At 44.3% G+C, this 112,500-nt stretch overlaps 2 protein-coding genes across 5 annotated transcripts; one reads left to right on the top strand and one right to left on the bottom strand.

Annotated features, from left to right (window-relative positions):
• Positions 1 to 8,893: 8,893 nt before the first annotated feature.
• On the bottom strand, positions 8,894 to 93,731 carry ap2s1 (adaptor related protein complex 2 subunit sigma 1). Of its 2 annotated transcripts, XR_013791186.1 has the most exons (6): positions 93,553 to 93,731; positions 92,730 to 92,879; positions 88,095 to 88,208; positions 84,814 to 84,873; positions 79,877 to 82,054; positions 8,894 to 8,964 (listed from the first exon to the last, which is right to left on the bottom strand). XR_013791186.1 is itself a non-coding variant. In XM_079515065.1 (5 exons), the coding sequence occupies exons 1-5, from the start codon at positions 93,553 to 93,555 to the stop codon at positions 81,953 to 81,955; spliced, it is 429 nt and encodes a 142-aa protein (XP_079371191.1). In that variant the 5' UTR covers positions 93,556 to 93,731; the 3' UTR covers positions 79,304 to 81,952. The 2 variants fall into 2 exon arrangements, 1 of the variants encoding a protein (XP_079371191.1); XM_079515065.1 differs by lacking the exon at positions 8,894 to 8,964 and having other exon boundaries at positions 79,304 to 82,054.
• Positions 31,570 to 72,539, top strand: rab4b (RAB4B, member RAS oncogene family). Of its 3 annotated transcripts, none has more exons than XM_079515061.1 (8): positions 31,570 to 31,779; positions 46,019 to 46,099; positions 51,632 to 51,746; positions 55,735 to 55,797; positions 61,830 to 61,984; positions 65,382 to 65,477; positions 66,622 to 66,807; positions 71,718 to 72,539. In XM_079515061.1, the coding sequence occupies exons 1-7, from the start codon at positions 31,764 to 31,766 to the stop codon at positions 66,735 to 66,737; spliced, it is 642 nt and encodes a 213-aa protein (XP_079371187.1). In that variant the 5' UTR covers positions 31,570 to 31,763; the 3' UTR covers positions 66,738 to 66,807; positions 71,718 to 72,539. The 3 variants fall into 3 exon arrangements, with proteins under 3 accessions (XP_079371187.1, XP_079371186.1, XP_079371188.1); XM_079515060.1 differs by having other exon boundaries at positions 71,712 to 72,539; XM_079515062.1 differs by having other exon boundaries at positions 66,622 to 66,811.
• Positions 93,732 to 112,500: the final 18,769 nt, after the last annotated feature.

Genomic DNA, 112,500 nt, shown 5'->3' with positions numbered 1-112,500 from the left:
CATGGCAAACAACGCTTGGCTTTTGAATTTAATCAAGACCACATTTATATACCGAGAAACATAGAGGGGGACTTGCATTTAGGGGCGGCGGTGGCTCAGGGGTAGAGTGGCTGGATGGAAACCGCAAGGTTGCCAGTTCGAACCCTGTGGGCTCCCCCATGAGTGAGTGTCGAAGTGTCCTTGAGCAAGACTCTGAACCCCTAATTGATCCTGATGTGCTGGTTGGTGCCTTGCATGGTTTCCACCCCCATCGGTGTATGAATGTGTGTGTGAATGGGTGAATGTAATGCACAATCTATGCAAAGCGCCTTGGATAAAGGCGCTATATAAATGCACCATTTACAAACATTGAAGCTTGATAATCAGTGAAACGACACTATTATAGGTATGTATTATGTATTTGGCCGCGGACCCCCTCTGAAAATATTCAGTAGGCCTACCACTATAGGGAACCCCGGAAGAGAAGAAGTTGTGTTCAAATTATTCAAAATCTTTCAATGTTTTCAACATTCAAAAAGAAAATGTGTTGATCTACAAGTTCACCGTGTGAAATATCAAATGGGGGATAACGTGGTTAAACAGATAGTGATAGTTATATATTAGCACATATTTTCAGTACTCTATATACATCTATTCTAGGGAGTCTGTCACCCGCCTCGGGGGTCTGCTATTGTCTCCCGTATGATGGGCAGATTAAATTTAAATCAGGTGTGTGAAACCAGCCGAGCTGAGTATGAGAAAAACGACAGAGTGGGATTAAATGGTTTATGGTCTCATTCATGTTTCTGCTTGTGTGTGTGTGTGTGTGTGTGTGTGTGTGTGTGTGTGTGTGTGTGTGTGTGTGTGTGTGTGTGTGTGTGTGTGTGTGTGTGTGTGTGTGTGTGTGTGTGTGTGTGTGTGTGCGTGCGTGCGTGCGTGCGTGCGAGTGCGTGCGAGTGCGTGCATGCACATGCGTGCGTGTGTCTGTGTGTATGTAACCGTTGCCACAGTAACTGGACATAGAAGCAGCTAATTTGCTTTGCTTTGTTTACAAAAGGACCCTTAATTCTCCAAACCTTGTCACTTCCACAATGGCTATAATGTTCCACTGTGTCACCTATAGTACCCACAGAGCGCTGCGGTGGCCATGCAGCTAATCTAAAGCTTCTAAAGGTCTCCTTCTGTCCTCCAGGCTTTGTTTACTCTATTGACGTTTGAAGTCAGAATGTCAGTCGACAACACGACCCCTCCCTCACCTTAAAACAAAAACAAAAACTACTGGACCTGATCTAAATTGGTTGAGAATCACTACTAGAGCTGTACAAATCTTCTCTTATGGGGGGTCCCTGGCATATCTTTACAAATGGGGGTCCGTGGGGCTAATTAGTGTCAATTTGGGAGTCCTTGACATGGAAAAGCCAGACAGGCAGACAGGCAGGCAGGCAGGCAGGCGGGCGGGCGGGCGGGCGGGCGGGCAGGCAGGCAGGCAGGCAGGCAGGCAGGCAGGCAGGCAGGCAGGCAGGCAGGCAGGCAGGCAGACAGACAGACAGACAGACAGACAGACAGACAGACAGACGTACTCCCAGAGATAAAGACATGCACAACTTCTGGGTTTGATGATGATGTCACGCGCATACCCTCTATTGGGAGAACTGCATCTGTCATTGAATAAGAGGATATAAGCACTGCAGCTTGACCAAAACTCTCCGTATTCCCTCCCAGACAACGACCTTCGTCTTACATCTGAGTGCATGTTTGGTGTGTACGTGTGCGTGCGCGTGTACTACGTGAGTGCATGCGCGCGTCTGTGCGCGCGAGTGCCTATGTACAAGGAAGGCTGACAATGTGCGTACCTGCGTATAGTAGTGTGTGTGCAGTTGTGCACATGTGCAGCACAAGGGAGCGTATAACAGGTTTGTGCGTATAGTCACCGTTCAACCGCTAACACTCTGTCTCGCAACAGCGTACAGCGTATACACAACACACGCACACTTACACATTCTGTATACATACGCACAAACACGTACGTACGCACTAACGCTGGCGGTGGGGGAACAGCCAATCACATGCAGGTATAGCCTATACTCGTGCATCTGCGTGAGAAGAAAGAATGGATTAAGGAATGGATAAAGGCATCGTCCGGGAGGTGGGTGTTTCTCTGTGTATACAAAGCCTTTCGGAAGGGGATGTATGTAGGGATAGATACACAAGGGGAGGGGGGGTTTGGGGGCTTTCCTCACCTGGCCCGGCGGGCGGGCGGACCAAAGGCACAGGTGTGGCACACACACACCTGGACCTTTGAACGCTGACATTAGCCCGGGACTGACCTGCCTTCGCCGAGGTCAACGACCTTCCTTCCTCCAGTTACTAATGGAGACTATAGGGGGGGTTTGTTAAGTGGCATTAGGCACACATCATGAGGCCATATACGAGTTGGAACGCTTTTACAATCGCTGGGTGGGCCTTTATGGACACTGCTTGAATGTTACTGTGTCGCTTTTGGACATTACACTGAGAAAGAAAGGGTTCATCGATGAACTCTGCATTTGCAGGGCTTCGTTATTAATATAAGGATTGTCATTGTACCGTGTAGGCCTACCTTTTAATGTATACTATTCATGTTGGAAGTTACACTGTAAAAATAAAATACAACGTGTAAACGTTTACCACATACGCACTCACACGAAAAACACACAAAATAAAATAAAATAAAATAAATAAAAATAATAATAATAACATAATAATTATTATATACTTACATGGACACTCTCACTCATACACTCATACACATTCATTGTTGTGTTTAATGTTCAACTAAGGGACTGCAATTGAAATAAGCTGTTGGCTTTCTTGCATTTATATCCTTTTGATAGTGATGTATTAACTATGTGCATTTTTCTGTACATGTAAACATTGTCAATAAACATATCAATCAATCAATACCCATGTTTGCTGTATGTGGGCTTCATCATTTCTATTTTTATTACATTTAAAAAAAGATGTATATATTCAACTTTTATTTTGACAGGTATAATCTCGTTGAGACCTGCATGGCGACTCATTCTCAAGAGAGAACCGGGCAGACGTCAGCATTAAAGGACCACTTCACCACTTTTCAACTTCTCTTCCTATAATTGGTCCTAACTAATGTTCATGATAAAATACCACCATTTTTTCCTACTCAGTCTGTGTCTCATAGGAAGGCTGTGGGCAGTTCAGAAACCCGTCCACCAGTGACATCATCGATGGTGAATCCAAGCTAATAGAAACGGCAGGCTTTCTTTTCCTGAAAAGTTGCAATGCAAAAGTTGAAGCCATCGTTCTCACGATAATAAAAATCTAAATATATTTTAAAACAAATCTTGTTATAAAAAAAAATCTGCCTAATGATGATGTCACTGGTGGACGGGTGTCCGAACTGCCCAAAGCCCTCCTATGAGACACAGACTGAGTAGGAAAAAATGGTGGTGTTTTATCATGAACATTAGTGAGGACCAATTATATGAAGAGATGTTGAAAAGTGGTGAAGTGGTCACACAAATCCACAGACAGACAGAGCAGGACATCCAGTACACAGACCAGATCAAAACAGATAACAGATAAAGTGCTGACAAGATTAGAACCACTAAATTGCTATTAATGTCATCTTTCTTTTCTAGAAATAAAGCTTATAGAGCGTCGCAGTCCCGCCCCCTTTCATGACGACGCCAGGCCCAGGAAATAATTCCCAATGCATTTTTCCCATAGACATTTCAAAACGTATTTATTTAAAGACCTTATAAGCGTCGTACAAAGCCAACTCGAGTCGTGACAAATCATGACAACTTTTCTTCTTCGTTTGGCCCAAAACATTGTGTTTATTGTCATGATTTGTCACGACAAGAGTTGGCTTTGTCCGCGGCGTAAACGTCTTTAAATAAATACTTTCTGAAAGGTCTATGAGGAAAATGAACGGGGAATCATTTCCTGGGCCCTGGTAGGGGGCGGGACTGCGACGCTCTATAGGTGGTGTAGTTTGGCCTCCGTAAAAAGGTCTGAGTCCTGTCCCCGCCCCACCCACCCCCTTTTCCCCTCACTGTGTATATTTTTCTTTTCCCTTTTACCTCCTTTTATGACGATGTCCTGTTATTTTGTGTATATTTGTACGTCTCTAAATGTTCCAATGAATTGAAAATGGTGGACCCTATATGTAAACAAGTGTATAATGCTTTATGGTGTCGTCCACAGTTGACAGTTTTTGTATTGAGTTGTGCTTGAAATGTATACCTATTCTGCATATACTGTTAATAGTAATACATATACTTCAATCAATCAATCAATCAATCAATGCTATTATAGTGGGGGGGGGGGGGTGATTCACGATGCATGTGGCTGTCATGTGGAGATCGATCTCTAAGCCGAGTATAATTCCAACGAGCCGGAGTCAGAGTCAGGAGGACAGCGCAGTCCAGACACGAAGTGGAGTGTGCACAGATGTCTGACCTGACCTGCATGTGGAGGACAGTCATAAGGGGTGGTCATCATCAGTGATGTCATCCACCCCCCCCCCCCCCCCCCGGCCTTCAGGGGGGCTGCTGTTTTCTATCATTACAATACACACACACCAACCAGCGCTGCATGTGACTTTGCTCTCTGGAACATGCACAAGCATGCAGGATATATCACCACACGCACGCACACACGCACGCACAGCATGCACACATTAAAGGACCACTTCACCACTTTTCAACTTCTCTTCCTATATTGGCCCTCACTAATGTTCATGATAAAATACCACCATCTTTTCCTACTCAGTCTGTGTCTCATAGGAAGGCTGTGGGCAGTTCAGAAACCCGTCCACCAGTGACATCATCGATGGTGAATCCAAGCTAATAGAAACGGCAGGCTTTCTTTTCCTGAAAAGTTGCAATGCAAAAGTTGAAGCCATCGTTCTCACGATAATACAAATCTAAATATATTTTAAAACAAATCTTGTTTAAAAAAAAATCTGCCTAATGATGATGTCACTGGTGGACGGGTGTCCGAAGTTCCGAACTGCCCAAAGCCCTCCTATGAGACACAGACTGAGTAGGAAAAAATGGTGGTGTTTTATCATGAACATTAGTGAGGACCAATTATATGAAGAGATGTTAAAAAGTGGTGAAGTGGTCCTTTAACACACTGACATACACAAATTAATGTGGGAGTTATTGTAACCCAGTTCCAGTGACCTACATTATGTCTGCTGTCCTGCGTTTCATTACGTTTGTATCCAATTACAATCATAAGTTGAACGGGTGACTTTTCATTGATTTAACTCAGATGAATTAATCTTTGCGGAATTCTTTGCAGATAATTGTCCCCAGAGGCAGGGTTTCTTTGTCTGAAACATGTCACATATTCTCTTAATGCATCCAGACATTATTCCAGATGAAGGTAACCAAGGTAAAACGTTATGTGTGTGGAACAGGTTTCTATGGAAGTTGGTTTACATAACACTGTGATTATAATCTAATAATTATACGGGATCATATCTGTAGGGGATTAATTAATCACCAGGCTTGTGACAGGTGTGAGAAGAAGGAGACAGATAGAGGCATAGAGGAAGAGAGAGGGGTTAGGTTTATATTTGTGCCCTAAGGGGGGGTATATGAGACTGCTGCATCTGTGTGTGCGTGCGTGCGTGCGTGCGTGCGTGCGTGCGTGCGTGCGTGCGTGCGTGCGTGCGTGCGTGCGTGCGTGCATGCGTGCGTTGCGTGCGTGCGTGCGTGCGTGTGCGCTTGTAGAAAATGAGAGAGAGAGAAATGAACAAATCAAAGGCAGATCGGATGACTATAATAATTACACTGAAATGTTCACCAGGTTTGTTTTGCACTGTACTCTATTCTCTGCAGTGGTTCTCGACCTTTTCTGGACCACCAGGGTCCACTTGAAAAGGGTCCGCGGCCCACCCAACTGATCACATGAGTGGGCGGCCTGCATTCTGTGGCCTCATACACACATATCAAACAAACATTCTGTGTTCCGTCTGTGTTTCATGGCCGCCTCAATGCTTTTCCAATGGACGTCACGTGGTTTGAACAAACACTTGTGTTTGATTGCCCCCCCCTCCCCACATCAAACACGTCAAGTGTTTGGTCAAACCACGTGACATTGAGGCGGCGATGAAACACAGACGGAACACAGAATGGCCGTTTTATATTTGTGTATGAGCCCCCCCCCCCATCTCTCTCCCCGTTTCCTGTCAAACTATACTGTAGTGTAAATCTATCAATAAAAGGCAAAAAGACCCCCCAAAAATTGTAAAAAAAATAAAAAATAAAAATATATAAAACATTGTCACAGCCCACTAGTGGTCCCCAGGCCCACAGGTTGAGAATTGCTGTTGTATGGTGAGAGAAGAGAAGGAGGTCAAAACACCTCTTATCTGTGCATGCAGGGTTTAAAGGTTTTTCACTCACAATGAAAAGAGAAAAGAGGCATTTTTTTTGACAAAAGGAGCCCTGACCCTTTGTGTACGTGCACTGTGGCATGTTTCTGAAAGGCTTGGGACGCTTCCTTTGGCGGGGAGAGGGGAGGGGGGGGGGGGGGGAGGAGGGGGCTTCTACGTTTAAGTGTGTGTTGAAAGACGACCTGACAATCGTGTTTGCAAAATAGCCTCAAATGAAGAAATATGACTTTCTTGCATATTTTCTTCTGCCGTGGTCTCAAACCTGCTGGTTGTCTGGACACGAATCAGACAGGAGAACAACCGAAGAGTCATTTATAGTTCATCATAATATACATTCATACATCATCATACATCGATCACATTCCAGCCCATAACTTTTCGTGTCCACTTTTTACGCCCCTCAGTCAATCAAATCATCGTTATATGGGGTACACAGTGTACACGCACACACAAAGCTTGGCATAGGAGGGTCTAGCGCCCCTCAAAAAAAGATTTATAAGCACACATGACCTTGTAGATCTGCTATTTTCAGCGTGCGACACCGGCATATACTGTACAATTACAATGTAGGCATTTAGCAGACGCTCCTAATCCAGAGCGACTTACATTAAGCAAGAACAAAAAAGCATGGGAATACATCACATATATAAAATGCATTTATCAAGAAACATGCGTAAGCTAAGAACGTAACTAGAACTATAGAACGTAACTAGAACATATCTATATATATATACTGTGGAGCATAAATTGGATAACAGACACGTATATGGAACATGCCAGGGAGGGAGTTCTATATATCTTTCAACTGTCTGCCTGCCCTCAGGGACTGTGGGGAGGGAGACGATCCTCACAGCAACACCAACACCAACGCTCACCATGAATTCCACACATTGTGAATGACATCATGCATAGATTCCCCGACGTGTTCCATCCAGCATGCATGCATTCATGACATGCAAAAGGATGAGGAGACCATTCCATACCGTCAATATGTCTCTGCAACGATGGATGATGGATGGCTTTAAACCATTTAGGCCTGACGTCGAAATAAAAAAATATATATTTTTTTAAAATGTATTTTCTTTCCCGGAAAAACCTCATGTTTCCATATCAGTGGTTCTCAAAAATGATATGTAATTGGCCGCCGACCCCCATCTGAAAATATGTAGTTCCAGGGACCTCCCCTAGAAGCAAGGATTTGAGTTAAAAACTGAAACTCTGAAAGAATAATTCAAAGATTTAGGCACATTTTCACGATTTTTCAAAAATAGCAGATCTACAAGCTCGTAGCGCGCCACTCGGTGGCGCGCTATGAGCTTGCAGATCTGCTATTTTTCAATAGCTAAAGCATAACATAATGCCAAAAGGGGTTCCCGCCCAAAATGGGTTAATAGACTATAGTGCCTTGAACAAATCAATGATTGGATGCGATTAAAAGTGAAGTAATTGTTTTCGGAGCCAAGGAACGATTAGGATCCTTTGGATACGGCCTTCAATCGTGCGATGTTGTAAACCACCACGTCCCAAGCCAGAAATCTTGGTGCAAGTTTAATGGACTCATGCAGGCTTGAACTACGACAGCCAACATTTTACACAATTTCAAAGTCAGCCTGCAGTACTGTCTATCACCTTAAGAATGTATCGAGGATTAAAGGATTATAAGGTTCTCGCCCGGGATTTGAAAAAACTTGCCCTGTGCGTTTATCTTCTCCAGTAGGCATGAGGACTACTTTAACTCTCCTTAATAAATCCATCAGGTAGCTGCATGCGGTTCAGAAGTCCTTAAAACCCATTTGACCTGACGTCGAAATTTATAAAATGTCTTCTAAATCCTGACAGTTTTCTGTCAGGATTTGCGCCACATTTTCACGATTTTTCAAAAATAGCAGATCTACAAGCTCGTAGCGCGCCACCGAGTGGCGCGCTATGAGCTTGTAGATCTGCTATTTTTTTTTTAGCTAAATTATAACATAATGTTTAAAACACCAAAAGGGGTTCCCGCCCAAAAATGGGTTACTCCACTCCTCAGCAGTGGTGGGAAAAGTACTCAAATTCTTTACTTAAGTAAAAGTATGAATACTGCAATATAGAAATACTCTGATACAAGTAAAAGGCAGAAATCCAAAATGCACTTGAGTAAAAGTACAAACAAATTGGCATCATAAAGTACCAAAAGTACTCATTATGCAGAATCTGTCCCATTTCATCTTTTGAAAAATCAGGTATTGTGAAATGTATATGGGGTAGATTAGAATGTCCTATACGTTATAAACCATCCAGACTTCTCAGGTCATTTGTGACAGGACTGCTTTTTCTGCAGCACATTATCTGGATCAAAGTCCTCAGCTCTGCCACATGCATGCATGCACCTCTCAGGGACGCGTTATTATGTATCCCACCGCAGTTCTAAGAAAGCCCTGCTGTGATTGGCCAGTAGTTGTTGTGATTGACAGTTCTCGTTTTTGCGACCAGTCATTAGTCCTATACAACTACAACCTATCTCAAACCCTCACCCTAAACCTAACCTCCCACGGGGCAGCACACCTAAACCTAACCTTAACCCATGTCTAACCAATGACTAGTCTAAACTAAGTATGCACCCCCCCTAAACCTAACCCGAAGTTATTTTCAAAGATGAAAGCTTTTGTATTTGCTGCCGCCTTTTTCGGAGGTTTTTGATTCATTTCCTGTGCTGCACTGTAACCTTATCATAGTATATTTCTCGTATTTCAGTTTATTCTTATTTTATATAGTCGCTTAACATTTTAGGATTGCTTGTTGAAATGCACTAAAATCCTGCCTTTCCTTTCCTTTCCTTTCCTTTCCTTTCCTTTCCTTTCCTTTCCTTTCCTTTCCTTTCCTTTCCTTTCCTTTCCTTTCCTTTCCCTTTCCTTTCCTTTCCTTGCCTTTCCTTGCCTTGCCTAGACATGTTCATTAAAATATCAGATCTCTTCTGTGATCAACTTTGGCTTGTGATGCTATAATAAATACAATTTGCCGACTGTTCTAGGCTATACGCCAGGTGGAACATATATATGGATTGACATGTGCCAAGCTCGAATATTAATCTTGGGCGTTGCTTTGACTTTGAGGGAACAGATAATTATCTTTTGATCTAGCCAATTGTAGCATTGCCAGTATCATCATTATATCTTTTCCCTAACACTCCCCTTTTACCTGATAGTTGCTTGATGACAGCGTTTCCTTTTGTCTGATCACGTCTGTTTACACAACAGAAGTGCATGTTTCTCACAACAGCAGGGACACCTTCCTGAAACAACATGAGTGGGGGGGTCTTAGGGGTCTTCAGTCTGCATTGTCCTTTCTCAGGATGGATGCTGTCATCACTTTTTCTTATAGTCCCCTTATAGCTCCCTTTCCTGCCCCCCCCCCCCCCCCCCCCCCCTCATTACCTAAAAGTCTTCACAAGTGTGGCTTTTGAAATTACGTTTGTTTAGACTCTAAACAAACGTAATTTCAAAAGCCACACGTTAGTCATTGTCATGATTAGTGCTCTAAACTTTAGAGCACTAATCATGACAATGACTAACAATTAGTTAGTTCAAAGACCAGCTGAAATGGAAAAACATGCATTGTCTTTCACACTTTTAGAAACTGGCCCCCGGAAAATGTGAAATTCAAAACAAACTCAGTGGAACATCATCATCAAGTGTTCCAAAACACTTCTCCTTTCCTGTGTCACTGTGCTCAAAAAGCTCTCAGGCCTGACTCACACCTTCGCATCTAGCATACAACATTGTTGGATGCTAGATGCATGAGACTTGTTTACTGATGCAAGCTCGCAATGCATTTCCAATGGAAGTCACATGGTTTGACACAACATTTGTGTTGTACGGCTTTCGGCTGTGTTTCGACTGCCCCCCACCCCCTGTCATCACTGGATGCTGTCATCACTTTTTCTTATAGTCAGTCCCCTTATACCCCCCCATTATCTAAAAGTCTTCAAAAGTGTGCTAGCCCCTTCAACGTCTGGCTTTTGAAATTACGTTTGTTTAAAGCACTAATCATGACAATGACTAACAATTAGTTAGTTCAAAGACCAGCTGAAATGAAAAACATGCATTGTCTTTCACACTTTTAGAAACTGGCCCCCGGAAAATGTGAATCCCCCTCCCCCACCCCCTTTTCCCCTCACCATATATGGTTTCCCTCTTTTTACCTCCTCTTATGATGATTTCCTGTTTTTGGCTATATAGAAGTGTATATTTGTGCGTCTCTAAATGTTCTGACGAATTGAAAAAATGGTGGACCCTGTTGTAAACAAGTGTATAATGCTTTATGGTGCCGTCCACACACAGTTAACAGTTTTTGTATGCAGTTGTGCTTGAAATGTACTGTAATTCTGCAAACTGTTATTACATACTTCAATCAATCAATCATTTAGACTAGAGCATATTATCCGTGGTCATAATAGGGACACAGTTAACAACAGATGCCAGAGAAAGGGAGCGAGAGAAAGGCAGAGGGAGAGGGGGAGAGAGAGAGAGAGAGAGAGAGAGAGAGAGAGAGAGAGAGATAGAGAGATAGAGATAGAGGAGATTCAAATTCAAAACAAACTCAGTGGAACATCATCATCAAGTGTTCCAAAACACACTCCTTTCCTGTGTCACTGTGCTCACAACCTCTCAGGGTGAAACTAGGGTGACCAGATGTCCCTCTTTGTGGGACCCTGTCCCAGGGTCTCAATTTGTGGGACGCCTGAAAAGTCTTGGAAATGTGGGACAGTCCCTCATTTCCAAGACTTTTCAGGCGTCCCACAAATTGAGACCCTGTCCCACATTGTGACTGGCAGGCAATTGCATCAGTGTTCAAATGCCCTAATAGTTATAGGGCTGATTCATACTCCTATTTTAGAGCCGAATAAAAGTCGGTTCGGCTCTGTAGAGCCTACAATGTGACGTAATTTGAGGTTCGGGGGCGGCGGGTACCATCCTAAAGTCGGCTCTTCGGTGCTACTGAAAATTTCTGACGAGCCGAAATAATTTCGGCACTACAGCGCCGAAACAGCGGTAAAATAGGAGTATGAATCGGCCCTAAGTCCCCTAATACTTCTGTTGTAAAGCTCTCTCATTGTCTCTTCCTGCAAGATGTGTTTTTAAGCCTGTTAAAATAGCATAGAAATAATAAAGCATGATTTTAAAACAAAATCTGAGACACCAGAGGAGTTTATAAATGATAGCCAATATAGGCCTATGGTCGAATATGACATCAAGGCATTTAATAGCAACTCAAGTAGTAAGTTGCTAACCCGGTACTCCAGTATCGCTTGTGTGGGACAAGTGGGATGGGGGGACCCCGTCCCCCCATCCCACTTGTCCCACACAAGAGATACTTCTGTCCCTCAAATGAACAGTTTGGATCTGGTCACCCTAGGTGAAACAGTGTGAGAAAGAGATGTGTGGAGGGGGCGGGCGGTGAAGAAGAAGAATGCGTCTGCAGAGCCGCTATAACTCATTCACATAGGATGCTGCTGGGGGGGGGGGGTCAGATAGAGACGTCTGCCACCGCAGAGGTGAGGTCACAGAGATTCTTTCCGCTAACACAGCCTGGCCCCTGGCCCCGGCGTCCATGCACACTCTTGACCTTTCACCCCTCCCTCCTCGTCTTCACCGCAACACAACACAACGCAACCCTGCATGCACCCTCCTCACCTTTACGTGCACTGTTGTTGTAACCTGTGCTGCTGACCGTATTCTCACACACACACAGAACAGCAGCCATTCTGCTCTAGTTGCAGGATACTCAACGTGAGAATGGAGTGCTGGCAGGGCCAGGGACAGCATCATTACCTTGTTACCTCCACTATGGGTTCCCTATCAGGGCCAGGGACAGCATCATTACCTTGTTACCTCCACTATGGGTTCCCTCTGCAGATATCAAATAGCCTGATTATCAGACTGTAGCGAGACGCAGTCCACTCAGACACAGTGGGCGGGGTCTTTGGGCTGGATCCAGACTAGATATCAAATGGATTATGCCCCTGGGTTTCAGATAAATTACCCAAATAAGCTCTGTAGCAAACAAAGGCTTCTGATATTAACCACTTAAAAGCCCTATATATATTACGGTACGTTGCTGTATGCCGAAAAGAAAAAAGAAAAAAACAAGTTCACAATGTGTTGATGTTTAGCCATGCATCATTAACTCCTACAGTTGGAGGCCATCGATATTGTCCTTTTCTTTTTGCTGAGCTTTGCGTGATCTGCGCAAAAGGACAGTTAACCCATTTTGGGCGGGAACCCCTTTTGGTGTTTTAAACATTATGTTATAATTTAGCTATTGAAAAATAGCAGATCTACAAGCTCATAGCGCGCCACCGAGTGGCGCGCTACGAGCTTGTAGGTCTGCTATTTTTGAAAAATCGTGAAAATATTTATTTCAGAAAACTGGAGGATTTAGAAGGATTTTTTAAAATTTTGAGGTCAGGCCTAAATGGGTCAAATAATAAGGGACAATATCGGTGGCACCCAACTGTACATTCAGGTAAATCTAAAAAATAAAGCCATTAACAGGAAAATTCTATCTTAGAGCCTCTCCTGGCCCGATCAACAAGAGATTAGGACCCTCATGGGGGACCCCGGGCAAAGAAAAGACTACTGTGGGGGCCCGGACCGGTTTGTGGTCCGCGGGCACTTATAGGCTGCAAAATGCAACTCCCGATCCCGACGACCTTTTGCTGCATGTCACTCCCCGTTTCTCTCTCCCCATTTCCTGTCTACATACTGTATACTACCAAAGGCGGAAAAAGCAACCCCCCCCCCCCCCACCCCCCCCCTCCAAAAAATAAATATATATAAATATAAGCCTACAGTATAGGTCAGTCCTGAGGCCCTGGACTGACTCTTGCTCACACCCATAACTCTTTCGCATTCCTGGGCTAATTGGGTATTAGACTTTATGCTGTACATATACAGTATATTCATTTATACTGCATTTTACTGTATACAATCCAAGTGCAGAGGGACAGGTCTTTTTTTCTGTAGTATATATATTATGTTGTATTTTTGTATCTTTTATCATTATTAGTAGTATTTTCGCTACCGGTAACTGTATCTCCTTCATCCCTATCGGTTCTGTGTTTCTTTTCTGCTGTATACTGCATGCCATTGACAACTGAATCCCCACGCAGGATCAATAAGAGTCTGTCTGTCTGTCTGTCTGTCTGTCTGTCTGTCTGTCTGTCTGTCTGTCTGTCTGTCTGTCTGTCTAAATTAAATATATAATGAATTGCATTTTTATAGCGCTTTTCCAAGTGCTCAAAGCGCTTTACAATGGTTCATTCATTATACTTCATACATTGGGAGGTGAAGCGGCGAACAGTCGACGCCAGCGTCCTCACACATAGTTCATAGTTCTTAGTGGGGAAGGGACTTATTGACCTTCATCAGTTAGTTAATGCACTTATACCTGTGATACTATAAACTGTGAATAGTCTAGTACTTTATATTTATATACCTCCTCTGATTGCAATTTTGCACTGATCTTGTGATACTCTTGTGATACTGTACTTGTACATTGCTGCTATTGTGTATTGTCTATTGTGTATTGTCTGTCTGTTTTAAAAAGCGTTATGTACTACTGCACTTTTGCCCAAGACAAATCTCCCCTCGTGGGACAATAAAGTATATCTCATCTCATCATCTCACTTCCCACATTCACACAGCAAAGGTGGCGAGCTCACACCGACCGACTCACTGGAGGCAATGTAGGGTTCAGTGTCTTGCCCAAGGACACTTCGGCATGTGGACAGGAGGAGGAGCCGGGATTCAAACCAGCGACCCCAGGGATCATTGGACGACCTGCTCTACCTCCTGAGCCACACGAGCCGCCCTATAGGGTTTAAGTGGTTAAATATAGTCTATGAGAAGGAGAATACCAGCACTCACGGAGTCCTTTAAGGCACGTTATTGTTTCATCTTAAGGGAAAGGTAAGCTGCAAGCAGCAACACAACGAACGTGTTTCGGCCAAGGGCCTTCGTCAGCGTTGAAAATGTTGTAAACAAGGCAAAGTGTCACATTTATACTGTCCGACAGTGCGACATCCTCCCCTGTCCGGGTTGATGCAAACAACAACCAGCTAATCCATTAAATAGAAAAAGTATGCTGCAAGCAGCACCCTTAAAGGACTCCGTGAGTGCTGGTATTCTCCTTCTTATAAAGTGTTACCTGACCGTGCACCCGGTAAAATGTTCCAAGAGATTGAGACAGTGGAGTTGTGCGTGCTTCCCTCTTTTATAAGTATAGTCTATGAAATTCCTTTTTTCGTTTTCTTTTTCTTTCTTTTTTTTTAAACTACAGACATGTATAATGTAGTGACAAAGCACATAAAGAAACAAAGAGGACCACTTTTGGCTGCTGAAGACAAAACAAACATGGCTTTTTCCTGCCAGGTGTGTGAATGGGTTGTGGTTGTGGAATGCCGTCTGAACAACAGCCTGCATATTATCTGTGGTGCCTATAGCTCCTCTTTATGTGCAGGATCTCGTTTGGAACGTCAACTTCCCTTCAAAATGACGTATCGTGATGAGGGACGAGGTCAGAACTGTATAATACAATGATGATCTTTCCCACCATTTACCCTCAATTGCACCTTCTAAATTGTGTGGAACATAACCTACTGTGAAGTAGTTCACATAAAGTTTACCTAACTTTGCTACAGGGACATATACATATATTTATGTTACTATTATTTTTGAGTGGTGCAACCACTCCCTTACGGAGGTACTGTGTGTGTGTGGGTGGCTGGGTGGCTGGGTGGGTGGGTGCGTCTGAGCACGAAAACAGCATGGTTGTTTTTCACCACCTAACCTAACACACACAAACACACACATATTAACTGTATATACCGTATGGTGATTTTTGGTGTGCCAGTACAGTACAGTAGAGGGACCCCCACACGGTAAATCTGTCATTTCTCAACCGTTTCGGACGCGGGGCGGCTCGCCGGAATCGGGCCGGCACCCTGGGTGCGTACTCCAGACCCACTGGAACCCACTGGAACTCCAGACCCACACACACACACACACACACACACACACACACACACACACACACACACACACACACACACACACACACACACACACACACACACACACACACACACACACACACACAGAGTTGCACCACTCACTTCACACGGGTGTGATTTTTACACTTTGATTGCTCTTTCTTGCACTCTTTATTCTTGTTTGCTGTGGTTGCTGTGGTTTTGTTGTTTTGAATGTTATATGCTATCCATGCTGCTGCATATATTGTCTGTAAGGAAGCCAAAACAAAAATAGGTTTTACTCTTGTGTTAAGTTGTGTACCTGTACACAAGATGTAACAATAAAGTACAACCTTGAACATGAAAATACACTTTCAACCAAAAGAAGGGCAACAGATTTTTTTGTGTGCAAATTGAACATGTTGGCATTTGTCACTCACACTCACTGTACATTTGTACGCACGTGAAATTCATCCTCTACCCATCCTAACTATTAGGAGCAGTGGGTGCTAGAATAATACTATAGCCATCTGTTTCATGCTGTCACTCCTCATGAATAAATAATGACACAGTAGTATGGATGCTGTCTCTATGCTGAGGAGGTGCAGTGGGTTGGACTGCATATGGATGCTGTCTCCATGCTGAGGAGGTGCAGTGGGTTGGACTGCATATGGATGCTGTCTCCATGCTGAGGAGGTGCAGTGGGTTGGACTACATATGGATGCTGTCTCCATGCTGAGGAGGTGCAGTGGGTTGGACTGCATATGGATGCTGTCTCCATTCTGAGGAGGTGCAGTGGGTTGGACGGCATATGGATACTGTCTCCATGCTGAGGAGGTGCAGTGGGTTGGACTGCATATGGATGCTGTCTCCATGCTGAGGAGGTGCAGTGGGTTGGACTACATATGGATGCTGTCTCCATGCTGAGGAGGTGCAGTGGGTTGGACTGCATATGGATGCTGTCTCCATGCTGAGGAGGTGCAGTGGGTTGGACTGCATATGGATGCTGTCTCCATGCTGAGGAGGTGCAGTGGGTTGGACTGCATATGGATGCTGTCTCCATGCTGAGGAGGTGCAGTGGGTTGGACTACATATGGATGCTGTCTCCATGCTGAGGAGGTGCAGTGGGTTGGACTACATATGGATGCTGTCTCCATGCTGAGGAGGTGCAGTGGGTTGGACTGCATATGGATGCTGTCTCCATGCTGAGGAGGTGCAGTGGGTTGGACTGCATATGGATGCTGTCTCCATGCTGAGGAGGTGCAGTGGGTTGGACTGCATATGGATGCTGTCTCCATGCTGAGGAGGTGCAGTGGGTTGGACTGCATATGGATGCTGTCTCCATGCTGAGGAGGTGCAGTGGGTTGGACTGCACATATGGATGCTGTCTCCATGCTGAGGAGGTGCAGTGGGTTGGACTGCACATATGGATGCTGTCTCCATGCTGAGGAGGTGCAGTGGGTTGGACTGCATATGGATGCTGTCTCCATGCTGAGGAGGTGCAGTGGGTTGGACTACATATGGATGCTGTCTCCATGCTGAGGAGGTGCAGTGGGTTGGACTACATATGGATGCTGTCTCCATGCTGAGGAGGTGCAGTGGGTTGGACTGCATATGGATGCTGTCTCCATGCTGAGGAGGTGCAGTGGGTTGGACTACATATGGATGCTGTCTCCATGCTGAGGAGGTGCAGTGGGTTGGACTACATATGGATGCTGTCTCCATGCTGAGGAGGTGCAGTGGGTTGGACTGCATATGGATGCTGTCTCCATGCTGAGGAGGTGCAGTGGGTTGGACTGCATATGGATGCTGTCTCCATGCTGAGGAGGTGCAGTGGGTTGGACTACATATGGATGCTGTCTCCATGCTGAGGAGGTGCAGTGGGTTGGACTGCATATGGATGCTGTCTCCATGCTGAGGAGGTGCAGTGGGTTGGACTACATATGGATGCTGTCTCCATGCTGAGGAGGTGCAGTGGGTTGGACTACATATGGATGCTGTCTCCATGCTGAGGAGGTGCAGTGGGTTGGACTGCATATGGATGCTGTCTCCATGCTGAGGAGGTGCAGTGGGTTGGACTGCATATGGATGCTGTCTCCATGCTGAGGAGGTGCAGTGGGTTGGACTGCATCTATATCCAACTGTACGAGAGCCACATGGGAGGAACTATGCATATAGATGAATTAATGCATCTGTATATCTGTATGTGCAGTTTGTGCACTATATGTGTGTGAGCACGGTAATTGCATTTGGTTGGTTGTCACTGTTGTGCAGCCTAACACACACACACATACATATTAACTGTATGATTTCAGGTGTATCAGTACAGTACAGTACAGTACAGTACAGTACAGTACAGTACAGTACAGTACAGTACAGTACAGTACAGTACAGTACAGTACAGTACAGTGACCCCCTGGGAACCGCGTTCCTGCGGGTCTGGAAGTTCCGGGGAACCCCCGGGGACCCCCACACGGAGTTGCACCACTTACTTCACACAGGTGTGATTTTCCATTTTGAAGCAAGCCATCTTGGTTTGTTTGTGTGTATATTCCTCCTCCTAGATCAGCTATTTGAAAATAGCTGATCTAGGAGGAGGAATATACACACAAACAAACCAAGATGGCTTGCTTCAAAATGTATAAGTGATCTGAAATGATAAAGCGCTTAAACTGATGCTATACGAACACATTTTTGCTGGGGACCCCCTGGAACCCCCCCAAGGACCCCTGGAACCCCCTCAAGGACCCCCTGGAACCCCCTCAAGGACCCCCTGGAACCCCCTCAAGGACCCCCTGGAACCCCCTCAAGGACACCCTGGAACCCCCCCAAGGACCCTTGGAACCCCCTCAAGGACCCCCTGGAACCCCCTCAAGGACCCCTGGAACCCCCTCAAGGACACCCTGGAACCCCCTCAAGGACCCCTGGAACCCCCTCAAGGACCCCCTGGAACCCCCTCAAGGACCCCTGGAACCCCCTCAAGGACCCCCTGGAACCCCCTCAAGGACCCCTGGAACCCCCTCAAGGACCCCCTGGAACCCCCTCAAGGACCCCCTGGAACCCCCTCAAGGACCCCCTGGAACCCCCTCAAGGACCCCTGGAACCCCCTCAAGGACCCCCTGGAACCCCCTCAAGGACCCCCTGGAACCCCCTCAAGGACCCCTGGAACCCCCTCAAGGACCCCCTGGAACCCCCTCAAGGACCCCTGGAACCCCCTCAAGGACCCCCTGGAACCCCCTCAAGGACCCCCTGGAACCCCCTCAAGGACCCCCTGGAACCCCCTCAAGGACCCCCTGGAACCCCCTCAAGGACCCCCTGGAACCCCCTCAAGGACCCCTGGAACCCCCTCAAGGACCCCTGGAACCCCCTCAAGGACCCCCTAGAAACCCCAATTTGAAAAACACAAGTGGAACTTTTACACAAACTGCTAACAGTGATTTGGGGCAGAAACCTCTTATCTATACTCTACAAGTGACGCACAAAAATGGTGAAAATAGCAGATCTACAAACTCACGAGGCACGACATGTCATGATGTGAGCTTGTAGAGCGGCTATGTACACTATTATAAAATGTTTGTTTTTTTAAGTACCACTCAAAAAGGAACAGTTTTGGTCATACAAGGATTCCACCCGGCAGTTGCTTGAACAAAATACGCCCCCTCAGTACGAATCAGAGAGTGTCTCTGTTCTGTTTTACATGCACTCCCACTCACAGCACTGCCGCGTGCTTGTCGCGTTCCCTCTTGTCTTTGCTCTTTTTGAGCGGTGCCTCCGCTCCATTACGGAGCTGTGTCCGTCCGTCCGTCTGTATGTCCGTATATCCGTATGTCTTTCTCTGTCTCTGTGTGTCCGAGCACGGAAAGCTGCAACACCTAAAGTGGCCGGCAGTACAGTATACAGCTACTACAGCACAGAGTATAACTACAGCATGAGCCCCTGGGGCTCTGGATGTTCCGGAGACCCCTGGGGACCCCCACACGGACCCCCCCGGGGACCCCCACATGGTAACTCTGTCATTTCTCGACCATTTCGGACGTGCGGCAGCTCCCACCCCCCCCCCCCCCTGCGTTCTTGGTGGTCTGGATGTACCGGGGACCCCCGCACAGTACACTATACAATACATTACAGAGCACAGTAGAGTAACTATAACAATAAATGTATAGTTGCAACGCTCAGTTCGCACAGGTGTGATCTGGAAAAAGTCATCAAAGTTCCTATGTGTGTGTATGCATTAAACACATGCATTATGCATGCATTAAACACATATAAACACATGTGTTTGTTATAGGTGAACATTGGGGCCAAAATAGGCTAACATTGGGCCAACTATATTGGCTCTAGTTCGGTTGTGAGCTTGTAGATCGCTAATTTGGATGCACAGGTTTTAAGGGGTTAAATGCAGTGGTGCTGTGGCTGCGTATACGTTTCCATCCAGTCAGTGTCGTTGGCAGGAGAACCACCTCCGAGGAACAGCTTTCAACAGTTTTCTCCCGAGATTTCTTTTCAAATTCATTAGTGCAACTGCAACCCTTTGATAACATTTGCTGCACTCTCATATTGGACAGGAGTGCTTGGCCTGTGCATACACAACATATATATATGTATATAAAACAGCGGGGAGGCACTCAGGAATCCCTTTGTTTGGCGGTCCAGTGACTCATGATGAAATGCACACCTCCATGTTTATGGTATAGTGTCTGCCAAAACACAGAGATCACCTGCGCTGAATGATGATGATTCACCCTATAATTGGTCCCTGGAAAATGACTCATTGTTTGTTATAATATAAACAGCCACGGACACTGTGATTGTCGAGGGGGTGCTGACGGGGGGTCTTTCCCACCTGTGTGTTCATACATGAATAAGGTGGTTAAAAGACTGTCTGGTGTGGCACATGAAAGAGGCTGATATCTGTGTCTAACTATGCGAGCAACCACCGAGTCACCGACCCCCCCCCCTGCCCCAGCAGTGGTTCTCAAACATTTTCATGTTACGGTTACAGCCCCCCCCCTGGGCGGTGGTGGCTCAGGGGTAGAGTGGCCGGATGTTTTTTAACCCTGTGGGCTCCCCCAGAGTTAGAGTCGAAGTGTCCTTGCGCAAGACTCTGAACCCCTACTTGCTCCTGATGTGCTGGTGCCTTGCAGGGTTTCCGCCGCCATTGGTGTGTGAATGTAATGCACATCTATGTAAAGTGCCTTGGATAAAGGTGCTATATAAATGCACCATTAACATTGACCCCTAAATTATTTGGCCGTTTGAAAGGCTTTTGTACCGCAGAGACAATTGATTTGACATCTTAGCAGTCTACATCTGCATCGTGAGCTCATGCGTTGTTCAAAAGCCTGAAGCATAAAATAGGGTCAAAGTGGTCAAACTGTTCCTCATTTTGCTGCATGGGGACCCTCTGGAAGGCCCCTCTTGGACCCCTGGGGACCCTCTGGAAGGCCCCTCTTGGACCCCTGGGGACCCTCTGGAAGGCCCCTCTAGGACCCCTGGGGACCCTCTGGAAGGCCCCTCTAGGACCCCTGGGGACCCTCTGGAAGGCCCCTCTTGGACCCCTGGGGGTCCTCGGACTCCACTTTGAGATCCATTTCCCTAAAGTACACGTGAGTCCAAAAGAACACAGGGCCCTTATTTTGAACCGGTTTGTGTTTGACAAGCTATAGGAGTCCAAGGTTAAAATCGCCAACCCCCTTAAACACACACACGCACGCACGCACGCACGCACGCACGCACGCACGCACGCACGCCAGCATGAAAGAGTGAAACATAAAACACATGTGGACTAAAACACAAACGTATTTAGTTGGTAAAACCTAAATAAACATGGAGTTTCCTGTCAGGTATATGGTTGCGGTGTGTCTGCATTCTTCTATCCTTAAAGGACAACTTTAGTTTTTTTCAACCAAGGTTCATGTTTTAGGATGTTATTAGAGAAAGCAGCAAATGAAAAAAAAAAACCACTCTAATAACATCCTAAAACATGAACCTTGGTTGAAAAAAACTAAAGTTGTCCTTTAACATGTGCTGCTACAGTCCAAACACAAAAACCTGCTCTGATGACGACAACTATACAATGGATGGATGGGACCAGACAGCATCGAGGCAGGATCGAGTGCAACAAAACGCCCTGCACCGCCCAACAAAAGGTAAAACGGAAACCGTGAGCCAGGAAGAAAAAAAACCACACACACACACACCCTTTTTGTGAGGCACCTTTCATTTCAGACGAGCCTTTCTTGTAGCCCACCTTAAGAAAACATCCGTGTGTGTGGTGTGTGTGTGCCCCCCACGCAGCCGGCGATGAGCCCATGCGATTCCTTCTGTCTTTAATCTCAGTGAAAAGAGCTTTTTTAACCAGGCTGAGGAGGATGAAGGGATCTGCCATGTAGGAGCAGAACAAAGGTTGGGAGGAACTGGGTGAGATAGTAGCAGAGTAGGAAAGGCTCTGTAATTTATCACCTGTTTGCCCTTGGGGGGGCGCACACTCCTCCACACCGGGGGCTTTCTTTGTGTGTGTGTGTGTGTGTGTGTGTGTGCGTGCGTGCGTGCGTGCGTGCGTGCGTGCGTGCGTGCGTGCGTGCGTGCGTGCGTGCGTGCGTGCGTGTGTACTTGTTGAGGGCCAAATGTCCCCACAACACAAGATATATTATATAGACATTATGAAGACAATTTTCCTTGTCCTCGGTTGATTGGTTGGTTGAGGTGAGGTATTGTTAAAAAAGATAGATAGTTAGAAAAGAAAAGATTGCGGTTGGGATTAGGATTTGGATTAAAAGCTTTAGGGGTTAGCGTTGGAGTCATGTCTATACTGTAGGCTACTTATTGTTGCAACTGTAAAATAGCAGATCTACATTCTACAACACTATCTGTAACACTATCCAACGCCATCATATGATCAAGAAACTGAGTACATTTTGAGTAATAGACCACAAACAGTTAAAGTAGGTATACATCATTCTCATCAACTGTTATCACCAACACAGGAGCCCCTCAAGGTTGTGTCCTCAGTCCTTTCCTCTACACACTATACACAAATGACTGTATTAGCCCTTCACCCACTAACATCCATCCATCCATGCATCTTCAACCGCTTATCCGTAGACGGGTCGCGGGGGCAACAGCTCCACCAGAGAGCTCCAGACTTCCCTCTCCAGAGCAACATTAGTGACTTCCTCCTGGGGTGCATCCCGAGACGTTCCAAGGCCAGTGAGTCGATGTAATCCCTCCATCTGCGCCTTGGTCTGCCCCGGGGTCTCCTCCCAGTGGGACGTGCATCGAGGACCTCCCTAGGGAGACGCCACTAACATCACATACTTTAAATACTCTGATGACACTGCCATTCTCGGACTGCTCCATGACTATAACTCTATTACGGTCTATCAGAACACCATTTATCATTTTACACAGTGGTGCACTGACAACTATCTAGAGTTGAATGTGGACAAAACAAAAGAACTGGTCATTGAAACAACCCACACTGGACTTAACCCACTCCTCATTAATGGTAAAACAGTTGAACAGGTTGACAGTTTCACATATCTTGGACAATAAACAGTTATAAACTTAGGTTTGATCAACACATTACATCTATCCAGTCACGTTTTCAGCAAAGATTCCTTGTAATTCGTAAGTTAAGATCATTATCTGTTGCTCCTCATCTTCTGTTATTACTGTACAAAAGCATTATCCAACCTGTTCTGTTGTACTGTTCCGCATGTTTCTACACCATACTGTCCATGCCTAACAGAAACAAACAGAAAAAACATTACCCGTATTGCTTCCAAGATCATCAGACTCCCTACACCCACACTTTCTGATATGAACAATGAGGCCATTACACGGTTAGCACTTTCAATATCAAATGACACTGATCATCCTCTGTATATACTGTGTGTGTGTGTGTGCGTGCATGCGTGCGTGCGTGCGTGCGTGCGTGCGTGCGTGCGTGCGTGCGTGCGTGCGTTGAGCGCGCGTGCCTCTACACGATTGCATGAGTGTAGAGGTGATGAATGATTCATCAAGGAGACATACATTACCTCACCCAAACCTCAAAACACACAGTTATGTGCAATTCCTTAAAAAATAAAATTGCATACATCCCCTTGTGGTTCTTTCCTAATATCCCTTTTCTATTCTCTGGGTATTTGGCAAGTAACCTGACTCATATAATTGGATTTAAGATTATTTTAGGCGTAGTTCTAGACAGCAGAATAAACTATGGGGCAACAAATAAAGGGCATAGAAGATAAAGAGTAACAAGTCAAGTTCATGTTTTGAAGTAAGGGAAGGTCCCTGAAGTTTAGTATGGTAGAAACTAGAAAGAGTAGGATTTGCTTTATCAGTGCCTGCCATCTTGTGGCTAACTGTTGCAACTACGTTTTTTTTTCTCGCTTGACATTTCTTGCCAATATTAATAGTAAAATAGGCTAGTTTGAGTGATTGATTGATTGAATTCTTTATTAGTCAGTAATTTAAACCGCACGTACAGTCACTCAGACATAAAGGCTAAAGCCTATAAAAGGATAACACAAAAACGTCCTGGGGACTTGTTTGTGTTAAAAGCACCCACAATGTACACAAATCAAAAAGGTAACAAGACAACTCACCCTTTGTCCACCTCCGACGAAAAAGTGCGGACATATCACCCCGAAGGTTCGGACAACTCACCTCTGGTGAGATGAAAAAACACTACTATATATTATGTCCTTATATTATTTTCTCTCTCTCTCTCTCGCTCTCTCTCTCTTGCCCTCCACTTTAGTCTCTACCTCGACAAAATTGATTACTTGACAGTACTCTTGATTATGTTATGTATACATTGTATTTGTATGACATTTACTTTTGTTTAATATTTTGGTGTCAGCGTGTTGGCACAGGAAATATATTGTACTGTGAATTGTGTCTGAATAATCCCGTAAGGGATGGGCTGCAAAGGCAGTCGGACACGTAAATAATTAAAATCATTAATTAATTAATTCATACAAATGTGGCAGTGAAATTCCTTTCGATGGGAATTTACATTGTGGTCCCCCAATGTTATTTTCAGGCCAATTTTGAAAGACACCAGTGTAACATCTTTAGTTTAATGGATGGTGTCAGCTGTCAGGGCATTCCACATTTCGGTGGCAGACAACAGCAGGACAACATTTAGCTGAAATGCAATATTGTATCCTCATGCAACCTCTTTTGGTCAGTGCCACCGTTTCCAAGCCGTAGGTAAGGCCTACAGCATGGCCGGTCTTATAGCCTACCTACATCTTCCCTCTCACTCTTGCTGGTACGCTTTTGTCACAAAGCATTGACTTCTAGCTCTCTTCCACTCCCATTACATTATATTGTAATGTAAATTCCCACACACAGTCACACACACACACTTTTTCAAGAGAATACTTTTTACAAAGCTCTATTTGTTGTTGCATGCATATATCTATCTAATAATTTAGCTCGCCCGCTGTCTATTTTTCTCGGTCGCTGACTGTCCGTCCTCTTCCAGGTCACCATCTATTTTGCTCGGTCGCTGTCTGTCCGTCCACTTCCGGGTCACCAGTGAAATGCATGTTGGGACGGACACAGATTAATACTGGGACACACTTTTCCGCGTAACAGACCCACACGGACAGCGACCGAGCAAAATAGACGGGCGAGCGATCGCTAAATTATTAGATAGATTACCCACACTGAACATCATTTGCTGTTCATATATTCAGAACGGGTAAGGACTAGTATATATATAAAGGCTAGATGGCTCAAGGCGGAGTCTCTGATGTAGTTCACCCGGCGGCCATCTTGCTTCGGGGCTACAGTAGGGGAGACGGGGGTAATGTGAGACACTTTTTACATTTGCTCCCCTGTAGGCGAGCTAAAATGATATATCAGTCAAATTTACACATTTCCCATTCATTTGGGATGTTTCCTAACAATGGAAACTATCAGAATGAATTCAAGACAAAGGGCAGTGACAATATGGTTGTTTTAAAACAAGTGGTCAGGTGTCTCACTTTACCCCAGGGCAGGGGTAAACTGAGACAGACCAGAAAAATCAATGGGGTAAAGTGAACCAGGCAGGGGTAAACTGATCCACTTACCTTTTTCACTTTAAAACTACCATAAAAACACATGTTGTAACAGTTAGAATACCGACAGCTAGCTTGACAACCACACATTCCAGAACTAATGTCAGACTAGTAACAGAATCATGGGAATTGGTCATTAAGCACATTTTTTCTAAACACTTGAAAGTAACTCTGAACAAGACAACATTCTGTAATTCAAAATATTTTAATTAACATTCAAACGATTAGAAAACTACACACACGCTCACACCTCACGTCTCTACAAAAAGCAACACTTGCAAAAAGAGATAAACGTCTCTCTCGGTCGAAGTTCCCCCCTCATTTAACCCATTAAGACCGGGAACGTATCTGTGTCACTTTAGCATAGTAGACAGCAATTGGGTTCGGAAAACACATGACCCTTAGAGCCAGCTAGTAGGGGCTCAGAACACAGCACCATCAGAACCAGCTAGAACAGCTATAGCTACAACTAGGCCTACTAAAAACTTTTTCGAGTTTTTATCATCTTTTTAACCTAAATTTAACAAAATCAATGACCAATGGAGGGCCCCAGGAGCCCTTTTCAAGGCGTCAACCATAGTACCTCACGGTCCAATTTCCCCGAAGGAAGGAATGGCTAATTTGTCCCTGGTGGGGTAATGTGAGACAGTGTCTCGCTTTACCCCGAAGCATTTGTCTCACTTTACCCCACACCCACATTTTGGTAAACAGGACCTCTTTTAGCAATTCAGGCTAATCTTCAGATAGCAGCAATCTCATGGATGTTATGTTGGTAGTTCATCAACGTGTATGATTTAAGTTTTTCTACCTGAATTAATTTGCTTTGACACAACAGCTGATTATGTTGACGACAAGAACATTTACTTTTACAAGCAAAAAACATTTTTTTGTGAAAAAACATGCTTACCACAGCACAATAAGGTCCTCTCCTCCATGGCAGGTAGGAAATGGGAGGGGCTTCAACATATAATGGTCACATGGCACAAATGTGTTGTGGTCATGTGATACAGGGGGTGTCTCAGTTTACCCAGTGTCTCACATTACCCCCGTCTCCCCTACAGTATGTTCTATGGCAGCTCAAACAAAAACAGTCATAACTCGCTCAAATCTTGACGGATTTACAAACAGGTTGTTTTATTACAAACGTTGTCAACATGGCTATGATTCAGGATGCTTATCTGCTTAATTTAGTTTTTTATATGAACGTCGTATAAAAGCATATAAGTATGCGGACGTTTAAACAACCGCTAATCAACATTCCCATTAGGCAGAGGAAGAAATGCCACTTAAACATTTTCAAATTAGCCTCATGGTGGCACTGTAACAGGCTAATTCCTGTTTTTACCTATAACTGCACCGATCTGTGTACAACTTTGTAGGTGCACTCCCTTGAGGACAAGGAAAAACCTTTGACCTACATTTTTCGCATCTGGCTGTTATGGCAGCGGTGGCCGAACGGATTGCAGGGCCTGGCTGGAAACAAGTTCTTGAGCTTAGCCCAGATACCCTGGGTAAATATAGTAATCATTTCATTTCATTTCATAGCGCCACCATCAGGACGATTTTTACAAAACACATTTCTTTATATTACTCACTAGGCATGTCGCGGTTTACCGAATTTCGGTAATACCGCGACAGTAACGGTGGGCGGCGCATGCTGCTCATATGCAGTGCAACTCCACTTGCAGACTAGGCCCTTTCTGAAACCAGTCCCTTGACTTGAAGTGCTCTCGGGAGGTTCCCTCGTCAGAAAGTGCCCCTCCAGCTGAAACAAGTTCCCTTGATTAGGGTGCTGGGCATAAAAAACTGTTTGGAAATACACTCGCCCTCCTTGTGCAGAAACAGGAAACAGACACCATTCGTTGCCATGGTTACCATCACGCAATTGTGTTACCTGTTATTTTGTTTGTACAGTTATATTGCATTGCATCGTGTATGTTTGTGACATGTGGATTTCATTAATATGGAAAAAGGAAATACAGCGTGACTGTCAAAAATGACATGTCATATACATCCATGGTGTTTATAAATCATTGTGTTAAAAGTTGTTGTGTGGTTTCATAACTTTCATTTATAGTTTTTTTCACGGTGGGGTAAATAAAGAGCCCTTGTGAACATCAGTTGGAGCATTGTCTATTCTGCATCAGATGACGATTGTTTAGGAGGAGTTTATTTATCATTTATTTGTGGTGGTTCTTACATTTGTAGGTCGCGGTTTCCATGCGGACACAGAGCAGGGCTGCACAAGGCAATCGAGTCTAGATCGGCACAGACCATAGAGTATATAAAAGGATAGAGACTGAACTGGCGCGAAGCTCCGCCCCCCCAGCTATTCATGTCAGTGGAAGTTGCTCAGTGGCGTTTTGAAGAACCCGGAAGACTGCCAGAAGTCCCTCCTCCGGACCTCAACTTTGAGGTCCGGGGTGACGTATGCAACCGAGCGCTCAATGTTAAAGCCCAGCTGCACGGGGTTTCCCGGTCATGAATCCACGGGTCCGCCTGTAGTCCCTCCTCCTACCACTAGGACCCAGACCTTCAACGTTGAATAGCCTCACTGGCCCCTTGGCACAGACTCGCTCTTGAGGGCTTTATAAGCCACTTCCACTCAAGGCTGCTTGGTTTCGGACGACACTTAATATGGCGCAGCCTCGCGTGAACGCGCATATCGAGGGCAAGTGTGTAGAGCGAGTAGCGAGGAGCTGGTTTCAGAAAGGGGGCTAGGGCTCCACCGGGCGCGTCACTCCACCGGGCGCGTCAGCGTCGCGTCTCTGTCACCGTCAGGGAATGTTCCCTTTTTACGGCCAAGCTACACCAGGCTTTTCTTTTTACCCTAAACGCGCGGCCCGTGCATGCGTTTTTTAAAATAGGACTGGACCTAAATTAAACGCACACGCGGGGGTAAACGTGCGCGTTTTGTGCGCGAAAAGCCTGGTGTAGCGTGGCCGTTAATCAATGAAGGGTGGCTCCACTGCCCGCGTTGCGTTGCGTTGACGGAGACGCGACGCGTGCATTAAAATTGAACCGGTGCGTTTTTTGACGCTCCGTGGAGCCCTGGCGTAAGGCAAAACATTTATTTTCACCACACAGCTACAGTAGATTGAAAAGTTGCGTCCTACCTTTGAGTTAGTGTTGCTGAAAGACACCCAGATCCAATTGTATATTCCATATTTCCATATGTAGGCCTACTAAGTGTGAACTGTCAACACGGCACACAGAGTTGTGAGCATGCGCAGTTTACGCACTAGCTCTGCTACAGCGTGCAGGGTACACATACCATAAACGGCCATTAGGGGGAGCCATAGTACAGTGTAATACAGTGGGGAATAGCTATTGATTCATTGATTGAATACTTTATTGGCAGAAATCATGTAATCAGTACAGGGTACAGTCAAACACATGTCCAAAGGGATCACTGAAAACAGTCCTTGCAGTCTTGTTTCCATTCAGGTCCTGGGTAATCAATTCATAATCATGACATGACAAATAACAACAAAATTCAAATTATCACAAAAGGTCAAAATAAAAAACAAGATATGTAGGCCTGCAGGTTGGGGGCCAAAGAGGTGGGGGTAGTCAGTCACTAGACATAGGTGTGGGGGAGGGGGGGGATTTTTTTTATTTGTTTTAATATAAATACCATGGAATACCGAGGTATAGGTTATCAATAACGGCACTGTACCGTACTGTAAATTCTCATACCGTGGCATGCCTATTACTCACACAGATTTTATCACACAAATCGGTATACTCTATCTCTATAGAGCGTCGCAGTCCCGCCCCCTACCATGGCCCAGAAAATGAATCCCAATGCATTTTTCCCATAGACATTTCAAAAAGTATTTATTTAAAGACGGTTGCACCGCGGACAAAGCCAACTCGAGTCGTGACAACTCATGACAACACAAACAATATTTTGGACCAAACAAATAATTACAAAGAAGAAAAACAACAAAACAAATGCCGTTTTCTTATTCTTTCTAATTATTTGTTCGGCCCAAAAAGTTTCCTGGGCCATGGTAGGGGGCGGGACTGCGACGCTCTATAGACACGTGTTCAACACAGATCTGTTAGATTTTTCATATATCAGTCCAAACACCACAAATGCTGTTATCCAGAGGGGCACTTGTTCTAGTTATTATTATTATTATTATTATTATTATATAAATGTACCACATCGTTTAAACAACTACTAATACATTTTAAACAACTTTTAATACAGTGTTGGTAAATAATGTTCTGTGCATGATCTGCGCCATCTAGTAGCTGAAATGTCCTGGCTTTTCATTGGTCCATTAGTTTGCGCCTGTACACGCATTTACGTCTGTAGACGGATTTACGTCTGTAGGCGCTTTTACGTCTGTAGACGGATTTACGTCTGTAGACGCATTTACGTCTGTATACGGATTTACGTCTGTAGACGCATTTACGTCTGTAGACGCATTTACGTCTGTACACGCATTTACGCCTGTAGATGGATTTACGTCTGTACACGCATTTACGTCTGTAGACGGATTTACGTCTGTACACACATTTACGTCTGTACACGCATTTACGTCTGTACACACATTTACGTCTGTACACACATTTACGTCTGTACACACATTTACGTCTGTACACGCATTTACGTCTGTTGACGGATTTACGTCTGTACACACATTTATGTCTGTAGACGCTTTTACGTCTGTATACGCATTTATGTCTGTAGACGCTTTTACGTCTGTACACACATTTATGTCTGTAGACACTTTTACGTCTGTACACGTTACGCCTACAGACGTTTTTGTATAAACGGTGAGAAATCAACTCACAACGCGTCTTTGCATCGTTTCATCTGCCCGTGTGAACACACCAATAGGTTCACAGTTTACTTCACACCATGAATACAACGGTCACCAGAGATTTCGACCCAGGACTATTCGACCAACCGCAAATTCGAGTCCGTTCGACCCGTTTTTACCGGGTCGAATTATCTTTACTTTACTTTACTTTATTTGTTTATTTAGACAGGACAGAGCATATTAATGAACGTCACATGAACGTAAATACACCGGGATTAGCAAAGATGCTAATTTTCATCCGCAGTCCTCACACAAAACATAAAAACAGAAAACAGACAAACGGTGTAACCCCTCATATATGATGCCTAATTCTCCATATTCAGGATTTAAGATGGGGAACATATACAGTTGGAGGGGGGTACAGCATTGTGTAAACAGAGCTATGTTACATTGTGTCGTTCTATATGGGAGAATAAAATGAGTGCAAGAATAATTGTCAGACAACACAGAGCTGCTGCTAATGTGTAGACTGAACGTCACTTTATGACTGAATGACAAAATATAGTGTATTCAAATCACAGCATACAATCAATAAAGGCATTACCATTATAGCTATAACTTTTCTTATATATCATACTTTTATACTTCATGTGATTATTCACAAAACCCCACTAGCAAAAAACGTCATACTCTGCTATGGGGATGAGGATGGTGGCTGCTAGCCTTAGGAATGTGATCGTTGATGGCCTGTGTCTCTGTGTCTCTGTGGGTGGCTCCCTTTAGCCTCCATTAGCCTCCATTAGCTTTGTAATTGTTTGGTAAATAAAAACACCAACACAATAATTGTTTGGTAAATCAATGTACATATTATTATTATTATGTCTCTGTCTCTCTCTCTCTCTCTCTATGTCTCTCTCTGTCTCTCTCTCTCGCGGTCCGGGTCGAAAAGTCAGGTCCAAGCGGGTCGAGAGCGGGTCGAATGGTCCGGGTCGAATAGTCCTGGGTCGAAATCTCTGGTGACCCCAATATGGCTAAACTCACCAAACTGGTGTGTAACATGTTCTAAAATATGATAAATATGGTCAAATAAACATGGTGGCGAGATATCCACACTTCTGGGCGAGTTATCCACGGCTTTGGGGCGAGTTGTCTTCACTTTCTGAAATTCCGGGGCGACCGTTCTTCACTTTTCGCGGGGGCGAGTCTGGAAAAGGGGCGACCGTACCTGTTTGACCCCACACGATCATCCATCCATTACGTGTTTGACGTCACATCGTGGTGACGTCATGGTTTGCACAGAGAGCAGAGAGGAGGAAACCAGCAGTCAGACAGACAGAGTGCGGAGGGAGGCAACACACATCCATCTGTCTGTCTAGAATAAAAACAACATCAACTGTTATCAAGGGAAATATTACAGTAACAACAACAACAACAAAGCCTGTGGTGTCGGGTCGAGTGAGTCCTCCTTCAATACCTCGAGACGAGCCGACATGTCTGAGACATACGGTATGTATAGTCTGTCTGTCAACATTCATATTTATATATATTTATACGCTCCAGCATCGCTCGAGGCGGGTGTCGCTTGGCCATAAAAAAACCCCAAAACGCACAGATCTACAAGCTGACAGCTGGTGGCGACGCGACACATTGTTAGCTTGTAGATCTGTGCTCTTTGGTTTGGCAACCGACACACAGGCTGTCTCTTTAGCAGTTACTGCTAACTAGCTCTCTCTCTCCCCAGCTAGCTGTGTGTGGTGTTTGTTGCTAATGTTAGCTTCAACTTGCTAAATGACGTTGTAACGTTTAGCGGCAATGGACCTTAGTTCTCCATCTGCCACATTATTACAGTGTCGTGTTTCCCCACTATAGTGTGTGGTATAAACGTGATACCTTCATGCTTATCTTCTATCAATAACAGGGGCTGCCGCTGTAATATAACAGATGGTGGTGATGTTTGTTGTCGCCAACTAAAAAGTTAGATCGACTGTTTTACATCAGATATCGCGTTATTATTACCCTATATAGTTTGCTGCTTTATCATAATTAAATCATGTCATGTCTGGGTTTTTTTTTTTATATAGAAGTGTATATTTGTTCGTCTCTAAATGTTCTGATGAATTGAAAAAGGTGGACCCTGTTGTAAACAAGTGTAGTGCTTTATCAGTGTGTCGTCCATATTGAGCTGTGCTTTCATGTGAAATGTACCCATTCTGCAAACTGTTAATAAATACATCAATCAATCAATCAATCAATCAATCAGGGAGGTAGAAGTAGCTAGCTACTGCAGATTATGGTGTCTTGAAATGGTGTAAATTGAATCCGACACTCCTGTCATCAATGCATGCGTGGCGTGTGTGTACACTGCATACATATACATGCACCATGATGCTTTTCAGTGAAAACATTTTGGGTTTCTTTTACAAATTATACCCTTTTCGTTTCGTAGATAATTAACGTGACCTGTTTTGGGTCTGTATGAGGAAAGTCACTCACTGGTTCTACTGGGAGGGAGCAGCACCTGCTGCCAGCCAGTATTGAGTTTCTCATTAACTTCTCAGCGGAGGTCACTCAGCAGTGCATTGCATCCACTGTTGCCAGTGATTGTACCAATAGCCATTCATAGGGATATAATATGCATGCACTAGCTTCTTACATTATACAATTTACTGGTGGTATGACTTATGCATGATAACTCGGTCTCTGTCAGACATTGCAGAGAGACCGACAGCTATGGTCAGACCCGAGTGGAATAGTAAGAGAGTGGCGGCGACACGCTTTGATCTCGCCTGCAAAGCGGGTGCCTATATGGGCTATAGTTCCAAACATTGGAACTATCTCATTGAGGTAGAATGAGCACTTCCCCATTCCATTGTTACAATGGGAGTCAACGCTAGTGTCGCCACTCTCTTACTATATTTGTTCCATGATGGAACTGAACAATAGTGCTCAGTGGCCTTGTGGTTAGAGTGTCCACCCTGAGACTGGGAGGTCGGGGTTCGATCCCCGGCCGGGTCATACCAAAGACTCTAAAAATGGGACCCAGTGCCTCCCTGCTTGACACTCAGCATCAAGGGTTAGATTGGGGGTAAGTCCCTGCGACATACTAGCGTCATGTCCAGGGGGTGTACTTGTACATCAAGCTGCCTCACGCTACAGAAACAGGAGATAGGCTCCTGCACTATTGGCCTCATGGCTCGGCAAGGCTACTACTTATTTCTTAAGTTGGCACCTATTTTTATATGAAGCCATTGCTGGGATGCTCCCTGACTATATTTGTTCCATGATGGAACTGAACAATAGCACCTATCAGACCCGCTCTAGTGATTTCTTAAGGCTCAAGGTTCCTCTGGCCCAGACAGAGTTGGCCAAGACAGCTTTTTCTGTCAATGGCCCAACTTCATGGAATGAACTCGAAAACTCCTTAAAACTGAGCTCCCTGCCATCCTTCGGTCAGTTCAAATGAATGCTCCAGAACATTTTTCACCGTGATTGCTCCTGCTTCAATTGATCTATTTTACTGATGGTTGTTCTGTATAAAGTTCCTTTTGTAATTTACCCTGATTTATAATGTTGTTTGATGTATTGTTTTGTGACTGTATTTTATGTATTGTAACCTTGGCTACGTTGAAAATGAGGGCTTGCCCTCAACTGTATTCCAAGTATAAATAAAGGTGAGAAAGAAAGTTGTATCCCAACATTGGTATAATCAGTGATAGGTTTCCACTGTAATGGGCACGGGGGTGGTCTTTTAGATGGACCGTCCCATGGACATTTTATGAGTCCCGCTTCAACGACGTTAGGAGGAGATATTTTGTCATTTTTTACAAATTGCAGCATTTAACTCCCATTTCATCTTATATGGTTAATAATATGGTTATATTCATGTAGAAAATGTATCTGAAAGAAATAAACACAATTTGCAAAGAGTTATACAAAAAACAACAAAGTATATGCAAACATAAACTAAGTAAATTGAATAGCACCAAAGTTACAGTACAGTGCTGCCGAGTACAGTAGTGTGTCCATGGGACCCCCAGAAAGGTCCACGGATGGGTCCATTATCAACAATCGTTGCGTTTTGGGATGCAAAATGCACCCTGATGCTCATAGCATCACTGCGAGTATACATATTGGGGCTAGGTCGGAGTAATCAATCATACTACCCCTCTACCTGTACACTGTACCTATCCCCTGTGTTTGGGTTTACTGCTGCTACGACACCTGAATGTCCCCACATGGTTAACATGTTTTTTTTTTTTTTTGTTTTTTGCAACTAAATGGCTGGAAATGGAAATGAAGAGTTTACATAGTACACATAGTACATGCATACACCTTCCCTAATGATTATACCTGGTTTCAGTATTGTATTGTCTCTATTATTAAGGTTATTGTAGCAGTCAATTATATTGGGGGTCGGGAGGGGGCGGGGCGGGGGTCCCGATACATTGCCAAAGCATTTCCGGGGGTCCCCGGCCAAAAACGTTGAGAACCCCTGCTTTAGAGGATAACTCCTTGAGATGTATCATCTCGTTTTAGAGGGGGTCCTCGGGCACAACACAATTAATACAGTACATAGACAAAACAATACATTGAACATGTCGACACACAACAATACACTTACAACATCAACACAACATAGATGCTCTCCAAACCACTCAAACACTACATCAAGACCAGAAGCAACTGCACTGAAACACCTAACAAAATACTAAAATAGTGATACTACTAATGAAAATAATAAAAATAAAAATAATACAAAAATAATAAAAATAAAGTACAAATGGGCTACAGGTCTACAAGCAAAGAGGCCTTGAACATGTTAAATGATGTAATTGATCTCAAAGAAACAGACAAGTTGTTCCAATCGGATGAAGCTTTAAACTGAAAAGCTCGTCTCCCAATTTCATTAGATGTTGTGGGTATCGTACACTGTCAGACTTGCATCGTACACTGTCAGACTTGATGGAAACAACAAAACAAGCTGCAGCCTGCAAGTGTGTGTGGTGTCGACTTGTCACTATATATGTCTATATGTGTAAGCCGCTGGGCTATTAGGATCAAATGGTTGTTTAACTACATAATATGTTCATACGTCTTCACCCTCGTCTGCAATGATATCAGTGAACGACGTAGGACAATGGAACGGATATTCAAAACCCTGCTGTTTTGAAATGTCACACCTTCACCCTCTTTTCATTGCTCTCTCTCTCTCTCTCTCTCTCTCTCATATATACAGTACACACACTATTCATGTCCTCCATCCTGGCTGAAACCCTAGGAGACATTTACGCTAGCGTGCCGGATTTATCGTTGAGTGCCGCGGCACTAATGCTACTGTGATATCCCCTATTGATTTGTACTCTGTTCTCTCTTCAGAGGGCCACAACAGGAGTAAGATTATGAGGAAGCACGAGGGTAGTTTAACTTGTTCTAACAGAACAGCCGGTCTTTCATTCATTTTCGGTACAGTGTTTTTTAGTATAGTCATAGTGAAACCATTTCCGTGTACTGCATACGCAGTACTACGCACACAATCTATTATAAACCCATTTTGGGGCGGGAACCCCTTTTGGTGTTGGCATTATGTTATGCTTTAGCTATTGAAAAATAGCAGATCTACAAGCTCATAGCGCGCCACCGAGTGGCGCGCTACGAGCTTCTAGGTCTGCTATTTTTGAAAAATCGAAGAACGACTGACATAGAAACATAGCTTTTTCAGAAAACTGTCAGGATGTAGAAGACATTTTTAGAATCTGATCTCAGGTCAAAATGGGCTAGTGGGTAATTGATGGTGACACAGGCACTTGTTTATGTTTAGACTAAATGGAGTCTGACTGGAATAAAAATTGATGTTGAGTGACTCATGTTTGGATTAGGGCTGCCTGTCACGATCACGACATTTTACTTGACGGTTAAATGCCTATGCAAATAATTGAGATTAACGATTTAATTTTAGTTTTTGGCGTGGAAGAACATTGCCATTGTCTTCCAGGGAATCTAGAAGCTCACAACGTGATGCACTGAGAGCTCGTGGATCTGCTATATCCACTATTTTATTAAAAATGTATGGACACGTCTCGACATTATGCAACGATTATAGCCATTATGCAAAATGATTGCGATTATTTTCTCAAATAATTGCGATTATATAATAGATGTGACAGACAGGTCTAGTTTGTTTTTAGGTTACAACGTTTAGGACTACCGGTAAACTACTAAACTAAAACTATACTTAACCCATTTTGGGCGGGAACCCCTTTTGGTGTTAGCATTATGTTATGGTTTAGCTATTGCAAAATAGCAGATCTACAAGCTCATAGCGCGCCACCGAGTGGCGCGCTACGAGCTTGTAGGTCTGCTATTTTTGAAAAATTGAAGAACGACTGACAGAAACATAGCTTTTTCAGAAAACTGTCAGGATGTAGAAGACATTTTTAGAATCTGATCTCAGGTCAAAATGGGTTAAAAGAAGAACAGCGTAGACCAGACCAGCTTTAGCCTTGAGTGACTGTCTGGACGCAAATGATTATTTATACGGTCGTATAACCTGTTTTTCTTCATCATGTCATGGTTGACATCATTCTGTGTGTCACAAGGCTGAAGGCTGACGGATTCAAAGCACGTCACGTGACACATTTTACTGCATGTGTAGTTTGCTATAATAGTAGTCCTAGGGAAATTAGGCAATATCTCCTCTCTCTCTCACACACACACACACACACACACACACACACACACACACACACACACACTATTCTCAACTGTGAGCTCACACCGCTTTGTATAATTATGTGAATATCTGACCCCAGACTTAGAATCTGAAAGACAGGCAAGGCAACCCAGTAGAATTTTAAGGTTACCTGCATTGAAAGGGAGAACAAAGGACTTTAGACTAGAGACTGGATAATATGTTTCTTTCAATGTTTTCTATTTGATACATTTATGCTTGTAACTGTGCATAATATTAATAGAGTGCAAAAGAGCACGTTTCAGTCCATGTCGAAGGACTTTCCTCAGTGCAAAAGTATGGCATTATATTTCAATACCAGGGAAATTATGTCCTATCATGTCACAACTCTTTTATCTGTGTTATCTATTCAATCTCTGGCGGCAGTATATTGGGTGCATCGCCGATCTGAATGACGGGCAACCCCAGTAGGAAAGGAAATGAGTTTGAGCTCTTGTTGATTGTGTTAGTTAGCCTCCCATGCTATCACTGGCGTCTCCATGGGGACTGCACTGTCTGTGACTGTGTATTTTCCCATGCGTACCAACCAAGAGGTCACTGTGTTCTGGAACAGTAGCGATGTGTTTGTAGTAAAAGCTCAGGTGGTATTTTGAGATTTATTTTTTGCTCAGGTCTCATCATCACAGAGACCTGAGCAGCACAGAAAGTTCAAGAAGAAGGTTGTCGACGGCATTGTTGTGGTGTAAGTCAGAGATTAAAACAGGGTGCATTTTGCATCCCAAAACGCAGTTTATAGTTAAGGGACGCAATAAAACAACGACCTCTGCATCCATGGGATCCACTACTGTACTGTTTTTTTATTCTAGTTTAGTTATAATATTTTCTTCTGTTTTCTACATGAATATAACCACATTATATAACATAAAATGTCCCTGGGACTCCTCTAAAAGACCATCCCTGCATCCTATTTACATCACTGGTAAGTGTGTACTTGTGTGGCAGGCAGCGACTAATCCCTTACATATAATTGGTCCTCACTATGATGATAATAACGGTACCATTTCTTTTTTTTTGTAATTTAATTTTTTGTGATTTCTTTACATTTTGACAGCATACAGTACGTTGTGCATGAATCAAGTGTCTTCTGTCCCAACATAATGGTATACCATTTCCATCTACTTGGTTTGTGTCTCAGAGGAGGGCTGTGGACAGTTCAGAAACCTGCCTACCACTGCTACCAGTGACATCATCCATTGGGAATCCCAAGTTTATAGAAACTGCAGCAGCCTTTCTATTCCTGGAGAATTAGCATGCTATAATGGAGGCCATTGTTCCTGCGTTAATACGAAAATAAACCCAAATTTGTCCGGTACTATATAGACCTGTACGTGCCCATCGGCCACCGGCCTACTTGAGAACGATGCAACTTGCAGGGAACCTAATAATACCCGTTGTCAACTTGTCATAGCACCTTTTTTAACTATCTGTCTGTGTCCCTTTTGTGCCTATACTGTATATGGAGATCTCTGTATCTGTGTCTGAAAAGTGCAAACTGACTGTGAAAGGTGGACTGGTTAGGTAATCAATTGTCAGGTGCGGGGTTGCCTTGGCAATCAATTGGCTGAGGCAGAGGCTGGAAATTGCACAGGTGATTGGACTTTGGCTCATTAGCTCCTCTGGCAGAGCCCGACCAGAGACCTTTGTGGTCTTCCTGGACAACGGTGTGTCCCACAGACTCGAGGCCGGGCACTTAGTGCACTCCCTGTGGTGGTTAGGAACGTGTGTGTCAAACGGTTCTTGAGTTACGCGCATTACAACCGCACACACACACACACACACACACACACACACAGTACACACACACACAGGCAGAGATGTGCCGCATTTATAGTAGGATAAACACAGTCTGAGATTCAAAAGGTGAAAAAACAACAATACCAGCCCACACTGTCTGCCGAGGCTGGTAACACTTAACGTTAGTCTAAACAGGCTGGCACGGCATGGCGGATGGCAGCGCTGCTTTCCTGTCTCCTCCACTGTCTTCATACCTTGACACCAGGCAGCGTAGTTAACCCATTCAGGCCTGACGTCGAAATTTAAAAAAAATGTTTTCTAAATCATGACAATTTTCTGAAAGATTTGAGGCACATTTTAACGATTTTTCAAAAATAGCAGACCTACAAGTTCGCGCTATGAGCTTGTAGATCTGCTTTTTTCAATAGCTAAATTATAACATAATGTTTAAAACACCAAAAGGGGTTCCCCGCCCAAAATGGATTAACTTGTTTTTGGGTGATGTGATGTCTGGGAACTGGGATTATTCTCAACTGAACTGAGGCAAACTTTGTAAACGGTGTGTTAGTTGTGTTGCTGTCACACTCTGTTGAAAGCCAGTGTGACACACTGTACTTGTACTACAAAAGCACTTCCTTGTGCTTATTGTGGCAGTTCTCTCGGAGTATGAATTTGATCTCAAGGTTATGTTACTTGAGAAAACAGCCATGTTTACACACTCACGCAGGCACGCACGCACACAATTTGTTTGCGTCAAGGAAGGGAATGTGGCTCAAGAGCACCTCCTGCATAATGTGTTTAAATGTCACAGAGGAACAAAAGATCAATGTTCATCCCCTGTCCTGTCCTCTGGGGACTCTGTGACTCTCGGTGCTGTGTTGACCTTGTGTGAAGCTGAATATTCATGGCCATAGTAGGGCGTTTACCTGGCTTGTAATCTTACCAGATTAATCCTGGTATAATCATTTACCAGGCGGGCAGTTCTGGATATATTACTACCAGTGCTTAAAGGAGCATTCAGTGATTTGGGTGAATTGGAAAACCCCCCGGTCCGCCCGGTAACAAGATGTGCACATGCACGCACTACAGTGGGGGGGACGCGCGACATACCAACTGCACACACACACACACCAAGGCCCGCCCCCGCTCGATCATGATTGGCGGAAGGCCCCTCTCTATCCTGATTGGATGAAGGCTGGGCCACCTAGCCAAAAATGAAACCTATGTTTTTTTGACCACCAGGGGTTAACTGGGGACGGGGCGGAACTCCTTTTATGGTCAGCACACTATCGTAGGGAGGATTATTACAACAAAACAAAAAAATAAGTGATATTTGAATTAAGTGAAATCACTGAATATACCTTTTAACCACTTAAACCGTGGCATCCCTATTTTGGGCATGTCATTATAGCTGAAGCATAGTCAAAGTAGGGCTGAATTAGGGTAGCCTGGCTAATAAGCCAGACTCAAATCACACTGTTGTGTGGTATTTGAGTCTGGAGATGCTGTGTATGGATCTTGTTTCCCGGGGGGCGGGTTCAAACATTTTCTCTTTGACGCAATTGGTTAGAGCTACTGTCAGTCAAAGGTCTCAAGCATTGAACGTCACTGTACCAAAGCCCGCCCATATTGCATACCGTGTCCCGATTGGCCACACCAGTTCTCTGCTGTAGGAAATGGGCGTACAATTGAGCCTCTCCAGACCGTAATCCGCCGGCAGGCAATTTTTTTTTGCCAACGGCTGATTCGGTCTGGCTTATTAGCCAGGCTAGAATTAGGGATCCCGCTAGAGTCTTGAGAGCAGTTCTGTTAACAAACAAGGACATTCTGCACAGAAATCTTGTTCTTTGGTTTACTTCTTTGATTACCCTTGTTGCCAATTGCCATGCTTTCACCTGTCAGTTTGTTGTCAAGAATACAGCCAAGATATGTAATCTCTTAGTGCTGGAGATTACTATGTCGTCAACTCTGACCTTGAAATAATTTCCATTTACTTTACTGAGAGCATGTTTGGACCCAAAAAAGAATGGATTCTGTTTTTCCGGGATGTAGTGAGAGTTTGTTATCGGTAAGCCAAGTTTGTATTTTGGTGATTTCCGAACTGAGAGCCTCCTCAACCTGCATTTTGTCCTCCCCCGAGATCAGGAGTGCTGAGTCGTCAGCAAACGGGAACAATTCGCTTCCCAAAGGGAGGGGAGAGGACATGGTTCCTTTGATGTCAACCAATCGTTCTCTTCCCTCCAGGTAGGATTTCATCCAGTTTAATGATCAATTCCTGTTCTGTCTATAGAAGTGTCTATTTGTACGTCTCTAAATGTTTTGATGATTTGAACATGGTGGACCCTATTGGAAACAAGTGTAATGCTTAATTGGGTCGTCCACTCACAGTTAACAGCCTTTGTATTGAGTTTGTGCTTGAAATGTACTGTAATTCTGCAAACTGTTAATACATTCTTCAATCAATCAATCAATCAAACCGATCGCCTTCAGGTTGTCCAGGAGAATTGAGTGATTTACAGTGTCGGAACACCTTTCGGAGGTCCAGCATGACCATGCCACAGTATTTGCCCGAGTCTACCTCACGTTTAATCATGTAGTCGTTCAAATACAGTAGGCATGTGTCAGTGGAGTGGGATGTTCTGAAGCATGTGTCAGTGGAGTGGGATGTTCTGAAGCATGTGTCAGTGGAGTGGGATGTTCTGAAGCATGTGTCAGTGGAGTGGGATGTTCTGAAGCATGTGTCAGTGGAGTGGGATGTTCTGAAGCATGTGTCAGTGGAGTGGGATGTTCTGAAGCATGTGTCAGTGGAGTGGGATGTTCTGAAGCATGTGTCAGTGGAGTGGGATGTTCTGAAGCATGTGTCAGTGGAGTGGGATGTTCTGAAGCATGTGTCAGTGGAGTGGGATGTTCTGAAGCCAGATTGGAATTCAAACAGCAGTTTACGCTCGTCTAGGTACATACCCAGGGGGCAAACCACCCTTTTTTTAGGAAACCTGCATTTGTCACAACATACAAAGTTGTCCACCAGAAATAATATCTATGACCCCATAGGATCACAACCTATATGGACAACTCGGTCAATTTTGTTGCGAAAGTCCAATATGGCCGCCCCCAATATTAGCCCCTATTAGTTATAATGGGGGGTGAATAGGGCAAAAATTGAGAGATATTTCCACGAAACTTCTCAGGTTGATCAATGATATGAATACGAACATTTTTTGTATTGCAAGTTTCCATGAAATCCAATATGGCCACCACAATATGGCCGCCACATTATTAGCACTAAAAAAATAGGTTTTGGCTCTAACTTCTGAACCAGATAAGCTAGAAATGCAAACTTGGTGTCTATTTCATGGTTTCTGACCATGAGAGACTCAATGGAATACCTATTTTCATTATTGGGTGTGTCTGGACCCTTATTGTGCATATTTACAAGATGGTGGCTACCCGAAATAGTGCTTTACCATGATTTCTACCATGATTGTTGACTGTTTTGGCAAACACAAGCAATATTAATCCATTGGCTAAGATTCATGGCACAGAAGGAACATATTTTCTTGAGCTTGCATATTGTCAAAATGGCTGCAAACATGAAAAGGAAAAGACATTACATTTCCTGTCAGATCCTATTACCCAGGGGGGCAAACCACTCCTTTTTTGAATACCTGCATTTGCCATAACATCAAAGGTTGTCCACCAGAAATATCTATGACCCAATAGAATCACAACCTATGTGGGTGGACACACCGGTCAATTTCTTTGCTGGAAATCCAATATGGCCACCACAATACTAGCACCCAGAAAATAGGGTTGGCTCTAAATTCTGAACCAGATGAGCTAGAAATACAAACTCATGGTTTCTAACCACGAAAGATATTATTGTTCTGGGTTGTTTCTTTGCAGAAAGACATCCCTCTGGCTGTATTTTGGTTTTGTTCTACTGTTTGTTGGCATCTCCTCTGTTTATGTTGACAATCATTCCTGGCAGGGACGTGCATCGCCAAGCCGGACATCCCTTCCTTCACTGAGTCTGGATGGTCTCTCAGTGACGGGAATGCAGTCCCCTGTCCATCTACAGAGCCAGCCTGGCCTATGTCAATGAACAAGACAATATCATGTAGCTGTATCAAAGGCTGCCAGAAAATCTGTTCATGTGCCAGGGACTGGAGACAAGATGCAGCAGGAGCTTCACTCCATTCCTGACTGGTAATGTCTCAGGTGCATGCATCATTATGTGTGCTCTTTATGGGCCCAAAACCACTGGCTCAACTCCAGTCCGCTCCTCTCACAAGTGTCCTGCTCACTGACAAGAGTGACATCCTAGCACACTTAAACAGAGAGTCCTCAATTTCCGAAGAGGATATTGCCACGATACCCCAGCTGCCAATCAAAGCTGATCTGGCTGACCCCCCCCACCAGTGCAGAGACAGTAAATGGTAAATGGTGCATTTATATAGTGCCTTTATCCAAGGCGCTTTACATAGATTGTGCATTACATTCACCCATTCATACACCGATTGCGGCGGATGCCATGCAAGGTACCAACCAGCACATCGGGAGCAATTTGGGGTTCAGTGTCTTGCCCAAGGACACTTCGACATGTAGACAGGAGGAGCCGGGATTCGAACCGCCGACCCATGGATCATTGGACGACCAGCTCTACCTCCTGCTCTACCTCCTGAGCCACAGTCGCCCCAGTGAAAGCACTGTGAAAGCACTCCAACAAACCACTTCTGGAAAGGCACCAGGAGGTGATGGGTTGCCCGCAGACATCTACAAGAATGGAGGCTTGGCACCTGTACCAGGTCATCTGGAAGAGGGGGAAGTCCCTCAAGACTTCAAGGATGCATCCATAGTGCATGTTTACAAGAGAAAAGGGGACGGGGCATACTGTGATAACCATCATGGTATAGCCCTCCTGAGTCCTGAACATCACAGGAAAGATCTTAGCAAGAATCATCCTCAACCGGCTAATCAGCCATGCTGAGAATGTTCTCCCTGGATCCCAATGTGGTTTCCACGGAGGCAGAGGTACCTGTAACATGATCTTTTCCATTTGCCAGCTGCAAGAAAAGTGCAGAGAGCAGAAGGGTCTCTATATGGTGTTTGTCGACCTCACCAAGGCCTTTCACACAGTCAATTGTGAGTGCCTGTGGCAGATCCCTGGCAAGTTTGGCTGTCCAGGGACATTGATCTCTCTCATCGCGTCCTTTCATGAAGGGATGCCAGCCAGAGTCCAAGGTAAGGTTGATGCACCCCCAGTCCGGAATGGAGTGAAGCTCCTGCTGCATCTTGTCTCCAGTCCCTGGCACATGAACAGATTTGCTGGCATAGGCCAGGCTGGCTCTAGATGGACAGGGGACCATCACTGAGAGACCATCCATACTCAGTGAAGCGATGTCCGGCTTGGCGATGCACGTCCCTGCCAGGGATGATTGTCAACATAAACAGAGGAAATGCCAACAGAAACAGTAGAACAAAACCAAAATACAGCCAGAGGGATGTCTTTCTGCAAAGAAACACCCCAGAACAATAATACTTAATAGAGGGAAATTATGGCTAAAATATTTATATATCTCTCGTGGTTAGAAACCATGAGTTTGTATTTATAGCTCATCTGGATCAGAATTTAGAGCCAAACCTATTTTCTGGGTGCTAGTATTGTGGTGGCCATATTGGATATCATGGAAACTTCCAATACAAACCATTATGGTATTCATATCATTGATCAACCTGTGAAGTTTCGTGGAAATATCCCTCAGTTAAAAATGTTGCCCTATTCACCCGCATTATAGGCTAATGGGGGCTAATATTGTGGTGGCCATATTGGATTTCCAGCAAAGAAATTGACCGGTGTGTCCATATAGGTTGTGATTCTATTGGGTCATAGATATTTCTGGTGGACAACTTTGTATGTTATGACAAATGCAGGTCAACCCCCTTTGCCCCCTGGGTAACAGTATAGCTGCTGATTTGTTCTTGAATTACCGTAATTTCCGGACTAAAGCCGCTACTTTTTTCCCATGCTTTGAACCCTGAGGCCCTATAGAACGGTTCGGCTAATCTATGGATTTTTACAGCTATAACGGCCACTAGGGGACCTTCTATGGCCGGCTATGGCCTCTATGCGGCTTATAGTACAGTGCGGCTTGTATACAATATGTACACATTAGTTCTTTTCCCTAAATTTAGCTGGTGCGGCTTATATTCAGGTGCACTTTAGAGTCCGTTGAGGTGGAACAAAGGATGGAAACGGGGCGGTAGTTACCAGCTTCTTGTTTGTTTCCTTAAGAGGGATTACTCGCGCCTCAGGCTCTGTTTTCTATTGACCTCTAGGTTTAAATCCTAAGCACTAGTCTGTCTGTTATTGTTTTTCACTCACTTACCCCCCCCCCCCCCCCCCCCCCCACACACACACACACACACACACACACACGCAGTACACACACACACACACTACCGTACTTCTCAGTCCTCAATCCCCATATTGTCTATTTGTTTATTATCATACAGTATATCTCATGGATCTACAGTATGGCCCTGCCTACGCTATGCAGCTGTCCCTTGTCCTCTCTCGTCACTGCACACAAAGCCAGCCTTTGGACTGAACCGTAGTCGAGAGGACTCGTGTCTTTTTGACCTCGGGGGGTCGTGTGGGTTGTGTGTGGGTTGTATAATTCTCCTAAAGACTCAAAGAAGAAGCCACTCTCTTCTCTTCACACGCAATGTCTGTAGAAGCAGCTGAAGAATTCCTGTGAGTTCCCAAGATAGCAACGATGTACATGACACTCCGCTGAAAGCTGCAGTAATGGAGTCATTCTGACCCTCTTCCTTTCCTCTGTTCCCGGTCTCTCCCCCCACTGCCCAGAGTCCATAGACTTGGCTGTTTGTTAACCCATGATTCTGGACGGGAAGGAAGCCCTTTTGGTGTTTTAAGCATTATGTTACACCCCCAGAATTATCTGTATTTGGCCGCCGACCCCCATCTGAAAATATGTAGTACCAGGGACCCCCCCCACCCCCAGAAGCAAAGATTTTGGCGCCCGAAATGCGCCCACACTTTCACGATTTTTCAAAAAAATAGCAGATCTACAAGCTCGTAGCGCGGCACTCGGTGCCGTGCTATGAGCTTGTAGATCTGCTATTTTTTTCAACAGCTAAAGTATAACATAATGATTCTCATGTCTGAGGATGCCAGACATGACCATACATACCATAGCATTGTTTTATATATTCTGAATCGCTCTTCTTTGCTTTTTTCAGACTTCCTGTTCAAGTTCCTTGTGATCGGCAGTGCTGGGGCGGGGAAGTCCTGCCTCCTCCACCAGTTCATTGAGAGCAAGTGTAAGTTTCCACACATGAATGAATGAATCGTTTATTTCGGTGCTTTACATTTACATGTTAAGTTTCATCATTTGCATTTAAGTTTTTTACAAAGAGGTGGCACCGAAAAGGTGTAGGCTGAAGCCGAAGCTTATTTTGCCTAGCCTTATCAAATAATTCAAATAATCAAATAATTGTGAATGATAACACTCTTGCTATTAACCCATTTTGGGACGGGAACCCCTTTTGGTGTTTCAAGCATTCTGTTATACTTTAGCTTTTGAAAAATAGCAGATCTACAAGCTCATAGCGCGGCACAGAGTGCTGTGCTACGAGCTTGTAGGTCTGCTATTTTTGAAAAGTCGTGAAAATGTTGCGCAAATCTTTATATATTCTTTCACAGTGAACATTTTAACTCAAATCTTTGCTTCTGGGGGGGTCCTCCCTGGAACAACATATTTTCAGATGGGGGGTCGGCGGCCCATTACATATAATTTTGGGGGTCCGACATGAAATAGTTTGAGAACCACTGACATAGAAACATAGATTTTTCAGAAAAATGTTAATGACGCCTGTCACAATTATTACATAATAGCAATTATTGGAGATTAATTATATTAGAGCACTGGTTCCCAAAGTGTGGTCCAAGGACCCCCAGGGGTCATTGAGGGAGTTCCAGGGGTTCCCCAGCTAAATAATAGTTAGGAACCAAATGGACCCTTATGGGAGTACAAGCACCCCCAGTTCATGTTAACCCATTTTGACCTGAGATCAGATTCTAAAAATGTCTTCTACATCCTGACAGTTTTCTGAAAAAGCTATGTTTCTATGTCAGTCGTTCTTTGATTTTTCAAAAATAGCAGACCTACAAGCTCGTAGCGCGCCACTCGCGCGCTATGAGCTTGTAGATCTGCTATTTTTCAATAGCTAAAGCATAACATAATGCTAACACCAATAGGGGTTAAACTGGGGGTGCTTGAAATGAAAATGGTTGAGAATCACTGCTAGAACCGCAATACAAATCTTCTCTTATGGGGGTCCCTGGCATATCGTTTCAAATGGGGGTCCGCGGGCTAATTAGTGTCAATTCGGGGGTCCTTGACATGAGAAATGTTTGGGAACCATTGCTTTAGAGAAACTTAACTTGACTTACTTTGATCATTTATTGGAACAGCCATTGTCAGTTATTAGTTTGTAATTATTATTTATCATGTCATATCTGCCCTGTACAACTTTTGTTTACAAAGGCGTTAACAACGTTCAATGCCAAAAGCACAATTAAATCGTCAAGTGCAATTATTTATTTGTACGAGAATTAATCATGAACTAAAATGTCAGCCCTATAACTATTAAACGCACACACAGAGCTGTCAGGGATGTTTTAAATGAGATTTTTATGGCCGTGAGATTTCCATAGTGGCAAATAAGGTTGCGTGCGCTCACACACACACACACACACACACACACACACACACACACACACACACACACACACACAATTTTCACATAATAAAAGTATAAAACCCTTGCCAGTAAGGGTGGCAATTTGTCATAACATCTGATTAATTTGCGGTTTACCTCCCCCTGGCCAGCCGGGGCGCCTGATGGAGGGGAAATGAACTGGTCGGAATAACGTGTTCCTTCCACGCGCTACATTCGGCCGAGGAATTCCCCCCTGTCAGGTGAAAAGAAGCAGCTTGGACTCCTCATGCATAGAAGGAAGCATGAGGTCAGTCCGCTCCCCCCTCCCAGGTTGGCAGAGGAAGTGTAGCGCCCAGGATTACATTAGATAATTGCAACTCCTTGCAACATGCAACTACTTGCAACCATTAATCCCCATTGTCCCTTGCAGTTGCATGGAGTTGCATTGGTGTGGACTGGCCTTAACCTCAATGTGTCATCATGGCATCAGCCAATCAAATCAGTCAAGCTCCATATATGGGCCCAAAAGGGGGCATGCCCATATATGGGCCCAAAAGGGGGCATGCCCATATATGGGCTGCGGGCATAATTATACTGATGATAACATCAGAGATGTGTTTGGGCTGCATATCGGCCCGCCCGGCACACCTAGTATATCTTGTATCTAATCTATCTAATAATTACAATATTAAAGCTGCTACAAGCAATAATATGTCAACATTTTAATGACATTTTTTTTACTTCTTTTTTGGTATACAGAGACAGCCAGCAATGAGTAAAACACTCCCAAAAAATGTTTTGTCTCTGTGACCGCAAGGGACCGCAATTTGCATTGGTCGATTTGCCTGTCTATTTCCTGATTGGTTAGTCATTGCGACCGGGTTTTCTTTTTTCCAACCAATGACAAAGCTTCTAGGAACATCTTTGAATGCAGATTGTGGCCTCTAGATGTGTCACAGAGACCCCCCCCCCCCAACAAATATATATATATATATATATATAGGAAAAGGTCATTAAAATGTTGACATATTATTGCTTATAGCAGCTTTAATGATGATAATGCTGTTTAGAATGCTGTCCAAAAGGGAAGCATGCAACATCCAAAAAGTAAAAATGACAGGTGCTGGGCACAGTGGACAACAATACATACAGTACACTGGGAGAAGAAAAACAAGTCCGCAGACTATGTGTCACCACCACCCAGGAGAATACGTTATTAAAAACCAACGAGCGAACGACCATGTTTTGGACCTTCATCAGGTCTGACTCGATGAGGTTGTGGTCGACACGTCATAGGCTTTAATTAACCCATTTTGACCTGAGATCAGATTCTAAAAATGTCTTCTAAATCCTGAGTTTTCTGAAAAAGCTATGTTTCTATGTCAGTCGTTCTTCGATTTTTCAAAAATAGCAGACCTACAAGCTCGTAGCGCACCACTCGGTGGCGCACTATGAGCTTGTAGATCTGCTATTTTTCAATAGCTAAAGTATAACATAATGCTAACACCATAAGGTGTTCCCACCCAACATGGGTTAATAAATGTATTATTCTCCTTGGAGCTGACGACACTTATTTTAGTCTTCTGTGTCAATCATGCTAGAACTGTGGTTCCCAAAGTGGTGTCCGGGGACCCCCAGGGGGTCCTGGAGGGAGTTCCAGGGGGTCCCCAGCTAAATGATGGCTAGGAACCAAATGGACCCTTATGGGTGTGTAACTCTAAGAGTGTACGAATGGAACCAAATGTCCATTTTTACACTCTCTTAAATTAACATTGATTTTACAATATAAATTGGGGTCCCAGAGATAGAAATGCCATTAAATGGAGGTCCGTTACCTAATTCATGAAATTAAACGGTTTCAGAATCACTGCTAGAGCCATGAAAATCTTCTCTTATGGGAGTCCCTGGCGTATCGGTTTCAAATGGGAGTCCGCTGGGGAGTCATTTTGGGGGTCCTTGACATGAAAAAGTTTGGGAACCAATTAACCCAACCACTGTGCTAAGAAGATAAGCCGTAAAACTGTCACTTCCTCTAATGCGGGCGTGCTTTACAGCAGGTTCCTCCAGGCAGATTGTATTCATAAGCAACAGAAACACAGAAACATGACCGTGTTGTTAGACTGCTGACATGAACAGTTGGCCAGCATTGTGTAAGTAAGCAGTGCTGTGCTGTTCAAAGTTGTCGGGGCGTGAAATCGGACGGAGACTTGAAACGCCACATGGATGGATGGATCGAAGCGGTTTGTTGTACTGCAGCGCAGACAGAGTTTGGAAACGGGACATCGAAGACGACACGTGCTAATGTGAGCACACGGAGATTAACCCATTTAGGCCTGACGTCGAAATTTAAAAAGTCTTCAAAATCCTGACAGTTTTCTGAAATACCCAATGTTTCTGTATCAGTGGTGTTCAATATTTCATGTCAAGGACCCCAAAAATTATTATGTAATATGCATCCGTCCCCCCCATCTGAAAATATGTTGTTCCAGGGACCGCAACCCAGAAGCAAAGAATTGAGTTAAAATGTTCACTCTGTAACAATATATATTCAAAGATTTGAGGCACATTTTCACGATTTTTCAAAAATAGCAGACCTACAAGCTATGAGCTTGTAGATCTGCTATTTTTTAAATAGCTAAAGCATAACATAATGCTAACACCAAAAGGGGTTCCCGCCCAAAATGGGTTAAACACTGTGCTTTACACTGTGTTTTAGCTCTCGGGTGCCACTACTGTTGGCCAAGGCCGCAGTTCTGCATGTGAACACTGACTTAACCTGGTGATTTGTGTACTGTACAGAGTGTACATTATGTGAATATATTCTGAATAAATGCTTGGGCTAAACATGACATTGTAAACACATGTCAAAATCGTACATTGCGCTATTAACACAATATCCCATATTATAACAGTCTGGAAAACGGAGGAGAAAGGAAAGAAGTTTTTTTTTTATAGGGAAAAAGTACAATCATCTTGCTGCTGCAGTGGAGAATCTCAGGCCTAGCACAAAGAAGTCTTTCATTTGATTGAAATTGCGCAGATACTAAACACACGCGCATTAAAGGGATAACTCATGGATATTTTAGTTTCTGTCGCATTCCTAAGACAATAATTTGACGGCCAGCCAAAGTGTACCTTATTTGTGTCTCCATAGGGAACCACTGCTGGTCATCAAATTACTCAAATAGATTCGATACATTTCGCTTTGGTGAATAATATTTTAAAGGGTTAGTTTATAGGGTTACTTTATACCTCATGTATGAGGTATAATGTACAGCAGCCTTGTGTTCCTAAAACAGAAAGATTGGGTACTGGGTAAGACTGACGTTATGTATCTTTCAGGACCTTTCACTGCTTTGTCTCAACCATTACTCAATGGCTCTGGTCTCAGCCACCGCGGTAGATTACGTTTTTTTTTAATAATGTTGCCACTACTGTTGGAGCAGCCATAAACCACACAGGTTCATCCCGATGTTCTGGGCATCTTTGTAATGTTAGTGTTAGTAAAAAGCAGGTAAAAGAGTAACCGCAGATGTGTCGTCTCCGCCTACAGGAAATACGTAGGCTGCGACCATGAGACCCGTTATGGAATCGGTCAATAGATGCATGTCCAGTCGCACAGAGAGGCTTGTTAGTGAAAAGACTTGTGGAGTTCCAGTGCTGTCAGTGGATAGAGAGAGAGAGGGAGGGTGAGAGAGAGAGAGAGGGGTGGTGGTGTTAATCTCTCAGGGACTCCCTCCAGCCCTCTGATATGGATATGAGCTGTTTGAAGAGAACCGCTCATGTCTTTAAAATAAGCACCAACACATTATAGATCACACCTCGGTCTCTGGGAGCCGACTTGAAAGCGATGGACTGTGGCAACAATGCACAGCTTTTTCTCTGGGGTTTTTAACTGTATGACTTTACGTCGAACTCCCACAGCTCACAAGTCTTTTTGTTCTGAGTCTCCCCACAAACGACCCCATATAATTTTTTCGATTTCCGCTAAAAAAAGGATCAGATCTCTCTAAGACGAGTCGATCGAGTCTCGGAAGGTTATAAGAGTTATGTTGACGCCGAGGCTGTGAGTAACTTTGACAATGCTCTCTCTCTCTCTCCCCCTCTGTCCTTCCTCCCGGCCTGCTGCAGTCAAGCAGGACTCCAACCACACCATAGGAGTAGAGTTTGGTTCCAGGGTGGTCAACGTCGGAGGCAAGACGGTCAAACTGCAGATCTGGGACACAGCGGGACAAGAGCGATTTAGGTAATTGTCTCCACCAGGCCGAAGGCATGGGGAGAGAGTATGTTTTGCACTCCGTCCGTGTGTGTGTGTGTGTGTGTGTGTGTGTGTGTGTCCGTCCTTCCGTCCGTCTGTTACCAGCTAATCTCCGGCACCGTTAACCCGGTCGATGCCAAACTTTGCACACACACACTCCCTGGATGCCAACGATGAACCTCTGCCCCACATTTTCACATTTTTTACCTAAAAATGCACCGATCTGAGTGAAACGTTGCATGCACACTCCCTAGAGGCCAAGGACAAACCTTTGACCTGCATTTTCCGCATCTGCCTTTTATAGCGCCACCAGGAGGCCGACTTTTCGTTACACAGTATCTCTATGGTCATGTGCTCAAGTCGGATCTGTCCGATATTTCATATTCCATCCTAATTGGCTATAATTGGCTTTCACAGTTTGCAAGATTGCCCCGTTGTGAACAAAAGCCTCAAATCATGAACGCAGCATGCAATTTACAATTTTCTTACTAGGCTGAGGAATATATCCCACCCTTTTCACATTGGCCTGTTATAGCGCCACCAACAGGTTCCTGCCCTTACCGCAGTGGAAAGCCATGCACCTGAGGGTTGGTCTCACAGTGGGAAGCCATGCACCTGAGGGTTGGTCTCACAGTGGGAAGCCATGCACCTGAGGGTTGGTCTTACCACAGTAGGAAGCCATGCACCTGAGGGTTGGTCTTACTGCAGTGGGAAGCCATGCACCTGAGGGTTGGTCTTACTGCAGTGGGAAGCCATGCACCTGAGGGTTGGTCTTACTGCAGTGGGAAGCCATGCACCTGAGGGTTGGTCTTACCGCAGTGGAAAGCCATGCACCTGAGGGTTGGTCTTACCGCAGTGGGAAGCCATGCACCTGAGGGTTGTTCTTAACCGCAGTGGGAAGCCATGCACCTGAGGGTTGGTCTCGCAGTGGGAAGCCATGCACCTGAGGGTTGGTCTTACCGCAGTGGGAAGCCATGCACCTGAGGGTTGGTCTTACCGCAGTGGGAAGCCATGCACCTGAGGGTTGGTCTTACCGCAGTGGGAAGCCATGCACCTGAGGGTTGGTCTTACCGCAGTGGGAAGCCATGCACCTGAGGGTTGGTCTTACCGCAGTGGGAAGCCATGCACCTGAGGGTTGGTCTTACCGCAGTGGAAAGCCATGCACCTGAGGGTTGGTCTTACCGCAGTGGGAAGCCATGCACCTGAGGGTTGTTCTTAACCGCAGTGGGAAGCCATGCACCTGAGGGTTGGTCTCGCAGTGGGAAGCCATGCACCTGAGGGTTGGTCTTACCGCAGTGGGAAGCCATGCACCTGAGGGTTGGTCTTACCGCAGTGGGAAGCCATGCACCTGAGGGTTGGTCTTACCGCAGTGGGAAGCCATGCACCTGAGGGTTGGTCTTACCGCAGTGGGAAGCCATGCACCTGAGGGTTGGTCTTACCGCAGTGGGAAGCCATGCACCTGAGGGTTGGTCTTACCGCAGTGGGAAGCCATGCACCTGAGGGTTGGTCTTACCGCAGTGGGAAGCCATGCACCTGGGGGTTGGTCTTACTGCAGTGGGAAGCCATGCACCTGAGGGTTGGTCTTACCGCAGTGGGAAGCCATGCACCTGAGGGTTGGTCTTACCGCAGTGGGAAGCCATGCACCTGGGGGTTGGTCTTACTGCAGTGGGAAGCCATGCACCTGGGGGTTGGTCTTACCTCAGTGGGAAGCCATGCACCTGAGGGTTGGTCTTACCGCAGTGGGAAGCCATGCACCTGAGGGTTGGTCTCGCAGTGGGAAGCCATGCACCTGAGGGTTGGTCTTACCTCAGTGGGAAGCCATGCACCTGAGGGTTGGTCTTACCGCAGTGGGAAGCCATGCACCTGAGGGTTGGTCTTACCGCAGTGGGAAGCCATGCACCTGAGGGTTGGTCTTACCGCAGTGGGAAGCCATGCACCTGGGGGTTGGTCTTACTGCAGTGGGAAGCCATGCACCTGGGGGTTGGTCTTACCTCAGTGGGAAGCCATGCACCTGAGGGTTGGTCTTACCGCAGTGGGAAGCCATGCACCTGGGGGTTGGTCTTACCTCAGTGGGAAGCCATGCACCTGAGGGTTGGTCTTACTGCAGTGGGAAGCCATGTACCTGGGGGTTGGTCTTACCGCAGTGGGAAGCCATGTACCTGGGGGTTGGTCTTACCGCAGTGGGAAGCCATGCACCTGGGGGTTGGTCTTACCGCAGTGGGAAGCCATGCACCTGAGGGTTGGTCTTACCGCAGTGGGAAGCCATGCACCTGAGGGTTGGTTACAGGCGGACTTCACCCAAGAAATTACTTTATTTCTTTCTCTTTTCCTTTATTTGTCAGATGATTTTTTTGGGGGCTTTTTCTGCCTGTTATCTGACAGGTATAGTAAGCTGACAGAAACTATAGTAAAGTACGCACATCACTTCGTGGAGGTGCTGGGTTCAAAAAGTGACATAGGAAAAGAGAAAAGAAACCCGCACACTCCTATGCTCCAAAAGGTATATGTATTGACTGAGTAAGATTACAGGAAATGGGGGGAGAGAGATGGGGAGTGACACGTAGCAAAGAAATTACTTTTGTTTACCTACTGTCACTGTACCTACTGGAGAATTATGGTTTGTATAAAACGAACAATAAACTTGATGAATGGAATTAATCAGAGACCTGGTTTAACAACGGCAAAAACTATTATCAGAAATACATCCATAAAGTCCAAAGTGCCACTCGTATCATCATTTAGATTCTCTTCTGCCGTCGGCTGAATAACGTTAACAAAATATCACCACAAAAGACAAAAAATAAACTTTTAAAGGGACTGTGAAGTTTTTGTAATTTTAATTTCTTTTAGGTTTTCTGGGCTCAATTGAAACAAAAAAAAACCTGAACTTTTAACATTCAGTAGATTTTCTGTGGTCTGGGGTTTTTCTGGCTCAAACAAAGTGCTTTGATTTTCCTGCTGTTTGTGATGTCACAGCCTGCAAATCCCATATATTTCAATGGAATTTGCCAGCAGATGTCACTGTTTTGCCTGTTTTCATTGCAGCTCAAAAGGCTTCCAAACCCCAGAGAAAACTCCAGACCACAGAAAATCCACTGAATGTTCAAAGTTCAGGTTTTTTGGGTGTAATTGAGTTCATAAAACCTAAAATAAAAACGAAAGATAAATGAAAATTAATGTCATGAAACCTTTTAAAAGAGGTTTATTTACCTCTTCTAATGACAAATGACAAAACACTTTGCCCCACGTGAGCTGTGATTTGGATTTTGTGGAAGGACTTTTGACATAGTTTTGCTGCTGTTAAATTCTCTCTGATTTTATAATTCCATTTATCAAGTTGCATTTTCATTTTTTGGATTCGCCATTCATGTTTCTCAAAGACACCTGCACCGGGTAGGTAAATGATACAAATAAATAAAGTAATTTCTGAAGTACTCCATTTTTTGGGGGGGAAATGTTTGTACATAGTGGCCATTTTCACCTACTGTACTGTATGTATGTAACATGCCCGAAATAGGTCCGCCAGGGTTAAAGTTGAATTTTTTTTAAACGACTTTTTTTTAAATATATATTTAGATTTGTATTATCGTGAGAACGATGGCTTCAACTTTTGCATTGCAACTTATCAGGAAAAGAAAGCCTGCCGTTTCTATTAGCTTGGATTCACCATCGATGATGTCACTGGTGGACGGGTTTCTGAACTGCCCACAGCCTTCCTATGAGACACAGACTGAGTAGAAAAAAATGGTGGTATTTTATCATGAACATTAGTTAGGACCAATTATAGGAAGAGAAGTTGAAAAGTGGTGAAGTGGTCCTTTAATCTGTTCTCCATCGCTTTCCGAAAAGAGCAGATCTCTAAGCCAACTGCGACTGGTTTGTTAGCTAGTAGACCAGCTCTCTTTCTGGCAAGCAACACCGCTGTACTGTGGCGAATAAATTGGGCTTAACGAACTGGTCTGTTCTTCCTCCTCAGGTCTGTGACGCGCAGTTATTATCGAGGGGCCGCCGGGGCGCTGCTCGTCTACGACATAACGAGGTAAGGAGCGGAAATGTCACAATACCAACGTCTTATTGTCAGTTACTGCTGTCGACATCTCTCTGGCAGCAGAAGACAGTAAGACAGTAAGACAGTAATGGCAGACAGAGAATTAGAATTGACTGTACTGTATGTATAATGAACAACGTATGTACTCCAATACTTGTGGCCCAGTCATACTCTGTAGTCTAGGGCAGGGCAGTGGTTCCCAAAGTGGGGTCCGGGGACCCCAGGGGTCCTTGAGGGAGTTCCAGGGGGTCCCCAGCTAAATGATAGTTTGGAACCAAATGGACCCTTATGGGACTAACCCAACGGGTCCATTTGGTTCCATTTGTACACTCTCAGAGTTAAATTAACATTGATTTTACAATATAAATTGGGGGTCCCAGAGATAGAAATGCCATTAAATGGGGGGTCCGTAGTCTAATGCATGTCAAACTGGGGGGTCCTTGAAATTAAACGGGTTGAGAATCTCTGCTAGAGCCGTAAAAATCTTCTCTTATGGTGGGTCCCTGGCATATATTTTCAAATGGGGGGTCCGCGGGCTAATTGGTGTCAATTTTGGGTTTGGGAACCCCCCCACCCCACACACACAGACTAGAGTTCTCATCGGGCCTGAAAATGAAGGCCCGGCCCTACCCTACCCTAACTGGGTCGGCCCGAGGCCCGGCCCGACCATAACAATTACCATAATGTCAGGCCCGAAAACCCGAAAAAGCCCGAGTGAAAAAAAAGAGAAAAAAAGGAAAAAGAAAAATGCCACTATATGGCCGCGGCGCCGTGGATTATTGAGACGACCGTGTCAGAGAACGCACTTATAGTCTAGTCGCCGAAATAAAGGATTTATGTAACTCACGTCAATTGGCTGATAATGTTCCATTTTCAACATTCTAATGGTTTCCAGCAATTTACAGGGGTGAGTAAACATCTTCTGAATCAAAGTAGCAGCGATCCTCTGAAGTGACGCAGTTAATTATGTCCAATAGGCTACTGGCAATATTATGACAATTGTCAACTTGGCTATAATCTACTAGGTTACTGTATAGTTTACATTAATCATTGCCTCTCAAACCCACATACCACGCGTAATGTGCGTTGCCTAACCAAAAGAACAGACATACAAACCATCAACATGCCGCTCGATGGCGTGTCGAGTCTGTCGACAGCTTGCAGATCTTTTATTTTGGGCAGTGGGCACACAACGAGGCACGCTGCGCTACGATGGGGAAATTAAATAGCTGTAGGCTACAGCGCGCTGCGATACGATTTGTAAACCAAATAGCTGTAGCCTATACAGTGTGACTGTAACATTGCTTGTCATCATGTAACTATATTACGTGCAGGCGCTTTCATAGTTATATGGAGCATTTACCGTTGATTAGGTAGCCTAATTTAGCTTATTCACCCAGCTGGGTTCAACGAGACAGCAGTGTCTCGTTAAGCCCCGACGTTTCCAAAACGAGCTATTGCGGATAAATCGATGGTCTTATAAAATATTTAAGCATATGGCAAGTTGACTTAAGTTATATAGTTGATGCTGAGCAGTAAGCAGCTCATTTGGTTGGCAAACCAGAGGCCAGCCAGCGGTAGCAAGTTCAACAACGACCGTTCTATTCTGTCACTTTGGTGCGCTGCTGCCTACTGCTGATCATCGCCGCCTCCTCCTTCAGTCACATATAATAGCCTAAACTGTAAAAGTTAATCGCCAACATTCACCAGCTCAGCCCTCTTCATATTAAATAAATACATTACACAAACAACAGAATTGTTATTTTTGTTATAATAAAATTATAAAAAAAAATAAAGAAAAATCACGGAAAATCACAGAGCCCGAGGCTCGGCCCGGCCCGAATAATTATCGTGCATTTTGGGCCCGGCCCCACCCGAAAATGTCGGGCCGGGTCGGGCCGGGCCGGGTTCGGGCAGAGATTGAGAACTCTAACACAGACACACACACAGTCACACACACACACACACACACACACCCACACACACACACACACACACACACAGGGGAAAATGGCAGATTCTCTTTGGCCTGCAGAGAACACTTTCCGTATGTCACTGATCACATGACCCAAACAATCAATTATTGTCCAGTTCTAGGCAACACAGAAGATGTGGGGAGGGACTTTTTTCTTAATTCCACACGACTGTATAATGACATGTTCAATGTTGAATACAGTATGAGTGGTATTCCCCTCTAAATGGTTAAACGGATCTTCATTTTGCCCCCAGACCCCACTTATTTAACCCATTCTGTCCTGAGATCAGATTCTATAAATGTCTTCTACATCCTGACAGTTTTCTGAAAAAGCTATGTTTCTATCTCAGTGGTTCGTCGATTTTTCAAAAATAGCAGACCTACAAGCTCGTACCGCGCCACTCGGTGGCGCGCTATGAGCTTGTAGATCTGCTATTTTTCAATAGCTAAAGCATAACATAATGCTAACACCAAAAGGGGTTCCAATAGAACCAATAGGTTTCTCATACTCGTCATTCACACTGCCGCCAACGCCCCTAATAGAGCTTTAGCATGTCCTCCCTGTCAGCTCCACACGTACCCGTCTGTGTGCATTACTGATGTGCTGCCGACGCGGAGAGACGGTGGCACGATGTGACGGCGGAGTCATAAAGCCACCGCCGTCTTATTTGATAAGGCTTGCGTTTTCCGTAGAGAGCGCTGCTGGCATAACCCATTTTGGGCGGGAACCCCTTTTGGTGTTAGCATTATGTTATGCTTTAGCTATTGAAAAATAGCAGATCTACAAGCTCATAGCGCGGCAACCGAGTGCCGCGCTAAGAACTTGTAGGTCTGCTATTTTTGAAAAATCAAAGAACGACTGACATAGAAACATAGCTTTTTCAGAAAACTGTCAGGATGTAGAAGACATTTTTAGAATCTGATCTCAGGTCAAAATGAGATAATCAAGATGGAGTGAGTGCTCTGATGCAGAGTGACAGGTGTGTAATACAGCGTGCATTATGTGAGACGGTGGTGTGTGTGTACGTTCAGATGGAGAGGGGAGAATGTAGCTGTGTACGACGTCTGCACACGGCAGCAGTCTGTGAAAAGTGAAAGTCGATTTGAACAAAGTGTCAAATAACCCATTTTGACCTGAGATCAGATTCTTAAAAATGTCTTCTACATCCTGACAGTTTTCTGAAAAAGCTATGTTTCCGTGTCAGTCGTTCTTCGATTTTTCAAAAATAGCAGACCTACAAGCTCGTAGCGCGCCATGAGCTTGTAGATCTGCTATTTTTCAATAGCCAAAGCATAACATAATGCTAACACTAAAAGGGGTTCCCGCCCAAAATGGGAGAAGAGGACGGACGGACGGACGGACGGACGGGGGGGGTGCATGGGAGGAAAATAGAGATGAGGAAACGAGATAGACAAACCATGAGAGAGCAGAAAGGGAGGAGAGACATTCATCAAAAGCTGAATAACTGAGAGGTAGTGATTTGGAGTGAGAGTCGGAGAGAAGAAGAAACATGCTGACCTCATCCATTTTAGCGTGGTGATTTTTCCTCAAACATTTTCATTACGTTTTCGCGTCTCCAAATTGATATGTATTTATTCAGCCGCAGTCCTGCAATTTAACCCGTTTTGGGCGGGGACCCCTTTTGGTGTTAGCATTATGTTATGCTTTAGCTATTGAAAAATAGCAGATCTACAAGCTTGTAGGTCTGCTATTTTTGAAAACTGTCAGGATGTAGAAGACATTTTTAGAATCTGATCTCAGGTCAAAATGGGTTAAAAGATTTGGTCTCGGGGACTTGTGGTGTTTTCAAGATTATTCACAATCTCACGATCTCTTTCGAAAATAGCTGAACCCACTTGGAGAACCATTGAAGTGGACAAATGGGGGGGGGGGGGGGGGTGAGAGAGAGAGAGAGAGAGAGAGAGGGAAAGGGGACGAGAGACATGTCACCAAAGCTAAATAAGTGAGAGGTACATGGAGAGAGTTGGAGGGAATGATGTTGTCTGAGTGCAGCTGTGGGATATTTACCCTGCAGACTCACACATAGATATATATATATAAAGGCTAGATGGGCTCAAGGCGGAGTCTCTGACGTAGTTCACCCGGCGGCCATCTTACTTCGGGGCTACAGTACAGTATGTTCTATGGCAGCTCAAACAAAAACAGTCATAACTCGCTCAAATCTTGACGGATTTACAAACGGGTTGGTTTATTACAAACGTTGCCACAACGTGGCTATGATTCAGGATGCTTATCTGCTTCATTTAGTTTTTTATATGAACGTCGTATAAAGGCATATAAGTATGTGGACGTCTCTGACGTTTATAACAAACCAAACCGTATGAAAATCGGTTGAAAATTGAGCAAGTTATGGTTATTTAAAAGTATATGCCCCATAGACACAATGTTATGCTGCCCCGAGGTAAGATGGCCGCCACGTAGCAACGTCGCTCTCCATTGGCCAGAGCGCGAGTGAGCCATCTAGCTTTATGGACTCACACCCTTCCCTTCACCTCTCGGGCCGTGGGATATTACCCTGCAGACTCACACCCTTCCCTTCACCTCTCAGGCCGTGGGATATTACCCTGCAGACTCACACCCTTCCCCTCTCAGGCCGTGGGATATTACCCTGCAGACTCACACCCTTCCCTTCACCTCTCAGGCCGTGGGATATTACCCTGCAGACTCACACCCTTCCCTTCAACTCTCGAGCCTCGCGTTGTCATGGACAACGCGATGGGCCGCCCGTCACCATGGCGACCAGTGACCTCACCACCAAAACAAGTGCTCTCGTGAAACTTTCTCTGTGTGACCGTCTGCTCACGAGTGTAAAATCAGCTGTCTGTTGTGTACACACTTGACCTAGTTTTGTGGAATTTTAATTCTGGATGAAAAAAGAAGAAGAAAAAAATAGACGAGGAATAGTGATTTTATTTTTGTTTTTTATTTGATTCCGTGATAGCCTGAAGTACATTGCTATCGATTTAATATCAGTCTTTAACCCATTCTGGGCGGGAACCCCTTTTGGTGTTTTAAGCATTATGTTATACTTTAGCTATTGAAAAATAGCAGATCTACAAGCTTGTAGGTCTGCTATTTTTGAAAATGTAGTGCAAATCTTTGAATATATATATATATATATATATATATATATATATATTCAAAGATTTCTGAGTGAACGTTTTTAACTCATATCTTTGCTTCTGGGGGGGGGGGGTCCCTGGAACAACATATTTTTCAGATGTGGGTCAGTGACCAATTACAAATACATTTTTTTGGGGGTCCTTGACATGAAAATGTTTGAGAACGACTGACAGAGAAACATGTTTTTTTCTGAAAAACCGAGTGGCGCACTATGAGCTTGTAGGTCTGCTATTTTTGAAAAATCGAAGAACGACTGACACAGAAACATAGCTTTTTCAGAAAACTGTCAGGATGTAGAAGACATTTTTAGAATCTGATCTCAGGTCAAAATGGGTTAAGCAAACGATACATTTTATTATAATGTTGCATAACGTTGGACTTTTCTTCTGTCTTTGTACAGTTACAAGTAAAAGTGCAATCACGTCGTCCCACTGTGTGTCCTTCTGTACAGTGTTGTTTTTGGCAGCAGATTTTGATTTTAACTTTAGTCCTAGTCTCTTGAATAGTTTTCATTTAGTTTTAGTCACATTTTAGTCACCTGGAATGTTTTAGTGTTAGTCTAGTTTTAGTCGACTAAATATCATAAGATTTTAGACGACTAAATCCACAGGTGATTTAGTCGACTAAAATGTGAGATCTGCTATTTTCAGCTTGCAACCACGTGTAAAATGACTCATACTGGATCTCTTGTCCACTAGTCCCTTCCTAACATTTTAGTCTAGTTTTTATCTGTTGACGAAATTAACAGGATATTCAGTCATAGTTTTAGTCATCATGGCTTAGTTTTTATTCAGTTTTTATGTAGTTTTCGGCAGTGGAAAAAGGTAGTCGACGAACATTTTTCGTCTTGGTTTTAGTCGACGAAATCAACACTGCTTCTGTCCCATCTTGTGGTCACACTAGCCGGGAGACGTACAACGCCCTGACCAACTGGCTGACAGACGCACGGACGCTGGCCAGCCCCAACATCGTCATCATCCTCTGTGGCAACAAGAAGGACCTGGACGCCGACAGAGAGGTGACGTTCCTGGAGGCGTCGCGCTTCGCTCAGGAGAACGGTAACTACGTTTTATCACAGCTTCGCTCAGGAGAACGGTAACTACGTTTTATCACAGCTTCGCTCAGGAGAACGGTAACTATGTTTTATCACAGCTTCGCTCAGGAGAACGGTAACTACGTTTTATCACAGCTTCGCTCAGGAGAACGTTAACTACGTTTTAGCACAGCTTCGCTCAGGAGAACGGTAACTATGTTTTATCACAGCTTCGCTCAGGAGAACGGTAACTACGTTTTAGCACAGCTTCGCTCAGGAGAACGTTAACTACGTTTTAGCACAGCTTCGCTCAGGAGAACGGTAACTACGTTTTATCACAGCACATTTTTGGGCTCATTTAGCGATTTTGGAGAGTCCTTATCCACTGATTACTGTTACTTTTGTGGGGGTTCTAATAAATTTGAAAAGCAAACATTCTAAAATAACCGATATACAAGCTCACGGTGTAATGTATTGTGAGCTTGTAGCTGTTTTTTTAAAAACGTTCTAAACATTTTAGCCTATAATGACATGACCCAAAATAGGGACTGAGGTTCAAACTGGTTAAAAAAATCAGGACACGTCAGCTGCATAAATAATTGCTGCTGATACCGAAAACTAAAGTAAAATAATGGTTGATATATTGTACTTTTAACCCATTCAGGCCTGACCTCGAAATTTAAAAAGTTTCTTCTAAATCCTCCAGTTTTCTGAAATAAATATTTTCACGATTTTTCAAAAATAGCAGACCTACAAGCTAGTGGCGCGCTATGAGCTTGTAGATCTGCTATTTTTCAATAGCTAAATTATAACATAATGTTTAAAACACCAAAAGGGGTTCCCGCCCAAAATGGGTTAATTGACTAATTCGCCAAATATCCTAATATGTAATCTCTGTTTATATTTTGGTTATGACTTAACCCTCTTATTGCTATACCTAATTAACAGTGGATTGATTCTTCAGCCAGCATTTTTCATATGTTTAATTTGTAATTTTAATGCCAATAGAAAAATCCGCGATATACACACTATGGCCCTCATTTATCAATCGAGTGTAAAATCTGCCCCAAATTCGAGTGTAGGATTCGTAGTACACCCACGTCGGGTCGGCATTTACAAAGTGATCGCAGACAGCTGTTTCTTCCTTAATTTCGTTCGGACGTTTATAAATGTGACGGCTGAAATCTATCTGGCACGCCCTATGAAATCAAGCCTCGCCCTCGTTTTTGCGACATGAACAACTGCAATACGACCTGGAAACCATGGATACAGGAAAAACGTACTGCCCGCCTCACCCCCCTCTCTCATACACACACACACACACACACACACACACACACACACACACACACACACACAACTTGCAAGCCCAACTAACTGGTGTGTTGTATCTTAAATAAATAAAGAACGAACACCTGCATGAATTAAATAATTCCCTCTCACCTGTTTCCCTCTCACCTCGCTTGCCTTTCTGTCATGTCCACGCACGCACGCACGCACCTCAAGGCTACATGACACATCGCATCGCCATGAATGGAATACGTTTGTAGGCCTATAATAATTTTACCCATTCGTGCGCAGTGCACGGCGAAGGCGATCAGTGAGACTGCGCACTGCTGTGATAAGTCCTGTGGGTGAGTCAGTGATGCCTGCATGAGAGATAGGCTACCATGTCGTCAAGGCAGTCATAATCAACGTTTATGGAGTGATTTGATCATTGATGAACGAATCATAAACATATGGATGAAGGTTTGCATGTGTGCCGGTATGTGCTGGCCTGGGCTGGCGACGCACGCCTCCCGACCCCCGAAAATGATCTCGCTTTTATCTGAACTGTCAAAGCGCTTATTTAAATGGTGAATGATTAAGCCCCTTACGCCTATAGCCTGCTACAATTGCAAATAGGCAAGCTGTATGATTGTCATTGTCACTTGGAAATAAAGGCGTGCAGTCCATGTGCCTTTTTTTAAAAATAATATCACAGTGATTCTATAGGCATCTGATGTCACGCTCATGCCGCATGCGATGCGCTCCCAAATCATCTCACAAGTGCGCTCGCATAACAAGGCCAGTAAAGCACTGTTTGATTAAGCACAAACTAATACATTGTAAACATGTTATATTGTTTTTAATTGCGCGATTTTAATTACTTGTAAAGTTGGAAATCTCTCTTTTTCTTTTTCTTTTTACATATACATACAGTTTTATATTAACATTTTAGGAGTGAAAACATATGTTTAGATGCATGTGACAGCGTGTCAGCAGTTCAGACAATGCTGCTCCGCTGTTCTACGACAGAAAAACAGGTGAGGACAAAGCGTACGACAGCTCCCGACCAGACGTGAGTTTTGTCCTGGCTCAAGTTCAAAATCAAACGTTGGCGCAAATGGTAAATGCCGAAAATTGCGGTAATTTCGGCGTACACCCATATTTTGGCGTACGCACGGTTGATAAATGAGGGCCTATATCTCATTTTGACGGGGCAAGACTATAGTATTGGGACAATCAGTCCTGATGGTGGCGGTAACGTCACCATTTTGCCGATTCTGACCAAAAGGAGCGAGTGAACGATGACCACATCCGGTTAGGATCAAAATATCCGGCAGTAGCTTTGCTAGTGTGCCACAATGAAAGATGTCCGGAATGCTAAGCTATCATCGTATTTTTCATAACTAAGTCAAATTAAGCTCTAATCAAGCCCAAAACATCGCATTTTACGCAGCGATGCATGCGCGATCACGCGCGATCGACCGTGCACACACGGATTTTCGGCCGGTTTTAGGAAGATTACATCGGCCGTTAGCCAAATTAGCTAAAAAATGCTACATTTTGCGACAATAAGCTCCCGATTATTGGGAATCAATCGATTACGTCAATTACGTCAGTGGCCATAAGGGATTTATTGATTTCATTACGTCAATTACGTCAATGGCCATAAACCAGTTAAGAGTAAAATGCTCTGCTGAATATGGTCAGTATAAATAAAGCTGATTATTATATGCAAACACTATCTCCGCCCTGAGATTGGCGCCCATCTACAAGCTCACAACGTGTCTCTTTGCACCGCATTGTGAGCCTGTAGATCGGCTATTTTCAACATTTGTCTTCTAATTTATGGAATTTCTTAGATTTCTCTTTTATTTCTTCATGAAATTACTGGGGGGGGAAAAAATGTTTTTAATTCATGAAGATTTTTTTTTTTAAATGAAACCCCCCCCAAAAAAGTACCCACATGGGTGTCACAACCCACTGTTTGGGAAACGGCGACGTGTAGTAAAACACATCCAGCTGCCTCACGCTATAGAAACAGGAAAGTCTGACCTATGGGGCCTCAAGGCTATTTATTATGCAAATAAATATGCAAAACTGTAAAACTGCATCGCACTGCTGCTGTCTAAAGCTCCCCCTCCCTCTTAACGTAGAGCTGATGTTCCTGGAGACCAGCGCTCTGACAGGAGAGAACGTGGAGGAGGGCTTCCTAAAGTGCGCCCGCACCATCCTCAATAAGATCGAGTCAGGTACACGTTTTTCCCTCGCTCTGTTTATTCATGAGGCGTGTCAAGACCGTGTCGGCTGGGTTGTTCCTGTATGACTGTTGATTCTGTGTGCATTCACCTGGCCTAGTTTAAGTAGGTCCTTCTTCAGGAGTCTAAACTAGTGACTTTTCAGTCTTGGGCTCTGCGTCGAATATCGTTGCTGAAAATAGACGATCCACAAGCTCAAAATGTGTCGTAAACGCAGTACGGATGCCGGGGTTTAATTGGTTAACCCAAAAGCCAGTCCACACCAATGATTCGACCTCCATGCAACCATTGCAACCTTGCAACCATGTTGCAACCATTGCAACCTTGCAACCATGTTGCAAGGAGTTTGCAAGTTGCGTTGGTGTGGACTGGTCTTAAAACGGTTTTGTTGCAAGGAGTTGCGTTGCATGTGGAAATTACAAATAACTGAAACGGTATTTTCTGCTTACAACACAACTCTGTCATACATAGGCCTAGTAGTGTTGTCGGTGGATATGAAGTCTACCATTTTAGTTACATTTGCCAGTTTTAACCCATTTTGACCTGAGATCAGATTCTAAAAATGTCTTCTACATCCTGACAGTTTTCTGAAAAAACTATGTTTCTATGTCAGTCGTTCTTCGATTTTTCAAAAAAAGCAGACCTACAAGCTCGTAGCGCACCGCTCGTAGCGCGCCGCTCGTAGCGCGCCGCTCATAGCGCGCCGCTCGTAGCGCGCCGCTCGGTGGCGCGCTACGAGCTTGTAGATCTGCTATTTTTCAATAGCTAAAGCATAACATAATGCTAACACCAAAAGGGGTTCCCGCCCAAAATGGGTTAAAGGAGAATTCTGGAGTAGCCATTTTCTTTCATTTTCATTTTCGTTAATAGACCTACACGTGTCTTTCACAATTACCAAATGTGCAGAAGTGCAGGTGTTTTGACCCAACGGGGCTTCTGTTATAAGGCGAGAGAGCATAAGACCCAGCGTGCCCGTCCATAACCTGTGTGTGTGTGTGTGTGTGTGCATGCGTGTGTTTGTGTGTCAACACCCAGGCTGTCGGCCTTACCTAACAACGTGTCTGTTTATATACTGTCTGTATTCCTAATGCCTCCTCTCTGACTGACATCATTATTACCCTGCCGGTTGGTGTCAAAGGTGAACTAGACCCGGAGAGGATGGGATCAGGCATCCAGTACGGAGACGCGTCCTTGCGGCAGCTGAGACAGCCGAGAGGAACGACCGCGCAGAACAAACAGCAGTGTAACTGCTAGGGGTCGGGGCGCTGCCCTCCACCTCAGCCCCCCCTCATCCAGGCCCACGCTCACAGGACACCCCCTACAGGTCAGTCCCTCACCTCAGCCCCCCCTCATCCAGGCCCACGCTCACAGGACACCCCCTACAGGTCAGTGTAACTGCTAGGGGTCGGGGCGCTGCCCAGAGTCGTATCTACAATAAGGCGAGGGCAGGCGTCCGTCTGTCCAAATCCATTTCTGGCCTGGCCAAAATCCGTACAATGAGAAAAAAAGAGGACAAAAACAAGACATGTTAACTATTAGTGGACAGCTGATTGGCTGTCGCGGTAGGGCCTCAATCACCCATTGGAATGTAAATGCAAGCTTTTCATCCTTTGTATCCTACTCGTCTGGCAGGTATATCTCTTTGAAAACCTTTAGTGCTACGATTGTGCGCGGGGAGACGACAATTAACACATCTTGCCTGTCCAAAATATAATTCTTGCCTGCCCAAAATGTAATTCCTGGAAACGCCACTGGCGCTGCCCTCACCTCAGCCCCCCCTCATCCAGGCCCCACGCTCATAGGACACCCCCTACAGGTCAGTGTCTGCCCTCACCTCAGCCCCCCCCTCATCCAGGCCCACGCTCACAGGACACCCCCTACAGGTCAGTGTAGACCTGCCCTCACCTCAGCCCCCCTCATCCAGGCCCACGCTCACAGGACACCCCCTACAGGTCAGTGTCTGGCCCTCACCTCAGCCCCCCCTCATCCAGGCCCACGCTCACAGGACACCCCCTACAGGTCAGTCCCTCACCTCAGCCCCCTCATCCAGGCCCACGCTCACAGGACACCCCCTACAGGTCAGTCCCTCACCTCAGCCCCCCCTCATCCAGGCCCACGCTCACAGGACACCCCCTACAGGTCAGTCCCTCACCTCAGCCCCCCTCATCCAGGCCCACGCTCACAGGACACCCCCTACAGGTCAGTCCCTCACCTCAGCCCCCCCTCATCCAGGCCCACGCTCACAGGACACCCCCTACAGGTCAGTGTCTGCCCTCACCTCAGCCCCCCTCATCCAGGCCCCACGCTCACAGGACACCCCCTACAGGTCAGTGTCTGCCCTCACCTCAGCCCCCTCATCCAGGCCCACGCTCACAGGACACCCCCTACAGGTCAGTGTCTGCCCTCACCTCAGCCCCCCCTCATCCAGGCCCACGCTCACAGGACACCCCCTACAGGTGAGTGTAACTGCTAGGGGGCGGGGCGCTGCCCAGAGGCCTATCTACAATAAGGCGAGGGCAGGCGTCCGCCTGTCCAAATCCATTTCTGGCCTGGCCAAAATCCATACAATGAGAAAAAAGAGGACAAAAACAAGACATGAGAACTATTAATGGACAGCTGATTGGCCGTTGCGGTAGAGCGCGGCCCTCAATCACCCATTGGAATGTAAATGCAAGCCTTTCAGCCTTTGTATCCTACTCGTCTGGCAGGTATATCTCTGTGAAAACCTTTAGTGCTACGATTGTGCGCGGGGAGACGACAATTAACACATCTTGCCTGTCCAAAATATAATTCTTGCCTGCCCAAAATGTAATTCCTGGAAACGCCACTGGCGCTGCCCTCACCTTAGCCCCCTCATCCAGGCCCACGCTCACAGGACACCCCCTACAGGTCAGTGTCTGCCCTCACCTCAGCCCCCCCCTCATCCAGGCCCACGCTCACAGGACACCCCCTACGGGTCAGTGTCTGCCCTCACCTCAGCCCCCCTCATCCAGGCCCACGCTCACAGGACACCCCCTACGGGTCAGTGTCTGCCCTCACCTTAGCCCCCTCATCCAGGCCCACGCTCACAGGACACCCCCTACAGTTCAGTGTCTGCCCTCACCTCAGCCCCCCCTCATCCAGGCCCACGCTCACAGGACACCCCCTACAGGTCAGTGTCTGCCCTCCACCTCAGCCCCCCCACATCCAGGCCCACGCTCACAGGACACCCCCTACGGGTCAGTGTCTGCCCTCACCTCAGCCCCCCTCATCCAGGCCCACGCTCACAGGACACCCCCTACGGGTCAGTGTCTGCCCTCACCTTAGCCCCCCTCATCCAGGCCCACGCTCACAGGACACCCCCTACAGGTCAGTGTCTGCCCTCACCTCAGCCCCCCTCATCCAGGCCCACGCTCACAGGACACCCCCTACAGGTCAGTGTCTGCCCTCACCTCAGCCCCCCTCATCCAGGCCCCACGCTCACAGGACACCCCCTACAGGTCAGTGTCTGCCCTCCACCTCAGCCCCCCTCATCCAGGCCCCACGCTCACAGGACACCCCCTACAGGTCAGTGTCTGCCCTCACCTCAGCCCCCCTCATCCAGGCCCCACGCTCACAGGACACCCCCTACAGGTCAGTGTCTGCCCTCACCTCAGCCCCCTCATCCAGGCCCACGCTCACAGGACACCCCCTACAGGTCAGTGTCTGCCCTCCACCTCAGCCCCCCTCATCCAGGCCCACGCTCACAGGACACCCCCTACAGGTCAGTGTCTGCCCTCCACCTCAGCCCCTCTCATCCAGGCCCACGCTCACAGGACACCCCCTACAGGTCAGTGTCTGCCCTCCACCTCAGCCCCTCTCATCCAGGCCCACGCTCACAGGACACCCCCTACAGGTCAGTGTCTGCCCTCCACCTCAGCCCCCCTCATCCAGGCCCCACGCTCACAGGACACCCCCTACAGGTCAGTGTCTGGCCCTCACCTCAGCCCCCCCTCATCCAGGCCCACGCTCACAGGACACCCCCTACAGGTCAGTGTCTGGCCCTCACCTCAGCCCCCCCTCATCCAGGCCCACGCTCACAGGACACCCCCTACAGGTCAGTGTCTGCCCTCCACCTCAGCCCCCCTCATCCAGGCCCACGCTCACAGGACACCCCCTACAGGTCAGTGTCTTGCCCTCACCTCAGCCCCCCCTCATCCAGGCCCACGCTCACAGGACACCCCCTACAGGTCAGTGTCTTGCCCTCACCTCAGCCCCCCTCATCCAGGCCCACGCTCACAGGACACCCCCTACAGGTCAGTGTCGTCTCTGACGTCGGCCGCCAACGTTTACGTCAGGAGTTCCCAAACTTTTTTGGACCAGGTACCCTTTTTGGGGTAGACATTTTTCCAGGTATACCCCTCATCTGAAGCGGCCGCAGAAACCTTTCAAGTGTCCTGAGTCTTGTTGTTGTTTCTGCAGCATGCGTCCTGCTGTTACTGTTTGGGGTCACGACAGGTTGACTGATGTTTTAGTTTTAGTAATCATGTCAGCTATTGGCCAAAAGCAAACATGGGAGAAACACAATGAACAACACAACAAATACGTTTATTGCGCAACTTGGCAGAAATGACACACACACACACACACACACACACACACACACACACACACACACACACACACACACACTCACGTAGATAAACATAATTTTAATGTTAAAAAAAAGTTTAAAAAAATATATATATATTTTTTTTTTTTCTGGGAATTATTTCGGGTACCCCCTGGCTATGCGTCGCGTACCCATAGGGGTCCGCGGACCCCACTTTGGGAACCGCTGCCCTACGGGTCAGTGTCGTCTCTGACGTCGGCCGCCAAACGTTTACGTCATATCAGGATATGTGCTGCTCACACATACTCTGTCCTAAAGCCTGTACTACGTAGCAGGATTTGGGATTAGCAAAAAGGTAACTCCCAGTTTAACTGAAACACTAGTGCCCTTTGTTGTAATTGTATAAGACGTGAAAGTAAGCCTGCCTCTTAGGCCTTTGAATTATATATTTTTTTATGTTTTACTTTTTTCATTTTCACCCAAGTCGTTTTACACTGCCGGGGGTTACAGCTGAAGGAATAAGGTTAGAATTGTGATTTTTAAATTACATTTAAGCCAAAACATTCACCAGCCCGATATACAGCCCCATTATATTTGTCAAATATTACAGCTTGCTCTTTGTCTGTGAAATATGCTGCTCTGCTGCCAGTAGTTTTGTCCATGTTTGTCAAACTGTAGCCCCCTTCGTGTGAGCGTTTTAACAGTGCGATTGCAGTTGTTAGGGTTGGAGAAGGCAAATGGTGAAAGGATATCCTGGGTAGGTGGCTGGCTTCATAGTAGTACAGGCTTTTGGCATGATGAGGATGATTTTTATCATAATTATTTTTGTTATGAAAGGCAAAATTTCACTTGAAAACATTTCTGGGGTCATTCTCACATCTACTCTGGCTTCTGTGTGCACCCCAAGACAGTTGCTTGATTAAATATGTCGATATTAGATATTCCTTTTTCGGACACGTCACCCATCCTTATATAAACCTATATATTCAACTTCAAACTCAACATTTTAATCACGTTTAGACTCGTTTAAAACAACACGTCCCTGGTTTTGGTGACTGAGACTTCTCCCAACGTGTGAGGAGGAGCAGTGGCGTTTTTGGTCGCTACACGGGAAACCAGTCAGTGTTGATTTCGTCGACTAAAACTAAGACGAAAAAGGTTCGTCGACTACATTTTTTCACCGAGGAAAACTAAATGGAAACTAAGCTGTGATGACTAAAACTAAGACTAAATATATTGACAATTTCGTCAACAAATAAAAAGTAGACTAAAATGTTAGGAAGGGGCTTGTGGACAAGAGATCCAGTATGAGTCATTTTACAATTACGTAGTTGCATGCTGAAAATAGCAGATCTACAGGCTCTGCCCGCAGCGCGACGCGTTGTGAGCCTGTAGATCGGCTATTTTCAGCAAGTGTAAAAACAGTCACTACGTCGGCATCAAGGCCCGCCAAAACACATTTTAGTCGACTAAATTAACCGTAGATTTAGTCGACTAAAATCTTATTTAGTCGACTAAATTTGCTGCCAAAAACAACACTGGTTCCAGTTGTCATTTTTCACACGCAAGGTATGCCGTATTCTTGTCATTGCAGACAGTATTTTACTGTTTTCCTCATCTGCTCTCTCTCTCTCTCTCTCTCACTCTCTCCTCGTCAGCTCCAGGCGGTGTGTTTGGTGTGTTTCTCTTCAGCCTCACACACACACCCCAGCCCAGATCACCTGGACCAGAGGTCACCACCCCTTGACCTCTGGTAAGAGTCAACATTTCCTGCCTGAGCCCCTGGGGGGGGGGGAGGTCAGCTCTGCCTCTGAAAGCCCCTCGGAGGAGGGGGGGGGGAGACCCCACGCTGGAAGACAAGAGATGTTGCTCCATTATTTCTCACCCAGAAACCAGGAAGTGTCGAGGGTTTTAACTGTATGTATGGGCTGCCCCTATTCTTCTTCTGGTTTTAATAACACATGCTCATCATAGATGGTTTCACACAAACACACACGGTCTGTGACTGAATATCATGATTCTTTTTTTGTTTTGTTTGTTTGTTTTATTTTATTTTTGTTGCATCTATTGATCGTGTGAAAGTAGCCTGGGTAGGGTTTAACGATTGGATTGGCCAAGCAGCACTCAAGACAATTAACATTCATTGAGGGTATTCTGCATTTATGATAATTATTATCGACTGATATTATTCTGGACCCTTATTTGCACTGAACGGCGGTACTCCTTGTAAATGAGGCTTTTTTTTCATTAATAATGTGATACACAGATGAAGACCAAAATGCATCTTCTGTCGAAACCATCTCAATAGATTGTTATTTCCTTGTGCTAATCTGTTGAGGACTTTGGTTTGACACTGTTGTAGGTGTACGCAAAAAAAAAACATACACGGTTGTTGTACTGTAATTTCGTCGGGCCTGATATATAAATGGGTGTGTTTTTACGGCGTAGATCAGGTCTGTTCAATCATATAAAGCCCAAATATTGACCATGGGCCTTCATTCAATCTGACTCTGGGTGTATGAGAAGTAGCCTGGCTAATAAGCCAGACTCTGTCGTGTGGTATTTGAGTCTGGAGATGCTGTGTATGGATCTTGTTTCCCGGGGGGTGGGTTCAAACATTTTCTCTTTGACGCAATTGGTCAGAGCTACTGTCAGTCAAAGGTCTCAAGTGATGTACCAAAGCCCGCCCATATTGCATACCGTGTCCCGATTGGCCACATCAGTTCTCTTAGCCAGGCTATATGAGAAGCACTGTCATCATGTTAGAATGTGGGCCTTAGTAATATATTTGACATCATGGATGTATTCTGTTTCCCAGTTACCATGTCTGAACTGTTGTCTCCAAAGGGGACTGGTCCAGCCAACACTCCACACACACACACACACACACACACACACACACACACACACACACAGGTCTGCGGGTCATGTCGAAAGCACAAAGACGAACGAAACGTTACACCTGACTTACACTTGTTTTGCGCGCCGAACATAGCAGATCTACAAGCTCACAGTTGGCACTTTGATTGAACGTCGTATGTAGATCTGCTCTGTTTTTCAGCGTGCGACTGAACCGGGGCGTGCAACTTGACATAACTCAGGCTTTACCCTTTTTTGTTTTACTCCAAAAGGCCACAACGGGGCGGTGCTTTTTTTGCATTTATCTGATTTCCTCGCCTTGCTCTGGCCCATGTTAATGTTCTTGTGTGTCTGGCACGATCAGAGAGGAAGGTTAGCCCATTTTGACCTCAGATTCTAAAAATGTCTTCTACATCCTGACAGTTTTCTGAAAAAGCTATGTTTCTATGTCAGTGGTTCTTCGATTTTTCAAAAATAGCAGATCTACAAGCTCGTAGCGCGCCACTCGGTGGCGCGCTATGAGCTTGTAGATCTGCTATTTTTCAATAGCTAAAGCATAACATAATGCGAACACCAAAAGGGGTTCCCGCCCAAAATGGCTTAACAGAGGGTTATCTGACTGTATTTGTAAAAGCCAACCACTTTCTCTGCCTCTCTCTCTCTCTCTCTCTCTCCCGGCTTGTGCCCCTTCTATTCCTCCTCCTATAGCAGTGGTTCTCTGTCAGAGGACCCCCAAATTAATGTGTATTTTGGCCAGGTTCTATATTGATATATTTTGTATAGTATATTTTTCATAATTTCGTAAAAAAAACAGCAAACTCTACAAGCTCACGACGCACCGCGATGCGGCACTTGTGAGCTTATAGATCAGCTAAAGATAGCTTTAGTATAAAAGACGCTATATTAAAGGACCACTTCACCACTTTTCAACCTATCTTCATATAATAGGTCCTCACTAATAATCTTGAAAAAATGGCGCAATTTTTTTCTACTCGGTCTGTGTCTCATAGGAGGGCTGTGGGCAGTTCAGAAACCGTCTTCCAGTGACATCATCGATGGGGAATACAAGCTAATAGAAACTGCAGGCTTTCTAGTCCTGAAAAGTTGCAATGCGAAAATGGAAGCCATCGTTCTCACAATAATGAAAATCTAAACATTTTTGTTTAAAAAATAATCTGCCTAATGATGATGTCACTGGAAGACGGTTTCTAAACTGCCCACAGCCCTCCTATGAGACACAGACCGAGTAGATTTTTTTTTTCCAAGATTATTAGTGAGGACCTATTATATGAAGATAGGTTGAAAAGTGGTGAAGTGGTCCTTTAACTAAGTTTGGACCTGTGGTGGGGGTCCCCAGGACCCCCACTCTGAGAACCACTGCTCTGCTACGCCTCCCTTCCCCCATGTTTCCCCTCCAAAACGTCACTCTTGCGTGCATTAGTGAGAAAGGTCACAGGAAACCACAGTTTAGTTTCGCTTACAGTCGCCTCGCCGGTGTATCGTGGCAAACATTTCATAAGCACTCGCCCGAGGTTTCAGTTACACTTCCATTTTTTTTTTTATGTGACATTTTGGTCTCAATGAAGCAGGCCACAGAACCGGTGGTTGAGGTTGTTTTGGGGGGGGGGGGGACAGGTGTTCAACAGAATCAACTGTAAAATGGTTTCCTCCTCCCATGTGTCACTATCACACCGATGTTGTGGGTTTTTTGAGTGGTGCAACCACTCCAAGGAACAGCAATGTCCGTGTTCACCCATGTGTTCACCTATGTGTTCACCCGACTATGTCACTATGAGCACGAGTACCAATGACTACCAAAAGTGGCGCTGTTGTGCCAGAAACGGAGAGAGAGAGATAGTGCTGCACTGCTGCCTGCTAATGAGAGACAGAGAGAGAGAGAGAGAGAGGGGAGGGGGGGAGTTGCACCACTCAGTTCACACGTGTGTGATTTTTTGATATGAAGGAGATCGAGGTTGCGAGCTAAACACGCTGGTTCTAAACGCGAGGTCTGCAGAACAGGCCCGTACGTACGGGTTTTGTAACTCGGAGAGTTGTACAAATTGGAGTGTTCATTTTGGACATTCCGAGACTTAAATTAAACACTGAGGATTTTTTACGGTGCCTATTGAGGTGTCGGAGATAGAAATGTGTAGCGAATAGGGGTATGTGGCCTAATGCATAACAAACTGGGGGTCCTTGAATTAAAAAAAAAAAAAGGTTTTGAACCACTGACCTAAAATATGTCTCCATCCTCCAGCCCTCTTTAAGCCTAAATGTAGACGCTGTAGTATGATAGGTGTCGCTTAACGGCAAAAGCTGATTTTCACAGTGAGCTTGATGATCAGCTCTTGTCGGTAAAAGCAACGCCGTTGTGTGATGAAATATGAATTCACGTTTTTAGTCTTAAGCCATATAAGGTGCTGCTTTAGTCACCGTTAGGCTGCTGAGATCTTCTCACAAGCGGCTTGGGACTGCCACACAAGGCTGCGCCTCCTCCTCTTCCTCTGACGTGCACTCTCACCAACACTCCGGCACAGGCATATATGTGCACTTAACACCATCAGCTCACTATGTCCACGTAACACCATCAGCTCACTATTTCCACTTAACACCAACAGCTCACTATGTCCACTTAACCCATTTTCACCTGAGATCAGATTCTAAAAAGGTCTTCTACATCCTGAGTTTTCTGAAAAAGCTATGTTTCTATGTCAGTCGTTCTTCGATTTTTCAAAAATAGCAGACCTACAAGCTCATAGCGTGCCACTCGGTGGCGCGCTATGAGCTTGTAGATCTGCTATTTTTCAATAGCTAAAGCATAGCATAATGCTAACACCAAAAGGGGTTCCCGCCCCAAAATGGGTTAACACCATCAGCTCACTATGTCCACTTAACACCAACAGCTCACTAGCGAGCCTTAACCACTTTCAGCCCGCGTTCCTATTTTGGACGAGTCATTTTACGAGCAAAATATTTTCAACAATAGCATATCCACAAGTCATGCGACGTGTCGTGAGCTTGTAGATTTGCTATTTTCACATAGTTTCTCCCAAATAACAGTATCCTGTACAGGGGCTCAAGCTGTTAACATGAGACGGTGTGCACTTAAGGAGAAAGATGGAGAATTGGACGAGCAGGATGGGGTGCGGCGGTATTTGACGGATGGTCAGAAAAAGGCTTGGTTTCATTTATTTTTGTTTTTTTTTCGTTTCGTTTCGCTTAATCGTGTGACATTTGGTCGACTTGCAAGTGCACTTTTACTTTTGAGAGAAGGAAAATTGTTGTTTATATGCTGTAACTACACAGAACTGTACATTTTATTTTAATTGAAACGCAAACTGTAATAAAACCATTTTAATTATATATATATCTATACAGTATGTCATTTCCTTACTAAAGAACAACTGAGTTTGTTTGGTTCTCTTCGATGGGACGTTTCAGCCGTCGCTACTTCAGATGGATGTTCTAGTGATGTCATCACGCCATGTTTGTTGGAATAGATTTGATCACTCGCTGCTGATGTGAGGTCATCGTCATGACACAATGTACGACAACTCCTTCCAACTTCCTGAGCTGTAAGAGAGAGCCTGGCAACCACAACGAGTCTGATCGGAAACACTTTAAAACCGTTCTGGACGGGAACCCCCCCTTTTTTGGTCTTCTGAAATAATATATGTTCAATTTTCAAAGATGTGTGCCACATTTTCACGATTTTTCAAAAATAGCAGACCTACAAGCTCGTAGCGCGCCACTCGGTGCCGCGCTATGAGCTTGTAGATCTGCTATTTTTCAATAGCTAAAGTATAACGTAATGCTTAAAACACCAAAAGGGGTTCCCGCCCAAAATGGGTTAAGCATTATAGATAGCAGATCTACAAGCTTGTAGACCAGCTATTTTTTTGAGAAATCGTGAAAATGTGGCGCAAATCTTTGAATATATATATATATATATATACTTTCAGAGCGAACGTTTTTAACTCAAATCTTTGCTTCTGGGGGGGAGGGGGGGGGGGGGGCTGGAACAACATATTTTCAGATGGGGGTCGGCGGCCAATTTCATATAATTTTTGGGGGTCCTTGACATGAAAATGTCAAGGACGACTGACGGAAACATGGGGGGGGTGACTAGTCTAAACTAATAGTATGCACCCAAACATGGGGTTTTGCAGAAAACGGAGAGTTTGAGTTAAGTGTGTATATGTGTTCTACCTGTATGGTGCGTAATAAGCACCCACCAATAGCCATAGATATGTTGAGCCGGAGCATTCTATTCCAACTTCATCCAGTCTGCCATTTGCATTCTGGCTGAATTCTGCACCAATGATGAATACACTCAAACTCAGTTGTTGCCTTTAGTAACACATGTTATTTAATCCTCTTTAAAAACTACTGTAGATCTTGAGTTAATCTATGCTGTAAATAAGATTAAAGTTGTCTATTGTCTATCGAGGGTGGATATTTTGCTCATTTGATTGTAATGATTATGGAATTCTGAGTAAAGAAAAGCTTTGTTTTTTAAGTTAATATCTGTCGAGATGTCTTTCTTTTCGTTTTATAAATGTTAGGTTTAGGGTGTCTAACTTCATGGATGGTTCAGTTCATCAATTTAACTACATATTGGTAAATCTTCAATCTGAACATTGTTATAGGGTACATACAAATAGATTTTATTGAACAGTCAAGAATTACACTATTTGTATCGACGCCTGTCATTGTTCTGTAGTCATTCTGCCTCAAAGGTAGTGTCTGAGTGGAATGAATATTTTACAGTGCACAGACTAAACTACTAAAGGGTAAAAGACCACCAAGTGCAATTGTCTGGATGCATGTTCCAGGGTCGATGCAGTGACGGCCACAGTGGGTTCACGTTAGGTGAAATAAGATATATTGACTGATTTATTGATCTTAGACCACCTGCGACAATTGCATCAACCCAGCTGCATTATTTGGACGGGCAGGAAACAATGGCTCCCATTGGCCACTAGATGGTGCTAACATGTTAAACTCAAACCACTGCTCCACACCCCAGTTCCCACGGCTCAGTTCGTCCTCCCTAGCCTTCATCTTGTTGTCATCCATTTGCACTGCAGTGTTTTAGGAGCGAGGCGATTAGAATAACGTGGTTTAGAGCAGTGGTTCCCAGAGTGGGGTCCGGGGACTCCTTGAGGGAGTTCCAGGACCCCAGATAAATTTACAATTTAGGCATTTAGCAGACGCTCTTAATCCAGAGCGATTTACATTAAGCAATAACAAAAGCATGGCATACATCACATATATAAAAAGTAGTTATCATGAATCATACGTAAACTAAGAACGTAACAGGGGAGTATCTATGTAAACTATACATACTATACTATATTATATATTATACATGTGTACTATAAAGTGCTACGACTACATAAAAATGCAATTCTAGTGCTGTCTACGTAACAAGCTATAAGTGTTTAAAATACTATCTAAGTCTACATAAAGTGCTATCTAAGGGGCTAGGCTAAATGACAGTTTGGAACCAAATGGACCCTTATGGGTCTGTAACTCTGAGTGTACAAATGGAACATGTGCATGTACACTCAAGTTAAATTAACATTGATTTTACGATGTAAATTGGGGGTCCCAGAGATAGAAATGCCATTAAATGGGGGTTCGTAGACTAATGCATGTCAAACTGGGGGGGGGGGTTCCTTGAAATTAAAATTGGCAGTCCTTGGCATATCTTCTCAAATTGGGGTCCACAGGCTAATTGGTAAATGGTGCATTTATATAGCGCCTTTATCCAAGGTGCATTTATATAGATTGTGCATTACATTCACACACATTCATACACCGATTGCAGCGGAAGCCATGCAAGGTACCAACCAGCACATCGGGAGCAATTTGGGGTTCAGTGTCTTGCCCAAGGACACTTCGACATGTAGACAGGAGGAGCCGGGATTCGAACCGCCGACCCATGGATCATTGGACGACCTCCTCTACCTCTTGAGCCACAGTCGTAATTAATGTCAATGTGGGGGTCCTTGACATGAGAAAGTTTGGGAACCCCTGGTTTAAAGTAAGGTGAATAATCATGGACAGTGCATTAAAAAGCACCATGATTTTGATTCATTTCAGGCACTGCAAAGACTTCTTTAAATAAACCCATTTGAATAGAAATCATCTTAATCCATTCTGGACGGGAACCCCTTTGTGTTTTAACTAAGCATTATGTTATACTTTAGCTATTGAAAAATAGCAGATCTACAAGCTCGTGGCGCGCTACGAGCTTGTAGGTCTGCTATTTTTGAAAAATCATAAAAATGCGGCACAAATCTTTGAATATATATTCTTTCAGAGCGAACGTTTTTTTCATTTCGACGTCAGGCTAACCACAGAAATGCAAGACACGAGGCCAAGGTGTTCTTTTTCAACAGTTGTTTATATATCACTTCATTTGTTTTCATTATATACACTGAAAGGCATAAAATTAATTATAACGGGAGAGGAACACCTACAAACATACATCTTCAACAAGCTCACTGAGGGGGGGGAGGGGGGAGCAGTTCAGTACATCTACACTAATGCCAAATCATAATAAAAAAAAAAGAAAACGTACAAAAATTCCAACAATAGTAACATGTGTAACCCATTATAACTTCTCAACCTCCCCATAACTGGATGTAATTAAAAGATTAGGATTATGGAAGGTATCAACACAGGAAAACCTCAATTCTAAAGTGTTGTAATTCAGGAGGCTTCCACTGGGGGATTTAATTTAATTTCTGTACAAAGCCAATTTCATGATGCGCATTTTTCAGGGTGAAAATCATAATGATCCCGACAGAAACAGACGGGTGCAGTACTTAGTTCAGACAGTTTTTGGTTTAGACTAGTCATTTGGTTAGACCAGTCATTAGTCCTACAACTACAACCTATCTCAAACCCTCACCCTAACCTCCCACGGGGCAGCACACCTAAACCTAACCTTAACCCATGTCTAACCAATGACTAGTCTAAACTAAGTATGCACCCCAAACAGACCATACGGTGGGGCGGCAGGGTTGGAAAGGCTCTATGAAAAGTATGGAATGAACGCGTTTTTTAAGTTTCATACAATTACACATAATGCATGTAAACAACCATACCAAGCAAACTTCACAGTACTGCATTTACATAAAACACATACTATTATTTCCATCGACTAGATTGACCCGTCAGCTGTCGTTCCTAAATCTCTATGTGGGCATTTAGAGGCGATAGTGTAGTGTTAACATCAAACTGTTGAGTGGCATAGAATGACAGTATGACACCATCATTTAACCACTATAGCGGGTATGCGCGTGACATCATCAAACCAAGGACTGTCTAAAGAGGACGAGACGCGTGGAAGGAAAGAAACATGCGTAGTTGAGACCAAGGAAGCTGAACGCGGAAGTGTTGGCTGCATATAGCCCATTGCGCATGTTTCTTTCCTTCCATGGAGCACCATAAGCAACATGGCGTCGCCCGTACGGTCTTCGCGTCTCGTCCTCTTTAGACAGTCCTTGCATCAAACCAGGAAGTTATGCAGGAACGCCTACTGTGTGGCAAATAACCACTTTCTGGCCTCGACAGCCCATGCATCCACACAGAAAAGTCCTATCTGATTGCATTAAACAACGACGTTAAACAATATTAAACTCACTTTGCATGTTGCTTTGCCACTCGATGTGCCATTCACTTTAACCCATTCTGGGCGGGAACCCCTTTTGGTGTTAGCATTATGTTATGCTTTCGCTATTAAAAAATAGCAGATCTACAAGCTCATAGCGCGCCACCGAGTGGCGCGCTACGAGCTTGTAGGTCTGCTATTTTTGAAAAATCAAAACGACTGACATGGTAACATAGCATGCACATACCCTCTATACTTAGTTGCCGAAAAACCTCATCTATAAAAGGTAAATACTATAGCTTGTAGTTCTGTAAGTAAATAATTAAGCTTTACTCTAGCATCCTGGGAGCTGCTTTAGTTGTACTGTGAAGCCTCTACATCGGTCCAATGTACTGGAACCAGGACCAGAGAACACAGCGACATCGTTTGCGGGGGGTTGTCGTCACACAGCTGGTCCAGGCAAAAATAGTCTACACACACACATGGATGGAAGACGATACGACACACACATTCTACAGTAACCAACCAAAGAACAGCGCTGCTGCTGGCCAACAAAAATACCTAGCAAAATCGTAAAGGATCTGCACACCAACTGGCTCCCCCTCCCGCGAGCGGTGGGTCTTGAGGAAGAGGCTCTGTGCTCCAAACGGTCACGGTTGCATCCTGTCCTTCAAATGGGAGCTAGCTTATGTGCAAATATCTTATTTAGATTTTGTTTTTTTAAACACATGGATCATCACAGGTAATATCTCATACTCCAACGGTGTTAGTTTAGTTACATTAGTGCTATTGAATGAAGGCTGGGGTTCGTGATTAGGAAGATGAGGGGAGATCAATCTGTCAAAGATCCCATCAAGCTACATAGTAATCGAATACAAAGACTTAACTGGCATAATAGGGTGCAATATGGCTTAATATGAAATTAAGTCAAGCTGAATAAAACATTGATTGTAATTACTGTACTGTAGCTCATCGTGAAATGAAATGTTAAGTGCCGTAAACCTTCGACATATCGAAATATGCAACCTCTACACCGGGGCGAGTCGTTCAGTGCCGTGCACCACCACGGTCCTACGGTCGCCGGATGCAGTGAAATGGACACACACCATATATAGACTAATATATCGTGTCACTATAACTCGATATGATATATATATATATATATATACACACAATTCTACAGCTGAACATCCTAGAATGGTGCACTTTTCTGAACAACCCAATCCTCCCCCCAGAAGTTCTGTAAGGGGCGGAGCCAGCTCCATGGCAGCTGTACACACACACGCCGACGAATGAGGAGTCCTTTCCAGAATGATGTTGAAAAGGGGGCGAGGTTAGGTGAGGTGAGGTGAGGTGAAAGGGGGGGGGGCGGATGAGGGGGGGTATACAGGTAAATGACAGACATCTATTCGACCCCTATTCGAGTGATTGCAACATGAGGAGCTGCTTCAGGACCTTGGTCTGACTGGTCTCTCGGATCTCTCCGGCGAGGAACATCTCATCCACGACGGTGTACACCTGAGGGCAGAAGACAGGAGGAGGGAGCTGGTCAGGCGGTGAGGAGGACGACGACGCCGGGTGGAACGTTACGCTCCACTTTTTGTAATACTTTGTTGCGTGCCGTGTCGAAAATAAGACAATCTACTGGTGCACCGCAGTGCGACACGTTGCGAGCACTGCTATTAAATCCGGCATTACAGCTAAGCAATAATGTCAAACATATTTGAATGACTTTTTTTTGGCAGATTAGAAGCATGGGGACATGTAAAGCAGTGGTTCCCAAAGTGGGGTCCAGGGACCCCCTAGGGGTCCTTGAGGGAGTTCCAGGGGGTCCCCAGCTAACTGATAGTTAGGAACCAAAGTTACGGGTCTGTAACTCAGAATTAACATTGATTTTACATTATAAACTAGGGGTCATGATAGAGATAGAAATGCCATTAAATGGGGGTCCGTAGACTAATGCATGCAACACTGGCGGCGGTCCTTGAAATTAAACGGGTTTGAGAATCACTGCTAGAGCCGTAAAAATCTTCTCTTATGGGGGTCTCCTCTGGCATATCTTTTCAAATGGGGGTCCGCAGTTACTTTTCAGGACTCAAATTCAAAAGTAGCAAAGCTACAAGCTCAAGTGCATCTGCTACTTTTGATGCTTTTGTTTGCCGCTGTAGAATGATCACGTAAGGCATTCATCTGTAGAATGATCACGTAAGGCATTCATCTGTAGAATGATCACGTAAGGCATTCATTTATGGAGAAAAAAAACCTGCAAAAAGTTAGAACAGGGGTGGGCAACTGGCGGCCCGGGGGCCAGATGCGGCCCCCACCTTCACTTAATGCGGCCCGCATGTTAATATCAGAATACTGATAAGTATTGATTTCAGCTGTTACAATTCCAAACTCGCTTTAATTACTTCATGACTAGTATTAAATGACTATAGTACTTAATGACTAGTATTAAAATGTTATTGTCTTTGTGTCCAATGTAGTTTTGTTAACAGTTCATAAAGTTAACATAACTATAACTAAATGCATTTGAAATTCATTAAAAAAAAGGTTACTTTTCAGGATTCCAATTCAAAAAAGGCAAAAACTTATTCAGGTTTTCAATTCAATAGTAAAAAATAGCCGATCAAAACGGCGTCGCAGCGCGACGCGTTTTGAGCTTGTAGATCGGCTATTTTTGCTACGACAAACATTGCACTGTGGCCCCTCTGGAGTGAGAGTGGCCCTCTCCATCGTCAAAGTTGCCCACCCCTGAGTTAGAATATGGAGACATGGTTTCTGCCCGACAACAGTACGTTACGAGATCAGTCGTCGCTTTTCATCCGTCAACTCCAACGTGGCTAAAGTTCATGCGCTAAAGCGTGGGCGTTAACCCAGATGATGGGGGAGCACAGAGTAAACCTGGCAAGACGTCTATGCCTTTTTACTGTATCCTCACATTTCCTTTTTTTCTTTATGCAAAAGGTAACTTGCAAACATGGGCGGTATGGCGTTAAATGTGCAGTGCGTGGGCGGACGTTCAAACACACCGTCGGAACTCCGTAATTAGGAGTGAACGCTAACATAACGGCAGCGAGGTGTTAACCCATTTTGGGCGGGAACCCCTTTTGGTGTTAGCATTATGTTATGCTTTAGCTATTGAAAAATAGCAGATCTACAAGCTCATAGCACGCCACCGAGTGGCGCGCTACAAGCTTGTAGGTCTGCCATTTTTGAAAAATCGAAGAACGACTGACATGGAAACATAGCTTTTTCAGAAAACTGTCAGGATGTAGAAGACATTTTTAGAATCTGATCTCAGGTCAAAATGGGTTAAAACGGCTCAGAGTTTCATTCACAGGTCAGAAACGCACCCCTGCCTGCCAGATGTCGATGAGCATTGTAATAGAAGGTGTAATTATAAGCTACATACGTACCATTGCCATGGCACCACCATAAATAATCATGATGCATTCAAATAAAACACCAATGTAGTTTATTTTACCCACCCCCTTTGTCTTAACAGCACATTGTATACCATCAGGGCTCCAGTGTGCGACTTAATAGGTCGCATATGATACTTAATTTATTAACGTGCGAGTTAAAATGTAACTACTGCTAACTATTTTCAGCATGCGGCGATATGCAGGCTCTGAGAACATTCAGAAACCTTTGCCTTCACAATAAAAGCATGCAGCTTTCACAAGTTGGCCCATGAAGACAAGGAAAATGATTAAGAATTCGGTGGCATTTCACATTGCAAAAGATTTTTTTCCAAAATGTAAAAATATTATAATAAAGAATTAATTTGGATATAAATGGTAATGGAGATATTGTAAAAATTCAAGTCACTTTATTAATCCCAAAGGTTTGGACTGCATTTAATTTTCAACACAAAACCTTAAACTGACTTTCTGTGTGTGGAATATAAGTATTGCCTTTATTGACTGAGTGACTTTGTGTTGGGTTTACACTTGAAGTATAACCAGGTAGGTTGCTGTTTTTTACACAGTGACCTTTGTAGGGGGTTTTATGATTCAAACCTTTTAATGGTGGAAACCACTACATAAATAAATGGCGCCCGATGTGGGGGCATGATAAGGTCATGTATAAATACCACGCTATACAAAGAAGAAAATGGTGCTACCTAATTTGTGGTGGCGCTACCAAATGAAAAGGTAGGTGGCACCAGTGCTACCTGTGAAAAGGTTAGTCTGGAGCCCTGTACACTATACAACACACATGTAATCGTATGACTGAGAATTTTCACAACTCTGAAAAGAGCTTGGTCTTACCTTGTAGAAGTTAAACACAAGGTCCAACTCGCACACGTTGTGGAAATACTCGTTTAGCACCTGGTGAAGGAAGAAAGCACCACAGTTATCCATTCCATAGTGGATGACAGAACTGCTTTGTTTAATCCATTGAGACCTGGAACACATCCATGTCACGTTAGCGTTTAACCACATTAACCATTAACCCATTTTGGGCGGGAACCCCTTTTGGTGTTTTAAACATTATGTTATAATTTAGCTATTGAAAAATAGCAGATCTACAAGCTCATAGCGCGCCACCGAGTGGCGCGCTATGAACTTGTAGGTCTGCTATTTTTGAAAAATCGTTAAAATGTGCCTCAAATCTTTCCGAAAATTGTCATGATTTAGAACACTTTTTTTTTTAAATTTCGATGTCAGGCCTGAATGGGTTAAGAGTGGACGCAGCTAGGAATTATTATTACCGCTAAGGGAATGGATTCGTGACAAAGAGCCGGCCGGCCCTGCTGTGAAACCCACGCTACGGCGCAGTCAGTCAACCTGCAGTTCATTTCAATCTCAAGATGTGCCGAGAGTGAAAATATGAACGACTTATTAACCGAACGAGCTCACACTGCGCAACGATGTCACGTCACACGTGTAGGGCTTTCACTTCTGGTGACTAGTTAGCCTAGTTTACTAGTCGACTAGTTGTTAAACCCATTTTGGGCGGGAACCCCTTTTGGTGTTAGCATTATGTTATGCTTTAGCTATTGAAAAATAGCAGATCTACAAGCTCATAGCGCGCCACTCGGTGGCGCACTACGAGCTTGTAGATCTGCTATTTTTGAAAAATCGAAGAACGACTGACATGGAAACATAGCTTTTTCAGAAAACTGTCAGGATGTAGAGGACATTTTTAGAATCTGATCTTAGGTCAAAATGGGTTAACTACCCATTATGTAAAAAAAAAAAATATATATATATATATATATATATATATATTTTTTTTTAAATATATATATATATATTTTTAATGATATTTGTACATTTAAAAACTGTGTACAATGGTGACTATAATCTAGCATTCTAGCTGATCTTGAGGCCTACAAAAACAGGAGGGAAAACAAATGTTTTCTATTTTATTTATTTTTCTTATCAACTAGTCAACTAGTACCAGCAAGGTCGACTAGTGGATTTACTAGTGGAATAGTCGACTAGTTGCTTAAAGCCCTAGTAGTCACGTGTCCATTCCATACGTAAAGGGGGAAATGGAGGAGGCCTAGCATAGACCCCTGGGGGCCCGTGGTGGTGGTAACCGAAATTATATATAGGGTATAAGTGGGGTAAGATTGCACATGCTGACATGCATGCCCATTTTCATGTTTTGTGCAAGTTTTGGTTTAGAGTTTCAATTCATTTCAGTGTTTTTCCGATATTGTTTTCGACCAATCAATACGCTCATCATGCCCAGGCGACACATTTCAAGATCATAAATAGGCAGAGAGTGAGAGCAAACACAACAATTACCAATTTGGCCTGATTTAGTGATGTGTAGGAGAAGCAGGGAGACACTGCCACTTGCTGGTTCAAGAGGCTTTGTATTTCACGTCAGTGCTAACGTTTCGGTCTTTCGCCCTTCCTCAGGCATCGGATTAGTGATAAAAAAAACTCAAATTGAAATGGTATGAAATGTTGGACGCATAAGCTTTGACCGACACGGTCCAGTTGGCATGCAGTAGCAGTAGCATTCTAGGTCATGGGGATTCTCTTGAACAGAGTGTCAGGAATGGACTGTTTCTCTTCATGGCCACATTCCGCCTGTCCCCTTGAACACTGTGTGTGTGCACTGAGAGAGAGAGCTGTTCTGCCATTCCCAAACACAAACGTTTTCTATTTTATTTATTTTTCTTATCAACTAGTCAACTAGTACCAGCAAGGTCGACTAGTGGATTTACTAGTTGAATAGTCGACTAGTTGCTTAACCCATTTAGACCCGACGTCCAAAAAAAGAAAAAAAAAACGTTTTCTAAATCATGACAATTTTCTGAATGATTTGAGGCACATTTTAACGATTTTTCAAAAATAGCAGACCTACAAGTTCATAGCGCGCCACTCGGTGGCGCGCTTTGAGCTTGTAGATCTGCTATTTTTCAATAGCTAAATTGAAACGGTCCAGTTGGCTGTTCTGCTATTCCCAAACACAAACGTCACGGTCCCTCCATCTGTGCTTAGGTGTAAAGGTTCTGAAAGAACCCCTTTGAAAGCTTCCCCCAGAAAACACTGAATGTGAAGCCTTTTCAAATCATCACAAATGGTTTCAGCTTCACATTCTAACATGATTTTTTTTTTGAGTGGTGCAACCACTCCAAGGAACAGCAATGTCTGTGACGTTCAACTATGTGTGTGACGTTCAACTATGTGTGTGACTATGTTTGTGTGTGACGTTAATGAGCACCAGTACCAATGAGTACCAAAAGTGGCGCTGTTGTGCCAGAAACAGAGAGAGAGAGATAATGCTGCTGTTGCCTGCTAATGAGAGAGAGAGAGAGAGAGTGGGGGGGATTTGCACCAATCAGTTCACACGGGTGTGATTTTTAGATTTCATATTAGTTTATATTTTTTCCATATTCATTAAAACATTACCAAACTTACATGGTTATCCACATGAAACCCAGTGTCCCTTTTCTGGGCGTGTAATAATAGGCAAACATTTGGCGAAATACGTATGGCCCCAAATACACTCCCAAGCACATCACGATATGATGCAGCCTCATGTCTAGTGAATTATGTTACACTGGGCTATACGATGCTAGATGCTATGGAAATGTATTCAGTACAATCTTCATTTATTTATTTATTTTTAATCATTTTTATCCCACGATTTTGTAACCCATTTTTCACCCCTGTGATCCTGCGCTCTACACACCCTCCTCCGCCAACCTAGTCTCCATATATGGGGGACATGAGGAGAGCAACGGACTTGAACTCATGCTTCCTTCATGCCTGAGTGTTGCTCCTTTACACCTGACAGGGGGGAGTTTCCCTGGTTGGACGTAGCGCGTGGAAGGAACACGTTATTCTAACCAGTTCCTTTCCCCTCCATCAGGCGCCCCGGCTGGCCAGGGGGAGGCAGTTTAGAGACCACGATCTTCATTTAAGTCCATAGTTATCGAAATGACTCTGTGTGATAACTAAATGAATCAATTAATTAATACTACATGACTGTCTCTCCCCTCATTGAAAAATCAATCATTCCTCATACAATACAACATAGAATATGTCAAACTGTGTGTGTGTGCGCGTGCGTGCGTGCGTATTACCTCTACAAAGTTGTGGATCCCCTCCAGGTATGCCAGGTTATTGTCCGTCACATCCACGCAGATACAGAAGTACAAGCCAGCATAACGCCTGTAAATGATCTTGAAGTTCCTGAACTACAGAAGAAAAAGACAATGAAAGCATCTCAAACAGCAGGCATCAGTCCGTCTTAAAACAACAATAACAGTCGCTACACTTGAGGCTGAGGCAATTCTGCTCCAGGTAATATCTTTCTTACTTCTCCACAAACTTTAAGTAAGAATGAACCAGCTTGGGAAATAAAGCAATTTCATTATTTATGTACGCCAGTGGTTCTCAACCTATTCAGGTCGTGACCCCCCAAAATAATCATATTTGGGACACACACACACACACACACACACACACACACACACACACACACACACACACACACACACACACACACACACACACACACACACACACACACACACACACACACACACACACACACACACACACACACACACACACACACACACACACACACACACACACACACACACACACACACACCTGCTATTTTTCAATATCTAATGTTTAAAACACCAAAAGGCGTTCCCGCCCAAAATGGGTTAAGCACTTGGAGTTGAAGCATTCAATTTAGTTTGACTCTGTTCCACAGAATATTTTATTTTATTTATTTTTCCACCAGTTGTTGTAGTAGTTTGTCAATTACTTTATCCAAGACATGCGGTGCAGCAGTGTCTGAGGCCGATTCTAAAAGGAATTGCTTCTAAATAAGACAGTTTTCGGAAGAAAAACATTTTTTCTATATCAGTGGTTCTCAACATATTTCATGTCAAGGACCCCAAAAGTTATCTGTATTTGGCCGCCGACCCCCATCGGAAAATATGTAGTTCCAGGGACCCCCCAGAAGCAAAGATACAAGTTAAAAAGGTTCGCTCTGAAATAATATATATTCAAAGATTTGTGCCACATTTTCACTATTTTTCTAAAAAAAATAGCAGATACAAGCTCACGCTATGAGCTTGTAGATCTGCTATTTTTCAATAGCTAAATTATAAAATAATGCTTAAAACACCAAAAGGGGTTCCCGCCCAGAATGGGTTAAAATTATCTTAATCTTAACTGCAATTGCATATGCTAATAAAACACAACTCTATGCTTCCTAAGGATAATATGAGCATCAAAGCAATATTTTAAATACTTGTATTAATAATTTGTATTAGCATGTGCATTCCATATATTCCATAGGGCTGGACCACACAGACGTATGAAATCATCAACTTGCGAGTCGACAGGAGCAGTTCCTATTGAGTGAAAGATTCTCTATTCATGAAAGAAATAAAATATTTAAAGTGTTTTTAATTTTAGTTATAGAGGGCAAGTATAATGTTTTAAGGCCATATGTCATATTAGCCAGGGTTCCTTTTTTAAAGCTTTAACAGTTATTCAGATATCTTCACATTTGGCTTCATTAAGACCGTAACTACTACAGCATGAGTGATTGCAGAGAATTATTCAAAACGTATTCCAGTCATAATAACATTGATTTGTGTAGTTTGACAAAGATTATCCTCATTATGATAGGCTATAAATATGATAATCCCACTTGCAAACAATGTAGGAGTGTGCCAAAAACTACACACAGGCCGGCCACAGTGGAATGCGTTGTCGGGCTTCAGGAGTGTCTGGACTGTATGTGTACGTGTGTCACGCCCAGTAAAGTGTTGGGGCGGTGCACAATATTCAATAGTATTGCATTAATAGTATTGCATTAACACCTTGAGGGCTCGGGCCTATTTAATCCATAAATAAAATGTGCCCATCGTTTATAGCGCCCGGACCACTTTTACCGGCGGACCGGAAGTTGTTGTGAATGTCTGTGTAGCAGCTAACAATAGCCACACCACTCTAGAGTCGATCGACAACAACGGGAGGTAAGAATAAATCTATCGCGACTAGCGACTGGACCGCGGAGCGTCGTCTAACACAGGATCTTTTTTCATAATTAGACGGGATGATTTAGATCGCGAGTTATGAACGTTTTAAGATTTTCGTTGTCGTCCGCTAAACAGGCAGGGAACATTTTCGATGACGTGTCACTGTTGTGCAACACCGAGGATTGGGCAACAAGCGCTCCTAGGCTGTGGAGCGATGCGACCGGTTTTGATATCATTAATCTCCGTCTTGTTAATCAATCTCCGTCTCGGGCAACTGACCGTGGCACTTGAACTTGACGGTGATCTCCGTCTGGGGCCCTAAAACTGTTAACAGAGTGTTTTTGAAGATGTTTTGGGGGCATTGCTTGGGCTTTATTGATATAGTACACAGTAGTACAGACTACAGTATACAGACAGGAAATGGGGAGACAGTGACATGCAGCAAAGGTCGTCGGTATCGGGACTCAAACCCGCAACGGAAGCGAGCCATACGAATGAGGGACCTCATCACTTTGAACCCATTTAGACCCGAGGTCGATTCTACAAATGTCTTCTAAATCCTGACAGTTTTCTGATAAACCTATGTTTCTATGTCAGTGGTGCTCAAACAGTTTCATGTCAAGGACTCCCAAAAATATATGTAATAGACCGCCGACCCCCCATCGGAAAATATGTTGTTCCAGGGACCCCCCCCAGACACAAAGATACGAGTTAAAAACGTTCACTCTGAAAGAATATATATTCAAAGATTTGTGTCACATTTTCACGATTTTTCAAAAATAGCAGACCTACACGTACAAGCTCGTAGCGCGCCACTCGGTGGCGCGCTATGAGCTTGTAGATCTGCTATTTCAATAGCTAAATTATAAGATAATGTTCCAAAAGGGATTCCCGCCCAAAATGGGTTAAAATTATGTCTGCCAAGTAAGTTCTACTGACAATGCATGTTTAGACATGTATTTTTATGTAATGCATGTTTTAGGTTTCTTTTTTATATAATTTTATCCCACGATTTTGTAACCCATTTTTCACCCCTGTGTCAATTATCTAATGTGATCCTGGGCTCTACACACCCTCCGCCAACCTTGTCCCCATATATGGGGGACATGGGGTGAGCAACGGACTTGAACTCATGCTTCCTTCATGCCTGAGTGTCAAAGTTGCTCCTTTACACCTGACAGGGGGGAGTTTCCCTGGTTGGACGTAGCGCGTGGAAGGAAGTGGAACACGTTATTCCAACCAGTTCCTTTCCCCTCCATCAGGCGCCCCAGCTGGCCAGGGGGAGGCAGTTTAGAGACCAGGATTACTGCATGTTTTTTGTGAGGGTACCTACCCTAGGGGACACGGGGAGAACATGCAAACTCCACACAGAAAGGCCCTTTCGTCAACCCCGCCTCGGGTATGGGCACTGATGACGTGGAGGAGGAAACACGGCGCAAGCACCCACAGCGTCCCGAGCGGGAATCGAACCCAGGACCCTCTAGCTGTGAGGCGACAGCACTACCAACTATATAATATATAAGTGATAAGAGTCTATGATGGCCAAATTATTACTAGTAGTAAATTACAGTGATTTTCTTCCACACCACATTGCTCTGACTTGCGCTGTTACGATTGAGGTCATATTTTGTTATATTTGTGTCAGGAGTAGCCGTATGTCTGTGTGCTGTTCTGTTGACGACCGGTTATATATATTTTTGTCAGCTGAAACCTAGCCTGGAACTCACCTATGCTTTTTATGGCATAGGCAGCTCCCGGCAGGATCCGCCGGCAGAAACTATGCGCAGCTGCTAGACATGAGACTAATTAATTAGAGCGACAGAGAGAGAGAGGAGTGTGTGTGTGTATATGTGTGCGTGTGTGCGTCAATTTAACAAAGGTGCAGACGATCAGAAATCAGCAGAGAGTGAGTGATGTTTGCACTACTCTATGCCGAATTGAAGTGGACTCGGACCCAGACTTTTTTTTCCTCCCTGGAAATAAAAACGTCTGGGTTTCCGAGGCTAGGTGAAACCTGACAATGAAAGCTCATGAAATGTAGACGACCTAGTCGTTTAGAGGACCTAGTCACACGCTGCCTATAAGCCAATGGGAGTGTAGTATGATTGCCTGCCTCCTAAGCTATGCCACGCGCACCGCAAAAGGGCCGATTTCCGCATCGCAGCAACCAAGCTGTATACGACCGCAGCCTCGAAGTGGCTAATGTCATAACATCAGCTGGACAGACAGCAGGGAAGCCACAACAAAACACGGTCATTGAACCACGCACAGATACGTCGGAAACGAACGCAAACAACGGCCGTGAGGTTGCACCAGAGAAACATAACACAAAAAGGGTGCGGAACTCTGCCAACGCTGCCTGCATTGCAACGGCCGCGACACAGAAACATACACGTTACTAAAATAATAATATGGGGGTAAAACATAGACAAAAAGGGGGACAACGGAGACGTGACACATTACTATGTGATACAGATGATTTCCTGTTTTTTGGCTATATAGAAGTGTATATTTGTATGTCTCTAAATCTTATGATGAATTGAACAAGGTGGACCCTCTTGTAAACAAGTGTAGTGCTTTATTGGGTCGTCCACTCACAGTTACGTTTTTTTTTGTATACATACATACATACTTCAATCATGTAATCATTCCTTGTTGTTGGTTAATAAATCCAGTCCCAACTGGAGTGGACAAGTATAAGTACTTTACCTCCACAAAGTTGGTGTGTTTGGCATCACGGACAGTTACCACCGCATGTACTTCTTCAATCAGCTTCTGTTTCTCATCATCGTCAAACTGCATGTACCATTTGGCCAGCCGTGTCTTCCCTGCTCGGTTCTGGATCAGGATGAAGCGGATCTGCGGATCATGACAACATGGAGAAAGTGATGTTTTCATGGATAAATAGCACCTTTATCCAAGGCGCTTTACATAGATTGTGCATTACATCACCCATTCATACACACATTCATACACCGATGGGGGTGGAAACCATGCAAGGCACAAACTAGCACATCAGGAGCAATTAGTGGTTCAGTGTCTTGCTCAAGGACACTTCGACACCAACTCTGGGGGAGCCCGGGTTCGAACTGGCAACCTTGTGGCTATAACACTGACACAACTGCCATGATGGAAGTATTGTTCCAATCTACAGTATGTTTATTAACTAGATATTACTACTAACTATAGGTATAGTTCTTTAATCACGTTTGACTGTCCAGATAAATACATACATGATAATTATAGATAGATTAGATCTGGTAGGTATCTTTTCGGAAAGGGTACGCTGTTGTACTGCCGAGTATAGGGCTTTACAGTTGAACCACACCCATTCATTTGGCAAAGATAACACATTTTCATCTGGAAAAGTGTCGACAAGAGTAGACTCTCTTTTTGTACACTAGGAAATGCGATGAATATTGTACGACAGTAGTACAGTGTATTATATATAAAACTATGAATTAGCTTTAGCCTGCTATCGGTTATGTGCTATTGCTGGACTAATGGTTTAAAGATAAATAAACACTGTTACCATTGTCTTCTTCTATGTGTGGAGCTTTTTGAAGCTTCAAAATGAGCCGTTCTTCGACAAGTATGGAACACTTATCAAAATAAATACATCAGTAATGGTTTTAATTCTTTCGACCGCTGTCCGCTATCTTTCTCCGGAGCTATCAGGAAGTGCTGGTGTCCTGTCCAACGTGACGTCGAAACGAAATGCATGATGGGGCATGACGTTTGGATTTGGTTTTATTACAACCAACAGAGCACGTTGTAGGACTACCAGAACCAGCATGCATTGCGCTCCGTCTCTTTTGATGTCGTGCATTGGGTCACATGAGTGAACCAAAGGGCTATTATTATTTTCTTCTCACAGACAATCTTAGGTGCCAACCTGAACCATAACAACTGAACTAAGCCTGGCTGGAGTTAACGGGTTTTAGAAATAGGATACTGGTGTTGATACAAATTAAATTAAATTGGATTATGGAGGTAGTACTAGTCTAGGGTTGGGATGATGTGTAATGATTGTGTTTGTGTCATTTTAGGTGACTCAATTTCACTATTCAATCTTGGAAAATTGTCCTTCAGTATAGTGTGGATGGTTAATTGGCTAGTTAATTAGATGTATTATTCCTTTGTAAAATATATATTCTTAAAAAAAAATGAAGTCTGTTGTGCAAAACTTTGCAGTGGTGAAATTCGAACAATCTATGTGAGCAGAGGCTATCGGCAGTGTTTTTTCATAGCAAATAGCTGGGCACAATACACACCCATAGGCATATTAATATTTGACTGCATGAAACCGAAAAGAAAAACAAGATGGTCAACTTTTCTGAGGTTACATCACTTTGTTTTCCGCACAGTCAGGACTCGGAGGTTGTTTACTGGTCTGCTGCCTGCCGGGTAGTAGACGATGCACCACAGAACATTGTCCAGACAGCTTGGACAGCAAAGCTGCTCTCAACTGGACGTTTGGGGAGATGAGGGGGGGTGGGGGGGGGAGTGATTGTCAGAGATTGCACAACTCTGAGTGGGAGGAATGTGCTCTGGCCCCCGGGGACCTAGAAATATTTCAGCTGCAGAGGGAGAGAGTTGGGGTGGGATAGAGAAGAGAGGAAAAAAATAAATAAAGGGAATCCACTAGGGCACTGTGATATGCAGCAAAATTCTCAGTGTTAATTTCTGAGGATTTTACTGTGTATACTTGTTGGCACCTATATTTGCAGGCTATTTACCTACCAGTGCCACGGAGGGGGGGAAAAAACCACAGCTCTCTAGGTAAGAATTAATAAAACAGCAAGTTTGTGAAGCTTCACATCACATGTCCTGCAGTCCTATTTTAATTTGTAACCACGTGAACCCTGGGAAACCATTCGGAGTGAATAGCCCGATCTACAAGCTCACAACGTGCTGTGTGATCTACAGGCATGTGAGCCTGTAGTCAGTGGCGTGCACAGACATTTAGAGGGGCAGGTGCTCAAGTGGAAAAAAGGGCACTTTGTGCAGCGCGTGGAACCGGCTGGTTGCCTTAATAGTGTGAGATTTATAGAGTGCTCTAGCACCCCCTAGTGTCTATATGTGCACGCCACTGCCTGTAGTGTAGATCGACTATTTTCGGCAAAATTGTTTGGTGTAGAGAGGGAAAAAAGTAGGGGGCCCAGTATAGAGTAGGTACCCTGAAGGAGCCTGCTCTATGAAGTAGCTATATATTAGCTACATAAGGCAATGGTTCCCAAAGTGGGGTCCGGGGACCCCCAGGGGTCCTTGAGGGAGTTCCAGGGGGTCCCCAGCTAAATGATAGTTTGGAACCAAATGGACTATTACGGGTCTGTAACTTTAACTTTTATTTTACAATATAAATTGGGCTGGGCCGTGGCTCAGCGGTCCGGGCGCCTTGGCTGGTGGTCCAGTCTGGCAGTGTGCCGCGGGTTCGACTCCCGATCCCGACGGCCCTTGCTGCATGTCACCCCCCATCTCTCTCCCCATTTCCTGTCAGCCTGCTGTCTGTCCCTCCATAAAGAATATAAAATAAAGGCGAAAGCCACAAAAAAAAAACCAATATAAATTGGGGTCTTAGAGATAGAAATGCCATTAAATGGCGGACCGTAGCTTAATTCAGGTCAAACCTAGGGGCCATTGAAATTAAAATGGTTGAGAATCACTGCTAGAGAGCTGTAATTCTCTTATGGTGGTCCTTTTGGCATATGTTTTCAAATGGGGGGTCCGCGGGCTAATTAGTGTATATTTGGGGGTCCTTGATATGAAAAGGTTTGGGGATAACTGATATAAGGTTTAAGTGGTTAATAATAAATAGTTGTTCAGTGTTGACAGCATGTCACAGGGAACTGCTATAGCAGGCTCTAGTGGGAGAAAACTGACGTAAAACAGGCAGATTGTGAAACTAAAACTTTGACCCCTTGCTAATCTTGCTCTGTATGATTGGGGTCGTGCAAATATTGCTGAGAACACACTGGCTGACGATGTGATTGGACAGGAATCATGCAAACTGAGGCCACTGCACGTTGAACCATGGCCGACTGTGTGTTTAATGGAGGGCCACGGACATAACCTTTTAAATAACTCTCCCAAGTACACAATCTTATAATCCTTTAATCCCAATTTACAATGTTATAGCTATATATTAAGTGACCTTTCAAAAGCCGTCCACAGAGATGTGACTGATCAGGATAGAAATTCCCTCAGTATTTACAACCAGGTGTTTTCAGAGACCATGCATGAGCAAACTGTTGCATTGCATTCACATTCCTTTGCAGAGGTTGTGTGGACATCATTTATTAAACAAAATAAATGACATTAAGATTTGCCAAAAAAGGCCAGGCACCTAGGCTGGTAATCCAGCGGGTTCGAGTCCCGATCCTGACGATCTTTGCTGCGTGTCTTCCCCCATCTCTCTCCCCCTTTCCTGTCAAACTATACTGTCAATGGTCATGAGATGCTATAAAAATAGGGCTTGATTAAAAGTTTGTTTATATACCACTGACCTTGATGGATAAAGTTATGTATGTTATTGTTATGTATGGAATATATGCATATATGTTGTTAACCCATCTAGACTTTCAAGCACCAAACTGAATGTGTCCATATTTGTATATTATTTTTGTATTTTATTTTTTGGTTCGATGTAGGTAATGGGTATATGTGTATAACTGTGTCCTTTGTTCCACAACGTGTCTGAGCTGAGCTGTCTGTTTTGTTTTTTGTTTGTTTTGTTTTGTTTGTTTGTTTGTTTTTTCCTGTCTTGTCTTTGTCATAAAATGGAAAAATCAATAAAAATATTATTGAAAAAAAAAAGTATGTTTATTCGGTAGCACTTGCTATACATCCCATCCTACTATAAATGCGCTACATCTCTGTGTGTTTGCGTGTGTGTGTGTGTGTGTGTGTGTGTGTGTGTGTGTACGGTTGTAATGAACGTAACTCGACAACCGTTTGCCCCACCGACTTCCTATTCGACACAGGCGTTCCACACCCCCGCAGGGAGTGCAGTGCCCGGACTCGAGTCGGTCGGACCCACGGTTCTCCAGAACCCCCACAAAAGGCTCTAGGCAGGCTCTGCCAGTGGGCCTATTCAGCCTAAATCCCCTCACCTGTGCACTTTCCAATTAACCCCACACCTGACAATTCAGATTGTCAGTCAGATTGCCCTCTTCACACACAGGCAGATACAGAGATCTCCATGTGGGACACAGACAGACAGTTCAAACGGGTGCTATGACAAGTTGACAACGGGTATTATTAGGTTCCCAAGTTGCATCGTTCTCAAGTAGGCCGGTAGTCGACAGGCACGTACAGGTCGTGTCTATAATGCATTATAAACATACTAGTGTATTATGATTTTTGTATAACACTGTATCATTATAATCACTCATAACTCATACATTCTAATGATTTATTACAATAATCATAACACATTATAAAACATTTTGTAATGACTTATAAGGTCAAGTATAATTGCAATTTAATATGCTTATAATAGTATTTACCGTAATTACAGTTATAACTAGAACTGCACTCTGTCGAGTGCCTACTTGCTTGTTGCATACAAGTAGGCCATAAATGCCATTAAATGGCCTACTAGTGTGCAAGCAGAGCGTGCAAGTACTGTCGACCGCTACAAACTGTCAAATCTCAGCTTCTCTGTGAAAGAACGTTTGAAATATTGAATTATTAGATTTAGCTATTTGCTACGTACCTTTTGGAGGTAAAAAAGTATGAAGTATGGTAAAAGTTTCTATCTATAAAAGAAATACAGTTCTATCGATTTAGAAGTGTCCTGGATCCCTTTTTAGTTTCTCAAAAGAAAGAAAATCATCTATCTGATGAAAATAAATGTTGTAATTAATACGGATGAGTGACGGCTTTCGATGGTGACGTATGTCGATCAGTGTCGGGTGGATTAAAGGAAATGCCTCTATGTATATGTAATTTGTAAGTTGATTAGCGGTATACTGTGGTTACTTTGCGTATGCCTCGTTTGATGCGTATCGTAGCACCATATGACATCGGGGTATAACTGGTACAACTAGCTATCAATGATGACGTAATAAAGATGTGGAATAAAGGACCCAATGCCAGGGTGTAATTGGTTTCCGATGGTGACGTAATGACGATATGTTTTAGTGTCGGAGGATTAAAGGTAATGCCCCTATGTATGTAATCTGACACCACTGCCATATCAAGCACAAGTAGTCATTACGTCATACGCTGGCACGGCGCATATGCATCAAACATCGACGCACTGGACGAAAACTATTACTTGCGCGCTCTGCATGCGCAAGTAACTACTCAAGAGTGAGGTCACGTGGACGCATCCGCCTTGGTGGCAGCAGACTGCTGGGAGAGCGCTGGCGCTTTGGCATGGGGGGGTCAGATCAACATATGGAATGAATTCTGTACTGATCATATACTGTATGGAGCGTGTCTTGAGTGTACAGGGTTTGATGAGGTCAGATCAACATAAGGAATGTCAGCTCCATATATGGAGATCTAAGGGTGGCAGCGGGGGCAGTGTCTTGAGTGTACAGGGTTTGATGAGGTCTTGCCATATATGGAGCGTGTCTTGAGTGTACATGGTTTGATGAGGTCAGATCAACATATGGAATGTCAGAACATGTCAGATGTTCTGACATTCCATATGTTGATCTGACCACCTCCATATATGGAGATCTAAGGGTGGCAGTGGGGGCAGTGGCATTATAAAATGATGTGTAAAATTTGAATTACCGTTAACACTTTATGTGGCTGTGCGATACAAAAATACGTAAATGTTTATGCCAAATATGAATATGACTGTGGATACGGTACCCACTTGTAATTTGATATTTTTAAGTGTTAGCAACAGCAAACAGCACATTATAGGTAAACAATGCTCTTACTTTACATGCCACAGACCAGAAGACAGAGCACTCTGGCCACGTTCAGGTGTTTAGACAGATATCTGGTGTTGTGTTTATAGGCAGTTGTGTCCGCTCTCAAACGAGCAAGCTTGCTCGGCCGGGCAACATGAAAGCAAACTCCACCTGCCCGAAAGTTTTATTTACCTGCAGCCAGGGGCAGGTGGACAACCCTTAGACCCCTTTTCCACCGGTTGGTTCCCAACTAGACCTGTACGTGCCCGTCGCAGTCGGCCACCGGCCTACTTGGGAACGATGCAACTTGGGAACCTAATGATATTGACATTGCCATAGCACCCGTTTTAACTGTCAGCCAGTGTCCCACATGGAGATCTGTGTATGTGCCTGTGTGCCTGTGTGTGTGTGAAGACTGCAAACTGAAAAGTGTACTTGGCAATCAATTGGGCCCACTGGCAGAGCCTGATTGGTTGAGCCTCAATTGGCTGAGGCAGAGGTTGGAAATTGCACAGGTGAAAGGAGTTGGCCTCATTATGCCCACTGGCAGATCCTGTCCCAGGTGAAAGGAGTTGGCCTCATTAGGCCCACTGGCAGAGCCTGAGCAGCTAGAGCCTTTTGTGGTGATTCTGGAGAAGCGTGGGTCCGACCGACTCGATACCTGGCAAAGCACTCCCTGTGGGGGTGTGGAACGCGTGTGTCGAATGTGAAGTCGTGGGTCAAACGGTTCTCGAGTTTCGTGCATTACAACCGTACACGCACACACGTACGCACGCACACAGAGACGTGGCGCATTTATAGTAGGATGGGAACCGGTTCAGTTCTTTGTGGTTCCTAGTCCATGAGCCAGAGCTCCAAAATTGGAACGCTAATTATGAATTGAGTGGGCAAAACTATACCTATATTAAATTGTTTATAGGATCAATATAAGTAAATGAATATATGATAACCCTTCTACAGTAGTAGCTTTTTCATATTTCCTATTTTTTGCATATTTTCCTATATAAACCCTCATTTGCATATTTAAACAAATAAAATGTGTAATACAATAAATCATTGTCTTCGTGTAAGTATCAACTGGGGAAGTTGCATGGTGATAACAATTTAATATAGGTATGGTTTTGCCCACTCAATTCATAATTAACGTTCCAATTTTGAAGCTCTGGCTCATGGACTAACAAGCACAAAAAACTGAACTGGTTCCCATTGGGAACCAAGTGGTGGAAAAGGGGTCTTTACTCTTTAGTGTCAACGCCTGACTCTTATGAATTATAATCATGTTAAAATGTAATTATAAGTCATTATATAAGTGGTCATTTTATGCAATATAGAGAATTATATTATAATTATATTACATGAATTACTTGACCTTAAAAGTCATTAGGAAATGCTTTATAATGTGTTATGATTATTTTTTATAAATCATTATTATTAGTATTTAAATTGTGAGTGCTTATATTATAACTATAATTATGCGGCACCACCATGGGCTATAGGTGGAGCCTGCGGAACCATGCATTGCGGCTCGAGAATCCACCATTCCTGAATGAAGTGCCTGGTGCTGGGAGTCTGGTGCAACGCACAGGGGCTGTACCTGGTGAGAGCAGGAGCGGACCTGGTGAGACGTAGAAGGGACCTGGACAGGAGTCAACCCACAGAGCCTAGTCCTTCCTCGCGCCGGAATTGCCTCCCAGTCCCGGCAGAGTAGTTCAGGAGGAACGGATTGTGTGGCCCTGGTTTTTCCCTAATGGGACTGATCGAGGGTAGCTACTGGGACGTAAGTTCGGGACTTGATCACCCCGGCTGGGTCACCTGAGTGAGGGGTATGATGTTGGGAGACCCGAAACCCTGATGACCTTGGGATACATCACTGAGATCAGAATACGTCCCAGGTGCATCCATGGGATGTATTTTTGTTTTTATAATATAAGCAGATTATAATGCATTATAATTAGTAATTACTAGAGCTGTGCCCATTGGGCACTGGCCTACTTGGAATGATGCAAGTTGGAAATGCATGCTCCACCCAGTTATTACATGCGCAAGCAGAGCGAGCAAGTAATAGTTTTCGTCCAGTGCCGTTTGATGCGTATGCGCCGTGCCAGCGTATGACGTAATGACTACTTGTGCTTGATATGGCAGTGGTGTCAGATTACATACATGTAGGGCATTACCTTTAATCCTCCCGACACTAAAACATATCGTCATTACGTCACCATCGAAAACCAATTACACCCTGGCATTGGGTCCTTTAATCCACATCTTTATTATGTCATCATTGAGAGCTAGTTATACCAGTTATACCCTGACGTCATATGCTGCTACGATACATAGGCATACGCAAAGTAACCACAGTATACCGCTAATTAACTTACAAATTACATATACATATACATAGAGCACCTCTGTCGAGTGCCTACTTGCTTGTAGGCACTACAGTACTTGTGCGCTCTGCTTGCGCACTATGGCCTACTTGTGTGCAACAAGTAGGCACTCGACCGAGTGCAGTTCTAGTTATGTCTGTGTCTCTTAAGAGACATGCCTGACAAAGAATGGCCCAAATATGGAGTCTATGCAGATGTCAGAACCAATAAAGTTCAGGCCAGCTCCATATATGGAGATCTAGAGGTGATCAATTGGCTAATTTGGGCCCTGTTCAGAGCCTGGGCATGCAGGGGCCCTGGACAGGGACTGGGCAGAGGCTTTTGTGCTGGTTCTGGACAACCGGCTGTCCGACGGACTCGACACCGGGCACTGCACTCCCTGCAGTGTGGAACGCTTTGGGAGGTCCTTGAAATCGAAACAAATGTTTGAGAACCACTGGTGCAGAATGCTGCCTCAACGAGTGTTTCCATAGGCCTACCGGTATATTATATGGGAAAATAAATATTTAAAAAATAATGAATGAATGAGCTGTGATGATCAATAATAATAATAATAATAATAATAATAATAAGCATAATCATAAAAACATATTGGCATGATTTGAATACATTTCTCTTTGGCATTATGTTTCAAGATCAGCAATGTGTGTACTGTGTGTAATTGTGTCCATGCGCCACTGGGCGAGACCACGCTGGCGTGCAGAGCTTTTCTCTCTATTCTCTCCGAATAGGAGGCGATGCTGGATTCAGGAGAAGGTCTGGTCCGCCATTATTGGGGGAAAACACACACACACTTCTCTACTATATAGTACACACCGTACGTACACGTTTAGACAGACTGTACAGTTATATATCAACAGTAGGGTTAAAACAGAGGCCGTGCATTTCCACTGGTTTCTCGGCGTGTGAGTAAATACTAGGGCTGATCTCTCTGTGCGATCGCGTACAGCCTGTGGACTCTTGTTTTGGACACAACAAAGGAAATAATAATTGGTCAAAACAACGTGGTTGAACCGAGAGAGGAGAAAACACAAGGAAAGCAAGAGCTTTCTCTCTCCGTATAACGTGACGTCTCGGAGGAGAAAAGACTGAAGAGTTGAACAGCATTTTTGTACTGGGAGAGATTTTTGTTTTTTTTGTCTCTGAGGGAGAGAGCGAGGGAGAGAGGGAGACAACTACAAATGCAGTCGTTCTGAAAAACTTCACACTGGTCAACATGAAGACTTGACTTTCAAGGGAAGCATTTTGACATAATAGTCTATACTCTATATGGACTGAAAAGGGATACATGTATGTGAGTGTTTAGGGGAAGTTTTTTTTCCTCCTTTCTTTTCGTCTTTTTGAACCAGTCTTCCACCCCGGGGCTGTGAATCGAGGAGGACCTGGGAGAGAGAGAGAGAGAGGAATGCTCTGGTATGTAATGTAATGTTAGAATAATAATCATTTTTCCCCCCCTTTTGTAATAACATGTGAATGTGAGGCGATCTGGAGAACTATGCAACATCACTGGAGTTTTATTCGGCAAAGATGGTTTATTTATAACACTTTTCTCGACATTGTGGCATTGTTTGACTTGACTAGACTCTTTTATAGTGCTGTGGTTCTGTGAATAACAAGATATTGGCAATCAACCATGGACCCCGGGGCATGTGATTGGAAGCCTTTATTAGGATAATTACGATTGCCTGATGTTGTAAAGCATAAACCCGTTAGCCTACTGTCTGGAATAGCACACCCATGCTTAAAAGGGAGGAGGAAGAAAGCTGATATGGGCTATATAAAAAGTAAAATATATTTTATTAAAAAAAAAAACATGCACAGCAAACCTGGAATGCACTGGGCTTGTCAGGCCTGGGGAATTTTCCTCCATTTGCCTTTTAACATAATGGACTGCTTAATTTAAAAGCGTCACAAATATAGCTCCCTTGGTTTCTACCTCGTATAGAGATTTCTTTTAGCAACCTTATTTATTATTTCCCACTTTTGCTGACCATTTCCTGATCCAAGCAATTAGCCGAAAAAAGCTGAAAGCAATTAAGAGAAAATAAGGCTCAGTTACTTTGTCTAATAGTGTCTAATGTAATTGGTTTAGCTGTTAAGCATTTCGCTGGACACAAACAAGAGGCTTTATTTGTTATTTTAGGCGGGTGAAGGAGGGCATATTGTAAGCTGTTTAATGGCGAACTCCCTTATACCTTAATACTTTATTGCATGTTAAATGTCCCATTAACTTTCAATAAGTGTAATCCTATTAAAGTTTCATTTCAGACGGGCGTCTTTACTAAATGCACACAAACCCTCCTGCCGATGCTCGTAAATGCTAACATTTTTTATAATTTCACTTAACAGTGTTTGTCACATGAATTAACCAAATGCTACCAACCACCACCTTTTTAAAAATGGTTGCATTTGATGCTAGATATACCTACCAGCAGACCTACACTAGCAGACGCAGAATACACAAAGTCTGGATCCCTTGGCGATGCATGACAAGGAACCAGTCACACAATGATTGAATAGGGTACCATGATACAAATGGTTTACCAGCAGCACCAATGTATTTTTAGGACACTGACTGGTGTATTAAACCGTACTGCATACTGCTGGTCACTGCGTGGCCAGCAGCCACTCCCATTATACCAGCTAGGAGGCGGCATGTGGGAGATATCCTCTCATTTATTGTACTAACTGTGGCTAATCAGCTGCACATAAAGAGATGTGCATATATTTGTTTGAGTTCAGACCAAGATCAGAGTACCATTGTGCTTGTGATGATGAGTTCATATCAATTCAAGATTTACTCAGGCAATGTCTGTTCATTCATTATCTCTGAAACCAATTAGACGTGGCCATATTATGGCCTTAACACAGAGGTATGCAAGCACAGGGTTCGGTCTGTACAGTACACCTCCCCTCCTTCTATCTACTACAGTATAATAGTGGCAAGTGGAGCAGAAAGCAGTGTCAAGGATTCTAGCTACCTAATCTGAGAGAAGATATTCTAGCACAGATCAGAGGATGGGAGTGTCTGCCTTGTGATGCAGAATAGGCCTGATCTCTCTGTATACTTTCCTTGATCTCTATCAACTTAATTGGACAGAAGGTAGGGCTACACTATATATATATATATATATATATACTAGTCCTTACCCGTTCTGAATATATGGTAACGGGTTATTAATTATTATGTGTTGTTGCACACACACACACACACACACACACACACACACACACAGACCATAGTATGCCTCCTGCGATGCGATCCAAAAGTCCTCCACAGTGTACTGTGATTGTGAAGTTGTGTGTTCACGTTAACATGCCCCCGTCCAACTGTCAGAGCTGGCTTTCAGGTGCCTGTGCCACGCAACCCCCGCGTTGGGCGCGATGCTTCCCCAAAGAAGAAGTTCTGTCGACTGACGCAAGAGTAGCTAGTAGTATCGTAGCTAGTAGTATCGTTTTCCCCATGTGGACTGTGGGTCTGTTACGCGGAAAAGTGTGTCCCAGTATTAATCTGTGCCCGTCCCAACATGCAGTTCGCTGGTGACACTGGTGACACGTGATTTGCGGGGAGATGTGTGTTCAGGCTCAACATCTCAATGTTGCCCAAAAGTGATACAAAACAAGGATTATACAAATTGGGCCAGGCATTTAGACATTTACTAAAACAGGTTTACGTCTTGGTGGAAAATGAAAACTATCAAAGGTTAGACTATTTCACGACTAATCTGTAAAAACGTTATGCTATAGAGCGTTGCAGTCCCGCCCCCTTTCATGACGACGACGACGGGCCCAGGAAATGATTCCCCGTGCATTTTCCCCCATAGACATTTCAAAAACGTATTTATTTAAAGATCTGTAAGCCTCGAACAAAGCCAACTCGGACCGTGACAAATCATGACGACGAACACAATATCTTGGGCCGAACAAATAATTAGAAAGAAGGAAAAAAAGGGCAGGTTACAACACATTTTTTGTTGTTGTTTTTCTTCTTTGTAATTATTTGTTCGGCCCCAACATATTGTGTGTGTTGTCATGATTTGTCTCGATCCGAGTTGGCTTTGTCCGTGGTTTTAAAGCTGGTATAAGCAATAATATGTCAAATTTTTAATGGCCTTTTTATTTTTATTTTGGTATTCAGACAGCCAGCAATGGGTAGAACGCTCCCACAAAAAATGTTTGACTCTGTGACACATCTAGGGGCCACAATCTGCATTCAAAGATTTTCCTAGAAGCCTTGTCATTGGTCGATTTGCCTGTCTACTTCCTGATTGGTTAGTCATTTCGACCGGGTTTTGTTCGACCAATGACAAAGCTTCTAGGAACATCTTTGAATACAGATTGCGGCCCCTAGATGTGTTTTACTAAAAAATAAATAAAAAACAAAGTCATTACAATTTTGACACATTGCTTATAGCAGCTTTAAAGGTCTTTAAATAAATACTTTTTTGCAATGTCTATGAAGAAAAATGAATGGGGAATTATTTCCCCATTGGGCCTCCGCCTGTCGTCGTCATGAAAGGGGGCGGGACTGCGACACTATGGCCTCACTCACACCTTCGCATCTAGCATACAACATTGTTGGATGCTAGATGTAAACAAAGGGTAAGTGTCATGGCCGCCCCAATGCATTTCCAATGGTTTGACACAACATTTTTGTTGTACGGCTTTCGGCTGTGTTTCGACTGCCCCCCTCAGCCCCATACAACAAAAATGTTGTGTCAAACCATGTGACTCCCATTGGAAATGCATTGCGAGCTTGCATCAGTAAACAAGTCTCATGCATCAGCTATACAACAATCTGTTGTGCACGTGTGAGTGATTTAATGAGTTCTTGGTACAGCAACTAACTGGTCTTACAGGTGCACTCTGTGTTTACAGAGGTGTCATGTTGAGTCAGCCAGAACAGGCTTTTGAACTGACATTTCACCCTCTAGTCTAAAGGCACCCCAATCATTGCTTGTGTACATTCTTTTCAATTGTGATTCTTTCCAATTGGAGCTATTGAATTCTAAAGGCACCCCCAGTCATTGCTTGTGTACATTCTTTCCAATTGTGATTCTTTCCAATTGGAGCTATTGAATTTTAACCCAATTTCTGGGCGGGGACCCCTTTTGGTGTTAGCATTATGTTATGCTTTAGCTATTGAAAAATAGGAGATCTACAAGCTCATAGCGCTACGAGCTTGTAGGTCTGCTATTTTTGAAAAATCGAAGAACGACTGACATAGAAACATAGCTTTTTCAGAAAACTGTCAGGATGTAGAAGACATTTTTAGAATCTGATCTCAGGTCAAAATGGGCTAAAGGCACCCCATTAATCGTTGCTTGTGTACATTCTTTCCAATTGTGATTCTTTCCAATTGGAGCTATTGGATTTTAGATGCAGATCTGCATATACAGTATATGGTCAAATTATGTCAACTGCTATTCTTTTATATTGCAAAAATAATAGCACAGTCTATCCCAAACTCGAGAAATCTCATGTTTAGGAAACTTTAGGTAGTAATATCGCTGGAGGGGGGCGTCTACAGTGCCTATACCCTCGGTGGGGTTGGCAAAAGGGCCTTTCTGTGTGAAGTTTGCAATGTTCTCCCCGTGTCCTCTAGGGTAGGAAAAAAATACATGCCGCAATCCTGGTCTCTATAGAGCGTCGCAGTCCCCCCCGCCCCCCCTTTCATGACCACGAGCGGCCCAGAAGAGGGTTTCCCATTCATTTTCCCCATAGACGTTTCAGAAAGTATTTATTTAAAGAACTGTAAGCCTCGGACAAAGCCAACTCAGATGGTGACAAATCATGAAACACAATTTTTTTGGGCCGAACAAAATGTGTTCTAATTATTTGTCGTTTATTTCCATCCGAGTTGGCTTTGTCTGAGGCTTACAGGTCTTTAGATATTTAATTGGAAATTGTCTTCCATGCTGCTCGTTGGGGGCGGGACTATACTGCTCTATACTGCCTCACCCTGGCCAGCCTGGGGCGCCTGATGGAGGGGAAAGGAACCGGTAGGAATAACGTGTTCCTTGCAAACTCACCCCCCTGTCAGGTGAAAAGAAGCGGCTTGGACTCCTCATGCTGGCAGAGGGAGTGTAGCGCCCCCAGGATTACATTAGACAATTCACACTGGGTGAAAAAAAATGGGCTAAAAACAATCGTGGGATAAAAATGTAAGGAAGTTGTTTCAGTGCTGTTCAGCCCTGAAAGGAGGCGTCAGGTGTGGTAGGAACTGAGAACCGACACATCCACTTGCGCGCGCACGTACCCGTCTCTTCGGTGAGACAGACAGGTAAATGCATTAGCAGCTGTCAGCGCTTAAGTGCTCTGTCTGATTGGGTCCCTTTGCAGTGTGGCCACACCTCTCCAGGGAGCCCGTTCTCTCCCCTCTTCTTAATGGTGGTGCCATTTGCCCAGCAGCAGCCTATCATTGTACACGCTCCTGCTGCCTCTGGGTTGGCTATTGTGCTGCGAGTCCCTGAACTCCAGCGTGTTTATGAGATTAGAGGCGGGCAGGCCTCCTTGTCTATGAGGATAGAGTTGTGGATAATTCATTTGACGTGGACTGATTTTAGATCCAGGGAACAAAGGTGGGATTCTGTCACACACGAGGACAGATAAATTGTGGCGTTCCAGAACACTTAAAATTAAATATTAACAGGAGTAGGGGAACTAGAAGCCGAAAGTATACACCTCTCATAATGGGTTTTAATGCCAATTCCCGGACTTGGGTGTTCTCAATATTATAATTAGTAATCAAATGAGAAAGGTACAGTAATTGGGGAAGTACTGGATGCTAGTGTTGGTGTCAAACAAACATAATTAGGTCCAGCTGTGACCAGGGGATTCTAACGAGGGAAGACACATTCCTGGCCAGCAACACCTTTCTTCACTTTTGAAACCTTGCCCGTCATGTCGTCTTCCGTCTGCGTCAACCTCAGGCTTTCACTTCCACCAGCCACCTTGCTGCCGAATAATTCTCTCCTTTAACCCATTTTGGGGCGGGAACCCCTTTTGGTGTTAGCATTATGTTGTGCTTTAGCTATTGAAAGAATAGCAGATCTACAAGCTCATAGCGCGCCACCGAGTGGCGAGCTACGAGCTTGTAGGTCTGCTATTTTTTTTAAATCGAAGAACGACTGACATAGAAACATAGCTTTTTCAGAAAACTGTCAGGATGTAGAAGACATTTTTAGAATCTGATCTCGGGTCAAAATGGGTTAACCTGCAGGTTTCACAGTGAGTATCGGCCAACAATGGTTGCCTTGTTCCAGCAGCCGATTATTAGCCAGAGAGAAGTGCATTCTGGGACGATTGTATCTGAATTTCCATTATAAAGTGTGGCTGCCTCAGTTGAACTGGGGTTCTCTTCTCTCCCCACGGTTTGCAGCTCAGTCCATCTTTGCATATTTACAGACTGGGGCTGGCTCAGTATGAAACGGAAGCCTTTTAGTCCATCCTTATTCTGGGAGACTGACTCCCTGTTTTAACCACTTGAACCCTAGGTCCTAGCGTCCCTATTCGGTGGGCAACATTTGTGCAAAAAGGCAGATCTACCACCAGCTCACATCTCAACACCCACAACACTGATCTAAACTCACAGCATGTTTGGACTAGCAGTGGGTTTCAACCTTTACTTTAAATGCTTAGTATGAGGTATATACAGCAATACAGCAGCCTTGTGTTCATAAAACAGAAAGATTGGGTATAGGGTAAGACTGATGTTATGTATCTTTCAGGACCTTTCACTACTTCGTCTCACGCCGGGGCTCCACCGGACGCGTTGCGGCTCCGTCGCGTGCGTCAAAAAACAAACCGGGGCAATTTTTATGCAGTCACGCAACGCAACGCAACGCGGGCAGTGGAGCCATCCTTCATTGATTAAAAATCACACCCGTGTGAACTGAGTGGTGTAAGGTCTTATATAGACTGATCAGCTGTGGTCTGACGTAATGAAATCACACCCGGATGAACTGGGTGACCATAGCAACCATGCTCATTTTTTCTGCACAGACAGACTAACAAAGCCAGTTGTAGGAGTGGTTTACACCACTCAAAAAGGGAACATTCCCTGACGGTGACGGAGACGCGACGCTGACGCGCCCGGTGGAGCCCCGGCGTCAACCATTACTCTATGGCTCTGGTCTCAGCCACCGCGGTGGATATTTTGACATTCCGTTTTTTTCTTTTTTTTTGGGGGAATGTTGCCACTACTGTTTGAGCAGCCATAAACTACACAGGTTCATTCTGATGTTCTGGGCATCTTTGTAATGTTAGTGTTCGTAAAAAGCAGGTAAAGGAGTGAGGTTTGAGCAGACCAACATCAGTCACTCTACCATTTCAATGTAGTAGAAGAGGTGCGGGTTTACCCCGCAGCTATGTCGGCTCCGCCTAGTTAGTATAGTTTACTGCGACCTTCGGTCGCAACAACAATAATAATAATATATAAGCATATAAATTAAGCATAACCACGTTCAACCTAGCATCCCTATTTTAAGCATGCAATTATAAGCAAAAAAATCGTCTATTTATTTTTCGCTACTTTTGCATGAGTGTCGTACGACAGTACAAAATGGGGCTTAAGTGGTTAAGTGGGTGTGGTCACAATTCATAGGACACACACGCACGCACACGCACACTTCTCCAAAAGCTCTTTGTAACAAATGGTGCACCCGAGAGCATTGGAGAGATTCCTACAGCTCAATCAACGTTCGCTCTGAAAGAATATATACCTATTCAAAGAGTTGTGCCGCATTTTTACGATTTTTCAAAAAAATAGCAGACCTACAAGTTCATAGCGCGCCACTCGGTGGCGCGCTATGAGCTTGTAGATCTGCTATTTTTCAATAGCTAAAGTATAACAGAATGCTTGAAACACCAAAAGGGGTTCCCGCCCAAAATGGGTTAACCCATTTAGGCCTGACGTCGAAATAAAAAAAAATGTCTTCTAAATTCTGACAGTTTTCTGAAATACCTCATGTTTTCTGTATCGGTGGTGCTCAATATTTCATGTCAAGGACCCCCAGAATTATATTGATATTGGCTGCCGGCCGCATATGAAAATATGTAGTTCCAGGGACCTCCCCCCCAGAAGCAAAGATTTGAGTTAAAAACGCTCTGAAAATAATATATATTCAAAGATTTTGCGCCACATTTTCACGACTTTTCAAAAATAGCAGATCTACAAGCTCATAGCGCGCCACTCGGTGGCGCGCTACAAGCTCATAGCGCGCCACTCGGTGGCGCGCTATGAGCTTGTAGATCTGCTATTTTTCAATAGCTAAAGCATAACATAATGCTAACACCAAAAGGGGTTCCCGCCCAAAATGGGTTAATAATGGTTTGTGTGAGGGCAGTTTTTTAGTCGGCCCGCCGTGTTTCTTTGTGACAAAAGGCCGGGCGGCGGTGGTGGCGGTTTGTTTTGGAATGAATGGGTGCCGTGGAGATGAAGTGGCAGGATGTAGGCCACGGGTGGAATGGTGACCTCTGGACGTTTAGCGGCTCTGCTTTGCTGCGTCCAGACATGCCATTACGCAACAGATTTGGAACCAGAGGGGACGACCATTAAGTAACGAGGACGAGGAAACATGAGCAAGGCAAGAGGGGGGAAAGAGACACACACACACACAAAAAAAGAGGGCGAATGAGAGAATGGCACACAACGGTGGAGACAGTCAAATGGGAGAGAGAGAGCTTGAAGAAAGGAAGTAATGAGAGAGAGAGAGAGAGAAAGAGAGAGAGCTTGAAGAAAGGAAGTAATAAGGGGAGGAGAGAGAGAGAGAGAATCACCATTCAGGCTGCGCTGCTGGTATGTGCCCTTTCAGCTCTGTGCTCTGAGGGGGATCAACCAATCAATGACAGCCATCGTAACCCTGCCGCGTCGGTATGGCCGCGGCAGAATCCCATGACTCAGCATGTCCATAGATAAGCGGTTATGACTGAAACACTGGCCAATGAAACGAGGACACTAACCTGGGTTTCCCACACCACCACAGACCAATCCGGAGTGGTGGTGTTCACCACAATGAGGCCCTGTTTTGGGCATGTCGTTCAAGGTGAAAAACGTCCCCCCCCCCCCCCCCCTAGATATCGGCATTTTTGAACAAACGCTTGTAGATTGACTATTTAACTTTTCTTGTGTGCAACGCTGTCATACAATGAAGTAAAACATATGGCTTAAGTGGTTGATTTAACTCTGAAAATGGTAAAAACCGACCCGTAATGGACCCATTATTTAGCCTATGAACACTGTGTACCAACCAACGTACCTTTTACAGCCCTATTCTTAACCCAAAAGCCGACATGTTTGTTTGGCACTGAATGTGTGCTACTACTATGTATAAGGGGTTGGAATGACATGAGTGCGTGTGAATTGTTTTGGTTTGCTGGTGGAGGAGGAGTATTTTGGTCTTGTGAGTGAGTGAGTGAGTGCCTCAGTGATCTTGGCTGAGGGCACTTTGAATGAATGGTGAGAGGCCAGAGAGGAGATGACAATGGGATCGAGGAGGAGGGCTCTCTGTTGTCACCTTTCCAAAGACGGCCCCGAATTCCACCCGCACAGGTATTAACCCATTTTAGGCCTGAGATCAGATTCTAAAAATGTCTTTTACATCCTGACAGTTTTCTGAAAAAGCTATGTTTCTATGTTAGTCGTTCTTCGATTTTTCAAAAATAGCAGACCTACAAGCTCGTAGCGCGCCACTCGGTGGCGCGCTACGAGCTTGTAGATCTGCTATTTTTCAATAGCTAAAGCATAACATAATGCTAACACCAAAAGGGGTTCCCGCCCAAAATGGGTTAAAGGATAACCTTGTGTGTGTGTGTGAGACACAACACCCGCATATACAGTAGTTATTGGCCAAGCTTCAACATTTTCAAATATTTTGTATTCGTTAGTCTAACAGACGTGTCAGTCAACTCGACCAAGCACTGTCTGCTACGTTCTTTCAATCTTCCTTTCCTCCATTTGAGACAGACTGAAGTGTATATGGCCTAGACTCTGTCGTTTGTGTCTGTCTCTGTCTGTCTGTCTCTCTCTGTCTGTCTCTCTCTCTCTGTCTGTCTCTCTCTCTCTGTCTGTCTCTGTCTCTCTCTCTCTCTCTCTCTCTCTATGTCTCTCTCTCTCTGGAGATTTCCCTGCGTGGCGCCCCTGTGTTTCCTGTAGGAAGTCCACCTACGGCACCCTGCTGTGTGTGTGTGTGTGTGTGTGTGTGTGTGTGTGTGTGTGTGTGT

The sequence above is a fragment of the Electrona antarctica genome (genome assembly GCF_951216825.1).
Source record: "Electrona antarctica genome assembly, chromosome: 11".
Classification (NCBI taxonomy): Eukaryota; Metazoa; Chordata; class Actinopteri; order Myctophiformes; family Myctophidae; genus Electrona; species Electrona antarctica.
This window is presented reverse-complemented; position numbering and strand designations above follow the sequence as displayed.

Coding starts and splice junctions, on each gene's coding strand:
- rab4b (XM_079515061.1), top strand. Junction 51,747..55,734: donor GCGGGACAAGAGCGATTTAG/GTAATTGTCTCC, acceptor CTTCCTCCTCAG/GTCTGTGACGCGCAGTTATT. Junction 61,985..65,381: donor GCGCTTCGCTCAGGAGAACG/GTAACTACGTTT, acceptor CTCTTAACGTAG/AGCTGATGTTCCTGGAGACC.
- ap2s1 (XM_079515065.1), bottom strand. Junction 84,874..88,094: donor GGATCCACAACTTTGTAGAG/GTAATACGCACG, acceptor TTCCTTCACCAG/GTGCTAAACGAGTATTTCCA. Junction 82,055..84,813: donor TTGTGTTTAACTTCTACAAG/GTAAGACCAAGC, acceptor TTCTGCCCTCAG/GTGTACACCGTCGTGGATGA.